The sequence below is a fragment of the Epargyreus clarus genome, unplaced genomic scaffold, assembly GCF_041222505.1.
Source record: "Epargyreus clarus isolate Ecla_fem2 unplaced genomic scaffold, WU_Ecla_fem_2.2 ptg000008l, whole genome shotgun sequence".
Lineage (NCBI taxonomy): Eukaryota > Metazoa > Arthropoda > Insecta > Lepidoptera > Hesperiidae > Epargyreus > Epargyreus clarus.
The window spans coordinates 2,984,138-3,128,316 of NW_027332216.1; the positions used below are offsets into that span (position 1 = coordinate 2,984,138).

General features: G+C 34.9%; 5 protein-coding genes across 6 annotated transcripts in view; 3 read left to right on the forward strand and 2 right to left on the reverse strand.

Annotated features, from left to right (window-relative positions):
* Positions 1-231: 231 nt before the first annotated feature.
* LOC140744142 (uncharacterized) lies at positions 232-83,279 on the reverse strand. Its single transcript, XM_073075620.1, has 2 exons — positions 83,120-83,279; positions 232-2,755 (listed from the first exon to the last, which is right to left on the reverse strand). Exons 1-2 carry the CDS (start codon positions 83,134-83,136, stop codon positions 2,161-2,163), a joined length of 612 nt encoding a protein of 203 aa, XP_072931721.1. The 5' UTR covers positions 83,137-83,279; the 3' UTR covers positions 232-2,160.
* A 16,209-nt stretch (positions 83,280-99,488) lies between these two features.
* On the forward strand, positions 99,489-103,325 carry Sce (E3 ubiquitin-protein ligase Sce). Its single transcript, XM_073075615.1, has 4 exons — positions 99,489-100,350; positions 100,936-101,108; positions 101,665-101,837; positions 102,636-103,325. The coding sequence occupies exons 1-4, from the start codon at positions 99,605-99,607 to the stop codon at positions 102,678-102,680; spliced, it is 1,137 nt and encodes a 378-aa protein (XP_072931716.1). The 5' UTR covers positions 99,489-99,604; the 3' UTR covers positions 102,681-103,325.
* A 3,715-nt stretch (positions 103,326-107,040) lies between these two features.
* On the forward strand, positions 107,041-108,439 carry RpL22 (ribosomal protein L22). 2 transcript variants are annotated; one of them, XM_073075618.1, is made up of 3 exons: positions 107,041-107,155; positions 107,243-107,528; positions 108,244-108,439. In XM_073075618.1, the coding sequence occupies exons 2-3, from the start codon at positions 107,249-107,251 to the stop codon at positions 108,405-108,407; spliced, it is 444 nt and encodes a 147-aa protein (XP_072931719.1). In that variant the 5' UTR covers positions 107,041-107,155; positions 107,243-107,248; the 3' UTR covers positions 108,408-108,439. The 2 variants fall into 2 exon arrangements, with proteins under 2 accessions (XP_072931719.1, XP_072931720.1); XM_073075619.1 differs by having other exon boundaries at positions 107,067-107,159.
* Positions 108,440-109,683: 1,244 nt separating this feature from the next.
* On the reverse strand, positions 109,684-133,357 carry mAcon1 (Mitochondrial aconitase 1). Its single transcript, XM_073075616.1, has 16 exons — positions 133,125-133,357; positions 132,746-132,826; positions 132,464-132,607; positions 129,530-129,721; positions 128,898-129,084; positions 126,541-126,627; positions 117,407-117,585; positions 116,681-116,803; positions 115,871-116,068; positions 114,680-114,799; positions 114,175-114,355; positions 113,322-113,471; positions 112,495-112,696; positions 111,393-111,611; positions 110,693-110,822; positions 109,684-110,330 (listed from the first exon to the last, which is right to left on the reverse strand). The coding sequence occupies exons 1-16, from the start codon at positions 133,155-133,157 to the stop codon at positions 110,190-110,192; spliced, it is 2,367 nt and encodes a 788-aa protein (XP_072931717.1). The 5' UTR covers positions 133,158-133,357; the 3' UTR covers positions 109,684-110,189.
* A 626-nt stretch (positions 133,358-133,983) lies between these two features.
* Positions 133,984-144,179, forward strand: part of Sec15 (exocyst complex component Sec15) — a 14,592-nt gene continuing 4,396 nt past the window's right edge. The window contains exons 1-12 of the mRNA XM_073075622.1: positions 133,984-134,206; positions 134,563-134,712; positions 135,317-135,422; positions 135,944-136,082; positions 136,622-136,802; positions 137,100-137,175; positions 137,254-137,395; positions 137,726-138,019; positions 138,259-138,394; positions 138,811-138,896; positions 139,182-139,392; positions 139,980-140,072. Of these exons, the coding sequence (XP_072931723.1) occupies positions 134,186-134,206; positions 134,563-134,712; positions 135,317-135,422; positions 135,944-136,082; positions 136,622-136,802; positions 137,100-137,175; positions 137,254-137,395; positions 137,726-138,019; positions 138,259-138,394; positions 138,811-138,896; positions 139,182-139,392; positions 139,980-140,072 (1,635 nt within the window). The 5' untranslated portion in view covers positions 133,984-134,185. The remainder of the gene's footprint in view (positions 134,207-134,562; positions 134,713-135,316; positions 135,423-135,943; positions 136,083-136,621; positions 136,803-137,099; positions 137,176-137,253; positions 137,396-137,725; positions 138,020-138,258; positions 138,395-138,810; positions 138,897-139,181; positions 139,393-139,979; positions 140,073-144,179) is intronic.

A 144,179-nucleotide genomic window follows, 5' to 3' on the forward strand; every position in this document is an offset into this window, starting at 1 on the left:
AATGTAATGGTTTTACAAAGGATTTGAGAATGTATTCTGTGTAATTCTTGTCTCAATGAGTGTCTGTTTGTAATATCGGCCTCTAAATGAGTTATTTAAACTTTCTTTGATCAGAAAATTGTGGTTTTATTTTTCGATTATACTAATAATACTATCGAAGGTTATTATATAATTTTTATATGGTATTTTGATGCTTTTAAATTGTTAGCAATAACAAAACAAACAAACATCACAATTTTGATAAATATTTTTTATTCTAATAAATGTTGTACAAAATAACTTAAAACTAAAAGAAACATAACTTACAAGTTAGTTTACTGGGTGACTATTAAACTATGTTATGTAGGTACAAAACTTGTAATATGGCGGTGGATAATAAAGAATTATCTATTTTAAATGGTATTACAAACATACATTTTTATTTAAGCCACAAAAACGTAGATTGTACAAATCTCAAAAATGATAATGTGTAACGAGATACCAGAAGTATGCGTAAACTATATTTGATGATCCCTGAATTTCGAAGATTTCATTTTCAGTATAAGTATTGTAAATTGAATACGAAATGATTTTAAAAACAGCCCAGTATATTATGTAGGTACTAAAAGGGGAAATATTTTCAACAATATTTCTAGAAGAATATGAAATTATATACAAAATACACGTACAGGCAACAAACTGACAACTTTTTACTTAATTTGAATTCATTTTACTATCCACCACTCATCTTGTTACTACTATAAATCTTTAAAAATGCTTACAATTAATCGTTAAAAGTATGTAATACACAAACATAATTTTAACTTCGTATTATTTCTTCACTTCACGTGATTTTCGTAACGCAATACCGTGCAACGCCATCTATCGTGGCGTAGAGGCAAAGCGCCGCCGTGTAATTTATCAAATATCTTCTAAGTACTTTATATGAAGTCTTTTTTTCATCTAATTTGACAGATTTTTTTTGTTATGTCATTAATATAAAATGTATCAGGACTGCCTGATAGAATACTTTTAGCAGTTGTAATAATCAATATTAAGTTTCTTTTGAGATTGCGAATCAATAAAAAATATTTTTACAGATAAATAATTGTATCAAATACAACATACCTACTTGCCTAGGTACTAGTTACGTAGTATAGGTAATATTATGTGAGATGTCGTGAGCTTCCACGATCATACATAGGTACGTAGATACTATTATATAAAAATGAATGAATATGCTTTTGACCAAAATTTGAAAAAAAAAAACTTAATGACGAGAAAAATATTACGCCAATTTAGGGGTAGCCTAAGATTATAGTTAATACGTAGATATTACAGATACAGTCAGCAACGTTACATTTTAACATCGGCTACGTATCTACGAGTATTCGTCGTATAGTATAAAATAATATGAGTACAAATGCAGCATTGTATATCTAAGCCTAAAAATTAATAATTTAAATTCGTGTCGCAGTCTTAGTTAAAAATCTAAGCACCTATGAGTTACTTAAAAATAAATGCAATAAGCGTTTATATACAAATGCGTGAAACTTGTCTATAAAATTTCCAATATAATTAATACTTCTAATTTCTAAAAGTTCGATTTTAATGCAACAATCTTTGACTTCGACAGTAATTTTTACAATAAGGTACTATTTATGTTACATTTTCCTTGACATTAAAACGAAAGTATGATTTGTATTAACATGGATTTAGTTTGGTGTAAAGAATGAAGATAGCATCTTTTAGCTTCTTACGTTGAATAAGATACCTCGTGGAAAAGGAATCAAACAAAACGTATACATTATTCTAATTAATATAGAGAGTAGAAGAGTAGGTACCTATATTTTATATGGAATATATGTTGATACCTATGTAATTAATAATAATAAACCTCGTACATTAAGGAGCGTTCCACTAAAGGATTACAGCGATCGCGGCCACACGGATATCATTCCTTATACGAAAGTGAGAGTCTGTATTTGTGATCATCAAGTGGAACACGGGGATAGTTTAACAGTAAATAAGGTAAGATATATTTTATTACTACGGGATGATACAGGATTATTGATATTTATGGAAGAGAAACTGGACGAAGTAAGGTTGAGTTGATAAATGCGATATCACTACGGCAACAAAGACGCACTAACAATGAGTCAGAATAGACGAGAACTTAAATTACGGGAGTAGCCTGTGGTATTGCGCGGAATTCTTGTTCTTCTCGATCACGTAGAACGACTTCGGCTTGCCGTTTCCAGAGAAGTACTTTCTGAAGGATGGCTTCTTCGCTGGGACGTAGTACGCTAACGCGTCTAAGGAGTTCGGGTGGTTGTTAGCGCCCTTGGGCCATGTTGGCGTACTTTCTACGTCAACGACGTCGTCATCGAAGCGCGCTTGTGGCCTGTTCTTCGCGAGTTTCTGTAGAACGGGCAGGTTCCAGTGGTACACTCGCGCTGGTTTCCCGTTGCTCGTCATCTGTAACGGCAATGTTCTGGCAGCTGCGGGCGCGGGGTCGGAGTGGGTATAGTAGCTGGTGTTGGGCGGTAGCTTGATCACGTACATCCTGGAGTCACCGGTCGCGTGTCGCCTGCCCTGCTCTGCGAGACGCTTTCTGTGGTGCGCTGCGGGTATCCTGAGCTTCTTTAAGCCGAGGGAACTCAGTATTTCGTGAGTTGACGGCTCTTTGCTGTCGTCAGTCAGGTTGTTGGTGGACGCTGAGGAGGAAGGTGCTGCGCATGTCGCCGCTATTGCGATTAGCAGCAAGATCGTTGACCTGAAACAAAAATAAAAAAATATTAAGCTTAAAAGATGGTAGAGCTGGTATTGTTTGATAGCGGAGATACTACCGCCACTGCAAAGAGTGAGGCAGTTTTGCATTTCTGTAGAAGGGTGTGGTTGCCGGTTGAATTACACATTAGGCTCCTTACTACTCAGAAGAAGCAACGCATCTGTGACTAGCTTCAGCCTAAATTTATTCTCAAAGGAATTGGTCTTGTCCATGGGCAGTGATAACTTTACTAAGCTGCACGCTCGTTTGTTCCTCCAATTTAAAAAAAGGAAGAAAGTTATATAAGTAGACTACGGTAGACTTTTTGGGACTATGCCATAAAGGGAAAGCCCATTACAGAAATGAAAAGTGGAATTCGTTGTACGCAAGTAACATAAATTTTCCGGCAATCGCTTAACAACCGTCAACTGCGAGTAGGAATTTTTATTCGAGCACTGAGCAAGTGAGCATACGTGCTTACGATTTTCTTACTGTCGGGGAATCTGCAAAGACTGTAAAAGTGACGCATCGATAGGGTTGCCATCCGTACTATTACATCGTAATCAAAAATATATTTAGTGTCAGAAAAACATAGTATTATTTACATTATATTTCACTAAAATACACTTTTTTTAATATTTTAAAGACTTTTTTGTTCAGAAAACAGGCAACAACCCTAGCATAGATAGACGCTCGTTACATATTTGGATTGCTTTGTTACTTTATAACTTTTTAAGCAAATTGATAAAAAAGTTTGTAAAGTAGGTATAGCATGCACGTAACAGGTTGATAAGGATACTTAATAATCGTCAAAAGCATCCAATTTAAAATGATGAATACGCATCCTTATTTTTACTAAAGTGTTTTTTTTTATTTTAATTTGTTTCGTAAAGTTTCAAGAGCTTGTGGGTGTTCTGTACCTATAGCGTTATTTACCTGCTATTTATCTACATATTGACTTTCTTTCATCGACATAGTATAAGACATACTACAATATAACTGGACTAATTGGTACTTTACTGTAAGAATTTAAAGAAGAATCGAAAATTTTATAATAAGTGTATATAAAATAAGTATTAGAGATTTACAAATTAATTAAATATTTTCCTTTAAGTCTTAGTTCTTCCTTCCAATAGATAACTCATATTGAATTTTCCTTCTTTATTGAATAATAATATTCTTTATTGAATGTTTAAAAAAATTTCAATGAAATGAAAGAAATAATTGACGATGAATTTCCAATAAGATTTGTCGTCACTATTTATGTGTCAAGTTTAAATGAATTATCGTTAAAGATGGCGCGACGGCAAAAAAACAGTCATACAATATTTATGACTTAGATCTTCCTAGTCATTCATCAAAGCTTACACTGTACTTCTTAAGAACAACAACCATTAGCAATCATTAACACAGAGTACTATTATTTGAAGATGCAGGGGGTACGGGGTACATTGACATCGGCCGATGTTTGCTGAGCCCGCTTGGAGCCACTCGAGAAGTTAAATAAAGCTCAACTCTAGTGTCCTCGTTGCAACCCGTTGTCATGTCTCGAAGGCAATTAGCATAGTCTATGAAGTTATGCATTTAAGGTTATGTACACACTGGGAGAATGATACGTTTTGTTTAGATATTTTGCGCGTGGCACCGCGGGGTTTTTAAGGATGACTTTGTTAAGCTTAATTATGGTTTATATAGTTTGAAAGTGACTGTAAATTTTCTAATTATCATTATTTCAATTATCGGCCTCTGAATATCCATAACACACAATGCAACAAGTTTTCAAACGTCCGGAGAATAAAATGGTTATTTTATCGAGACAAATCAATTATGATGTGTTAGAGAGTACTTTATTCTGAAGTGCCTCTATGTGCGTAATGTAGCCAGCAAGAAGGTTTTAGTAAGTGGAAATCGTGGACTCAAGAAGAAAGCGCTACTGGGTTTAAATCTAGTTTTTATTGTCTCTCAGGTATGCAGGTTTCCTCACGATGTTTTCCTTCACCGTTTTAGCAAGTGATAATTAATTTCTAATACGCACATAATTTCGAAAAATCAGAGGTGCGTGCCTGTGATTTGAACCTCGGACCCCTCGATCGAAAGGCCGAGTTTCTTGCCAATGTTTAAATCTGTGCAGTTTTTTCTCTCAGTATGCCACCAGAAACGCCGTCGTCATGCATTCACGACGTTAGCCTGTGTTTGTCATAACATAAACTTCGCATAACTTAAGCGCGCTTCCATTCGCAAAGCGTTTAACCCTTCCTAGAAAATGTACACAGTATGCCAGTGAGGTGGTCGTTCAATATACTTGCTACATCTAAACCCATACCTTGTACTTGTATAATTTATAACTGTAATATTCTAGTGTGATTTCGGATTCTCACGTTCCGGAATTCAAAAATCGGGCAGGTAATGTTTTACATCGTTCTGTTCATACTCTGCTCATTTATCATATAATTTATTATATAGGTGAAAGCAGGAAAGAAGAAACTGGTATACTTCAAAGTATTTAAAAAAACTAATGAGATCTAGCTACATTTGGTCAACGTACTGTAGTTTAAACCCCTTGTAAGAGAAGAATGAAGATCCCTGACCAGTGGTGGGGCAATAATTAATTAACGATGAAACGTCTCCACGAATTTTACCTTTATAACGATAACAAATATTAACTTCATTTTCACTTTAATGGATGTCTTCATTGCATACTTCTTTCTTCTTTTTGGCAATATTTGTGCATGTAGAAGTATCGTTATCTACCCATAAAGAGGTAGTAGTAGTAGAGAGTTAAAAGTAAAAGCTTGTATTACAATATGTTAGCAATATATTCAAATTATTTAATTACTAGTATTATTTTAATTAATTATTTTGTGTTATATTTATTCCTGATTTGTCATTTTTATAATATATTCTGGCTGTATGGGTTATACGATTGTGTGCATTAGCATAAACAAAGAATAAGAACGCGCTTGGCGCGACACTTGTATTTTACGCGGGAATAAAAAAGTTGTAAATTGGACAAAGAAAATAGTTTATGTTATTAAATAGAAACATAGCAATTTTATACACCAAGACGTCGACAAAAAATATTTATACGAACAAGTATATTATTATAAGATAAAAACTATCCTATGTCCTTTCTCGGGTCTTAGACTATCTTTGTACAAAATTTCATTAAAATTGGTTTAGTGGTTTAGGCGTGAAGAAGAGACAACCAGACAGACAGACAGAGTTACTTTCGGATTTATAATATTAGTAAGGATTTTATACTGTAATTTACCGCTAATCTTTATAGTTGTCGTGTCATTAATACAACATAACATTGTATTGAATGTAGGCAATAATACATTAGTGGCTTAGATAACTAAATAGCTTTGATACTGAAATACGACAATAATTTTTACCTATGATTGTTTTATGTTAATATATTAACTTAGAACAATTATAATTTAAATTGTTATCTACTTTTAAAAGAAAAGAATCATAGACAGATCGATAAATATTATATATCGGACTTCAATAGTATCTAGAGCCCGATATGAAATAATAAAATAAAACACCGAATAAAGTAAGGTTACAAATTTTTTAAATAGCAGGATTTCTTACGGGCATCTGTTTTAAATTTATAAATTAGATTTTATGAGATCTTAGATTAGATCCAACAAAAACAAGCGCTTTTAATATTCTAATTCATCAGCGGATCTGAATAAAATAAGTCTTATCATTATTTTCTTCGTTTAAAGTTATTTATAATGTTCACAAATAATTTTAAGTTTCATAACCAAAATTGACAAACGGGGGACTGTCTTTTAACCCTTTAATTCCTTAATACTTGCACCTAGCGGTGGGACAGTTAAATCAGCAAAATCCTCGTACACAACGTAAGAAATAATATCAAGCCTATGGATCACGGTTTATAGTACCTCGTTTTCCTATTATCGATTTTACGGGATACAATTCTACATTAGAATATTGGCTACGATCGTTTCGAGGTTTGTACGTGCTTGGCAGACGCCTTCGGGCCGTCGTAAATTATTGCCGGGCAAGAACGAATCGTCGCGATTCCTGATAATTGGGCTGTTGTATTAAATCCAGTCGTTATTTAACGTCAGAGATTCAACTTGCAGGCCAGTATCTGGGGATGGGCAACTAATTTGTTGTAGTGCTTGTGTTTATGTTTTTGTGACGAAAGTTTTAGGGTAAAAGGAATTTACGTTGCTCCCTATTATTATTTCTTGTACGTATCTATTGTTGAAGCTCTTTTAATTTTTTTTTACTAAACTCGGCTTTACTTTGTATACCTCAATAAGTCAATCATTTGGAAATCCTACAGGTATTTCACTTTTATTATCTATCATTTTTGTAACATGTTCCATGTAATTTATTTTTATCTATTTTTTACAACGCTTCGCAGTTTCTTCATTTCTAGATAAACTACGAGTAGCAACTCGGCGGTTGCAGGTTATCACGAAAAGAAGCTGTAAAGTAGATTTTATTGGCACTTTATTTTTAGACTTTAAATTTTGTTTTATACGACTTATGATTAAAATATGTCGGCGGGTATTAGTTTAAATAACGCTTCCGCAATAACTGATTCTAATAAGAAAACACAATCCGAAAGAATAACTTAGATTATTTTCGACACCAAAATGTTTCACAGATAAAACCTTAACACACTTGTTCCACGTATTAAGTTACGCATAATAAATTACACCAAGACCTAAATATATCTTAAGCGCAACGTTGTACAGATTATCTAGAACTAGGTAAGCATTTCAGGTGCAAGCTAGACAGCTTTTTGCGTGCCGGAATGTGACATGGTGATATTATGTTGTAATTATTTAATGATGTTGTAATTTTATTTGCGAGACGTGGTCGGGATGCGTGAAGACATTACTCGTGGGCTAATGACGGCGGCAGAGACTGATGTTGTATTTTTTAATATAAGTAATTTCAAACGTAAGAACATCTATATTTTTAGAATGATCAAGTGTTCATCTCTCTCCCCCTGATTTTTTGAAGGAAAATATGTATAAAAATAATTATCATAGTGAAAGGAAATGTCGTGAAGAAAACTACACTGAAAGTTCTAAATGCAAATGCACAAAAAGCGTGAGAAGTCTACCAATATGGACCTAACCAGCGTGATGGATTAAAGCCTAACCTACCTACGTACCTATTAAGTACTTATTAATATGAAAATTAATTTATGTACAAGTCCGTTTTTAGATGCCATGGGACAAGTTCTCTAGGTTTAGCGAAAACTATTAACAAGTTGGAAAAGTCTGAAGCACATTCAACTTTCAATCTGGTACCTTGTTTAACTAAGACACGACAGAGAAATCGTAAATCAATTCATTAGTCCAAGACATTATGCAAGTGGGTAAGTAAACGGCTGACCCGGAATTGATGAAGTGCTTTTCTTGCAAATAGGTTAGATTTTGACTTGCAGTGCCGTGCCGTGTCAATAAAACCTAGGTTTATGGCCAGGTTCCAAGGCACGAAGGTTTCAACACGAATACTGTGAATTTTGTAACTGTTTTCTACATTTTCCTAATTCATTAAGTATGTATCTATATATTTATATGTAAGTATATTATACATGTAATTATGAATCAATACGGGTAACGGATTTTGTGCCACCTCATCTATGCTCGTTTTCACTTAGAACCCCTGTCTTTTTAGAGCTCTGTAACAAAATTTCATATGGCAGTGGCCAGTTTTTATCAGGTACTGCAGACTGCATACTCAATACATACTGCGTACAAAAATCTACCCAAAAGTATTTCATCGATTAGATTAGTATTCTATGTACCTTTTTCAAAGACACATAGGGCGCAAACATAAATGTCCAAAAAATTCTCAACTACAAAGCAGTTTTTTTATACTATAGGAGTAGCAGACGAGCATGCAGTCCACCTGATGGTAAGTGGCTACTGCCACCCATGGACATCTGTAATCAACCCCAGATAGGATTAGATATTCCTACCTGAGGTCGGCCACAGATGCGCCGCTTCCCCTGAGGACTAAGCTGCAACACCTCGGAAAAGAATATCTCCCACACCACACCCTTCAAACCACTACTGTAATGAGGTAGAAATCGGTGTGGCGGTGCTGCCGGAGTCAAACCACAAAGGGTTCTACCACCTTTAATTTAAGAAGTTAAGAATTTTTAAACAATATTAAGCACGTGACAATTTGATTGCCATTAATTCGTGTCTGAGAGTCGCTAAGGTGTTGTCACGTACGCTCTGACCGGTTTTTAAGTACTAACCAACCCGCTATTCGTTAAGAATGTTTATTGATATTCGATTAAGAGTGTTAAACACTGTTATCATACAGGGAAAGCTCCATTACGACGATTGCCTGCAATTATCCCGGTATTGGAGTAGAAAATCTTGTTATGACTTTCGCTGGCTCTAATATATGGCATACACCATCTGTGACGAATTGCGCAATCTTGTTGCTAGATTAGCTAGATTTCAGTGATTTTATTCAGTTTGTTTGGCCTACTTTAGTAATATAATTCGGTGTAGATTGTGCGAAAATTTATTATCATAATTAGGTTAGTATTAGAAGTTCTTTATAAATTTGAAAAAGTTATTTTAGTTTTTAGGGTTCCGTACCCGAAGAGTAAGAGAGTAACGGAACCCTGTTACTAAGACTCCGCTGTCTGTCCGTCTGTCACAGGGCTCTGTCTCCTGAACCTTTCTAGATATACACTTGATTTTTTTACAGAGTATGTATAAACTGGCTGCTTTAATATCAAATACTAAAAATAAAAAAAATAGAAAACGTTGGAGCTACGGAACCCTCCATGTGCGAGTTCTACTTGCACTTGGTCAATTATTTTATAATTCTCATATTCAGTGAGTGTCCGTTACGGAATAAGTCTAATTTTACAAAAGCGTAAATTTGGGGAGTTATGTTGGAATGCTTAAGTTTAAGGACATTTCCTTATAGACAGATCTAACGATAAGGCAACGTGATGCTAAGTAGTCACTGTCACTGTCACCTATAGACAATCGCAACACCAGAGGAGTCCCTAATATATTGCCGACTTTGAAGAAATGATCTTTATATACCTATGTTGTCCATGTCGTAGCGCCTCTAAAATTCCAGGAAAACGTTCATTCTCAAACGTATATTACTTCAATCTTCAAGCCAATAAAATGCAACCAAATGCACTAAAGCAGTAGCAGAGGGGCCCTTCGTTTAGCAGTCGGTCAGAAAGTCAAGTAAATGAGTTACTGATCACATGAAAAGTCGTGGACAAGCAAATAAATAAAACATCGATTCCCGATTGCTAACAACTGTCTTCCAACGGATCTTGGCAAGTGTCAAATGAATGAAGCATGCAAATACTGTTAGTGCCTATTCACACGTACCACAATCACACTTCACATCGTGCAGGTGGTAGAACTCTTTGTGGTTCGACTCCGGCGGCACCACCACTATTTTTGCTTCATAACAGCAGTGTTAAGCCCTGCTGTATTCTGGTTTGAAGGGTTTGGTAAGGGAGACATAGATTTCCGAGGCGTTCCAGCTTAGTCCTCAGAGATAGCGGCGCATCTGTGGCCGACTTCAGGTAGGAATAACTAATCGTATCTGGGGTTGATTACAGATGTCCATTTACATTTATATAAAAAAAAATAGGTGGTCGGACGCGAATTTGTATGAATTTGCATAGATTTCATTCAGACCACAAATTTGCTATGCAAATCAATTGTGGTCTGTGGATGATACTGACCACATCGCAGCCACGGCGTAACTACTATCATACTACTAGCAACACTACTTACTGCCTACTTCATCAAAATCGCGTCTTTGTAGTTACTACAACGCTACAAGAAACTGCAGCAATGCTACACATAACAACTGCGCATGTCGGCATTGTTCCGCGTAAATTACTCCATGACAGCCATTAATTGGCTGACAGAATTGTCAGCCATTAAAGCCACTTAATGGCTTCCTCCAATTTTTTATAATATTGGATTAGCAAACGAGCATGCGGTCCACCTGATGGTAAGTGGCTACTTCTGTCCATGGACATTTGTAATCAACCCCAGATAGGATTAGATATTCCTACCTGAGGTCGGCCACAGATGCGCCGCAACCCCTGAGAATTAAGCTGAAACGCCTCGGAAATATCTTTCTATGTTGATAGAAAACGACTATGTAGTCCACCTGACAGTAAGTGGTCATTACCAGGGAAGTCGAATATAATTGTGAAGTCGATCACAATTCACAGATATGTTACTCCTGAGGACTGATATGGTCGGTATATGTGTAAGTGGACGGCATTTATACAATTCACTGCAAATAATAGTGGTGGTACCTCCCCGATCTAACTTCTTTGGTTATACCACCTTTTAAGTATGGCTACATGTGAATGGATTTAGGAGTTGTTTTAACGACAGCGTTTACCGATAAGGTATGAGAGATTTAATGGCGGTAAGGTGATGGGATGCTAGCCAAATGGACTACTAGGTTTGAGGTTAGGGCGTACGGGCCGTTAACAGTTTAAATAGCAGGATCACTGCGTGATTTGTGTGACAGTTTGTCGTTGAGCGTAAACTGAATTTATGTTACGACTAACTTTACTTAGTAACGAATAACGGAATGCACGATAAACATTGTAGGAGTTTTTTTTCTCAAATTCCGGAATGAAATTAATGACGATGATGCCATTCTCTCTCAGACGGAGCAGTGGTAGCCTAGTGGTTAAGAAACTCGGCCTCCCCATCGAGGGGTCCGAGGATCAAATCCCAAGCACGCACCTCTGATTTTTTAAAGTTATGTGCGTATTAGAAATTGATTATCACTTGCTAAACGGTGAAGGAAAACATCGTGAGGAAACCTGCATACCTGCACCTAGTGCAGTGTGCTTAGTGCGGTAAGAGTCCCACATAACCCTGTGTCGCTCCCAAGGCATCGGGTACCTTTTGAAGGTTTCCCCCTCGTCAACAAAAAAAAAAGTACCTGCACCTGATTGTAATTGTGACAAAACAACTTTCGTCTAAAATTGTATTTGAGTTCACTTAATTATAATATTATATATTTATACAAACATACACATATGTAAGATTTAAATATACCTAGTTGTTATCTTATTATTTAACTTAACCACGTCTTTATAATTTATCTTAGACATTTTATAGCGAGTCTAACTGTTTTGGTGCTAATTAATCTCATTCAAAACAATAGCTGGGAAGTAGAACAACGAAACTTTAATGCTGAATGACGATAACTCACACAGATAATAACATGATTTAGTTTATACGTCTAGACTTAATATGTTTTAGTAAACGTATTGCTGCTATGATAAATATGCTGCGAATATTATGTATGCTGTCTTTAAAAAAGCATTGTTCCATTTACTTATTATCCCAATGTCAGACAAAGGTCTTCCCTTAGAAGGTTTTAGGCCGAACTCTATCACGTTGGTCAATGTGGATTGGCAGACTTCACACATGGGAGATCTTTTTTATACAGAATTCTTAGATATGTAGGTTTTTATCATGTTTAAAGCTTATATCTCTCAATGTAGGTAATTAGGTACATAACTTTGAAAATCAAAGGTGTTAGGTTCGATTAGGTTAGTTAATATTTTAGCTCTGGAGGACACCCATGAGAAGGCGAATTAAATCATTACGTCTTAATTGATTTTCATTTCAGTAGTATTTATTAGATAAAGGTATAACAGTAGTAAAGATAATCCGAATTAAAGAGTAGATACACAACTTTACACATAATTCCGCACGTGCACATGCAGGAGGTAGAATCAGCTGATTTTATGCTACACACAGTAGTTTGCGTAACCCGGCTTTAATTCGATGATAACAGGTGTGTTGCGCCTACAATTACAATGTTTGTCTTCCTGTTGCCAACTTGGAATACTTCGAGGAGTTAATTTCTGTTATTTGCCTCACAACCAATACGGTAACGATAAAGAAATTAAAGTTTCCGATCTTCTGATCAAGAAATGTTGTTTGAGTGTAATGGGTAGATGAACGTAGCAACGTTTGTGGTAGCTAAGAATGATTATAAGCGATAAATCTGATGGATGCTGTACGGTAAATATAATTATGATGTATCTTATATGTGGTAATATGAGTAGAAATAACAGACTATGGCTAATTTGTCTTTTTATGCGGCGTTTGAACATTTTGTCATTAATCGATTCGTAAAGGAGGATGGACAAATTAAAGTTACGGTATAGCTGAGCTCTCAGTTGTACCAAGGCAATTACTTGATGTAATAAATAATGAAATCCAATTTTTTTTCTTTATGTTTGCCGCTCAAACATAATAGTACACGAAAATAGAGAGACGATACATAATAGAGACGATAGAGAGGCTAAACAGAAATAGAAATGTCTCAATTTTTAGGATTCCGTACCCAAAGGTTAAAAACGGAACCCTATTACTAAGACTTCGCTGTCTGCCCGTCTGTCACAGGGCTTTATGACTGAAACTGAAAGGTGGCCACTTGCCGCTATAATAACAAATACTAAAAATAAAATAAAGTTGAATATTAAAGGAGGTTTCCATACAGCAAACCGGTATTTTTCGGCAATTTTTCAATACTAAGAAGACAGTTGAAATTTTTACAATCCGTTTACTACTATAACCGCTATTATAGAAAGTATAAAAAGAGCAATAAAACATATTTAATATAGAAAAATAAGTAAAATATAATGAATATCTGGTGGTACGGAATCCTCCATTTGCAAGTTCGACTCGTACTTGGGCAATTTTTTCAATACACACCATACTATGACACAAATACACGCCATAATTTTTCTGCACATCCCTAAGGTTGACTGGGAGAAAATGCTATTTAGCATTATGTCCGCCTTTTGTACTACATTGTTTTTAACATGGTCAATAAAGAGTAAATATACTAATTTATAAATTGACACTTCAGTGCGTTCGACATACTCGTAGAGTCTTAGGTACAGCCATAGTAAAGATACTTCGCCGCCTTGAAATTGAATGAAGCCACAAACCGCTTATTATAGTAAGTTCTTTTTTTTAATTCTTGGCAAATAAAAATATTTTTGGGAAAATTTACGAATAAATAACTAATACTGCGTAATTTACATAATAAATATATAATTTATAATAATAATTTCAAATATTTTAGGGACATTTTAGCACGGAGACGTGGCAAAACTTTTTTACGCAACAATTTCAATTCTCAAAACTGGGTACATTTTCTTGTTAGGAGTGAGTAATCTTTACTAATCTATGGGTACAGCACTCAGAACCGTTTTACATTCCCATCAACATTTGCATCGTGGCACCTGAGGCACTAAATGACTTGATTCATAACCATAATTGGTAAGGTCAATCTTGCACTGTACTAGTTTTAGTGACAATGACTTGAATATTAATATGTGAACTAGAAACATCCAGGTTAATTGTGCAGTTGTTGTTAAGGCGTTTTGTTTGGTACTAGGTTTTTCCTTGACTTTATACGTGTAGCATTTGATGTTATTCTGAAAATCCCGTCTTAAACCTCATCTTATGTATAAAATTCTCGTGTCACGAAATATTGTTATTAGTTACCGTACTCCTCCGAAACGGCTTTACCGATTTTCACCAAATTTTATATGCATATTCAGTAGGTCTGAGAATCGGCTACTATCTATTTTTCATGCCCCTAAATGATAAGGGTTGTTCGCTCTTAACACAAAGTTTGCCAGGTCAGCTAGTTTAAGTAATAAAAACGTTGTAAAGAAAAAAATAAAAACAGCAGCTGGAAATAATAAGGCGGTTCGAACTACGTATATCAAAATTCTGCCATATTCAAATGTAGATTTTGTTAAAAGAAGCATTATGCATATACTTTGCGGATGCTTTGCTTTATGGTTGAGGACGACCGTTTTTTTTATAAAAGAGTACATATTGTACAAAGAAGTAAGAATACATTATTGTACTGTTCAAAGATATTTACAAAAACTTTCGGTAAAAAGTTACAAAGGACCAACAATCATACAAAAGTCATGTCAGCAAAACCAAAAACCATAAGGCATAAGCTTTGCGATTGTCTGCAGTTTCGTCTCAGTAAAAGCTGCACAAACGAGCGTGTTTTAATCAATCACGCATGCATCCGTTGTGTAATGCATGCCTTGCAGTGATAATTAGCATAGAGTGAGTGCAGCAAACACTTTGGTACAATCGTGGGCAGTGCAGCTTAAAACAAGCTCGTAAAATGTAATGCACATGCGAATTTTTTTCACGGTCGATTTCACCAGAGTTATAATATTTACTATTAAAATACAGTGACAGTTTTATTGCCTCTCATTGGATGCGAGGTTCAAATCCGAAGGTCGAAAATTATGCACGTATATCTTATAAGTTAATTAACGGTGAATATACATTGGTGACTTGACATGACTATACATTGGTGTCTAAGAATTATTTAAAAATAAGAAGGTGTGTGGAGGCCACCAATTGTGTGAAGGCCAGCGCAGTGGACTATACCCCTCCCACTCTGAGAGGAGACCCGTGCCCACCATTTTGCTGTGACTGTTCGCTTTACCGTGTACCTATAATGATGATGTTCTGACATATACCTATTGTTTATACCTAACTAGGCTCACTCTATACTTTATAATTACTCTGAGGCCTTAAGACGTCGCAATTACGAGTTTAATTTACTATTTTTAGCATCCGCCCGCCTAATTGATTTTCGCTTTATATTTTTTCTTTTGAACGGCTAAAAATAGTAGAATTAGCTATTATGCAAATCTTTTAAGATCATTATGTAAATTAGTATCGTGTTACAAGTAAGAGAAGTCAAGCTTGTAGTTCTAATTTAATGCGTGTTTAAGACGCAAATTATGCATGATCCCAATACTTTGACGAGGCCTACCTAGTCCGATTTTCTAAAAGAAGAATCGGTTACTTGCGTTGACTATTTTCCTTACCGAAGAGAATGAAATAGAAAATAAGTTTAACAAAAGTAAGCTTACTTTAGTTAGCTTAAAGTTAGTTTGTTAACTATCATGAAAAATGTCTTGTTCTTAGCTTAGCTGCATATTTGCACGGTGCCAAAATTCACCGACTTTCGTGAATTTATTAATTGACTAATTTTGGAAATTGCTTAAGCCCTTTTAGCAGGCATAAAACAGGGAGTTATATAACGTGGACGTTGTATCGATAAAAAATCTATATTAGGTAAACTTACGATGAAATGAAGACAGTATAAATACACGCGGAAACAACTAACAAAGTACTTATAACGAAAAAAGATTATTCAAATTATGTAAGCCAATTCTGCGTACACGTTTCACACGATATTCTAACACACGCATCAATCGTATGTTATAGAATCAATATGCAGTCCCGTTGTCACGTTCCCACAGCCACGCCCACTGCTATCAGCGACGTGGGTAGCCCAGAGGTAGCTGGGATTCCCGTGACTCCTGGCATATACTGTACCAAAGACAGAAATGCTATAGATATAAAACTAATTATAAACAAAAAAATATAATTAGCCAAGAGCAAGTCGAACTCGTCGCACACGGAGAGTTCCGTACCGTATTACATTTTTTTTTTGTATATTTACATATTTTTTTTAGTATTTGTTATTATAGGAGTCATTAACGTAAATGCATTGTGAAGATTAAACAAATATTATTTCCGTTTAATAGATAAACCGAAAAATATAGCGGTTGTTTGTATAGCAACCCCGATTCATTTTTAGTTTTTTCTATTAAGGTTCAGGAGGTAGAGCCCTGTACCAGACGGACGGACGGACAGACAGCGGAGGCTTAGTAATAAGGTTCCGTTCTTACCCTTTGGGTACGGAATCCTAAAAAATCTTTTGACATTCCGAAGTTTGAAGTTGGTAAAACTTGTTCGACTCCGAATCCATCAATGCTACACCTATTTCCCTGCTATCTCCTGGCTTAAAAAGCGTGAAAAAGGACAGTCATATGAGATAGACTAACTGAGTCATCAGGGGTAGCAAAGTTGTGGCCGATCTCAAGTAGGACTCCCCGCTGGGCCCTACAGATATCTACGGGTGGTAGTCACTTATCATCAGGTGCTCATAAGCTATTTCTATTTTATTAAAAAAAGGTAATGAAGCGATAAAAGTACATGTCTTTTATTTTCGCAACGAAGCCACTTTTTATGTGTTTTATAATATTTTAGGGATTATAATTACAATTGTAATATAACGAATCTTAAAACATATTTTGCGACACTTTATCTTAAACCCCATAGCATGACATTTATAAATCATTAATTGTATGAACGTATTTGTCTAACATGGCTCTTGCAATAATTTTCAATATAACACAAGTCCCGTTCATATGTTCCCATGTCAGTTAGGTTACACAGCCCCGGGCTGGAGTTTCCTACTCCTTGTATGTATCATAAAGCAACTCCTGACTAACAACAGACCTAGCGCATCCGTGATTCACGTGTTTGTAAGTTCTTTGGCAACTTTCTTAAATATTTACTAGATTTTATGTTGACGACATCAGAATTAGTACTTTCGTATGTTTAAATAATGTATAACATTACTTCTTTGCTGCAATAGGTAACCTATAATAAGAAAGCCTTTGACACATTCACAAAACTTCCTGTTTTCCTGGAATTTTAGATACAGTGTCATAGTAAGATCGCTGTAAGGTACATTTTACCTTGCAAAATAGGCGGTTATATAAATTCGAACACTTGTTTCAAAAAGTATTTCGAGTGTAAATAACGTACGTAAATAATTAAACATCATAAAAGATGAATACATTGTGGACGTATAGTATCAGTAATCTTGATCCCCTAAATAGTATACGTTATTAAAAAAAAAATAAGCTCTATGGTATATGGCACAGTATTGCATCTGTGACCGCTTGACCCGCGCGACTCCCGGGTCAGCCGCGCGGTCAACGCACCGAGCGTCGCATGTCGTCTGCCCTGTCCTAAACCAAGTAAACTTCCTTTGAAGGCTCTAAACCTGACAAGCATGCGCTATATTGTGCTTGATTTATGAACATAGACAATAAATAATGTTAATACGTATTTATTTTCATACAAATAAATACAAAAACGCATCGCTATTCTATGTAGTTGCATTATGAAACAATAAACTTTTCTTTTTTATTCTTATTCGATTCGAATTTTCTTTGGAATTAGACTTTTGATCTTATTTTAAATGAAATTGTCCGTTTCTGTTATTATTTAAAGTTAGGGTTATTAAAAAAAGCTCAATGATTACCTTGGATCACATATCTCGATAATTGTGAATTGATCAAGCGAAACTTAACGCCTTTTTATACTCAACTATACCATGGAAATATTTATGTTTTTATGAGTAAATCGTACCGCAAAAAATCATTGAGCTTTTTATACTTTTTCCTACCTTCATTAGAATGTAAACCGCAAGTTAGAATCCTTTACCTTACACACTAAGTATAGGCTGGCTATACTTAATTATAAACAGTAGCCATTGAATTATCGATCATCGCTCAACAAGAAAAATCTTAAGGTCTCATACATATATTCCTCAAACCACAGCATATAATTAAATGCTAGTCTAATAATACCCGTGTTGTAATAAGTTGTTTCCCCTCTACAATTATATTAAGTTCCCACAGGTGCATTTACACTTTTACTAAATAAATTAACTCAACTAAATTACACCTTTGAGTGTTATTAACGGTTAATAGACGGCATTTATTTTTAGATTTGTCGATTTTTGTAAGAACAGGCAAGTTTTTTAATTATATTTTATAGGTATATTGGTAAAATAAGTCTTGATCCTATTTAAATATTAGAATCAAAATTCTATTTGAAAAAAATGCCGTAAAATAATTAAATGTAGATGTTCTTTTAGTAATACTTTTAAAACGTAGATATAATTTAATAGTCGGATACAAATGCCAAGACATTTCGTTTTTCGTTTGTGAATATGACAGCTGTCAAGGAAAGCTAAACTTTTAAAAAATCCCCCGTTTCCTGCATAGGAACTTAGGAGAAACTTTTTAAAAATAACAAAGGTATCTTAATGCATTCTATTCATGGGTACACAGACATAACAGTTTGATAAAGCTTCTGTGCAATGTCTAGTTCGTGCATGTGACAGCGCCGCGGGTGGCTAGGATCGCAAATCTGCTAAAATATGCGCTCCTTGCCGTGCTGAGAAACGTCGGCTGCTACATTTAGAATACAGAAGCTCGAGATAAATTTATGAAAGGTAAACTGCATTATATTATAGAACTATCATGTCAGAATATATTCTAAAATGTTCGCAGTCCTATTATTGAGAAAATAAGTATCTATGCTACATTTTTCACATGGTGAAAGTTAATAAAGTTAGCCTGAAGGGTAAGCCGCTAAAGCTGTTTAAAAGGAATATAAAATTAAAAACACGTAAATCTGAAAAGAAAGCTCTTGATTTTGATGTACCGTTAAATTAAAAACGAATAAATGTAACAACATTAAAAGAAAATCATTTTTTATTAAATACGTAACTTAATATACAGGTTGTCCCGTAAGTACAACGACAAACTTGGGGAGAACATAGGTTAGGGTCTGACCTCTTAGAGAAAAACAAAAATTGCCTTAGTAAAAGTGTCACCGTTATTAAAGTGCCGTAGTGCAAAGACTTTTATTAAGGCAATTTTTTTTAGGCTGAAAGGCAAAAAGCCAAAGCCGTAAAACACCATAAAAAAAACATTTCTTTTTTCTCTAAAAGGTCAGACTCTAACCATGTTCTCCCCAAGTTTGTCGTGGTACTTACGGGACACCCTGTATAAATAACTTTTTTTCAGCAGGTAAGATAATTCGTCATCATAATGGAAAAAAAAACAAATTACCACGCGACGTAATTTCTAAGCTAGCCTTACGCTACCACAGCTAACTTATCGCTTATTATTTTGCATCATTATTATAACACCTAACTACAAATATTTTTACATTTTTACAAAACCGCAGCGGTCATTGTTCCTTGCGACCGCAAATTCTTAATTCTCCATCGCTGCGAGTTTATAAATAGTGTAACTATGTGAATTTGTCGTAATTTTCTAGGCGCCATTCTTTTCTTTTATGTGAATCGGTACAAGTGCCGGGATTAAAATGTCCACAGTGGGAACTCGTTTAGCGATGTTTATGTGGTAGCGGACAATAAAATGAATGTTGTGCACTTTTTCTGTTTAATTTTTAATTTCAAGTAAACAAATTGTGTTTTAATTTTTTTTGTCATTTTCAACAACACGTAGTTTGAAAAGCAAAGTTTTTGTAAGTTTAGAAGGTTTAACATATTGTCGCTTTTGCAATGAACTTAATGTTTATACAAAAAATACCAAGATCAAGGTAGGCAAACATTCAAAACCGTGTATGAAACAAGATTCAAAATAGACTTTCATGAAATTATAACGTCATCTTAGTTCTATTAGAAGTTTTGATATTTACTGCATTTAGTTTCACTTTAATTAATATACTTAATCTGATATTCCGTATTAACGTGTTCTTAATAATTATCTTTGGATTAGCTATTGAGATAGCATGTTCGTGCCATAAAGATTTTATTGCAAATGACTTCTAAGCTTTCATTTGGACCATTTCCATATTTCTTTTGCTGTACTTTACTAGCGCATAGTAAAATATCCGCTATGATTTAAACTTTTATTGATTTTAATTTCCTTTCAATATTTTTTTTTCATAATGGTTTAACTATGAAAAAAGTTGAAACGTATAGAAACGAATAAAAGTTTTAATTAAACCATTTATTTTAATCATTTTCTACTAAACACTTAATTTCAAAAATTGTATGATACCTGCCTTAGATCCAATTTTCCGATAAGTCTTTGCAATTCGTAACACAAATTTCAACCGACCGAAATTTTAAAGAATATAAAAGTCTTTGTAAGCTAGGGAAAAATTCAGTCAATACTGAAAGTCGTGACCATTTCTAGGAATAAAAAACGGTTCGTCGTATCGTGTCTTTTTATTACCTACTAAAGCAAAGCAGTCTTCTTGAAATATTTCTAAACCATTTCATCATCATCATCATCATCATCATCATCATCAACCCATTATTGTCCCACTGCTGGGCACGGGTCTCCTCTCAGAATGAGAAGGATTAGGCCATAGTCCACCGCGCTGGCCAAGTGCGTATTGGTAGACTTCACATACCTTTTGAGATTATTTTATTTTATAAATCTCTCAGGTATGCAGGTTTCCTCACGATGTTTTCCTTCACCGTTTTAGGAAGTAATAATTAATTTCTAATACGCACATAATTTTGAAAAATCAGAGGTGCGTGCCTGGGATTTGAACCTCGGACCCCTCGATCGATCGAGTTTCTTAACGACTAGGCTATCACTGCCTAAACCATTTTGTACGTACCTTATCATTTGCCTTTGGAATATTACTTAAGTACCTACTCTTAGGTGCCAATTAAATGGTTTAAATTTTAGATAGAGGCGCGTCACAAAATAAGTCCAAAATATCCATAACTGTGAATATACATGACATAAATTTAATTGTCATAATAAATGTTTCCTTATTTCGAACATCGTGTGGTCAAACTTGTCAGTTAATGAAAACATTACGTTTAACGCAATTATTAAATTACAAGTAATTAATTAAGGTGCTTGTTAACTCGATCTTAACATGAGTGACATGCATGACATTAATTGATTAATCACTGTAAAATTAAATTCTGAATTATGTGCGAATATTGTATCAGTCCGATTAGATCTTTAGTTATCGTCAATTAATTTTATAATACTAACAAAATAAATTGGTTTCAACATTACAATGATTGAACTACAACAATTTATCGCACATGAGATGAACGTCAAATATTTGCTGAAATAGTAATTTTGCATTAAATTACGGCGATTTTCTCTCAACAAAAACATTATGCTCACTGGAACATGATTCGATTTATTATTCGCGGATCGTTTTTAGGTCGGCCTGCGACTACTGAACGCACGACATGCGACAATCTGCACGAAGGATAGTGTTGCCATGTTTAACAGTTTTACGTTTAAATAATCATAATTTATTTTTTTATAACTTGTACCTAAGCACAAAAACTAAAACATTCCATCTTCTAATATTATGTAGAATTTTAGGCGCCACGCAAAGACACATGATATCTTAGGTATAAACATAGATTAGTAAAGATTACTCACTCCTAACTAGAAAATGTACCCAGTTTTGAGAATTGAAATACTTGCGTAAAAAAGTTTTGCCACGTCTCCGTGCTAAAATATCCCTAAAATATTTGAAATATTTATTTATTTATTATGTAAATTCATGTAAATTACGCAGTATTAGTTATATATTCGTAACATTTCTCTAAAAATGTTTTTATTTGTCAAGAATTCAAAAAAAGAACTTACGATAATAAGCCATTTGTGGCTTCATTCAATTTCAAGGCGGCGAAGTATCTTTACTTATCTATGGGTATAAATTGAATTTTCCGACATGTTGGAGCGCATAATTCAGTTTTTTTGGAAGTTAAATAAAACCCTAAAACCTTAAACGTTATCATAAGTTTCTCGACGATCAGTTTCGAAACAAATGAGTAGTTCCGAAAATATTAGTCAGTTAAATATAAGTTAATTCGATTCAATGAATATAGAAAATTGCAATCCATAATACACGAACAATAAGCTGATGATTGGAAAGATTAAGGAGCTGGACATATGGCTACACTACACGCAACTGCATTTACACTGACAATTAAAGAATTAAATGGTTATTTGGAGCACAATAATCAGTGAACGGTCTAGTTGAGGTCGCTGAATATTTGATTAGCTATCGGATTACTGTGACAACGGTAAATTACTTTTTCAATTGTTTGTTGCGCTTTTTATGTACCTATGTAATTAATATTAGCGATAGCTTAGTTGTCTAGTATTTAGAGTGATAGGAGCTTATTTAATTGAATTATATTTTTGTGCTTAGGTGACGTAGAGGTTGGTTGTAAGTAGCGCAGGTTACTAGGAAAGCAGTCTTCAGGGCACATAAATGACACAATATTAAGAAATGTACATAAAAGTTAACCTCGAGTATAATCTCATAAAATCGAGCATAACCTATTATCTCTTAAGTGGCATAGCACCAGAATTCAATTCCTTTAGGCGTTCGTATGTTTACGAATACTACTAGAAAAAATATTAAGTGAGAATTTAACAAATCACTTATTCCATAAAGACTTACGAAAAAAACGTAAACTAAAACAAATTATAAAATATCAAAAAGAAATAAACTGGCAGTGGACAAACAACACAGTTTTGCAGCATAACTAGCATTTACATCGCAAGCAGCTATTTATAATAACGCTGTTCTCTATTTGGGCTTGTCTCGAATGATTTAAATCTTTTATATTGCGGACGATCTTTATAAATGGCGGTTATTAGGCGCAAAAACTGTCTCACGGCGCATGCAGGCATTCCAGAAAAGTAGCGTAAATATGTTAACGAGGTGCGAAGACGTATGAGGTGCTACATTGAAAATGGGAACACTATATTCGTAAGACTTAGACGGCGCCAGTCCCAATTAGCCATATAAATTCAAAGTTTTTCTTTTACCTTCATACAGGGCAAATGGTAATAGGATAGAAATGGCAACATCTATAGAAGCCATCTTGTTTTTTTTTCTAAAATGATGAGATACTAGATATTGATAGGGTATTGTTATTTTCTTATGATGTGATTGTGTGAAAATTAAAACGTATATTTTAATTTGCAGGATAGGTACCAAAGTGTTGTCTACCTATATTTATGGCATAAAGCTTGAAATAACCAACCATTATCCAACTATGAACTGATCATGATATTATAGAATACCTACAACATTTTCGCCAAAAATATTAAGGGCCGTTTTATAGCAATTAACAAACTGGGGGAAGCAGATTTTTGCCAAATTAATTATATTTTTAGATGCATTGGAATGTAACTTGGTTAATCGATAAGCATAGTATCAATAAAAAAGTAAACATAGTTACGGCCTTAAAGCTATAACAATTTTTATAACTCCTTTAGTAGTAACCAACAAATTGCGATTAGAAATTGTTAGAGATACTCGATTAGATTCTAGTCCGAGATGTCAATCCGCGTGAGAATCGCACAACGTGACGCGAAGTAACGACGTGTCGTGTAATGGTGTTGCCAGCGTCACAAATTCCCTTATTTGGTCTGTTTGCACGATGTTTAGATCCTAAACTTGAGATCGACAACAGAAATCAGTGTCAAGTTAATAGGTGTAGATAAATTTATTTTGTTTACACATTGATTGTACATTGATTGTGGAAAGTTAAAATGTAAGTAAAAAAATACTTGTTAGGAAACTTGATGTTCGTTTTTAATTTTTTACATTATGAAACTTGTTTAAACGGCGATAGAAATCATAAGACAAATCTTTGAATACCACAAAAGATAAAAAAATGTATATATAGGTACTTAAGGTTTTCTTTTGTCTGATAGTACGATTTGATTAGTATTTAGATTAATGTAGAGCTATTGCTGTATCGTTTTAATATCCAGTTCAAAAAGCAACCAAAGCTAAAGAAAAAACCAAGTGTGCAATCATACTCATTAGTTTCCGATGCGCGACCGGAAATCGGCCATGTTTTTACAGACTATTAATAGCAGACCAGAAAGGTTGCGGCCAAAGAAAAATATCTATACAATTAAGCAACTAGAGTTGGAAAGTCTTAATTAAAACATCCCTATAACGTATTATAGCTTTTTTAGTTTAGAAGTAGCACACATGAATATAGTCTACGCATCAGTAGCCCATAGACATCGGTAATCAACCTCAGATAGGATAAGATATTCCTACCTGAGGTCGGCCACAGATGCGCCGCTACCCTTGAGGACTAAGCTGGAACGCCTCTGAAAAGTCTGTCTCTCTTACCACACGCTTCAAACCGGAACACAGCAGCGCCTAACACTGCTGTTATTAGGTAGAAATAGGTGTGGCTTATGTAAATAGATATATATAAATAGATAGAATTAGAGGCTTACTTGAGGTCAACTGGAGACGCGTTGGTAACCTTTGAGGACTAAGTTGGAATGCCTTGCATAAATAAGTCCCTTCACCACGCCCACTAATCCGGAACAACTTTTAACATTGTCGTTGTCGCAGAAATAAATATGGTGTTGGTGCATCCGGAGACGAACCATAAAGTATTTATTTACATATGAGATTGAAAGGGATACATTCTTATTACGATTGCCGCCGATCAAGGAGCTGTGCAGCAATTAACACTCTTGCAACCCACTCGGACTGGGTTCTCGAAATAATTCATCCGGTTCAGACTAGTTCCAACTGGTTCATAGACTTGGTATTATATTTTTATCTAGATAATACAAATTGCTTTTTATTTATATAACTGTCATAAATAATTTTCGAAAAATTGCAAGTTCTTTCTCCAGCCATAAAATTTAACGCTAAGACTTTCACGTTCCATATTCAATTTTGCTAAATGTGTTTTGCAAATTGCTTATAATATGATGTTTTATACTCATTTATAAGATTAATCATGGATTAAATGTTTTAGACCAGTTTCTTGGTCGTTATTATATTATAATATTTGATCGTAACACATGTAAACCGTTGCCTAATTAAACAAGTGACTTTGAATTTAATTATTCGTACTTATCAAAGACTATTCGTACAATTTTCAAAAACCCTTTATTTTATAACTGATAGCTATGTCATGATGGTATTGGTGGTGCTTTAAAATAATTACGAGTATAATCGAACCATTCTTTGAGAAATCCGCCGAATTGATGTCATCTAAACCAATCATGTATGCACAATTTTCGTTCGATCGGTTGGCCTTAGCGGAATTAAAATTCAGTTGATTTGGACCTCACTCTCATCTTGTAAGTAGTTATCGATTAAACAAATAATATAATACTTTATATTCTAAAAGTACATGTAATGTCCCTTTTCTACGCATGCTCCAAACTCCCACAGATGATATAATAGGTAATAGAGTAGATAGATCGTATCAACAGTTTTGTCTCACGCTGTAATGGTTGCTTGTCGGTCGATAGCTAATTGACCATCGTTATAATGAGACTGGTTCGCAACAGACAAGTAGGAAAATAAAATATGCAAAAATTTAAATGAATCATCTATCATGTCGTTATCCATTTAAATGATTACTTGCTATGATAAAAAGGAAAAATTAGTGTTGCCATGTTGCGTTTTGCATCGAGTGTGTAAAAATAGACGGATCATTACATTCTTCTTGAATAATAAAGGTGTTATGCGTAATAGCGCAAATGGTCGATAATTGAATTATGGTGCAGTTTTTTTGTGAAAACTTTATTCTGACGGGAGTATACAACATCCCATTATATTTAAAATACAACTGTTTATTTCCTTAATGGAAGTAAAACGTTCTATTTTGAAAAAAAAGTAAGAGCTATAGGTAATTTCTAAAAAATAGTTTAATGTCCAACACAAGTGTAACAAATCGAAATATAAAATACTAAGGTTAGTATAAAAACACTGAGATTTCGTAAACGAAAATGTACTTTTTTTCGGATTCCCAATTGGGACATCATTTTAACAAAAAAAAAAAATACTCTTCTCATGTAAATTCAGTAATTTATAAGTATTTTTAGGATTTGCTACCAAGTAAGAAAAAACTTAAAAACATGCTAGAATAGAACTTATTCAAAGGAAAAATCTAAAAGTAATGTAGTACTTTCCTAGTCTATATAGGGACTACGTAATAGCTACGCGAAGACAATCATTATTCACTCGTTTATGTATTCACTACCGTGGATTTTCGCTGTCGACTTCCTGCGAGAGACAGTAGGTAGTTGGCATGCTTTGAGCATAATAGGTACTTGTCGTTATGACGTAGTTTATCTTATCCTTTGATTCACGCAATTACACTGCACTTTTTGCAAAACATATCAATTTATTTAACAGTTGAATAGTTAGCACGAAGATGGCTTCATATTCGTACCGTATCGTGATATATCGATATAAGGTAGACAGCGCGCATGATTAGCATTCAAATTTATCATGTTCAATTTCGTGTCCTGACAAATACTGCATATTTGGTGAAAGAAACTCTTCTAAAAACGGCTAAGTAAATGCAAATTCGTCCAAACCCAAACATAATTATAATCATTGTTTGATTAAGTAATGAATTATTGCGTAATTTAAATAACTTCGTCACGGCAGCTTTCAAAGTCAACGACTGAGTTAAATGTGGTGACATTAACAATTCTAATATGCTAATTATTGATGCAGGAATGGAACGCCGAAAAATATTTTGCATAACCAGTTGCGAATTCGATAAGAACAGATATGTGGGTCAAAAGCATCGTGACAGGGTAAACACTGGGAGTTCAATAACCTTATGATATAAAAACTTGCAACGGACAAGTTGGCGAATTATTTACGAATTCGTGTTTCCACTAATCTTCGCTGGGGCGACGCTGCATAATATCTTTACAGGAGTTCTTGTGAAGGTACGCCCATAAGAGGAAAATTAATAGGTTTTCCCTTGGCTCAAATTATCAATTGAATAATTCGCTCGAATAAATCTATAAATTATAATCGGTATATACCTTTTTTGTGAAAATATTATCTTTTTAGCATACATTTTTATGATGAGACCAACATTGTCAATATAATAATGAGACCATATAGTTTTGTGTATACCAAACAGAACATGCACCTAAAACTAATCAAAGATAGTCAGACTATCCCTTTCGGTGAAGCCCCACATTATACAAACTGTATTTCCCTTGACAAATCCTTCATATCAGCGACTATGATGTGTAACAATATATTAGTGACAGTGATGCAAACACAGTGGATTGTCAAAGTTTAATAATTTAAAAGTATAATAAAATTTTGAATATTATATTTAATACGCTTATTTTCTAATATTTTTTTCTGTGAAGAAGAACTAAGATTAACAATTGATTGTCAAATACATGGCGTGGTGATGGCCGAGAAAAAGATGGTACGGCCGTGCCGCTTTTTTGCTCGACTTGGCGGAGACACTGCCGTGCCCCCAGATAATACAATCTTCCGGTATATCTTGATCGGCTAACAGACTCATCCCTTAGCAAGATTGATTAGGGCGTGTCCTGGCGAGAGTATCTAATCCTTCACCGCATCGTTTGTCCTACGATAATGAGGTTGTCATATTGACGTTTGTTATTAAACACCATGGCTTATGTTGTAATAGGATGCAGAGGATACAATTTATAAGATGGTGGAAATAGTTCTAACTCAACGCCATTTTCTCATCTTTTTCTGCCTTAAGCTGCTACAAGACTATGAATTAATAATAGATCAGATTTCCACCAATTAGATTTCCATATTTTTGAACTAATTAATAGAATTTAATTTTGTGGTTGAGTACAGAAAGAAAACTGTGACTATTTACCTGCAGGTGGATTGCAAGCTCATTTGTTATTTAAATTTCACAAAACAATAATTGTAGCGTTTCAAACTGGCTTCGGCAATTGTTCTATTATGCACCAAGTGTATAATGGTCTACGTCGACCATTTGAAGCCCCAACAAAGTTGTAAAATTGGTTATTTAGCGGCTCTTACGAGAACATGCCTAATAGGGAGCAGTAATGAGACGGCGGCGTCCTTAAACGTCTTAGCACTTTAAATTGGACCCTAGGAGTGCAATATAATAGTCATTGTTTTAAGTATCCTGTATTTTTTACAGTAAATAGCGCTGATTTTATCATTAGGAAGTAAGTATATATTTATGGCTTACGAGAAGTTGTAACTACAAGCTAGCTTGCAAAGGATGTTCATTAGAAAATGGTTTTTATGTATCTTTAATCACTTCCTTAAATTATTTAGTAATGATAGTTTAATATAATATGTCGGGGAAGGTGCACTGGCTGATTTAAGTCGAGTTTTCCTACTACCCATAATCAATTCCAAATAGAATAAGGATTTTTCTTATGAAGCTGCGACGTTACAATTAAGTTACAACATTAAATTAAAACTTCAAATATCCTTAATCCAATCGCTCTAGATTTTTTTAACATTGAAGTAGGAAACATGAGCATGCAGTCCACCAGATAATAAGTCGTCACTGCCATCGACCTCACACTGCCTGCTAATCGACTCCACACAGACCAAGGGATCTACCTGAAGCCAATCACAGATGTGGTGCCACGTCTAAGTACTTATCGCAATCTAGGACTTTACACAGATTTCTATCACCTGCTGTTTTAGTGCTTAGCTCATAACAATTCCCTTATAAAATCATAAACGCTACATAAGCTATAACGGTACCACATAATAATATTTCATACTAAAATGCATAATTGTTACCTGCCGTTCGTGTCTCCATAAATATATAAACAAGGTTAATAGCGATGTATTGTTGTAGGAATCGTACGTAACGCAGAGCCTCCTAGCATTATGGGTACTTGGGGTCAGAGGCTAACAGTAATATGTATTGTTAGAATACGGCTTCTCAAACTTATAGCTGCATTTACCCCTTTGATTTCAAATCTACGGCAGTCCACTTTAAAGAAACTGACTATAAATAGAAAAAATAAGCCCTCTTTTTTTAAAGAAGTAGACAATATACAGTTATAAATAGCTCTAGATTATTGTGTAATTAAAATAATATGAAGGGTGGACATTTTATTTGTTGCAAATTACGCCGAAAGAGAGGAGGTTATTAAGAGAAAAGTGTTAATATGGTAAGTTAAAAAGCTGCTAGTAACTTAATTAAATCGTTTTTTTCGATTATCTATTTTATAGTTTACTTACATCTACTGACATAGAGCGTATATGTAAATATACATGATGTATTGACGTAGGTAGAGTCCGCGCCAAACTTCTAGTCCGCAACAGCAAATTGTAACTGCCAGCTCTGGCCCACGGGTTCATAGCTGCGTTAGTGTGCTCTTACTGTTACTAGGGAATACTCCCTAGTAACAGTAAGAGCATATACATGCTTGTAGTTGTGTTGGCCACATTGGCTCTCTGACTACACCTGCGCAGAACAACTTCAGAGCAGTCTAGAAGTTTGGCGCGGACTATACCTATTTACATTTACCGAACACAGCCTCGCAAACACGGACTTGTTAAAATATTGTAAAGAAATATGTATATTTTGACTGCCATTTTGCAAATAATGTCAGTAGATATAAGGCAAGAGTATCCCACTTTGAGAAGTCTAGTTGTAGAACAAAGCTTAATGCATCTGGGATGCGCTCACGACATCTGCAACGAAATGCAATATTCATTTTGCGAAGCTCTTCAAAGTTATGAGTTTTGATATCGCGGTATGGGCATAAAACTGATTATAAATGCTAATGTTATTGCATTATTTGATAATGTTTCATATTATAATATTATTTTACGAGCTTCCGTTCTCGGTACTGCATGTGTACGTAGAACATTATCTTTTTTAATATGAAGTTTTAAGTATGATAAGGATAACATTGGTAACTTATGAAGTCATCCCGAACAAATTTTGGAAACACATAACGGGGTTTGAAGGAACTTGCAGGTAAATATTAAGAAGTTTTTTCTCCAAAAAATTCTGGTATTTTTCTTTTAATTCATCATTTAACAATATCTTTGAATATAGTTGGCAATTAGATAAAAAGTCTACTTTACTCCCAATGTATAAAGGTCAAACTCTAAAAAAATAATTTATCTATGACATTTTTAGTTTCATTTCTCTATCAGATTGACTGCACTACTTTCGCTTCACGAAGCGATCAGCAATCAGTTCGACTTCGTACGTTGCAGTTTATCAAAGACTGATTTAAATCGCAACGGAGTCCCGATTCCCGGATTCCCGACACAATTAAAATCCTGCCACTAACAGAGAATGCCTTTTTAATGAATCACCTAATCGTTGGTGCAAATAGCGGGGATCAGGAAAGATGAGTCATTGTTAATTCCTCTTTACCGATTCGCGTGATAAGCACCATACCGGATTCCCCCGGTTCTTTATTCGATCCCGATTCGAGGTAAATGATACTTACCTACCACAATACATAGGCATGTGGTGTGTCCACTTGAAAATTACTTGCTAGATTTTATTGTTAAGTAACTATTCCTAAAATAAAAGATAATATAATTTCTGTAAATTTATTTGTTACTAATTTTATCAATGGTGAATTCAGACAGATTACTTCGAAAAACCTTTGATATGTTCGGCGCATACGTATTTTCACTCTCAAAGATTACTAAAGTATAACAAAAATAGTTATCTCAATCCGTATCTTAGTTACAATACTTTACTAAATGCCAGGAGCGACACCCGGCGAACGAGTTTATGTTTACAGGCCATTGTAAGTGAATTTGATCCGAGTTTCGATAAGCGTAGTTTATGAAGTCTAGGTCTCTTGTTATTGTCCTGTCTAGATGCCTAGATAAGGAGATATTGCTAGGTGTTTTATTGGATACTCGCTTCATGTTGGTCACGGGTGGGTTATGGTATTTTTTTAGCGTGAAACTGACCTCGACGTTTATGATCTTGTGTATACGCACACATTATTGTATAGGTACTAGTTTTAACAGAAATGTTTTTCGATTAAATGTTATTTGTATAAAATTATGAATATTTTTTTCAATAAACAATGCATACGCTGCTTCATTTCTAAAAACAAGACAACTTGCTAAAATGTAAATTATTTAGAATAACATTTCATTTTATATTTTAAGTGATTACCTACATAAAGTAATAAAACTATAAAAATTATAAGTATGCACTGAAGATTGTTTATATTCATATTGAGATTTGCTATTACGATTATGTGTTGTACATTTTTATCTTGGTTATTTCAACGTTTGTTATTTCCAAATGCACTCACCTATACTACTTATAATATAATAACAACGTCATCTATTGCGCATCTGAATACGCAAATAAACAGATGCAATAGTTTTATTTTAAAAAAAAGAACACCTACATCGGGCGGCAGACTGCATTTATTATTTTCCTTTAATATTATTTTTTCAGCGTTCTATTTTTATAAGTGCCAGTACCAATATCATCTGCTGTGCTGCTATACTGCCAGTGCTAAATTAAAAAAATAAAACTTATGACTTATGATTAATTTTAATTAAAAAACGTAAATTGCGTCGCTCGCAACATGTTCATAGGATGCAAGAACGCATCGAAATAAATTTATTTCAAAAAGAAAAAATAGCGTTAGCAGATTATATTACGATATTTCAGTCCGATGCTGACAGAAGGAATGTTGTCTAGTTTTTATAACCCACATTTGTCAAACGAGACATCGCTTGAAGCAGACATGTTGACATGCAAAGCAAATGGAATTAATTCTTATGCGATTCTAATTTGATTTATACGATGCACATATCACCTCGAATCGTAGCTATAAAACATGTAACATCATTGTAAAGTAAACTGGTAATGTGTCTTTAATTACCAATATTTGAAAGCAAATAAAAAATCTTGTGTTAGTCACATGTCGTTATGGTAGCGAGTAAGCGATATTTGACGCTACCATGTTCTATAGAACGGATTTGTAAAAGGACAAATTTTTCAAAGGATTTTAGAAAGCACAAACTTTGTTTCTTCATTTATAATTTTTTGTTGACTCACCATCAAAACGTAAAAAAAAACAAGTAAATGCAAGAAGGATACATGGAGCAACTGGAAAATATTTGAAAAGCATAGAGTATATTATTTTTTTTACAATCTATGGTCAAAAGACACCTATCTTAATTTATACTACCCAACCATAGATTAGTAAAGATACTTCGCCGCCTTGAAATTGAATGAAGCCACAAATGTCTTATTAGTAAGTTCTTTTTTTGAATTCTTGACAAATAAAAACATTTTTAGAGAAAATTTACGAATAAACAACTAATACTGCGTAATTTATATAATAAATAAATAATTATTTCAAATATTTTAGGGATATTTTAGCACGGAGACGTGGCAAAACTTTTTTACGTAACTATTTCAATTCTCACAACTGGGTACATTTTATTGTTAGGAGCATAGATTAGTAAAGTTTACTCACTCCTAACAAGAAAATGTACCCAGTATCCGATCTCTACCAAATATCAACTAGCTAGTAAATACCATATTTAAACTCACACCGTCGGCGGTACGACGCGTACTTAACACTTTTCGTGTGTGGACGCTGCAAAAACGGTTGATTGTTCGACTTCGCATGAGAATGCTCCCTGTTCTGCTTTATACACAGTGAATATTCTCAACTTAATCTCGAATTAAAACGTCTACGCTGAAGTATTGTCGGCTGGGTACCGAGGCGTTAAATGCCAAAAGACAGGTGACATTCCGTTTGAAGCAATGAAGCTCCGTTATTTTTTTCAAAAGTGATCGCTACACCTATTTATAGAGAGTTATGCCACTATTGTAACTTTGTAAAACTAATTTAAGGATCGTTTTATTTGTTGCACTAAAATGCCGATAAAACAGCGCCTACTTTAATAAAAAGGACGTGGTCATCATAAACCTACTATCATCTCTATCTTTGAATAAGAAGCTCTTACCCTAGTCTACCACGCTGGCCAAGTAACACTGGACTTAAAACACGTAATTCGCATGTTAGAAAAGTGATCATTAATTTCTAAAATGCATTTTATTTAGCAGTGATAGCGTAAGTGATTAAAACTCGGCCTGGGTCGTGAGTTCAGAGGATCAAATCCCAGGCACTCACCAATGATATTTGTTTTTTTTGTGCGTATAAATATAATTATCGCTTGTTTTAACGGCAAAGGAAAACATTGTGAGGAAACTTGCACACCTGAATGATTTATTTTTAAGAAAGTTGCGTTAAGCCTACCTTGGCCAGCGCGGTGGACTATGGCCTAATCCTTCTCATTCTGAGAGGAGACCCGTGCCCAGCAGTGGGACAGTAATGGGTTGACGACGACACATTTTAATGCAAAAAGTTAGTTAATTTAAATAAAGTGTCGATAAGTCACCATTGTTGTTGTTGTTGTTGAATTTAAATAAAATGTCGATAAGTCACCATTGTTGTTGTTGTTGAATTTAAATAAAATGTCGATAAGTCACCATTGTTGTTGTTGTTGAATTTAAATAAAATGTCGATAAGTCACCATTGTTGTTGTTGTTGAATTTAAATAAAATGTCGATAAGTCACCATTGTTGTTGTTGTTGTTGAATTCAACAAAATAGCCAACAAGACCACTGAACACGATTATTTTTCGTCTCACCAAGTCCCACGATTAACCGCCACTTAAACTAGTATTTTATCAGAGAACCTACATTTTATCTGGAGTGATTAATTGGTATGGCGTAGTTTTTCATTTTATTATTTCCATTGCAAAAAGTAAGCTTAAAACGACATAGACTTGGTGGCGCGTAGTAAAGTTATTTTTATATGTTGCCTTTTATAATATTGAAGTATTGAACGAGCATGGAGTCCATGATAAGTAAGTGGCTACTGCCACCCATGGACATCTGTTTTAACCCCAAATAAGATAAGATTTCTACTTGAGTTTGGCCACAGAGACCCCTGAAGAGTTGGAACAGCTCGGCTAAGTATGACCTTACCTTTCAAAGCGGAACACAGCAGAGTTTAAAACTGATGTTATTAGGCACATATAGGTGTGACGGTGGCGCCTCCAGAGTCAAACCACAAAGGGTTCTTTTTTTTGTTATCGAGGGGGAAACCTGCAAAAGGTAACCGGTGCAGTGCAGTTTCGATATTGTATAATAATTATCACCTATTCGTATATTGCATTTCTCTGAAAAATGTTTGACGACTTTCCAGATAACATGGCGTTTTTCCTCCAGTACATTAAGGATTCCCGCGTAAAAAGAGAAAAACTGTGCAGGGGGATCCACGCGAACGAAATCACCCATGGCGGCCTGTCTATATAAAAATAAACATAAATATCTGTGTAAAACGTATTTGAAACTTAGATACGTATCTGCACAATTTTTACACTAACATGGAGCGACGAAGAACCATAATAAAACCAGTCAATAAATCGCTGACTCCAGCCTAGCCAGTCAATCTTACTTCATTAAACCTGCTTTAGTGGTTAATTTATATGAGCCTGCATATGCATAGGAATTCAAATAAAGCCGCTGTGAGGTAAGCAATGACCTCATAAAACTGCGCCAGACGCCTATTGTTGCCGACTGCACCTAGTGTGACCATAGCACTCTTGGGAATAAATGGTTTTCTATTCCGCTGTATACATCCCGGAAAGTACAATAAGTTTATTTATAATAATTTAAATGACACACGATTAAATAACGAATGGTCTGTGATTTAAAATATACTTACTTTTAAAAAAACATAACTTAAGTAAGTATTGTTTGTAGATGTACGGTCTTATCACGGAAACAGCAAGTGTCTAATTTTCACCTAATTTTCACTTAAGAAATTTATATAACGATTAGTATGTAGGTAAATACGTTGCAAATATATTAATTGTTACTTATTTCGGGATAAGAATTTTTTTAGAAACCTCAATGTTGAACTACTTTCAAACATCTGAAAGATAATCTAAATACGATTGTAAATATTACTACATATACACCCTATAGGTATCAAGCTCACAAAAAAAATTAAGAGAAAATTCAAACTGATGGTCATATTGGCCACGAACCCTCACAGTTCTTCGATAGATTCCTTGAATATTAAACGTCGACATATTTTGTTTCACCACTTGCCAAATCCGAAAAGCACTATTTACTTAGAACAAAGAAACAAAGAAGAGAGGAAGAAAACAACGTTTATTCCTTTAAAACTACAATATTTATTTTTTTAAACGATCCATGTTTAAAATTACTCTTCTCATTACAATTTACATGATATTTTTAAAATGTTACGCCTGAATGAACCACTGCTCTGTCATTAAAGAAATTAAAAAAGCTTTTAATATGCAGGGAGTCATTTTAACAATTCATCCAGAAAATTTTATACACATCAGATAATATTATGATGATGTGCGTAATGGAGTACTAATAGATGTAGTGCAAAAATATCTACCATCATTATTTAGAGATAAGAGATTGTGATATACTTAAAACTATTTACAATGTTTAAGCAACGTCATTCACACATAATGAAGAAAATTAGTGAAAATTTGTAATTATTACAAGCCAAAAAACCCGCCTTCTTAAAAATAATTAACTGATAATAAAAGTAAAATCTCTTCCACAATGTAGACGAATCCAACGACACCTCATATGTATGTTAAAAGCCATCGAGTCTTTTGGGTATGCTCACATACCTACCTACGCTCGAAAAACATAATCATTCGCGATCCAGTATAAAAACTTTATCCAATCAAATTAAACATAGTAACATACCTAGTGACAATAAACATGAAAATATCCAATTGATCAATTTTGTCTCAATTGAATTGACTGAAAACTGATAGTGATTGAAGGAACAACAGTGAAACAATAATTATTACTTCTCTTTAAAAATGCAGAGCACATCGGAAATTGATAACACGAAAAGATAACATAACATAAAAGATAACAGATTACATAAAAACCTGCGTTCAGTAGCAGCGTGACTAAGCTCATCTGTTGAGGGACATAACTGAGCGAATGTAATGCTTAACGCTTCTCGTGACCCGGCACCGATCGTCTAGAGGAACGCCGCGAAGTTTTAGTCGGTAGGAGTCCGACATACCCCTTCTGCTCCCCCGGCGGAAGAGGATCCATGAGGATTTCTCCGCGAAAAAAAAAAGCAGCGTGACTAAAGTAACCAAACAAAATAAGCATAATCAAGCCTGATTCACGACCACAGCACTTTTTGTAAATAGCTTTTTGTCATCAACATTCTTATTAATTTATCGCTCGTATTAGCGTAACGAAACCTACGTGTCCGTACATCTAACTTGATTAGGCTTTCACCAAGAACGTCAATGAGTCTTCAATTTATGCTTCGTAGAACGACTCGCGATTCGCGTGAGCTCGCAATACAGTCGTCGAAAACCGTTACGTCAATCGCAATATCGTAAAACTATTCTAGGGACGGTGATGCTAGCCAAAAAGATCGATTTTGATTTCGATTCGCAACTCTGGAGAATCGACCATGCAAATCTAGGACAAGGAGACCGTTTTTTTAATAATCGATCTGCTTACTTACTACTGACTTTGTTGCTACTCTGCTCTACTACCCATCCAAAAAAAAAAACGATTGCCAAAGAAATATCAAAAGTTCAAGTGGCAAAATGTAGAAAGTTTTTTGTAAATACAACAAAATATCAAGTGTCAGTTTTGTTCTATCTAAGCCAATTCGCAACATCGATTCGTTGCTAGAATAACGATTTAAAAAAATATAACGACTAAATCTAGGATCGATTATCAGTTTGCCATCCCTAAACAATGGATTGAAATACGATACAACAGAGTAATATTATAAAACAAAATGGCGGAAGCGAAATGCCATAAAGTCCATCGTAATATTTAGGTCCCGTTGTTCGTCGACATTATGAATTTTAATAGTATTGGATTATGACGTCACTAACCTATTAAGACGGACACCGTGATTTGTTCGGTTGTATTTCAAGCATAACTATTAAAATCGGTATAACGCTAACGCTATAACTATGAAACCATAAGGCTTCAGGATTTAATCTACTCGTTGTCGCGATTTCCTATTTTATGATAGTTCCCATACCTTTTGATAGAATGACGCCATAAAGCGAAACAAAGACCTTTACGTCTGCGAAGTTAATTTGAAATGCTGTATCCATGTGGGATATAATATAAAATTTCTTTAAATTATTCTTATACGCTTTTACTTTTCTATGTTATTTGCACATTTATTATATCTGTAAAAAAGTTTATATTAGCAGGTGTGAAATCTAGATAGACTTAACAGATTCCAGCGCAATTATAATAAAAGAGATTGAAGAACCGATCTAAGTAACACTTGAATAACTTAAAGTAACACGATTTTTTCTCAAACATTCTCTAAGTGCTAAAAGCATTTCGAGGTTCAATTAGTTTCATGCAAACATCAAATTAGGTTACTAAAACTCAATTGACAAGCATTTTAGACGCGAAATTTAATCACCAGATCACACTTCACCACGTCCACTTAACTTTTTATGACTATTTGTTTTTCTCGTTTGAATTAAATCAGCCGGTATAGGCAGACTGTGCCATATGCAGACCAATTAGTACAAAGTTGGCTGCCCTACTTACTAGTGTCAGGATCGAAAGAGGAAATACAGGTGAAAATTGTCGACAAAAACATGAAATGAACGACTGTCGGTGTCTCTACAATGAAAGGTTTCAATTTGTCTCCAAGCAAAAAGTGTCAAAGACGTTAGACCGTGAAATCGATCTTTCTTCGAGAAGCGTTAAAGAGCCCATTGTTCGGTGGAGTAACGAGATGATAACCATATTTGCTTAAAAATCAATTAAAAGGTAAACAACTTTAATGCAGTTTGATTTAGAAATCGAATCAATTTCAGCTGTATTTTTTTGCAATTTTTTCGCACGAAAAGGAAGCTAAATAAGTTAAATCGTCCGTGGAAAGTAGTTTATGCCTATTAAGGTTTCGTTAACAAGAATATTAAAAGAAAATGAAAGAGAAAGAGAATAATTAAAAATAGTTTCTTACCGGATCTTCTCAGTAGAGGTCGCGTTCCGATCCGGTAGTAGTTTAAGAAGATATTGTAACTGACAATTTGTAAGTGCCGTCGTTGGCCTATACAAAATAAATATATTTCATTTCATTTCATTTGTTGTTTAAATTAAGTTATATCGAGACTGTAAAAATGGACCAAAATTTCTTTACTACCGTTTTTGTTTACTGTTCTAGTTCATTTTCGAGTTGTGCTTAATTGACCCATAATATACTTTTTATACAAAATTGCAAATGAGTTTGTGGTTTTGCAAAAATTTTGATCTGGTTTTAATCCAATATAAAGTCACGGTAATCATAATCTGTATATACCTACTTGATATTTGTTTACATACAAGAAATTTATGATGTATTGTTCTATATCAAAGCTTATAGGAATAAACAATTTATAATGATTGACGACCTGCGTATCGTATTCGCTACCATGGAGGTCTACGGTGCATGGCGATTAGGATCTGATTTCGGGCAGTTTAAAAGATTTGTTACGACGTTACGGTTTTCAGTATTTTATGTACGTTTTAAAGTCCCGTAGTGGAGAAGTCATCATACCGTAGTGGGCTCCAGGTTAGATCCCCGGCCAGATAGATTTCTATTTTGGGTTTTGTTATTTGGATTTAGTTTGGTTATTTGTGTTTTGTATTCGTCTTTTTGTGCGTCCATGGCACCCACGACATGCAAAAATAAAAGTTTGCTTATGAGTGTACAAAAAGTAAAGCGTTTAATGTAATATGTGTGTGCTATGTGTTCAATACAATTTTTTTCAGCTCTATTGCTTAAACAATTGCAATTTATTTTACAATTAATAAATAAACAATAAATGTAGTGAAAAAGCACGCTCCAAAGATATATGACAATTTTGTAATTTACAAATAAATTTGGTAATCGCTTCTTCATCTTTTATTCGAATCAACGCAACGGTATATCAACTGAATTCTTTGACGAAATGGTAATTGAGGTATTTGTCATCTTTACATCGGGAAGTCGGGAGAAAAAGCTGAAACGTCCCTTTAAGGCCGCCAATCTCGACGCAAACATTAAACATACATATACTTAGATGCAGACTTCGTTCGGTTCTGCAAATAATGGTGCGGAATACAAATATTGGTGTTCAGTGGAGTTTCATTTGAATTCCGCGATTGGTTAGTGCGGTGCTTGCGGTGCAATTTTTCATGAAAATAGTAATCGGAACCATGTTGATTTGTAGCAATTTTCTTTGATTTTTATAATTTTTGGGGGTAAAATATAAAATATGTAGGTTGATATAGGCAAAATGTACTTCCATAGAAAGTCTCGTCCAAATGTGTTTATCGTTTATGCCATAACCCCTTTCATGGCTTCGATATGGGCATTTTCCTACATTTGGAGTAAAGAGAAATATCTGTTATTTTTTCCTAAATAGCCTGTATTATAGATAAAATAATATAAGTGTACAAATCATCCTATAAAAATACATCATTAAATATAGTTTTACTTAATTTTAAACGTTACGGATTTTTCTATTTCATTATCGCGAATATTCGCCGTAATTTTGCACATTGCATGAAATTTCCGCGCCTTTCAAATAGGTTTCGAAAGCCACATCCCTACAACTACGATTAGACATACGAACTGATGGCATAAGTAAAAGTTCAGTACGGAACCCCAAAAAGAGTCAAAAGCATCCATTATAAATTTATCTGTAAGTAGGTGAAGCAAATAAGTAAAATGACATGATGAGCGCGTGCCCACGTACTTGTAAGGGCACATCCTTTTCTCTATAAACGGTGTGTAATTTACGACGCCGACTGTCCCGCTACAATACTATCCCGTATCTAGTTACTGTCTCAAGTGTTGCAATAGAGTTACTCACACTATGCTCAGTTGCAATTGAAATATATTTTACATGCTTAATAACAAAAATACACAGCTTAATAAGCTAGAAAGTTGCATTATAACAGATGGTCGCAGAGAAATTAGAGAAATTGAGATATACCTAAGTAACTTTTTTATATTTTGTTTCTTGTCTCTACTAAAGCAGTATACGAGTTGCTGTGGTCTGGTTTGAAGGATGTGACTTTGCTTCCAAGGTTTCAACATTAAGTATCGAAATTTATTCTAACTTAGTGGATTGGGAGACTGTTAGGGGCAAAATTTTATGCGTGTATCCAGGTGGCAAACAGATTGCAGTCTACATAACAATGCATCTGAATTCTGATCAACCTGAAATAGTTTGAAGATCTATATGATTTCGACTACAGATGTTCATGGGAGGCCTTGACTATTTGTTAACTAAGGGTCCATTTACATACATAGAGCGTATCAGACGCGTGCCGTAGCAGACAAAATAATATTTTTCAATACAAACGAATAAACTGATTTGTCTACCGTAACATATTCGCACAGACAGGGGCCAAAATGACCGTGTCTGACACATTCCATGTAAATAAAGCCTTAAACATGCTCATATGTAACATGAAGGTGGTAGAACCCTTTGTGGATCGACTCCGGCGGCACCACCGCCACACCTATTTCTACCTAATAACAGCAGTGTTAGGCTGCTGTGTTCTGGTTTGAAGGATGTGGTAAGGGAGACATACTTTTCCGAGGCGTTCCAGCTTAGTCCTCAGGGGTAGCGGCGCATCTGTGGCCAACCTAAGGTAGGAATATCTAATCCTATCTGGGGTTGATTACAGATGTCCATGGGCGGCAGTAGCCACTTACCATCGTCTGCCACTCCTATATTATAACAAAAAAACATTCAATGTTAATAAAGCCTTAAACAACGTGCTCATATGTAACATACAAACAAGTTCTTCATAAATATCAAAAAATATACATATATGTGTCGAATAGATAACCTCTGTTCCTTTGGGAAGTCTGTTAAAAACGCCGTCCATCCATAAGTTTAACCGTAAACTATAGTCTGACTGGATCTCTTAACATTCAAATACCTTACAAATTACCAATAAATACATGTTCAATTCCATAAAACCAAATTAAGCTTAATCAACAGAGTAATTTGAAGTAAAGGACCAATTAAACTGGGAATCTTACTGCCAGAATCTAATCGTTAATCTTTGCAAATTTATGAAGCCGCTACCACTTTGAACGGAATATAGCGAATTTTAATTAAAATTCTCACTACATCATCTACTAATCATTCATCTGATGTTTATTGATTTATGGACCGTTTTTATCACCCACTAGCTTTTTGTTTTTAAAGACGTTCCTGTTTCTATAAAATATAGTGAATGATTGAGAAATAAAAATTCATGCTAATTTGAAATACAATTTATAATTTTACTTCAAAGAAAGGTGTTATGTGTGTTAAATGTTAAGCGTGGTAGACTCTATGTTGGACTGCTGCAAAATGGGTTCCCGGTTCAAACCCCGGTCAGTCAATCAAAATTTCACGCGAGTATCCAGATGTCAAACAGATTGCAGTCTACATAACAATTCATCTGAATTCTGATCAACCTTAAATAGTTTGAAGATCTATACGATTTCGACTACAGATGTTCATGGAGGCCTTGACTTGGTCAAGTGATGGCACCCGCTAACGGCATACCTACTCATTTGCTAATTCTATACCAAACATAAAAAAATAATAAAATAAAAAATGGCAATATCCATACTGAAAAGTATGTATAAAAATCGGATCACTGGATTAGCAACCAATCCTTTTTCGCTTGCTGTTCCGACAAAAATAGACAAACAATGTTTCATCAAATTGATGCGGACTTTCAAATAAATTGAGTGGAGCCTGCACGTACGGTGTAGCTAGACATTGTTACTGAAGATTGAAGATGTAACTTTCTTTTTTTTGTGAACTTTTAATAATCTGCAAGTTATATTCGCTGTCATATTTAGGTAAGCAACTCGTAATAACCGTATCATTCTACATTACTAATATAGGTTAGAATGTATTTAAATTAAAAAGCAGATGGATCTAGAATTTATGCAGTCGAATCTAGGTTTAAAGTAGTTAAATTAAAGTTATGTGGGCTGTTAAGAAAGTGAATAACAAAAATATATACGACAGTCACAGTTGATAAATTGTAACCGATAGAAGTAGAAGATACATTTAATATTATCCGCAACTTCATTTGCGTGGATTATTTATATAGAGACTTTCGTATTTCTAACTTCAGAAATAAAGGTCTCATACAAAATCCCTTAACTCCATTTCACCCTTTAGCGGATGACTTTTAGGAATAATCTAGCCTATGTTCTTCTTCAAAGTTAAATATATCTCCATATTTCAATGTCATGAAAATTAATAAATGTAAGATGTCAAAAATTTAATTTTATAGTTTTTACCGTGAAAATAAAACAAACAGACAGTGACTTTCGCATTTATAATATCAGTGTGGATACGCAAGATGAGATAAAGCAAACTTTATAGCGAGTGGCAGGCATAAAGTCGGGTAAGTTCACCCACGCACCACCTTGCGTGTGGTCACTCAACTTTGTTTTTCTACTTACAAAACTCAAACAAAACCACTCCACGCCTCGGTGGTTACTCGAGGGGTTCCTTCAAGTTTTATGAACTTTTCCGACCATAGTTTTGAGTTTTTGACCGCTGCCCAACTATGAGTGGAACTTTGTCGTGGAGTATGAAGTGTAGTTATTTATTCTGAGAACTTTTGCTTCCATTACATTTATTTTTTTCAGATTTTCTTTATTGTTTAGTTTAGTTTACTCTAGGATTAGATTTAATATGATAAAAACAGTAATAATAAATATTTTTAGTTCATATTTGCCATATTTTATCTCTATAGGTATACAGGGCGTCTGATCATTGGCATCGGACGTTTTAATGATGTAAAGTACGGTTAATTTTATCGACAATTTACCAATCCTAATAGTTCAGGTAAAATAACGCATAAATTCTCATTCTTTTTTATATTTATTATAATATCTTTGATTATATTTATTATGTTATCAAAGGATTCATATAAAAGGTTTCTAAACAGTTTTGTTAAGTGTATGCAAAAAATAAATAGTTTTATACCTACTACTAATTTCAAGAACATGAACACGGCAATAATTAACTTTAACAACGTAATCACCGTAATTTGTACCATAAATTATTAACAAGTGTAATCAAAACACAGTTATATTTACCAAAAATATCATCTTTCGCATCCCAAGAACGACACTTGATTTGCAAAACCTGTTACTCGGTAATAGTAGGGGAGCCCACAATGCAAAATTTGTACAAACTCGAGCGTCTATTGGACCTATACGATTGTGTAGATGAGACGTTAGAATTACTCGTAAGAAGAGGTTATATTTTTCGATTCAGCGGCGGATTTCTTATTCTGACGATTTGAAAACAAAAGTATGAGAATGTATGAAGAATAATGTATTTTCCTAAAAAACCTTTTTCTTTAGTTTGTGATACATCATTTCTTCCCAGCGATTCATGCTAATAAATGACACTATCAAATAGCATAATAAATAATACAGGGTGTTTTTTTTCACTACTTTGACGTGTGGTAATCGGCAGATTATGATGTTACCCGTTTTCTAGCATTTTTTTTTATAATTAAAATAAAATTTACCGCGCTTGAGCGTGTGCAGTGATCGATTTTTTTTACTAATCCGACTGGCTCTTCTGTGCAAACCTCCCGACATAGAAAGCTCATTTATGGTTAAGGATACTCTACAGGGTGTAATGACCCTGTAGAGTATCCTAAAACATAGAAACATTTATCTTATAGAAATACATTTATCTCCCATATCTTAGTCTGTTGCGCTCGAGACACTCCCGAAAACCCCTCTTGGGCTCCCCGACTATAAGTCTCAATCTCATTTATAGTTCGGTAGCATAGACAACTGTACAGTTATTGTTTAACAGACCGCATTGCAAATCGGGCGCCATAACGACAGTATACGACATAAGGTTTATTATCTAAACGGTAAAGGTTATAACTGACGTCGGACTTACGTCCGTTATTTATAACCGATCTATCAAATGTTTTGACTAACAAATATCTGTATCTTAGTAAAAATTGTCAAATCGATGTTTGGTAGGCATACTGGATAGATTGTTTATGGATGATGAGCGTATAAGATACAATAGAGTAGCAGACGAGCATACAGTCCACCTGATGGTAAGTGCCTACTGCCGCCCATGGACATCTGTTATCAACCCCTGATAGGATTAGATATTCCTACCTAAGGTCGGCTACAGATGCGCCGCTACCCCTGAGGACTAAGCTGGAACGCCTCGGAAAAGTCTGTCTCCCTTACCACTTCATACCGGAACACAGCAGCGCCTAACACTGCTGTTATTAGGTACAAATAGGTGTGGCGGTGGTGCCGCCGGAGTCGAACCACAAAGGGTTCTACCACCTTCTTACCTACCAAATATTGGTTATTTGACAATTTTGAGTAGGCAGAAATTGTCAAATTCCGATCTTTGGCAAAAATTGGATAGTTTATTTATCAATATCTGGCGTATAATCTAATAATTGATCCATTTAATTTTTGATCTATTTTATTGATGTGAAACATCTATAGCCGCACGTAAAAAAGATTTCTGGCGTGGCGACGATTACCTTTAACTACATAGACAAATGTTCTATAAGGGACAGAGCTATTAGAACAATGTGATAAAAAAAGACAACTAGTGTTTGACCTTGCGTTTCAAGTGTACGCAAACGTAAATATTGACCATGGAATATAGTGACCAATGATTACTTCAGTCAAAACGGGACATCGATTTTTTTTTGTCAAATACTTTTTACTTGAAAAAATATAGTTAGAAATAATAAAAAACACGCTTTTATGATAAAATTAACTAAAAAGTAGAAAATAATTTTCAATCTAGGAATCATTTAAGGAAAAGTAAATAGTATAATTGTGCAAAAAATGTGGGGCGCTTTATGAAAACTGATAAATGGAGCACCCCATGTTTTTTTCACAATTATAATATTTACTGTTACTTAATTGACAATGGCAACGGTTCATTTCGGAGACAACGGCACGAAGCATCGAAAAAAGGGACTGTCCCGTTAAAAACGGGACGTATGGACGTATATTTCTCATTGATACTCATGCTTGTCAAAGACAATGAAATAATGGAACAGAAGGTAAAAAATGTCCAGAACTGTCGATAATAGTTTTAGTACATCGTTTACGTAGAAATGTTATAGTACAGTTTAACTAAATAAATTATTATTATATAAATATATAATTTGATGAAAGAATGTATCTATACAGATGTATCGACTGGTTTAAAATATACGATTTAAAAATTGTTTATATTTATTATCGTATATTAGTAAAGATTACTCACTCCTAACAAGAAAATGTACCCAGTTTTGAGAATTGAAATAGTTGCGTAAAAAAGTTTTGCTACGTCTCCGTGCTAAAATGTCCCTAAAATATTTGAAATAATTATTTATCTATTATGTAAATTACGCAGTATTAGTTATTTATTTGTAAATTTTCTCTAAAAATGTTTTTATTTGTCAAGAATTCAAAAAACACTTACTAATAAGCCGTTTGTGGCTTCATTCAATTTCAAGGCGGCGAAGTATCTTTACTAATTTATGTTTATTATTTTCAGTTTTATTTTACACACGACCATTAATTGCAAAGTTGTGTACATTTTATAAATGTACTAGCTGACCCAGCAAACATTGTTTGCCATATAAATAAAAAAAATGTTAAGGGTGAACAACCCTTATCACTTAAGAGATATGAAAAAATTTTTTAACAAAAAATACAACCGACTTCTATGTCACTACAAAGTAAAAAATAATTCAAATAAATGTTGGTTTAGTACATATTTCTGAAGTCGGCGCTCATATTAGACACGCTGTTTACATCGTTATCCAACTAAATATATTGAGCGCCGACTTAGACACGCACACATATTAGACACGCTGTTTACATCGTTATCCAACGAAATATCTTGAGCGCCGACTTCAGAAATATGTACTAAACCAACATTTATTTGAATTATTTTTTACTTTGTAGTGACATAGAAGTCGGTTGTATTTTTTGTTAAAAATTTTTTTTCACCCTTTTTAGTGATGACATACTAACTTTTACATTAATACAATATAAAATTGTATAAACGTGATCATGAATGAAAGTAAGGTCTGAATTTACATTGATTGGAAACGCCCGCTCGCAGGGCGCTACCGCGCCCTGCTCGCTTAGTTTTATATTGTCTTATATGTTCCAACCTAACCTAACTAAATAGTAAATGATGAACTGGCTTTGCAATTTCATTAGAACCTACACCAAATATCTTCAAACACAACTCAATTATTCCCATCGGTTGAGGAGTTACATATTTTGTCTCCGAGCCAAATTATCAGACCCTTAAATAGTCAATGATGAACTAGCTTTGCAATTTCGCTAGAACCTTCACCAAATATCTTCAAACACAACTCAATTATTCCCATCGGTTGAGCAGTTACATATTTTGTCTCCGAGCCACATTATCAGATCCTCAAATAGTCAATGATAAACTGGCTTCGCAATTTCATTAGAACCTACAGCAACATTCTTCAAACACAACTCAATTATTCCCATCGGTTGAGGAGTTACATATTTTGACTCCGAGCCACATTATCAGACCCTTAAATAGTCAAAGATAAACTGGTTTTTCAATTTCATTAGAACCTACAGCAAATATCTTCAAACACAACTCAATTATTCCCATCGGTTGAGGAGTTACATATTTTGTCTCCGAGCCATATTATCAGATCCTCAAATAGTCAATGATAAACTGGCTTCGCAATTTCATTAGAACCTACAGCAAATATCTTCAAACACAACTCAATTATTCCCATCGGTTGAGGAGTTACATATTTTGACTCCGAGCCACATTAGCAGACCCTTAAATAGTCAATGATGAACTGGCTTTGTAATTTCATTAGAACCTACACCAAATATCTTCAAACACAACTCAATTATTCCCATAGGTTGAGGAGTTACATATTTTGACTCCGAGCCACATTATCAGACCCTTAAATAGTCAATGATGAACTGGCTTTGTAATTTTATTAGAACGTACACCAAATATCTTCAAACACAACTCAATTATTCCCATCGGTTGAGGAGTTACATATTTTGACTCCGAGCCACATTATCAGACCCTTAAATAGTCAAAGATAAACTGGTTTTTCAATTTCATTAGAACCTACACCAAATATCTTCAAACAAAACTCAATTATACCCATCGGTTGAGGAGTTACATATTTTGTCTCCAGAACCCACTCTGATCCTCATCATATTTAAATGGGACCAACTTGTAGCAATTGTCCACACACGAAATGAAAGGCATTAAAATAGGTTCATAAATGGCGAAGTTATGGCTGTTATATTTGGGTGGAGGAGTTCCCCTCTTTTTCTCCAGAACCAATCGATGGATCCTAACCATATTTAAATGGGACCAATTCGCAGCTCGTCTCTACACAATAAAAAAAGAATTATTAAAATCGGTCCACTAACGGCGGAGTAATTGCTGTACATACATAAAAAAAAAAAAAAAAAAAAAAAAAGATACCGGCCGAATTGATAACCTCCTCCTTTTTGAAGTCGGTTAAAAATAGATAGATAGTAGCCAATTCTCAGACTTACTGAATATGCATATAAATTTTGATGAAAATCAGTAAGAGCGTTTCGCAGGAGTACAGTAACTAACATCGTGACATGCGAATTTTATATAATCTTACCGTGGTCTTTTTGAGGATTAATTTCTGGCTATACAAAGATTGTTTATTAAATTATGTTTAGGTTAATTTATTCAATTAAAGAAATTTTAAAATACCGTATACTATCCTATATAAATTTTATGGTAATATTTTTTATTATTTACCACAGATATCGAAGAAAATTTAGAGATTAGGATACAGAATTTCCCATATATCGATTTTATTTTATTAAAATAAACTATAAAAAGTTATATTTTGACTAAAACACACTAATATAAAAATTAAGCAGTGGGATCTTAAACTATAACATACACGTATGAACATCGTGAGCTTCAATAAAATGTCACTTCTGTTCTGTTGATCTATGGTCATAGATCAATGAAAATTTTTTCATTGATCTATGACAGTTCAATTCAATCAATGAAAGTTTTTGTCAATGAAAGTGATAAAGACGCAAAATGCATGGTCATGCATTTTGCGTCTTTATCACTTTCATTGACAAAAACATACTTTGTCTCTTTCTGGTTACTCATGTAATCATGGCGGATCGAACACGAAAAATAAACAAAATTTAATAATTTCTCTTCATTTACGTGTGATAGGTGATTCCATGAATCTTGTTTCTTTTTCGAGCATAATTTTTGCATTTATGCATTGCACAAGAAGGCTTAAAATTCAAAATAATGACGTTTAACGTGTTCAGTGACATTCGTGTGTATTACTACGCCGCGCGAGAGCGACTGGAGTCGTTTTAACTCGTTTTACACCACTTGACGTATTTTGTATGTTTTAAGTATTGCCCGCTTATTTTTCTGATAATAAAATGTCTGACCGTGATAATTTAGAGAGTGAAAGTGATCAGCCTTCTGCAAAGAAAGCAAAATCACACTATGACACACCATCAAGTCATCAGTAAGTTAATTATTTTTTTATAATTAAAGTATGCATTTATCTGTGCATTAAGCACGCGTATATTTGGTGTGTTTTGAGCGCCAGCAAATGTAAAATCTACTATCTTGGTAGATTAAAATTCACATAAAAATCATTGCATACAATGTTTTTAAATTATTAATTAATTTTAATGTCATTCTTCTCAGAGAATAAATTTATTAAGACTGACAGAATTGTATTTCAAAATCAGCTGATGGCGTGCAGCGCACGGAAGTTTTTTCTTATTTGTTATAAATATGAACATTAAAAAATTAATTAATTTTTCTAATCATAGTGGCATTTATTGTGAAACATTCATTATTGATACTTATAATTTACGATTTTAGTAATATATTGAAATAACTAGCTAAGATTCTTGAGTTTACTAATATATTGGAGCCAATTTATTTTTTTCTGTATATTTTAATAACATATTTTTTATAAATATTTCAGAACCCAACAATCATCACAGGGGTCACAAAATATTATTATTGAAACTGGACGTCACCAAGATCAGTTAAACACAAGACATACTATTAATGTTATGTAAGATTTTGTAAATCTAATAGTACCAGAATATATTGAAATAGTCATCGTTATCTGGAAAAAAATCGACATATTTTATTTTATCATTATGACATATTTAGTTCCTATCACAATATGTTCTTTTCTGCATATTACTTTTACAAAATAATGTCGATGTTTCACATCTGCCAGGCGTCCCGTGACGGCTCACATTTTTTTTGATTGAAACTTTAGTTGTCATATTTTATTTACTATGGTTTACTAACAATTTTCATAACAAACCTGCATAATAAATCCTTGCACGAAATTTAAAAAAAAAAAAAACGCTTTCTGCACTCACAGCCCCACACTAGGATTCCCTGTGTCGTGGGTGTCATGGACACACACATAGACAAATATCTACACAAACACTCAGTCCCAGAAACAGAAATCTAAATTCATCATTTAGATATCTGTCTGGCCGGGGATCGCACCAGGGACCCTTTGCGCGTCAGACCGGTATGGTCGCCGCTCCGCCACGCGGGTCGTCGGGTTTATACGAGTATTATAAGTATTTTGTATAAATTATATATGTGTCTATAAATAAATAAATAAAAATAAACCTGTGAAACGAACGTAACAGTTTACCAATTAGCACAGTTCCATCTATTTCTCAAAAAAACCACGACAGCACCACAAAAGCTAACCAACCGTAGCATTCGGTTAGTTAACGTTAAACTAAGGAATATTCAATAAACTTTTATTTGTTACAAACTAAAGTTGGCCAAGTGCAAACCAAACGCACATGGAGGGATCCGTACCACCAAATTCTCATTTATTTTTTTATTTTTAGTTTTTTTTCCATAACAGCCATAGAAGTAAATTCAACGTGATAAGTTGAACTATATAACGGTTAATATAATAACTATATACGGTTCCATAGATAAAGCGAAAATATACGCCGAAAAATAGCGGTTTCTTGTAAGGCGACGCCCATATATTTTCAAGATTTTTTTTTAGTATTTGTTGTCATAACAGCCACCGTTATACATACTCTGTAAAAAAATCAAGCGTTTATCCAATACGGTTCAAATGATAAAAACCTGTGATAGACGGACATATGGACAGACAGCGGAGTCTCAGTAATAGGGTTACATTTTCTCCCTTTGCGTACGGAACCCTAAAAACTACAAGCTGATTGCACCACGGCTTCGGCAGTTGCATTCGCTATCTCGACTGTAAATTCCATACGTAATCGAACGGCGAGTGTTTATGTGCGTCAGTTTATCGTGTACGAGGCTTTCGATTTGCTAACTATCTTGATTTAGACAGCTGGTGCAATTATGAGATGCGAAGCGCTCGCGGCCACTAACGACTTGTAAGCGATCTGCTAAATTAAATACGGAACCCTAAAAACAACTTGCAACTAGAAGAGTTGTGCTATTTAATGAATTAGTAAGGTTTTTTATCCATTTTTTTTTTTTTTTTACTAGGGGGAAACCTTCAAAAGGTACCCGGTGCCGTGGGAGCGACACAGGGGTAATGTGGGATTTTTACCGCACTAAAACCCCCCCGGTGGCCTTCCTCTACGTTGCCAAGAGGACTCCGGGATCTCCTACGGAACGCAACCGCAGTCCTCTGAACGCGTCGCCCCTTCGGGCTCCACCCAGGTAAGCTCCAGGACTCGCTACACCGTCTGGTGTTTACGACGGTATGCGATCACACACACCGCCGTCCTTACCGGAGTTGCTTACCGGACGGCTCGACCTCCCAATCTTGCCGCCCGCAACCCCGGAAGCCCCCTTTTAGTCGCCTCTTACTTACAAAAGTTATTTATCCATAATGTAGAAGTAGCAGACGAGTAAGCAGTCCATCAGATGTTAAGTAGCTACTATTGTCTATTGATATTAGCAATCAAATCCAAACAAGACCAGTATCACACTTGAGGCCGCAGATGCTCTGCTATCCCTAAAGACTAAGTTGGAATGCCCCGAAAAAGGATGTCTCCCTTACACCCTTCAAACCAGAACACAACAACGCTTAACACTCTAGGAATGTCCAATCCTATCTGGAGTTGAAAACTGATATCCACGGGCGGCAGTAGCTACTTCCCATCAGGTGGACTGCATGCTCGTCTGCTACTCCTAAAAAAATGACTTACATTTATTTTTATAAAATATGGCTTTAAGAACTTTAGACTAAAACACGTCATATCTAATACTTTTTACATTATGTTAGTAGGAAGGCAATCTTTAATTAGGTACATTGAAGTATCTAATTAAGACATATAACGCCATTGACAGGACACACAGCACACGCGAGGTGCTAGGTTCCTCGCGTGTGGGTTATGTTACACTAATCCCACGCGATTGTTTCCGGTACCTAATTAAGAAATCTTAATTAACAGATGATTAACAGCGAAATTCTATTTTACTCCATTACTGAATTTAATTGCTTTGGACGTATGACAAAAACGTATAAGTAATAACAGTTATAAGTGTAGGGGAATACTGTTATAATACGGTAATTGATATAAATATGATAATTGTTTATAAAATATTAGAAATAAAACTGTAAAATAAAAGAAAAAATATAAGTATGAATAAAATATTATTACAAAGTAAAAATAAAGAGCAACCAACATTCTGTTTAAATTTTACTTTAAAAGTATGTACTTTGAAAACCCTAATGCATAAAAAAACCCATTCAGAAACACTCGAGTAAAAGGTTATATGAACTCATAAAATAGTAAACAGACAGAAAATTAGTAAAAAAAACCGCTCCAGCCAATTTGAAAACAGATAAAAAAATCTAGCGTACCGTAAACTAGTGTGTACTTAAAAACTTAAAAATGCGTTCACGTAAACGTCGCATTGTTAAATCCTCGAGATTTCCACAGGCCTCGAATTTATTCTGCAAATGTTTAAAGCAAACATTATTTTTTTTTCAGAATCTGTCGTAAGTACACACGCACACAAACTTTGACGTGAGAACCATGTGTTAAAATTCAAACCAACACACAGCGGCGTTCAAAACATACAAATGAACCGACCTGGCAACATTGATTGGCCATTTGACAGTTGATTAACGACTTTATGCCTCGAGAATAGAGGTTTTTAAACGTCAACGGCGAGTCTATTTCTTTGAAAGTTCAGCGGACATTCCTAATTGAAACATGGAAAAATGTGCGCTCTTTTATCTTTTGTCTGAACGTAGACGACAAGAATTTTATTAAGCCGTACTTCGCTACTTTTCAATCACATTCAGAACGTGAAATTAAAATTGAAATTCCATATCCATATTTTAATTAAAAAATTAATTAGTTATAACTGTCACATTGAAATTCCGTTTCCATTTTCATCTTTTAAAAATCCCTCTTTTTATTACCTGGGTGACCTATCTTCACCCTCCAAGTATGTCTGATGAGGTTGATGTCATTTAACAATTATAAACTGTATCTGGCATAATTTTAATTGTGTCATACGATAAAAAAATATTGTAACAATTTGTCAAGAAAAAAGTTTTTGTCAAGTTTACGAAAAAAAATGCCCTTTAGACTTTAAATTTGGGAAGTAAAATATTATCTAAACACGTTACTTCAAAACGATAGAGCCATTTTCATCTTCCATTTTCGTAAGCTATAAGATACTAATCAAACCCATACAAGTCGATCAAAACTGTCTAATTAAATAACACGGCTGTAATCAACGTCTACTCACTGTTACATTAGGTTAGTGATGATTGATTACAGTTTAATGTGGAAGAAAAATTATATGTTTGGTAATATTAGGAGCCGTCGCTTGCGCCGGAACTTGCATTCTTTTGTTTTTGATCATACGGTATTATTTTTGAGATGGCCAGTTACATTGCATCGGTTTCATGTAAGTAGATTTTTTCTTTCTTTTTAACACGCTTTTATTAGCTTGGGTTGTATGTATGTTTGTATGTATGTATGTATGTATGTATGTACGTAACAGAGTAACGGAATTTTTGAACCCGATTTTTATCCACTTAGAACGTTCAGTTTAATTCAAAATTTTGAAGAATTATGATAAACCAATGACAATACACGATTTTAATAATTTTGTACCATTGTCCTTATCAACATTTATATTACAAACGATGCATAATGGTGGTCGCTATAACAACAAATACTAAAAAATAATAAAATAAATATAGTTCAAAAAACTAAAATACTAAAAAACACGCTCCATTTATCAGGTTCGAAAAGCGCCCCACAATTTTTCCACAATTATACTATTTACTGTTCCTTAATTGATTCTTAGATTGAAAATTATTTTCTACTTTTTAGTTGATTTTATCATAAAAGCGTGTTTTTTAGTTTTTTGAACTATATTTATTATACTTAAGTCTAACGATAAGGCAGACGGCAGATGATGGAAAGTGATCACAGTCGCTCATGGACATTTGCAACACCAACCTGCGCCAATGCATCACCGGTTTAAGTTAGTATTTGGATCGGTTTAATGTGATTAGATTATTGCTAGTAGAACCCTTTGTGGTTTGAATTCGGAGGCACTATCGGCACACCTATATTTCTGCCTGATGACAGCAATGTTGAACGCTTTGTTCTGGTTGAAAAGTGTGGAAAATACTTTTTAGTATAGATATACTACTAATAACGTCTTTATTAGTGGCATATCTATGGTAGCAATGCATCTGCGGCCTACTTTATACGAAACATACTCCACGTCGATGTGCGATCTCGTTTTAAATTTTTGATAAAATTCTTTTAAAATGGTATTTTCTCGTAAACGCAGTAACTGTTCGAATAACTGACATTATTCAATTCGCAACTGCATTTACTGTCACGGGTATGTTAATAAGTGATTTGTTTCCAGATTCTCAAGCTTCACTAATATTAACGCACTAAGGCGTTATAATAATAAGACGCTCTTCATTGCTTAAATAAATGTTTTTAGTAAATACTTAAGTAACATTTTTATAATAAAGTCATAGATTAGTAAAGATTACTCACTCCTAACAAGAAAATGTACCCAGTTTTGAGAATTGAAATAGTTGCGTAAAAAAGTTTTGCCACGTCTCCGTGCTAAAATGTCCCTCAAATATTTGAAATAATTATTTATTTATTATGTAAATTACGCGGTATTAGTAATTTATTCGTATTATTTTTCTAAAAAAAGTTTTATTTGTCAAGAATTCAAAAAAAGAACTTACTAATAAGCCGTTTGTGGCTTCATTCAATTTCAAGGCGGCGAAGTATCTTTACTAATCATAATAAAGTAGTAGCGATGTAGTCCACCTGGTGATGGTAAGTGGCTACTTTCGCCCATGGACATCTGTAATCAACCCCAGATAGGATTAGATATTCCTACCTTAGATGGGCCAAAGATGCGCGTTTAATTCTGCTGTTATGAGGCAGCAATAGGCAGGCGTACCACCACAGTCGAATCACAAAAGGTTCTACCACCTTCAAACCTATTAGTATTCTTGATCATTACAATAACTACTGTTTATAAATGTTTATAAAGTAACAACGGTTAATGCGTTATTATTATTCAACCACAGCATAGCTAAACATAGTTCTCTAAGAATGGGAAAGGTTTAAGGCTTAATCCAGCCTTAGACTAATGTAGAGCCGGTATTTAAGCGCGTCGTTTATTGTGAATGTAACGTATTGAATTATGTGCCTAATTATTAAAAAATATGGCTAATTTATTTCTGCATATTAAAACTTGGCCTAATAAATACATAACTGTAAAACTTTAATAGGTAAATAAGAATTAATAGTAAAAAAAAAAAATATTTTTTTAAATCTCATTTTCATCTGAACTTAAGCTAGAATGTGGTCGAAAATTTTATTTATTTATTTATTTTAATTACAATATTGAAGTGTTGACTGCGTAAGTAAGTATTTGACGTTATAAAAAATGGTTTCGAAGTAACTGCCATATTCTTAATTCCGCAGCCCCCCAAGATTGACGTTTTAAAAATATATTCGTATTATTAATAGGTGAATAAAATCCAATTTACCAATGAATAAAGCAATTTACTGCATCGTGAGTTAGAATTCTTTGACTGGTAAAACAAAAACGTCTTAATCTCAACGCCGCAGACTGTGGAATAGCTCCTAAGAGCGGTTAATAAAATTTTACGATCTATAATGGCACTCCCATTCAATATGAATAGTCGCACGCACTTCGGAGGAATGGCTTATATCTTAGAAGATATTATGTTATTCCTTTCAAGCACGCGAGAAATGACAGGAACGCAAATTAATTTTAACCAATATATTTGCATGCTGCATAAGTGAATATACCAATCAAAAATAATTAAAATACATTTAAATATTGAAGTTACAACTTTATATGTGATATGAAAAATGAAGTGCCTTAATAATCTAAATATATATAACTCAAAGGTGACTGACTAACGTAGTGATCTATCAACGCACAGCCCAAATCACTGGACGGATCGGGCTGAAATTTGGCATGCAGGTAGATGTTATGACGTAGGCATCCTCTAAGAAAGGATTTTGATCAATTCCACCCCCAAGGGGATAAAATAGGGGATGAATATATTACTTCGTAACGCGAGCGAAGCCGCGGGCAAAAGCTCGTTTAATGTAAAAAGTCAGAGTCGAATAACTTTGTCAAAGCTTACTTTAGGCAGAAATATAACTTAAACCAAATATTTTACAAAATAAATTTACTATTTAAAATAATTAAGTATATCTACATTTAAGGTAGGTATTTAATATTGCACAATATAATGAACCAGGCATTATTAGAACTACAAAAGATTTTTGACAAATACGCAGCGATTTTAAACGCGGTATGCGCTTGCCTTATAACTCGTCACTCCGAGAACACGATGCAGGCGTAAAATTGGTTCGCACGCAGTCTTTTAGGGCTGTGCACAAGTTATATCTGCAGATGACAGGTTATTTCTCTATTTCTACACTAATATTATAAAGAGGAAAACTTTGTCTGTTTGTTTGGTTGTAATGAATAGGCTCAAAAACTACTGGACCGATTTTAAACATTCTTTCACCATTCGATAGCTACATTATCTACGAGTAACATAGGCTATGTTTTATACGAAATATACTTGATAAATAGGTTTTGAGGTGGTACAAAGTTTGCTGGGTCAGCTAGTTATTTATATGTGGATTTGGTCTTAAAATATTTTAAATCTATGTATAGAATGTATACAGAATAGGTTACAGTTCACACCTACTATTGATTAATCCAATAACCCTCCAATCCGATTTGATGAACTAAGAAGATATGCTCCACTTTGCTTGTTTATTATGGAAATAAATTAAATTTATTAGTAGGTAGTGTTTTTGATAAAACAGCCAACCTGATAATTTTGTTATTAAAAGTTACTGAAAAAAATCAATATTACGTGCACTAAATAGACAGCCCTACACAAGAATAGTATGACATGCATCTCGACGTTCGATTACATAACGTGCAAAGTCATCGGACTTGGCGGTATCCATTGCTCGTCATGACTCTCCATAAATGACAATCCAATTCGGTTTCCCCGCAATGGATACGCACTTGACATTGGGCAACTTCCTCATAGGTAGGTTATCAACGATTATATCTCCTACTCCGAGCTTGCGAAGCTTAGTATTGTGTAATAGAATGATCGAAGTTATTGCTACTTTAAGTGTACTACGTGCAGTATACGTTTCTATTTGATGGTTACACGCCTATCAATATCCGTATTTCTTAACAGTAAGGGTCATGAACTCATGAAACTATATACTAACATTTCATATTTTACTAGGAAGAACTTCTAGATTACTCCTAATTTTAACCCCCGACGGAAAATAAGGGCGAGGAGGAAGTTATAAGTTAGTATATAAAGTACCTAAATATCCGTGGATCTATGTATCTGTCTGTGACATCGTAGGGCTCAAAGGAGTGGATGGATTTGTGCCGGTTTTTTATACGTAAATATAATAACCTATACAAAAAATCCCTACCCGAACGTGACATTAAAATCCTAAATTTTATTATTATGTATCAAAGCTCACAAGAGTATTGGAAAGACATTTCTCTCTCACTACAGCAGACTGACTTGTAGCATCAGCGATTCATATTTTAGTGACTGCATTAACCGCATCGCCCTGTTCGATTGCTGTATGCATCTAATACTAGCTGCGACCGATCAAATGCGATCAGTGCATCTTCAAGAACTTAGCTAATCTTTCAGCAATATCAATATTCGACGCCTAAGTCTTTCCTTCTTATTTATATCTGTGTATATATATTTAGAACCTTACGTCACTTTTCCTCTTCCTTCTCGTATTTCTTCTTTCTCCCACTTCTGTTTCTTATGCTATTATTGTATAACGTATTTTTTTCTTTAATGTTTGTACCGCTTTTATTATTTTCTGCACAGCCTAAAGGTTGGCTGGGAGATAATGCTTTTAGCATTAAGCCCGCCTTTTGTTCCATAATTATGTTTTGATTCAATAAAGTATAAAAAAAAGTAGCATGACTACTGGGTCCCTTAAGAAACTATTAGCTCAGTTTCCTTGGTTCAAAACCAACAATTATTCATACTTTATCATTTCAACGACTCCATTATCCAAAACTTTGTAGAATCCAGGTGCATAATCCATTAGCCTGTCTAGAGTTAGGTTCAGAACGATTAAGTTTGGAACGTAAATCTTTAATAATGCAGACATCTGGATGAAGTCTTGTCACTAGGAAAGTTCCTGTTGGGAGTGAAATATGGTCTTTGTCATCTAAGTTTTGACATTTCATAGAGTTTCTACTTAACTTACGAATTTTGCTCGCGACTTCCTATGGATTTAAAGAGACAGGCATAAGGAAACCTATTTGTGAGAAATAGAGGTACCAACGTAACATTTAAATATTTATATCTTCTTCTTCATACCGAAACACCTTACAAAGTGGCGGTAAATATACTGACGTTCAAAAAGAATTCTGTAATGACTCTACTTTGAATAAAATATTTTTGACTTTGACTTGGACTTTATTCATTGAATATGATATAAGTAGAACAATTGCGATATCCAAAATATTATATTTTTGGTAGTCGCTATAAATACAAACGCTCAATAAACGTTTATATAATAAAAAATGGACAAATAAATTGAACTGATTTTACTGCTTCATTTTTCAAAAATAAATCGATTGAATTGAAGAAAGACATTTCTGTGGAAGAGTAGCGAAATTATTAAAGGTTTATATTACAAATACAGTTAGTATTTTATCATACTAAGATTCTAGTCTTAATGATGAAATACGCTTTTGTGGAAAAAGTAGCGAAATTATTACTAATAAACTAAATACTAAATAAAATTAAAATATTAAAAACTAAATAAAAGCTTGTAAAACACAGTTATAGAATACCACTCTTAAAGTTCTATGTTATGGGTACAATAGACACACACACAGACATATTGTGATTGATGGAACCGCACTGCAATACTGTAATGGTGCGTTATCTTCCAGACATGTGTATTTTACGCCCCATTTTCCGATTCCACGCGCTTCTACATAATAAGCAGACACATTACAATGCAAAATACGAGTACTAGTTCAAAAAGCAACTACAGATAAACAGTTTTCAAAAACTTTTTGAGTATTTTTTTGCTCAATTGAATTAACTTTGTTGCTTTAATCTTAAGTAAATAAACACTTAGAAAAGATTTAGAAAAAAAACGTAATTTAAAATTAATTCATCAGGCTACAATATTTCTTTTTTTAGAATCAAGATTGAAGAAGTCGAGAATTTAAGGATTTTAAACGAAAATCTAGTAGCAACGAGCATTTAATTTATTACGATTGCCCATGGACATCAGCAATCAACCTAATATAAGATAATAGTCCCAGGTAAGATCGGTCAAAGAGGGATTCCTATCCCTAAGGACGAAGTTGAAATACCTCTGTGGCGACTTCCCGCTACTCGACAAGAGATGGCGCCACGAGTATTTTGAATCACGCTATCGAAGTTTTCTAAATATCCTGCATATATACAAGTTCCGAACTGAGACTGTCGGAGCACGGCCGCTCCCCGGGCATGATCACCTAGCCCGACGGGGGATCTCCCTTTTCCAAACCTCAAATAATTGTTTGAAACATAGCCACGCCAGTACTTGACATTAATCTTATGAGACATGAATATCTGGATTTCTGGATTTGATTTTCCTTGTGTCCATAGCTTCCAAAAAAACAGAGAAGTCAAGTGTAAGGTTAAGTTAAACGTGGAGTTGTATTTAAAGGGTATTACCGTTCCACTTATAACTTACATTATTCTCACGCTTTACGGATTAGTGTTCGTTTTAATATAAACAACTTACATGTAGATAAAGCTTACTGCTAAGTGCTTCCTAAGGATAACCGTTAAATGTATATCTTGAAGTTGACCAAAGTCATGTGGCTATCCTTGATAAAGTTAATTAAAGTCATATAAATATGTTCAACTAAATTAAGATAAAGCAGCTGACGAGATTATGGGAAATATGTAACGACATCTACTCGTATATATAGCTGCAATCCTTTTGAATGTCCCACTGATGCTCACGTGTCCTTCACCATGACTGGGAGAGATTTGGAGCATACTTTACCACCTTGCACCAATGTGTAATGAAGGAGGGGGGTAAGTTTTAGTGGCTAAAACATTTCGGAAATTTTCAAACTTCATCGACCAAGAAGATAAGGATAAAGCCTCCAACGAGGTTAAACGATTTCTGTCCGAAATACGGAATCATGCATAAAATCTTGCTACTAGGATTGGTGACTACCCATCCCATTTCCAACGCGTCAAATGTTACTTACCTTTGAGAATCAGCTGAGATCTTTGTATTTATCCATCTATATCAATTATACAATCAAAAATAGAGGCTTTGGTGCCGCTGTATTGAAGCCATATTAAATTTGGTTTGCTTTGATTATATTGGAGCGAATAAAATCTTTTCGTTCCACTGTTAATCATTCCGTTGTTTTCATTTACAGTATACTTCATTCAGTAAATTAAATAACAATACATAAATATTAGCCTTTGCTTTTATATTTGTCACTGTTTTCGTCACAAGTAAATCAATTCGTATCACTTTATTAAAGGTTACTCAGACCAGAATTCTATTAACCTTATTTTACAGCCGTGTAAAATTGTAAATCCATTATGAAATACTGCTTTTATTTTTGGTCACTAATTAGAATTGCGGAAATTTCTACAGGTTTCTGAGAAGTAGCACAATGTAACAACAACGATCCATCACGCTGAAGATTTAATGGAATAATAGCTAATCTAATCTCTCCTGTTAATATCAATTTGAGAGCATAACCAAGATTTTATTTTATAGTAACTTATTTAAACTAAATAACTTTAAAAATCGCCCTATCCGTAGAACGCTGATCGGCCATAACTTAGATACCAAAAGACTTGCAGAAAAGGAACGGATGTCCTGTCCATCACATCCCATTGCTTTTTTCGATCGCAATCAAGGAGAGGTATTTCATAGCGATCGAGATATGAAAAGGAAAGCTTTAACAGATAGGAAACCAATCATAAATCAATGTGACGTGTTTGCGCTTTAAAGGAATTACTAGTTTTTATGGATGTCGTTGAAGCGGTATTCAACCCACCCAACTTTCCCTGTACGAGATCTATTCAGTTACAAGGATTAATGTGGTTCTTGTTATGGTCGTTGGTGATCCATTCATTCATCATCCATCCGTCATCATCCATCAATCCATCCTTCAGCCCTTAGAAGTCCAATGATAGACGACGGACTCCCGTAGGAACTGGGGTTTTCCAAAGTCAGTGCAACCGTATTGGTAATCTACTGCAAATTAACTTGTCAGAAGGATACAGCTGATCATTTTCTGGTTTTATTTCTTTAGTCAGATTTTATAAGGTGAAATATCACAAATCGATAATTGCTAATCTTAATTCTTACATGATTAAATATATTACATGGGTGGTGAATTGAACTAGCACAGCTTAAACAGAAATAGATTTCCAAACCCTGAATCCTTCCTAAAAAGTAAAGCAAGATTGAAATACTTTTTATCTTGATTTTGATTTGACCTGTGGCAGACTAATAAAGCTGCCAATTTTTAAGGGTTCTATACTGTATGTATTTTAAATGTCATTACAAATTTTCTTTCCATTTGTTTATAACGCAACGTAACCATCAAAGTCACCAAGTTATTTAAATCAGTAGGTATTCCTACAAAATCATATTCCGTGACTATGTCGCTCAGTTGGCTGCCGACCGCCTACGCCCTTCATCCGTGTTACTACCGTTACCACTGGATCCCGGATACCCAAGACCGACCACTGGTTGAGTTATGGCGCTTCTAGTTTTTCAAGGTCGTTACGCCGCTTTTCCAGCTTGATCATTGGCATGCGCCCGCACATTCCTAATCAATGTTGCTGTAATTAAACGTTGCTTCGTACTAATTAAAGGAATGAAATAAGTAGGTGAGTAAGTGAAGCGAAAGCTGCTATTCCTAATATACTAAAGAAAAGTTATTTAAAATAGTTCTTTTAAACATGGACAACACGTTTCTGTCACGTTCGTATGTCTTTATGCAGCTAAATTGGTAAAAATAATTAAAGAAAATGGATACTTATCGCGATTAGTAAATGGAAAGACAACTTCAATTACTAAGAGACCTATTTCATGCACTACATAACAATATTTCGCAATTTATCCACCAAACTTTATTGTATCTTTATTCAGTTTAATACGCGCAGATGACCGGATGAAATCGCTCAAGCCATCCAAAATCATAGACAAATTGTTATAAAAAGTTCAGTCATCATTTCCTACATTCACATCCTTTCGTATTAAAAAGATTTATATCGTCAATTTCTAAATGGTTTGAGCTGATTGAAATGCGAATTAGCGCACCTCGAGGCAATCATATTTTTTCCGGTTGTCAGCCACTGAGCTCGGCGCTAGGTTGTTGTATGAATAAAAGATATGCTTCGTAGTAGGGAAACGAAAATCAGTACATATTATGCAGTTCAGCCTGTGGTCTGTGTACCATTAAATGTATACAAATAAAGCCTCTGTCTACAATTTAAGAACCTTCTAATCTTTAACGCGCTGTGACGCGCGTGTGTGATTTAAACCAATAGAAAGAAGATTGTTTGTTTCTTTTAGAAATTGCTGAAAAGATTTCGTTTGAGCTCTCATAAAGCATTTTGCAGTAAATACCTAGACTACACAGAACTAAATAAACAAATCTAGGGCTTTCAATTACAGGCAAATTAAAACCATGCATGAATATAATTCGGGCGGAGCTAAGTAAGAAAGCTTGTGGAGAAAATAGATGATAATAATTCAGTATGTGTGTAAGTATTTCTATTCTTCTCTTTATTTTCTTAACACTCGTAAAACTGGAGAACCTAAGAACTGTAACATATACAACGTTTTACTTAAAACGTGATTCAATCTTTTTTGCATGAAATTCTTTCATTGTATAGTTCTTTATGTCCAGTGAATCGAGCAATACAGATGAGTCAGGCAAGAGGTCGTGGCCCTACGGTAAATAAACAAGTACACTTATTATCCACAGCTATGCGTCAACTGAAGACAAGAACGCGTGAGATTTGACGCGATTGTGATAATTGTGCGTCTACCATATGTACAGGTTGCCAGCTTGCCAGGGCCGGATTTGGAGGTGTGGGGGCCCTGGCAACGAACGAGCGGATGCCCTAATTCTTTTCCGAATAAATTAAAAAATATATTTCTGGAGACCCCCGAGCAGCGAAGGAGCGGTGGCTCCTAATAATTTTGCGATAAGGAACAATTATTTATCGTCAAGTCTTCGAAAAATATTTTTCAACAACTAAAATTATTTAAACATTGAATGTAGTAATTGTTAGTTCAGTGCAAGTATTGTGGATAAAACTGGGACAAAGACAGTTTGGAAAAAACATAAAGATAACTGACCCGTCGAAATTTGGATATTTTTTTAATATTTCTAGTGGGGCCCCTTTTTTGTGGAAGCCCTGAGGCTGTAGCCCCGCCTGTCCTCTACTAAGTCCGGCCCTGCGTGTTTTTCAGTTTACTAAAGATTAAAAATGAAATCTACCAGCGCAGTATTATTTACTCTTTTAATTGAAGTGATAAAATACTCAAAAAATTGCGATATTATTAAGTAATAACCATATCAAAAGACAATATAAGTATATTGGCACGCTATTCTTACAACCCTGCGGTCAATAAAATAATTGCTCTATGGAGGTTTCGCGTGAGAATTGATAAGAGTGCTTTAATAAAAGATTCTCTTAGATAGATAGCTTCTGGGATCTAGGCCTTAAGTTCGCTAGATTTAGATTATTATTGTACGTCATTACCATAGTCTTATCATCTACCAATTACTTTCTCACTTCTGGCTATGTGTTTCCCCTCGCAATATCTTAGGCCATAGTCCAAAAAACCAAAACATTGAGTATTAGTGCAGTTGATAAATTTTAGAAAAAAATAAAAAAAGTCTAATAGACAGATTTCCTCACGGTATTTTCTTCACCGTTAATAGTTAATACAAACATGAATTTAATGGGTTAGCTACTGTACAACTGTAGTCAATTAAAAGCTTATAAAACATTTAACTACAAAGCTTTCCTAATGAAAAGCCTAATTACCTTAGCTATTAGCCACAAACCACTTTTCCCCGCCTTTCGGATAATTTAACTGTCTTACATTCAAATGACGGTACGTTTAGTTCAGAGGTGCTCAAACTTATTACGTACTCCTATTTAAAATAATTTCTATCGCCTCCTATTATCGCCACAAATTATTCCTAGTATATATTATAAAGCATAATTGCAGTAATTTATTATGATTGCAGTGCCTCTTGAATATAAATATTATAATACAAGCACATTAACAAAATTACAATAACAGTCTATACATTTTTTATTATACTTCATCAAATAGAACAATGAGAAGAACAAAATAATGAATATATTATAGTAGTTTGGGTCTAATTTTAATTTAAAATTTAAGAAACCAGCTATCGCCACCTAAACAGCCTTAACAACCCCTCATTTTTTTAACCCTTTAATTTAAGTCTTTAGCGCCAAAGAAAAGACATAGCTCACTTTGAGATACACTGGTGTAATGTAAACACATTTACCAGTTGGAATTAATACAGACAACAGTTCTTCAAGCGATTAACTGTTATTTTACAGCAGATATCACACATGCCTCTCATTAATTCATCGATTAGCAGTAAAGTGGTACATCAAATGGTTGTAGTAGCGTTTAGAATCCTATTTGCGCTAATTAGGTATACCATAAACACGAAATATGGGAGCACGCTCGCACGCTTTCTACACTCACAGCCCCACACTAGGATTCCCTGTATAAAGGATGCTATGGACACACACAGAGACAAATACACAAACACCCAGACCCAGAAAGAGAACTCTAGATCTAATCTAGACATCATTTAGAAATCTGTCTGGCCGGGATCGAACCCGGGACCCTTTGTGCGTCAGACCAGCATGGTGACCGCTCCGCCACGCGGGTCGTCTTTGCACATAAAAGTGTCAAAGTGCCTTTTCCTTCATTCATAACCTACTTTCCAGTTTTGTTTTCCATTCCATGAGTAATTCTATGGGTTATTTGCACTTCCTACGATGGAATGGAGATGATTCATTCCCACAGATCCCCGTTAGGCTGTCACTGTTTGCTCTAGCTAGGCAATGTGGGTCGTGTCGTGATGCCCAGATGTGACCGATCTCATTGACATTGATTCTGCGAAGTTTTGATGGACTTAATATTACCGGTCTGCTCATCTATTTCTCTATTTGATTATTTCGTTCTTACCTTTACAAGACTGCAAAAGGTAATGTTCGAACGTGTTTTGTTTAGCGCGCTTTATAACCGAAACGGCTTCACTGATTTTAGCATACGCGGTGTCGTTGGATTAATCTAAATTGCTTGTCTATTTTTTTTAACTCTCTTGTTTTTACAGTAAATGTTACGTAATTTAGTTCGTTTTACATTACACATTTAAAGCATAGACAACACTGCTGTTATTACGCTGTAATAGGCGTGACGATGTTACCTCGAAGCATGAAAGGTTCAACCACCATCACCACGGTATATGATTAAAGGCATAAATTACATTAGATGTATCGTGTCATATTTTTATAAAGAAAAACGCATAGGTGCATGATAACACCACTTTACTAGCCACATGAAAAAAAAACCAACACATTTCTATGAAATATAATTACATTCTGTCTCGTATTACGTCTTACTCATGGAAACTTATAAATATTGAAGAAATTATAAAGTAGACTTATAGGAAAACCGCAACGAAAAAAATGTTAATTTATTGATGCGTTTCTAATAAGAAATCGCGCTAGAATGTCATTGTCATTGCGGTTTTTTTAATCTGTTCCCAGAAGGAATATTTTAAAAGTGCGAAGAAAAAATGTATCTATGCCATGTGCCACTTTTAAAAACAATGTTTAGTATCTATAGCGTCAATGATACAGATATTTATTTTCTTTTAGTTTCTCTTTAATGAAACTTCTTTGATTGCTAGTTTAATGGTGCATTTGTGGCGCTAAAATATGTTTGCGATTACTTTCCATTCTACATTACGAGTAGTTTAATAATGCAAATAAATTATTTGTATCATGTTCTGTGTAGTCAAATTGTCTATGATCAATAATTTTATTAAATTCCATAATTGTATTTTTTACTTTTGATAAGTTTAATTAGATTTTTTACGAATAAATAAATCCCATACATAACATAGCGAATTGAGTAATAATAATGGCGGCAAACCAGATCTCACCCCGGCTATTACAACCGTGACCGTTAAAGCTCGTCAGTCGCCTCGTTTCCCGGGAATGCGTAATAACCACTCTATATAAATCCTACGCGCTGATCTATACACTTGATTTTTTGTCTATGGCGTAATGTCTAATTAAGGCAATTATTATTTTATACTACTCGTATTATAAATTATAAAAATATACAAATTAAGATATTGATGTTTACACAGTGCTTCTTAACAGTTTCTCTTTTTTGTGCACCGTTAAAATATGAACAAGAATATTTTAATTATTTAGTAGATTATATTTATTATTGTTTCTGTCGTATATAAAGAAAAAAATAATTATATGCACCGCATGTGCACCGCTAATATGATGAGATCTTCGAACTTTTTAAACTTCCGTCTTATTAACCTTTGCCATAATAATAATAATGTTTGTATATGTTAATTTAATCATAATCAATAGTGATTAGATTTGAATCACAAATAATATCCGGACGGGTGTAGATAATGTGCGGATGCGATCTTTTACATAATCAATTAATAATGCAACATGGTAGATATATCAGGCTTTTGTAAATTATGAGTATTATTTCAAGCGTGTTTAAATATTCATTCAAACGTATACAAACGACTTGGGTCCTGCCTTCAGCTTCTCCAGGTGCTTTCTGCCAACTATAATAAAAAACTCCCTATAAAGAACATAAGAGATAATTATTTTCTAATATGCACTGCTTCGATTAGTACACGTCGTCTTCAACTCATTATTGACCTTTGGCTGGGCACTGGGCACGGGTCTCCTCCCAGAGTGGAGAGCGGTAAGGCCATAGTATTTTTCTAAAGAGCTCTTAGACGTGTTGGTTTCCTCATGATGTTTTTCATCACCGTTTAGCAATATGCACATACTCGTAACTTAGAAAAAATGTAAGTTGCCTGGGATTCAACCACGAGGCTATTATTTCCTCCGATTAGTATAATATCGTCTATAACAATGAAAAAGTTGCACAAATAAAAGTCCTAAGTGTCTCGTAGCTATTTCTATACAGCTGTGTATGTAACAAATGACAAATGTGACAAACTTAATAATAGCTCCCGGAGCCACAAACGCATAAATTAATTGGTTAGTTCGAATTTAAATGACAATGCAATTAACCTCTGGAGAGCGGTAAACTTCACGCGCTGTATAATTAAAGGAATTAGTCGCAATTTATGACAAAACCTTTTAACTTTACGTATAAATATGTATACATTGACACAGAATTAAATTATACGTTATTCTCTTTGATCTTGATTATTCTAAACTCTTAATAATGTCTTTTTTATATAGGACCCCTCTTTGCACTTTAAGGATGCCAGTAGCGCCAAATCTGCTGGGCAAGTGGAATAAAGTCGAATACAGCTGTGCAAAGGCTGTTTGGAAGACGTTAGAACCCTTTGTGGTTCGACTCCGGCGGCACCTTCGCCACACCTATTTCTACCTAATAACAGCAGTGTTCGGCGCTGCTATGTTCCGGTTTGAAGGGTGTGGTAAGGGAGACAGACTTTTCCGAGGCGTTCCAACTTAGTCCTCAGGGGTAGCGGCGCATCTGTAGCCGACCTCAGGTAGGAATATCTAATCCTATCAGGGGTTGATTACAGATGTCCATGGGCGGTAGTAGCCACTTAGGTGGAGTGCATGTTCGTCTGCTACTCCTATATTATAAAAAAAAAACAAAGCTTCTATCAGAGGATATCAAGATTGCACTTTCCCGCGGTTAATGTAAGTCTTAGCAGATACAGTTAGGACAGACAGACATAGATACAGACAAAGTTAAGTAATGTCGTCACTAATGGTTAAACATACTCGCCTTCGGTATTTTTAGTCGGTATTGGTTGTTATCAATGCGAAACCTTTTGCAACTGGGAGTTTTGCTGACATCCGAATCGGATCGTCCGCCAGCCGAACCTTGATTTCCAAACTATCATAGCAAGGTGGATCGTAAGCCACATGGGACTCTTTAAAAAAGGTGCAAAAAGAACTCTCCTTGAAAGCCAGTGATGAATTGGCAGCTTCTCTAGTGTTGCAAATGTCCCTAGGCGACGTTGACTAATTTCCATTAGGTAGCACGTCTTCTTATTGTTAATCTCAAATATAGAAAAAACTCTTTAAGTTATAATAAGAGCTCAGCAATTCGACATGAAATATATTGCAACCAAATAAGGAGATTTCTTTACAATGATGGCAAATTATCGTAATTCTTCAGGTGTCCGCTCGCTATCTATGAATGGGATCGGATTACGCGCTATAACTCAGATCGCTCCCAGTATGCGCATAATTGCTATCGATAAGTGCTCTATGAATCCAACGAGTTGCTCGCGTCAATGTCTATTAACATTTTACACACGTCCAGCAGAGTACTTCGCTGTGATATTAGCTACATTATAATGCACTTTGTACTTGTGATATGTTGTATAATCCCGTCCATGAATATTAACTGTAATACCCATAAAAACAAAAAAGCCCGACTACTTAAATAGAGGTTGGTACTTAAATACACTCACAATTTAGACGAATTCAGCGACACCTCATAATTGAATTAAAATTCGTATAAAGCGCAGGGCGTGCCAAAGAATAAGACATACATATAAACATACGTACATGCATACGCCCGATAATAATTAGCCGCCTCAATCAGGTCATCATCAACCCATTACTGTCCCACTGCGGGGCACGGGTCTCCTCTCAGGATGAGAAGGATTAGGTCATAGTCCACCGCGCTGGCTAAGTGCGTATTGGAAGACTTCACATACCTTTAAGTTTTTTTTTTTATAAATCATCTCTCAGGTATGCAGGTTTCCTCACGATGTTTTCCTTCACCGTTTAAGCAAGCAGCAAGCAAGCAGTTTAAGCAACTTGAAAATCAGAGGTGCGTGCCCCTCAATCGGGTAAAAAACACTTAATTTTATTGAAGTTAATGGACGCATGGGCAGATGGGCAACTTATGAAGACGACGACGTTACCTATCTTCTTGATTCAACCCTTTTGTCCGTATAAAAAAAACGTAATTTCCTTTATTTACAGTTATAAACTAAACTTAATGATTGATTAGTAACTTATCTCGGATGTTCGTAACAACCTAAACATAAGTGCTTATAATAAGCTAACTGTAAAACCCTGTACTTGAATAGACCAATTTATAAGTCGAAAAAGTAATTTAACATAATTTGAATTTCGTATAATGTAAAAAATCTACGAATACCTCTGGAAATCTACGAATCATTCTTGTAGTTTATAAAAAATACGATAAATGTTAGCTTAAATTAAATTGGTTCTAACAGTTCAGTTATTACTCTTTCTCTACTTGACCTGCTTACTAGAGTGCACCTAGATAGAACACTCCAAAACTACTTAGAAGTAATTTAATACTCTCTAATGCGTACTCAAATGATTGCACTTTGCCGTATTAATTTCCTTTAACTATAGAGACTTCCTCTATCTGCGCTAAGAACGCTATCAGTATCCAATTAGCGATCTAGACGGAACCGCCAACAAAATAAACAATAAATAATACAGCTAAAGTTAGCAACACAAGCCCGTAGGAGGCGAGTGGGCTTCCGATTGCCAGTCGGCACTTTATCTCCGAGTTGCAGACAGTTTGAGAAACCCGACACTCCGTTTAGTGCCTGTCGGGCTTAAAATAAACGTTTGCTTAATGTTTGAGTGCGCTTTTCTTGTTGATTAGTTAAGTTAAGGTATCGTTGTTTTAACGATAAGAATAAAATTGAAATCACAAATGAATATGGCATCTCTCTGATAGGATTATATCTGACGCCGATCACTCAAAAATTATCGGTTCACACATAACTCGACTTATATAAGTCGACTGGCAACAATACCCTTCTACTCAAATGCACACTGCTTCACAGTAGAAATAGGGGTAGCCGTGGTACCTCCTCGGTCGAACTAAGTTGGACATGTTTATGTTTCTAAAACACTTCTTGGTTCAACGACGACGGCACTACCACCACAACTATTTCCATCTATTTTTAGCACCAGTTTTTATTAGTCAAGCGCTATTGAGTTCTGTTTTAAAGGGTTACGTAGGCCTATTTTTCCCAACATAGTTATCAGGGGTAGCATTCTAAGATCGACTGTTAAAACCTAAATCCTATTTGGGTTCGACTTCAGTTTACACACAGTAGACTGCTTGACTCCCCACTTCAAGATACATTGTTCTAGATAAAGCATAAAGCAACAAATTATATACATTTAAACCTAATTTAGATTCAATACAAGTGGAACAATTTATTTCATGCCGGAGCCTGCATATGCATCATGTGCATACTGATACACTTCTTAATCACTGCAGTTGTAATTAAGATAATGAATATTAATACGCATAATGTAGCATGGCAATGTATTATTTCGTGTTCTTAAGTAGAATTTGTGTCGACAGCACTTAATAATATTTGCATTTTAAAATCGGATCACTTATATTTGTAGTGGATATATTTCTTTGTTGCTAAAAAAAGTTTCATGTATGTACATATATAACACAAAATACACAAACGTTCTATGTTGTGGTCCTGTGTCCTAAGTATTAGGGCCGAATCAATCAAACTAAGGGCAGAATTAAAATTCATAATTAAGAAGCTGGTCGAGAATTAAACCTGGAACCCTTTGCGTTCCAGACTGTTGAATTGACAACTGCATTACGCGGGTCATGAATTTTTGCATATATTTATGCACTTATGATGTTCTGGTAAAAGTGCATAGTTCACTCAATTAGATATGCGTATATCGGCATTTCATTTTGTTCCCTGTAAACATGTTCAATTCCAACTAGAGTAACCCTGATAATACTCCGTTTTGGAGCAAACGATTATTTTTAGTTTTTGTACGAGCAAATATTATCTGTAAGAGGGAAGCTGTGCATACTTCGTTGTTTAAAATATATGCCAACATACATGTTGATAGCGGATTGCTTCTAGCAGATTTAGACTAACTTTATTAAATTTATTTGTTACCTCACACACACACACAATCAGAAATAAACCAATTTATTTTCTTCACCAAAAACACGATAACATACCAACAAAAACTTTCCTCAGCCTTCGAGCAAGCGGAGCGGAATCTTTGATATTCCAGATACAGTAAGATCACTACTACCAGTTACGGCATAATTGGACAGTAATGCGACAGCGGATCCCACATGTATTGTTACGCTGTAATTAATAGGCTCTAATTGACTATTCGAAGCCAATTTAGATCGAGGTTCAATGTGTGCAGATAGGTAGATCATATCGGTACGGGAGCGGCGGATGATAACTGAAAAACGCTTTGAAGTTACCGTACACTTTTTAAGGATTACCGTAAAGTGTAGGGGTAATAGTAGTAGTGAGTGCTTTAATGAAATGTAAAAAAAATCAAACAGGCATTCATATCGTCAATAACTGCATTAGCATTGGAAAGGAGTATGACCCACACCTCCGAAGGAATAGGTCGTTGAAAAAAAACTCGCCCTAAAAGAAGAAAAGTCGTGCAGTCTCCGAAAAAAAGGGAGAAATTAAAATGCTTCTCCGTCCCCCATACATCACAGATATGGACTTAAATTTATGATTTTGGATTTTGAAGGAGGCATAAACTACTTACGAGTTACCTTCGGCAGTGAGGATCCGCAAGTAATAAAGCTTGTAAAAAGTAAAAGTGCATTCATCCATCAATTTGCTGCAGACATAATGTTTTTTACTTAGAATTTCTAATACATAATAATTATAAAGTAATCGTGAATATGCACGTACTGCAAATTTCTAGTTCATAAAAAATTTAAAACAATCATAAATATGCACCTTACTTGTTTTTTGTCGACTGAAAACGAAAGTATAAGTAATGCCATAATACCATTGAATTGAATTAAACAAAACTATGTTAAATATGCACATTTTTCCTTGTATCCATAAAGGGAACTACTATCGATCCTTGAATAAATTATATGGTAAGTAAGCGAGTTCATGAATAATAACTATTAATATCATTTGCAAATGCAAATGAAAATGAACTTTGAATCTAAAAAGGGGAAACTTATATTTTAGTAGTTTAAAAAAGAAAAATTATTTTCAGCTTAATAGTAATTGGTACTTATAGTTGATATTTAATACTTAATAGTAATAATAATTAATCAAACGCACCGATGACAATGATACAAATGATCACTATCCGATGTTATTATTCAATCTATCCACATTTGCCTACCAAAATTTCATACTCAAAATTCGATAATTTCTAAAACAGGTACAGATTATATTAAATGTCGATTTTTAGTAGGCAAGACACTGGATAGATTGCCTATCAATAACGACCGTGAACGATTGGTGTAATGATAATAAGTGAATGAAAGTACGAATCTCTTTGCTTTACGTCGCTTTCACGGTAATGCTATTGTAATCAAATAATCAGTGGGATTCATAGACTTTTCATCAATACTGCAACATTGTACGTGTAAAAGTGGGTACTGACTAAGTATAAGTAATGTAAGCTTTTATATGGAACTTTAGTACGGAACCTGGGCATATGAGGCTTACATGAATGGTTCCAATTTCGGAAAATACAGAGAATGTTGGCCTAAGAGACTAGTGATTGGCAGTAAAAGCCTATTCATTGATGAAAAATATTTAAAAAATGTAGTTTTTATATCATTTACGAATGAAACGATATTTCTCCGCACTTTTTCTTCGATTTCGTATCTTAACTGCGCATGTCGGCATTGTTCCGCGTAAATTACACCATGACAGCCATTAAATGGCTGACAGAATTTTCGGCTGTTTAAGTCATTTAATGGCTTCCTACAATTACAAGGCGGTGAGATATCTATACTTATCTATGCCAACTACACATACAAAAATCTCCGGTCGGTCCCGGTCACCGGGTACCTTTTGAAGGTTTCCCCCTCGTTAACAAAAAAAAAGTTTCTCTAAATTAAAATTATTACGTATGGACATCTGTAATCAACTCCACATAACATTAGATTCCTACCTGAGGTTGACCACAGATGCGCTGCTACCCCTGAGGTCTAAGCTGGAACGCCTCTGATAAGAATCCTTACCACCCTCCAAACCAGAGCACAGCAGCGCTTAACACTGCTGTTATTAGGCAGAAATAGGTGTGGCAGTGAGTCTTTGTGAGTGACCTCAAAAACCTTTCATTCCAAACTATTTGCCATATTGTCACTTCCTTGCCAACATGGCACCAAAGCGCGGCCATAAAATAAGCAAACTTATTTCGCTAAAAGCTTTCAAACAACCGTTAGGAGATTCACGCCTAGCAAGCAAGCTAGGTACATTTGTCGTTTACAAATAAAACACGTATTGTGCTAGAACCCGGTTCTGCTGTTTTATGGCTACAGACAATAAATTGACCACTTCACGCAATATTGACGTAACTTAAGTGCAACAATAACTTCGTGGGACTGGCAATCTGACAAGCAAGCAAGTAAAGTACGTTACTACTTGATTTTTTTAATATAGGTAAGCCGCTACCGGTGCATGGACATCTGTAATCAACCCCAGATAATATTAGAGTCCTACCTAAGATCGGAAACATAACATAAAGCTTAACACTGCTGTTATTAGGCAAAAGTAGTTGTGACGGTGGTGCCACCAGAGTCAATCTGTTTAGCAGCTTCAAAAACACGGTTCTGCTTGGAACATGTGACACCATTGGAAATGTTCATGAACTATTTTATTTCGTTCATGTAAAACTTTAAGGGACATAAGTATTTCGAAAGTAAACGAAAGGTGATCAAACTTGTTTTGGTTAGACGCCGATGGCACCAGCGTCACACTAAAAATATAATAATCCACATTAAGCTAATCCATACTGGAAAATCGCGATAGAATATTCCTCCATCTCCGGAGAGCTTATTATTATTAAAATATGGTTAAGACCATTATAATTATGAGCCATTATATTTGTAATTATTCATTTACGAATTTTATGAGTTGGTACCGTTGTGCAATTAAGAATTCATCGTTCATTTTACTGCTTTGTAATTCTCCATTTCATACTGCTTCCATGAATATAATTGTCGGCAGTTTACCTATGTCATGCAAAATCATTTTCGTTTTTAGAGTTCCGTTCCCAGGGTAAAAATGGAACCCTATTACTAAGCTTCCACTGTCTTGCTGTCTGTCCGTCTGTCACAGGGCTCTATTAAAAACTTCCTGAGGGCGCCATTAGTGCAAGAACGGAGCCGCCCATCAGATTCATATGCAAACCCAGTCAAGCATACCTTAATTTATTATCAAGCGAGGTCAATACCCCATTAAGAAAACAGAAAACATATGTACGTCACAAAAAGTCGATCCAAACGAATGTGTCGGAAGCGTCGCGTGCGATTAATGATGTGTGTCTGTTGACATGTCTCTCACGCATCCCGGCTTCGAGGAACGGGAATTCAAGGAATGGGCACATGCAAGGCGCTCAATAATATAATTATACGCCTAAAACTGAGCTTGATAGCTGAAAGATGCCGATAGCGTGACGCGGGAGATGATTGCCATTTGTGTTAGTAGATCACATGTTTAAGTAATATTTTGCAATTATTTGGTAAAAGGAGTCGCTTCAAGGTATTACTAAATGTGTTACTAAAATAGATTAGGAAAAAGAGATCTCCCAGGCTATGTGACCGTGCCCGGGGAGCGGCTGTGCTTCGACAGTCGTACTCGAAGGTTAAGTATGTGCAAGTTGTTGAAAAACGTTACGCTAGCCGCATTCGGAAATACTAATAGCACCATCTGTTGACATGTTAGAAACAATAGTAACAAACATTTATTTTTTTCCATGCAATGTATACGATGAAATATGTTTGACAGAGACCTTGCGTTCTTGAGCGCTGGATCAAATAAAAATGCAGACCATACTCTAATTCGATTACGTTAAGCTATGAATTCAAAAAATTTAAAAAAGTAAAATTCATGTAAAATTGGAATTTCACTATGAGAATGCTTACAGAAGCGTTACTTCTGAGAACTAAATTGTAACGCTCCCTCTTTGCATTTTAATAGTTAACAACACTTTAATACTTAAATCTGTTAGTTTAAGTAGGTATACGTGTGCCTTATGACCAAATCCGTGACGCATTGTACTGGAAAAGGGCAAAACGATTTATCCGCTCGCCCTGTCCGAGCTGAGCCTATAAATACACACAATTAACGTGACACCCATATTGCCTATTATCCACAGTATTCCATAGTTCTTCCGGATAATTATAAAGCTATGGGTGGTATTCGATTGTGGCACAGCGGCACACTAAGAAATTTCTATCTAGCAGTGTTTGCGCTGCTAAATAGAAATTGTCACCATCGTAAACCTATTACTAGCCCTCTAGTTAGAAGGGACAACCGTCGTCCTTTTTACTGTTGAAATATATAAATATCGGAATATATAAACCTTTTCTAATATAACAAATATTTTCTTCCGAAAAAACGATTGTGTATATAACCCATAACAGTTTCAACGCGGTATTATTTATAAACTAACTTTATATTTTACCGTTATTATATAATAGACTTTGAAAGGCAAGTCATATAATGTAAAATAAGAAAGATAAATAAAAATAAAAGATATTTTTCATGCGCTTATTTGAGTTTTTTTTTAACACCAATACGCCAAATTTTAAATACGCCAAAAAAGTATGACTTCTTTCGTGCCTATATAAACACACACGCTTTTTCAACTGAAACTTAACAGGCGGCTGAACAAACCCGCTCGTTATAAATGAAAGGCGTCTCCATAGTGACAATTATTAGTGCTAGTTGGAGCAAATGGTCCCGCGAGCCTTCACGGTAGCGGCACGACACTAATAGTGGCTCTAACGATGGTTTTCTTCAACGCACCTATATTGTTTATTAATGTGTAGGACATCTAAAATAGACAGAATAGTGTGGTAAGGGAGACAGACTTTTCCAAGGCGTTCCAGCTTAGTCCTCAGGGGTAGCGGCGCATCTGTGGCCGACCTCAAGTAGGAATATCTAATCCTATCTGGATTTGATTACAGATGTCCATGGGCGGCAGTAGCCACTTACCATCAGGTGGACTGCATCCTCGTCTGCTACTCTTATATTATAAAAAAACGACTATATAGTTAGCTCGTTAATTCGCAAGATTTAGAAAAAATGCTACAAACTTCGTAATTATAAATATTTTTTTTTACTTATGGTATAACAATACGATAGGCATTGCTACACGCATTCTTTATGAAATATTCGAAAGAAGTATATCTTTTGTACACACAAGTTTTTTGCAACTGCGCTCGTTATAAATAAAATGTGTCTCCATAGTGACAATTATCTGTGCTAGTTGGACCAAATGGTCCCGCGAGCCTTCACGGTAGCGGCACGACACTAATAGTAGCTCTAACGATGGTTTTCTTCGACGCACCTATATTTTTTATTAATTTATATATATTAGGAACAGTAAAGGATGTATTCCGCTTTATAAGTATTGCACTTGTAGTATCGAATATTTGAACCATTTACGCCACAACACTTTTACGTCATAAGGACTCATGTTTTTAATTATATGGAGTAGCAAATAAACATACATCCAATCTGATGTTTTATAAGCATTTTTAACTTTCCTTCTTAGTTCATATTACAAATAGTTGCAAGACTTAACCCAAATTTTACAACTGAATTTAAACTAATTATTCCTAACCGTTTGAGCTGATATTTAACTGATATATTGAATACACTTTTGAATTCAATAACAGTGTGTTATTATCAATTTAGAGGTAGTTGACAGTTTCACATACTTGGGATCAACCATCAGCAACAATGGATCCTGCGAAACAGAAGTGCGAAGACGCATAGGCATGTCCAAAAATGCCATGACACAATTGAAGCGAATCTGGAAGGACAGAAGCGTCTCACTTAAAACGAAACAAAGGCTGGTTCGCACTTTAGTGTTCTCCATATTTCTGTATGGCGCAGAATCTTGGACTCTCAGGACAGCAGACAGACGTCGCATTGATGCGTTCGAAATGTGGTGCTGGAGAAGAATGCTACGCATCCCTTGGACAGCCTACAGAACAAACGCATCCATACTGAAACAACTCGAAATAAAGACCAGGCTGTCCACTACGTGTCTTCAGAGGATCCTACAATATTTCGGTCACATCTCAAGGAAGCAAGGAGATAATCTCGAAAAGCTGATTGTGACCGGAAAAGTAGAAGGAAAAAGACCTCGTGGTCGCAGCCCTATGCGATGGTCAGACCAGATTCGCGCTGCCCTTGAGTCAAAGAAGCTGTACGATGCTCTGCACACTGCTGAGGACAGAGCCCAGTGGCGCAATATTGTGCACTCAAGTGCAATTCATGGAGGAGGTCACGACCCTCAGTAATGAGGAATACGAAGCAAGGAGGAGGAGGATTATCTGTGGATCATTCGAAATCAAAAATGGCGGACACCCAATACGGCGCCCCAATTTTTAGCACCCCAATCAAATATTTCCCAATTTGATTTGAAGTATGAAAGTCCCTGGAAAGACCCGATGTCCATGCGTCACGGATGGATAAGAGGACTAAGGGCTCGAACACAAAACTGCGATGCGACGCGATGCGAATTCGCAACGCAGAAAATTGCGATGCGAATTGCTGCGATGCGATATCGTGCGGCGTAGCGTCTCTCAGGGTGACCAACAACAACAACCACTGTGCGATGCGAATCAATTCGCAAGTTCTTGCGATGCGTCGAGGGAGCTCGCAGATTTTTGCGATGCGACGTCGCATCGCAGTTTTGTGTACGAACCCTTAAACCAGCAAGTAGGACTTATACGCAGTATTATTATGACTAATATGTTGGAATCGACGTAAATCAGCTCTCTAAATGTATTTGTAACTGTACATTTTGAGAAATCAACCCGTGGCCACCACGGCCGTTGACACTTTCGGACATTTATGATTCATACAATATAACATAATTATGATAATGAAAGCTAGTCGTGAGCTTTTATGACTAATCGAACTATGACTTGCCTTAATTTCACTAATTAGTAGAGGAGAGGTGCTAATGCATTTGCCGCACATCGCTACGAATTAATATAGCTAAGATAGTTGGTAACTCAATTAGCATAATGCTAGATTTTGATATGATATAGGTGTCCGAGCTGGATTTTAGATTTTTTTTTTATTAAAAAATCTTATGTGCACACATAAAAATGTATACTTATTTGGACCACGGAACAATAAAAAGACTATTTCCTTAGAACATTCGTAATCAATAAAATATTTTTTGCATTCAATTTGCAAACAAATTTGAACTTAGCAAACATCAGATGAAAGTGCAAACTACAAATAAATTACTACGGCGCTACGCAAAAAATGTAAACCCAAAAACAGGTTGAAGCTAAGTGCTACACTATTTTATAAAATGATCTACATTTACCTTGCCAACTTATATTTAGCTGACAGTTATTAAAATGTATTATTTTCTCTAAAACGAAAAATAAAATGTTGTTATATTAAAAATTCAAAACTCCAGTTTGAGTTACCCAACACCCCAATACCCTTCAGTTTTTATACGAGAACAGCTAAACTAAACACTTATGAATCAAGCGCGTTATACCATCATGAATGAACAAAGCTTATCGCGCCCCGTAATCGAATCCCGGACCTCTGCGCAAATTGCGTTGCCGAGGTCAATGAAAAAGCTTATACAGACCCATTACAATATTATTTTCTAATTTTATAACACTTTGAAGCACAAAGCTGACACAGGACACAGATAAGAAATAAATGAAAATGAAATGTTAATGCAACACTATCTATGATTAGTGCATTTAACAGATGTGGAGCTTTGTAAAGCTCCGAGGTGTGGTCTAGTACTGAGGTACTCAATTTAATGAAAATTGAAAGAAAAGTTAAAGAAAATTAACTGAAATAAAAATGAAGAAATAATAATTATATTTCAATTTACGTTGATTAGCAATGCAGCCATTGTTGAGATAAATAAGGGAAACATAGGTCGAAATTCTAGCACACTCCATTTTTTAATATTTTTAATTTAGACGTTTTAAAGTAAACCCAATGGCCAATATGTCTATCGAGAGCAATGTACCTAATATTTAACAGCATAACAGCAGCAGGGATTCGCTGGCGGTTGCCTCGATACTGTATCATACTTTGGTGAATCGACCGCGTTATCGCAAACACATGTTGTAACGTCTACATACATCGCATTTTTGCAATTAACATTTTTGCGTCCAATCGCTTCCGGAGAAGTGATAGTCTGATCGCCGATCTACGCGATTAACATTTAGCTACGTCTGTGATGTGTAACGTTTGATCGCTGCATTTAGCAGCTAAGTTGTCGATCGCCGCTGCTAAAAGTGGCTAGACTGTAGGAACCCTAATAAGACTTAAGATACATAGATCTTAAATAATACGTACGTGTGCAGTGTGCACATGTGTTTCGACCTATGATTTTAACATTACAACAAATCATAGTAAACATGACAAATTAGTTTTTGGCGTGTCATATATTTGATGAAACGGAAGTTGCAAATGAGCATGCAAACCATCGCCCATACCATCTTTAAGCGAGCCCAAATGGACTAGCCACTTATAGATTTATCACAGGTACTGCCCCTGAGGGCTAAGTTACAACACGTTATCTCACGTTATCACTAATATCTTACCACACCCTTTAAAATAGTAGACAGCAGATTTATAAAGCAGAAGTAGGCGTGACCGACATACAAATGACTCAGGAAACATTTTTCAAAATGAAATTAAGAAAAATAGGGTTCACGCCTTTCGAAGTTAAATTTTTCTATTAATTTCAAAGAACCATTATTTTTAATAGTAAGCAATGTTCGTAATCATTATTGATGTGAAACATCTATAGCCGCACGTAAAACCGATTTCTGGCGTGGCGACGCATGCCGCCACGCTATACGATGGTATATATATACAGTCTATATGCAGTAGTGTGTACGGTGTGGCGACGCGTCGCCATGTGCAATAACTATTACCGAAGTCACTGATTAAACGAATTAAGTAGTCACGATTTGAAATAAATTCGTAATTTTTTGTATTTAATGAAAATAAATGTTTATTCAATAAATAGTCATCGTTATCTGGAAAAAAATCGTAATATTTTATTTTATCATTATGACATATTTAGTTCCTATCACAATATGTTCTTTTCTGCATATTACTTTTACAAAATAATATCGATGTTTCACATCTGCCAGGCGTCCCGTGACGGCTCACATTTTTTATTAATAGTTCGTATATCTCAAAATATTTTCATAGTTTAAACGGAAATATTTTGAACAATTTTTTCTTTTGTGGAATGACTTCTCGGTCTTATAACTAATTTGCCAAAACACCTACCTATTTGATGTTTTGCTTACTTTAAAGATTAAAGGTTCTAAAACAATATGTTTCTAGAAGCTATAATATAATTAACTAATAGTTATTATGGTTTGTAATGAAGCATCTAACCATCTCATCGCATACTTTTGTCTACGGTTTGTCTACGAGACAGTACGTTTCGATCACAACACTATTAAATTGCGTTATCGTGCAACATAATACGCTGAAAGGGTTCAGCAAAGATAACGATCTCATTCAGCCGACATTAGGGGGCGACGGTAATGAAAGTGAGCGAGCTATTACAAAAATTACGTTCTAAAACATAATTGTTGTTTTCTGCTGAATTTTTAAATTGTATCGCTTATCGGAAATCTGTATTTACTAAAATGTGAATAATTTGAATTTCGAACTCATGTGACAGTCTGACAACGTGACACGTGTTTTTATGTTTAAATATTGTTAATTGGACAAAGCCGGGACAAGACAATATATGGATGACAAGAAATGTACAAAGTATCGAATCATTTTGTAATGTATTTTAAATTAAAACATTGAATAATATTGAAACAAAAAAATGCACGTAGTAGGAAAAAGTAACATTTTTTCGAGCAGAAAGAGAGGTAGGAAGATTAACTCTAACCATACAAACTTATAGAAAATTATTAAGAGTTTAAATTAAAAATTATTTTACAATTTTCTCCCAGCTTTGATCACGACATAAAAATTAAAGAAAATTCTGGAACTAGTTTTTAGGTGTTTATATATAATCTTTGTGATAAAAAAATGCTTCAGAATTATTTATTGAAATTGAGAATGCATGAATGCAATGAATGTGAATTTTAGTGAAACTTTAGTCTGTTTTTGTTTACTTTTTAATTACGGTCGAATTTTGACACCGCGACAGACGACTACTTTACAATATATTTTTTTAATAATATTTTTTTTGATAATACATAAAAATAATGCACTGCCAATATTATACTGCCCTTGTACGCTTTTCATAACTGTAATATAGAACATATTGCCATTTCGATTTCGAATGGCTTTCATAACTTTGTGTAATATTTAATAGACATAGTTTAATAAATAAATTCACCATAAAAAGTGTCTAAAAACGTGTTTGTATATTCAGCATGTTGCGAGCAACTTAGCTAGCATGCTAATGAATAATTGCATAGAGACGGTTTAAGTTGTAATGCACACTAGTTAATAAATCTGCCTGACGTGTAATTATAACTCTACTCCATTTTACTTAGCTCTATGTTACGAGTATGTTGGTAGAATAATAATTACTTTTACGACCAATCATATATTTACATATTTTAATTGCGAGCTTAATACTTCCTGTTTTAAAAAATGATTATTAACTCTACCATGACTCTACCCGCTGACATTTGAACTGTATAAGAGCAATTTGTAGAGCTAGTATGAAGGAACAGTGTAAAGCGCTACTGTATTTTAGTTCGGTGTGTTAACAGAGAGACACTTATGAGGCGTTCCAACTTAGTCTTCTATCTCTTAGGGGTAGCGACGCATCTGTGGCCGACCTCCGCAAAGCTCCTATCCTAGGTTGAATTCCAGATTGTCGAATCACAGATGTTTTTAGGTAGCAATGGTCAGTTACCATCTGATGGACCGAATGTTTTTTTGCTATGCTCCTTAATATAAAACAAAATTGCTCTACGATGACTCTACCCGACTCCGCTACAACTCTACCGGAGTCATGGCACCCACTTCTTATAGCAGCAGTGTTTGAACTACTAGTATAAAGAGTATGCAAAGCAGAATGTCTACTTCTAGTATCCAGCGTTTAAATGTTCTGTGACCATTACAACAAGCATTCTACGCTATGTTGATCATATGTCCGAGGGATGCAGTGGCTAATTAACACCGCGTGAACATGCATTCAGTGTGAAGTATGTTGGCTTTAATTACTAAAATAATGATTGAAGGTATGTCTTTAAGTAACGTAATTGGCAGTCGGTATTTTAATTAAGTTCATAATGTGATAATTGAACTGGACTGCGGGTAGTCCGTTAATTCTTTAACTCAATAAATAATCATGATATGAAATAATTGTTTAAACGAGTAATTAGAACACAACTTTTAAATTATTTTATCCCGAAATCTTAAAAGTATCGTAAGTACAATAAATTATGTTTTGACGAAATGTTTACAATTTAATCATGAAGTCTTCAAAAGAAGCTCATGAAATTTTATTAAAATAACTAACTATTATTGCAATAACTTAAATTGTAAAAAGCGATGCATTTGTACGTTGTAATAAAATAATAAATCACAAAGGTTTTTGCACTGTTTCGCATATTCGTTATCGCGGAACTTCTTACCCATCAAAGTGTAAAAAATCGTATTGTTTTGACGCGGCGACGGGTGACCATATAATAAAACAAGCGCACATAACGAGTGTGTTAACCTATGTTAAACTTGTCTCGAGAAAATCACGTACATTTTCATTCATTTATCTAAAAATAACTTAATAACTTCTCACGGGTGTTAGTCACTTTTACTTATAAAAACTCACCGTATGAGGTTCTGCATCGCTGGCTGTTTGTTGCGGGCGGCAAAAAAATAAAAATCGAAGTTCACTTTTTAAATTGAATTTCGAATACGAGTACTCGCGTTTCGCGGGCGCGTGCGGTGTGCGCGAAGGTTGCGTGGTTTCTGGCCGGTCGGGCGCCGGCCGCCTGCTCTTGAACTTGCTTGCGACTAGACAGCAGGTTGCAATGCACACTACTGCATTTTTTGAACTATTGATGCCTCCATCGCCTCCAATTATCAATTATGAACGTGGATACATGTACCGGAGTCAATCGGGAAAACTAGAATCGATGCTTTGCCAAGATTCGTTCACCTATGAAATCGTTGAATTGAATTCATAGATTAGTAAAGATTACTCACTCCTAACAAGAAAATGTACCCAGTTTAGAGAATTGAAATAGTTGCGTAATAAAGTTTTGCCACGATCCGTGCTAAAATGTCCCTAAAATATTTGAAATAATAATTTATTTATTATGTAAATTACACAGTATTAATTATCATTATATTTTAGTTATCATTATATTCGTAAATTTTCTCTAAAAATGTTTTTATTTGTCAAGAATTCAAAAAAATAACTTACTAATAAGCCGTTTGTGGCTTCATTCAATTTTAAGGCGGCGAAGTATCTTTACTAATCTATGATTGAATTGCCTAGTAATTCGATTAACTGAGATAGTTTCTTACCTATGCTGTTATATAAAAAAAAGCGTTACTTAATTCTTATTGATAATTTTATAAAAACAAAACCTACACTTTATTTTAAATTTTGCAGCAAAGAACTCTATATTGATACGTAGAAATAAATTTCAATTCATCATTTTGAATGGGAAAGCGTTTACAGGAATTTGGAACAATAAGTAGGTTCTGTATCCAGAGTAAATTAATCACTGCTCATTCATTTTCGTTCGTTTCATTTTGTAAATTAATTATTTTGGCCAAAAACTAATTTACGAGAGTAATTATAGTACATTAAAAATGTACAACAGTCACGTATGTTCTTCGGAGTTCAGTAGCGCTATTTATTGTCCATGACTTTGGCTTTCAGACCAATTAGCTGAAAAGTGCTAATTAGTAATTACTGGATTAGACGAAAGTAGACACGGATCGAAGTCTTATCTATTTTATTTTTTCCTTGGTAGTGACTGCATAAGGAGGGTTGGAAAATATATTTATAAGTAGAGATTGTATTAGTTGCACTGTTAGTTTCACTAATAGAAAAGACGATGTAAAGCAGTATTCACACTGCCTTCAGGTTTCGGGGCATGTTGCGATCCGGTAGTAGTATATGAAAATAATTGTAACTGACAATTTGTTAACATCTCCGTAGACTTATACTAAAATAAAGACTATTAAAATAAGAAAAATAAAGACGTCTTTATTTATAATATAGGAGTAGCAGACGAGCATACAGTCCACCTGATGGTAAGGTAGCCGCCCATGGACATCCGTAATCAACCCCAGATAGGATTCGATATGCCTACCTGAGGTCGGCCACAGATGCGCCGCTACCCCTGAGGACTAAGCTGGAACGCCTCGGAAAAGTATGTCTCCCTTACCACACCCTTCAAACCGGAACGCAGCAGCGCCTTACACTGCTGTTATTAGGTAGAAATAGGTGTGGCGGTGGTGCCGCCGGAGTCGAACCACAAAGGGTTCTACCACCTTCAAGTCTTTTCAGGGGAGTGGCAATATGAACGTAAACGTATGACTTGTAAGTAGTCAGATCGTATGTATGTCTTCTTGCAACTTTTTTATTGATAATATTTAATTTTAAGTCATTAAATAGATGTAACCTTTTTATGCTTGACTAATTATTACCCATTCTACCTACTCTTCAGAGCATAATTGTAATTAAAATAATTGTGCAATAAATTCATGTATTAATCCTTTCATATTTAAAATCAAACTTTTAATAATAATAATAAAGTATAGAGAACTTTTATAACAGAGCCTTATGTGCGCCAATGCGCCACTGCAGTGCTATTCAATCAATTAAAACTGCTAATTAATTGATCCTGCAAACTACAGCGTCGCGTACCGTATTTATTTAACTTTTATTTTTACGTCTATATAAATAAATAACTTTATCCGATATCCATCGTTTCTATGAACGTTGGTCACATATGCATTGCTTCTTCCGAAGATGAGTTGGCACCCACTTCAGTGTCTTTTCCTTACCACGCACTTCAAATTATTATTATTTTTTATGTAATATATGCGCCGCTACCAGATGGACCAAGCTGGAACGCCTCGGAAAACTATGTCTCCTTACTTACCACACCCTTCAAACCAGAACACAACAATACTGAACACAACAACACTGGGGTTATAATACATAAATATGTAGGTGTGGCGGTAATGCTTTCTGAGCCGAATCACATAGGATTCTACCACCTTCAATATAATATTGCATTTCTCTTTATAATATTACCTATTCGTTGTTTTATTACTAACTTAAGAAAGGATGTAACGACCAGTAATAGTAAAATTATATTTATAAAGTATATTTTTGTTCTTAACATTTCTTAATCGTTAATTTCACTTTCTAGATGTCTAGATTGCTGCGGAATGCAAATAATTGTTGCATAAATCTGTAAGAAAACTAAATAAAACTAAGGAGATAAAAATCGTGAACCCAAGCGTGTTACTCCGGTGTTTAAATCTTACGTAGAGAGCTTTAAATAAAACGAGATTCACCATGATTGGCGAAGCCTGAAACTTCACTAAGATACCTCAATGCTGCTCGTTATTATTATGGTCTACACAGGGTCGCCATGGCTTGTAGAGATCATAATCAATAAATTTCACCACGTTAGAACTACTCGTATATTCAAATTATTTCATTATAGTATTGTGTTAAATAATTATTTTATTTTATTTTAATGATTTGTTATTTTTATAACAATAAGTGCCCATTTATATAGTCATTGGCTGTATCCGTTACAGGATGTATGCATTAGCATAAAAAAAGAAAAAGAACGCTCTTGACGTTAGAGTTGTATTTTGCGCGGGAATAATTAAAACTTGTAATTTGGTTATAGAAATCGTTTTATTTTAATACTGACAAACAACAGATAGAACTTCTGTTTTATAATCAGTATAACTAAATGCACGGTTGTAGTGACGACCATTTACATCATTTACAAATGTTTAACCCATTTACGGCATAAACAAAAATAGAACGGTTTAAAAACCATAATTACCGACTTTTAAGATTCGAACGTATAAATTGCCCACTAACTACACGAGAATAGATGTGGACCATCTTTAAGTAAAAAGAGTCTAAAATTATTAAGAACCAGCTAAGCCGGCGCAAATTAAGCCGGCTCATGAATAACCATTGATAAGTGAATAGAAAGATACTTCATCATCTTGAAATTGAGTGAAGCCACAAAAGGATGATTTATCTTTTTTTTATTCTTGACAAACAGAAACATACTTAGAGAAAATTTACGTATAAAAAAGTAATACTATACAATTTACGTAATAAATAAATATTATTTCAGACACTTCAGGGACGTTTTAGAGCGGAGACGTGGCAAAACTTTACGCAACAATTCAACAATTCTCAAATCTGGTGACACTTTGTTGTTAAGATTGATCAATCTGTGTTTTACTCATCTAAGTGAATAACCATTACAATTTAGCCGAACGTTTTTATTATACTATTATTATTTGTGCATTAACACAGTTTTACAACACCTCCACTTTTTAACAGCGAAAGTGCATGTCTGGACTCGTACTTTTATTTTCACATAATTCGTTAATGTCTCTCTTTGCAACACTGAGTTTGAACAATAACAGTATTTGTTAAAGTTAAACGACGTTTCTGTCGTTTTAAATATATAATTTTTAATCTAAGTATAAGTCAGACTATTAACTAACTAAGCTCTTATGGATAAGATGGATATTATGGACGAGCTTTTGCTCGCGGCTTCGCTCGCGTTACGAAGTAATATTTCATCCTATTTTATCCCTTTGCGGGTAGAATTGATCAAAATCCTTTCTTAGCGCATGCCTACGTCATATCATCTACCTGCATGCCAAATTTCAGCCAGATCCGTCCAGTGGTTTGGGCTGTGCGTTGATAGATCACTATGTCAGTCAGTCACCTTTGAATTATATAAATTTAAATTCGAAAATAACGAGTCTAATAAGAACCTAAGTATATACCTAAGTACATATACCTATATAGTAATAACAGCGATTTGATACAAAAGTAAAACAGTACGTAAAAAAACTATTATCCTAGCAAAGAATCGAACAAGTTTCGTTCAGAAAAACACACTTGGTATTTTAGTGAAAATAAAATGAAAATTCCAATTTCTACTAAAAGAAACGAAACGAAACAAAAACTTCCATTAAAACTGTTTTTATTTAGGATATTTCATTGATATAAATGCGGCAAATACTTAAGTATTTTAATTTAATCAAAACACAATTACACAAATTAAAATTTACCAATCAATTTGAGCTAAACACCGTACCTAATATCTTTATGGGTTAATAGGTTCTTCATTTCCTATCCAATTCACATCTTCAAAGATGAAATACAAAGTGTTTAAATACAATAACATGTAACTACATTTATCGGCTAATAGCTTCCGGCATTTTGATGTAAATTATTTGGTAACGGTCACCTCCCACACACGACAGTGTAAATTATATCAAGACTTACATTTAAAAGATAAGTTATGGGATTTTGTTTTCTTTTAATTTATCGGGTTTTAGCATTAAATTTGTTGTTACTGAGCAACATAGATTAGTAAAGATTACTCACTCCTAACAAGAAAATGTACCCAGTTTTGAGAATTTAAATAATTGCGTAAAAAAGTTTTGCCACGTCTCTGCGCTAAAATGTCCCTAAAATATTTGAAATAATTATTTATTTATTATGTAAATTACGCAGTATTAGTTATTTATTCGTAAATTTTCTCTAAAAATGTTTTTATTTGTCAAGAATTCAAAAAAATAACTTACTAATAAGCCGTTTGTGGCTTCATTCAATTTCAAGGCGGCGAAGTATCTTTACTAATCTATGCTGAGCAATAAGAATGTCAAATTGAAGTTATAAATACACTTTAAAAATGACGCTAATAATTATTAAACTTCTGTGTAAGTAAGATGTTATTATAAGATTTCAAGTGGATAGGTTATTCTATGTAGTTAATAAAGTATGAAATTAGTTGTCAATTTCTAAAAATCTTACTTCTTAGTTTTGTTTTAATTATGCTCATAAGTATAATTATATTATGCTTGTTAGTGAATTTCTTGTGATTACTTTGACCACCATCTATCCAACCATCAGCCTTTGGTAGTCTAGTACTGGTCATATATCCTAATCTGCGCCCCTATGGTCCTGAGCCTTTGTATCCAATGGTTTCCTATCGTCCTTTCCAGGTCATCAGTCCACCTGGTCAGGATGCGTCCTTTACTCTGTAATATAAATAAGTATCAAACACAGCTGTTTAAATAAACAAAATATTACCTAACCATATAATATGATTCATAATTATAATCACGATTACTGATTAGTAGCACGTCATATATATGTAATTAAAGCAATTAAGAGGGCAGAGTACAGGGTCATGGCTACAATTTTTAAACTAAGATTTTAAAGCAAGAGAGCAGATGCTGGTTTCAGGCAGATAAACCTTAATGAAGTGGGAGATAAATAAGCTACGGCCCTTGTAAAAGATATGCAAATGATCATAACATAACTAGCTTTGCATTTCTTGCCGTATCTTTTATGTTTTTATCGTCCTTTGCTTCGAGAAAGTGATTTTTTTATCTGTAAGTACCTACCTATGTTGTGTGGTGTCACTTAATTACGTTAGTATTAACTACGAAAATTTTGCTTGTGGTACTCTCTACTTACTTTCCATGTTGAAAGAGTAAACGAGCTTGCAATATCCCTGATGCGGCAACGGCAGCGGAAACTAGTGCCCAGAAATTTACAATCGCCCTTAGAATTTATCGGAGGTCCTATCCGTAAAGAATGTAATGTAAAAATATAAGAATGAAATGTAAAGAAAACCGTACCACTAATATTACGATCACTGATCTTAGATTTAAAATGCATATATTAATATTTAAGGGTGAGAGGTGTGAGTGAGGGTGAGGAAGGGTGAGGAATTTGAGAGGTGATATTTCTACAGTCAGGTCAGAAACAGAGAGAAGAAGCTTGCAATTACATAACATAAACATCGCGTATAAAATTGAGACAGAAATTAAGCATTATTTTACTTTATAGATATTAAACGTAAACTGTATCTGTAAATGTGTGGGTTTCCAAAACACATATTATCGACAGCGTATTTTAATAGAACTTCGATGTAGGTTGTAAGGGCTTAAACGGACATTTTACTAATAGGTCTCCACCGCCTAAGTAATGACAATTCATTACTATCGAGGAATATTCACACGTAAGGGCCATCCTTGTGTATTATCGTGAAAATTTATTATTCAGTGAAGATAAATGCAATTGCAAATGGCTGTGTTGGTTGGAGATACCAATAGATTTAAACTAGGAAAATTGATAGCTAACATTCTTTTCAATAAATTTCTGTTTGTGTCCGTCATAGATTAGTAAAGATACTTCGCCGCCTTGAAATTGAATGAAGCCACAAATGGCTTATTACTAAGTTCTTTTTTTGAATTCTTGACAGATAAAAACATTTTTAGAGAAAATTTACGAATAAATAACTAATATTTCGTAATTTAATAATAAATAAATAATTATTTCAAATATTTTAGGGACATTTTAGCACGGAGACGTGACAAAACTTTTGTACGCAACTATTTCAATTCTCAAAACTGGGTACATTTTCTTGTTAGGAGTGAGTAATCTTTACTAATCTATGGTGTCCGTACTGATGTTTGTTGTACCCATCTATGAGGTCTTAGGAGTAAATTATTGGTCGTATAACTTTATTAAATATTGCCATATTCTCCACACTTGGCTGTAGGTACGTGATGACATGACATTCACAGGAATAGGAATTTTGTGCTAAAAATAATTTGTGGTTTATATGTTATTCGTAAATGTGTAATATTTCGACTATACCTAGTACGTAAATATAACGAATACTTACCTCTATTAATAACGGTTAGCACGAAACATAATTAAGACTTAAAACTACGAAGATATTGTGTATTGCGTTCATTTAATTTGAAATATAAGTTTTCATAAGTACCTACATTACGATATTTACGATTATGTTCATGTCATGGTTGAAACATAGCTTAAAATAAAACAATATGAGCGTAATAAAAATAATAAAAGAAAGGCATTTACTGTTATAGTCCCAGATACACGATAATAAATGGCGGGATCTTAAATCAATAAAAATATTCGCACATCCAAAGATGGCGCACAATCAATTGTCAACAGTTATTGCTTGCTCTGTTGTGAATGTTTTTATTGAATCTTATGTTCATTTCTCATTTATTTAAGATACTCATTAAGTATTATGTGAAATCATAGATATATTATACTAATCAGTAGGATAATATATCTATGTGTGAAATCCATTTTAACGTTAGATACATGTAAATAGTAGATACATGTAGGTCACACTGCGTTTTTTTAAATAACGAATTGTATTATGATATTACTTTTTATAGCGTATTCCGTTATTATAACGTTATTTTTAAATTTTAAAATTAGATTATATATAAATATTATTGTTTGATTATTATAAAAGTATGTATGTACCTATATTTAATTTGGCTCATGTAATTGTTTCATGTTTTTAATTATATTTGTATTTAAAAAAATATATATATTTTATAAAAACGAAACTAAAAATAAATCCGTCTGTTTACAATTACAACTTTATCAATTACAATAATAACATTACTGTTAACGGTAAAGCGAGGTAATACGTCTAAAATAATACAAGTGTGTAAAAAATGAACAACCGTTGACACGTCCAAAAATTAATTACGATTGTACAGTGTCAAGTTATTATTCTGACGCCATCGGATTTAATCTCTCCTATCCTGGTCATGTGTGGCCGAGTGATCAGTCATTGCATGTATAGTTGTTAAAAAAAGTTCATGAAACAGATTATTAATATTATTCTTTTTTTTTAAATTGCAAAATGACTGCCAATGCAGATAATCGTGGTATACACAAAATGTTCAGTAATGTTTACATGATAACTAAATTCTAAATAGAAAGAATATAAGTGTAACTTCAGATATATACTCGTATCTCAGAGCTTGAATTGCATAATGTCTTTAGATGTAAGTGGAAGTAATCCATGTTTTGAGAAGCATTTAAGAATTTTATTTCATCAGAATTTATTTGATAGACCGTCAAAATTAAAATAAAATTTACCTCTAAATGCGTTACTGTTTTCGGAGGCGCAAATAATTGTTGCCTTCAACATTCTTTTGGCGCCTTATTTTTTTTTTAATGGTGGTTTACGGCCTTGGCTTTTTGCCTTTCAGCCTAATTTTGGCGCCTTAGATATGAACACAGATATTAAATGACAATCACCGTTACTTTTTAAGTCGCATTTATCCGCTTCAGATGTCAATGTCATACCGATACCGTTGTTAATAAGCTTGTTGATTACTTTGAATAAAAGCGTAGGATTAGCGTACTGATGTCAATTTTTTATCAGACCTTAGCAATTATTTTTCGTCGCTAATAGATTTCGTATCTACTCTCAACCGTCCAAAGTAAAGGTGTTACAAAATGCAAATGTACTACATTATCTATGAAGTTGTCATTTAGCGTAGCAACAAAAAGAATACAACCACTACGTTTACGTAGCAACTAGCAACGGATTACATCAATGTGATGTCATTTCATATAAAAAAAATATGAAACAACTAAACAATAAAAATAAAAAAGACAATAAAAATATGAAACCGTATTTATTAGTAGTATATCGATGTATGAGACATAAACATATTATATTACATTGCTTCAAAACTTATTTTATATTAATAAATAATTATACTTTAATTTACTAGCGTAGCGGATAACATCTAGATCTGTGCTTGTGCTTTCAATATTTAACGTAATTTAGACACATTCGCTTCTTCGTTAGATTAAGCATCGTCAACTCATTACTGTCCCTTGTGCTGTGCATTGTGGTCCTGCTGCGACTCACGGGGCTTCCTCTCAGAGTGAGACGGGTTTTAGGCCATCATCCACCGAGCTGGCCATTATGTTAAAAATTAATGTATTCCGCAATTCCGCAGACGATTTTTTTCATATTATAGAAGTAGCAGACGAGCATGTAGTCTACCTGATGGTAAGTGGCTACTGCCGCCCATGGACATCTGTAATCAACCCCAGATAGGATTAGATATTCCTACCTGAGATCGGCCACAGATGCACCGCTTCCTCTGAGGACTAAGCTGGAACGCCTCGGAAAAGTCTGTCTCACATCCTTTAAAACGGAACACAGCAGCGCCTAACAATGCTGTTATTAGGTAGAAATAGGTGTGGCAGTGGTGCCGCCGGAGTCGAACCACAAAGGGTTCTACCTTCAAATTAACACTATTAATTAACACTAAGCTGACTTATATTGCCTTAGAAAATGCAATATAAGTCAGCTTACGATTCCTTTATAAAACCTTGTTTTCGCATTTCTCTTACGAGTGTACCGCATTAGTTGAATTTAATGATAGCAGCTCAGCATTGAGTGCGGCAATCGAACCGTGAGAGATAATGAGTGGAGGGTTCGTGTCATGGGCCCTTAACGAGTGTTGTATATTGACGTACGCTGGGAATTTTTACAGCTATACACATGTCAAGTCTATGAGAGATGCTTTTTATTTTATACTGTGGGGCTGGTGGAGCTTAGAGTATTTTTTGTGCATAAGAATAGCATACAAACCAGTCTGAAATGTACAAAATGATATAATACAAAAGCTTGGAGCGTAAATCGGATCATGATACAAAATACACATATTAGGTATGCTGTAAATGAGCTTAGATAATTCTCTAAAACAAACCATACTATTGATCCACTACTAATATATGGAAAAAAGAGTGGAGATTATGCCGCTACCAGACCATGAAGAGTTTTGCCACTGTTAGAAAGCCTCGCCCTTTTCAAAACCTTGGCAAGACTTCGAACCTCTAGATTATTCATTTAGTTGATACCTAAAACTCATATTATATATTTAGATCTGCTTTTCGAATTGAGTGTATATAGACAACACAAGTACAAAGTCGTTATGTGTGTAAATAGCACCTATTTACTACAGGTCTATATTGACCTGCTATAAATACACAGGTGATTTTGTGCGTGATAAAACAGTATCTTGTAAAAGTCCTGAACCTCCTTCCAGTAAAAGCTTGTATTGTGTCTGTTCATTACAAGATCTCGGACGTGACACGTACAGTCATGTGCTGTGTTAGTTTACCGGCAACTATACTTCTTACATTTACAGGAATTGGCGCGTAAACATTTATTTATTTATGTTTAATTTATGTGTAATAGTTTTGAACTTTTATGAAAGATTTAAGACTTAAGAAAATTTATGAAACTGTCCTATTGCTCCCTTAGAATTAAAATTAGTTCGAGTTAGCCGATTGAACCTAATTTTGGAAATAGACAATTCTAAGGTTATATTTTGATTTCTATCTGAAGAAAACCCATTTGACACGTAAATTTTATCTAAAATATATAAATTGTGTTCGCGTTGTAGTCGACATTCGAACAAATTATATAAATTTACAGATACTTAGGTATTTTTAACGATACGATACTAAGCACAAAATAAAATAAAAACAGTTGACAAAAGAAAGATAAAAAGTTACTGAACAATTTTTTCTTTGCCTAATTATATAATACAAAGATACTATAAAGATACTCATTAATAAGAATATACATACCAATACATTTTCCTTGTTAAAATATAGAGAGTTTCTGTAGCACCGATTCCGGTGCTTACAAACAGATGTTCCGTTAGACAAGTACTAAGTTTACCCTGAAAACACACAAACGGGCGATTTTAGTGCTTTTCAGCGCGTAAAATAAGTCTGATGTCACTCACGACGATATCAAGAAGACGCGAATACTTTATTAGAGCGTCAAATGTTTCTTTAATTATAAAAAAAAAAACAAAAAAAGTTTAATGAATTACTAAAAAAAGTGTAATGAATTACTTTTTTAATAGTCTTTGTTCAAAATGATTTTAATGAGTAGTTATGTCGAATGAAATAACTAGAATTATAGATTAAGATAGAGGCGGCACAGGAGTTGCTTATTAAGAGAATATTAAGTACACACATGAAGTTTTAGTAGTACATACATGTTAAGTGCACACATGAAGCGAATTAATTCTTTACGTGAAATCTTGCATGTTTTGCTACGTTCGAAGTAGATAAATCCTATCATCTGCAGGGAATGCCCAATTACCAAACAATATAGTTTTGTACACATATCATCCCCTTCTACACACGTGCAATTTGAAAAAACGGTTACACTAACCATACTGTCATTGCAAATAAGAATAACGTTTCAGGCGTAGAACATTCCAATTTCCTTCATATCTCCAGCCGCTTTATCTTTTTTTTCCTCAACGAGGGGAAAACCTTGAAAAGGTACCCGACGACGATAGACATACCTTTGAGATTTTTTTTATAAATTTTTTAGATATGTAGGTTGAGCAAGTGATAATTAATTTCTAATACGCACATAACTTTGAAAAATCAGAGGTGCCTGCCTGGGATTTGAACCTCGGACCCCTCGATCGGGAGGCCGAGTTTCGTAACCACTAGGCTATCACTGCCTTTATATAATAAATCCTATCATCTGCAAGGAAATACCCAATTACGGTAAAATACAGTCTTGTACACATATCCTTTCTACAAAAGTGCACTTTAAAAACTCAATATGTCATCCATCTACAAAAGTGTATCCTTTTTTTTTTGTTTGCGAGGGGGAAACCTTTAAAAGGTACCCGGTGTCGTGGGAGCGACGTAGGGTTATGTGGGATTCTTACCGCACTAAAACCCCCCCGGTGGCCGTCCTCGGCGCTGCGTAGAGGGCTCCGGGATCTCCAAAGGAACGCAACCGGAGCCCTCTTAGCGCGTTGCCCCGTCGGGCTCCGCCTAGGTGAGCTTGGCGCTCGCCACACCGTCTGGTGCGTACGACGGTATGCGACCACACATACCGCCGTCCTTCCCGGGGCCACTGGCTGGGCGGTTTGAGCTCCCACTCTTGCCACCCACAACCCCGGAAGCCCCCTTTTAGTCGCCTCTTACGACAGGCAGGGGATACCGTAGCCCTATTCTGGTCCCGAAATATATGCATTAACCATACTGTCACTGTAAATAAGAATAACTTTTCAGGCGTAGTACATTCCAATTTCCTTCATATCTCCAGCCGCTTAATCTACCGCACGTTGGAACAATAAATACTATTTACACTTGGTTGGCAATCGTATTCTTCATTTGCATACAGCTTATGCCAAGATGCTTCCACTACCGAATCTACATTGGCAGAATGCCAGAACCACAGACGAAATAAAAAACAGACTCCTAATGCGAGGTACACGTGTGGTCAATTAGGCCTCCGGCCAAAAGGTCTCTGTATTTAATGATTCCTTTCATCATCCTTTACTTTGTAAAATAGTCCAATTCGAATTCTATATAAAAACCTATTCGGGTAATTAATTCATACTACTAAAAGTTAATTGACACAACATACAATAAATAAATTTGATTTGAGATTTTAAAATAAAAATGTTTAAGACTTATGTAATTAGATGAGGCCTTCTACCTTTATTAGTGGCTTAGGAGTCTATCGGTATTCTTTGTCCATAACCAGACCACTGCTTTTTAGCTGTCCTAGCTGTTATTATGGTGTTATTAGAGGCAAATAATAGCTATCATTTTGTACGCTCTGTTGGCTCAGTGCTCTACGGTCGTGCAATTATCAAAAAATTAAGCAATTTTGTGGCATTTTCCGTTTTTACGCGCTTTTGGTAAAGTTCGCTTAAAGTGATGACTTTGGTGGTACTGGGAAGAGTTTTGGTTTCCATCCCTTGGTAGAAAAACAGATGATTTTCTACTAATAAACAATAAGATTATTGTTTAAACGGGTAAAAATTCCACATACCATGACCGCAATAAGGCAAATATCTACCCAAAAGTTCTACCTGAAGACTAAGTTAGAATACCTCGTATGTCTCTCCTTTATATCTAAAGACAGCAGCTTAACACTTCTATTATAACGATAACATTACAACCACGGATGCGCACCATATTGCAGTGTTATCACCGTCAAATGACAGCAATTACACAAAATGTCATCCTACGATGGAGCTTACAGCATATACAGTATGACTACATCAATCTAAATCGAGATGAAAGATCACGAGGTTGATCAAGGCCAGCTTATGAACTTACCTTTTACAGAACTTTAATGAGCACCGTTTTACCGTCACATCATGTAGGCCTTGGGAAATGAAAATATGTAGAAAGGGCAAATTCGTGTGCAATCGCCCTAAAATCTAAGTAATCACTGAGCAGATTGATCTATTAACAGTTTGTGAAAATTTATAAGTATAATTTTTATTAAACTATAATGTTATTAAAGTATAATGTTATTAAAATATAATATTACTTCAAAATATTTTGCGAAAATTAAAAAAAAAACATTTGTAAGCTCACACTAAACGTCTCGTGAAAATCTCGTAATTATTGATTAAATAACTTCAGTATACCAAGCAGTTATTACCTATATATTCTTGTGGTTTTGTTTTTTTATATAATTTTTAAGTACCAAACGAACATTCAATCCATCTGCTGATCTCTACTGCAATCGTTTTACCGCAGTATCTCCTGATAATAAATTAAACGCAGTACAGGGCATACAGAAATTAGAAGATATTGATAATAAGTATGACGACGCGCGTGGTGGACCATACCGGTCTGATGCGCAAAGGATTCCGGGGTTCGATCCCCGGCCAGACAGATATCTAACTGATGAATTAGATTTCTGTTTCTGGGTTTGAGTGTTTGTGTATTTGTCTATGAGTGTTCTATTACCCACGACACAGGGAATCCTAGTGGGGGCTGTGAGTTTAGAAACCGTTTATATGCAAAATTTTCCAGGTATTAAATCTTTAAAAGAGAGCGTATCCCTATGAAGCGGATTCTATATATTCCTTACATTCTAAAACCTACACCCAACTTATCATGCTGACTGAGATTACACGTTGATTGGCTACTAATTGGCCGCCCGTACTTACTATGTTTGATTGCTTGTAGCAATCTCGTGCCCATTTTAATAACGGGAGGAAATGAGGAATCTATGACCCACTGCTCCTCCATTTCACTTAATGAGCGAAGGTAATGTATGCGACTCGGAGATATGTGCGTAGCAACGCCATAAACTGTGAACAGCTAGTGTTAATTGATTTTTTAATTGTTTCTATTTTTATGTAGCTACTGCAATGTTGGATGGTAAGTAAATGGTTATTGCCTCTAATAAACATTTGAACAACCCCAAATAGAGTAAGACTATTAAATGAGATTGATCCAGGGGTTACGCGTGAGTAAAAGAATGAGTAATTTGTCTATTCCTTATCCAAGAGGGAACGAAACTAGTGTCATCTCTCTCGTACCACGGTCTTAAAGTTAAATTTCCTGAAAAAAATAATGAATAATTTCGAACGACATAATATAAAACTGCTTACTGTAATATTATAAAAAAATCGCATTTTAACGACGTCGAGGTATGTAATTTCAATGTGTGATTAAAATAATATTGTTTTAAGTGATGGTAGTAACCCCCCTGATCGACTTCATTAATTCCGTTTGTTAAATAATATCAACTGCAAGTATGCAGTCCGAATGAAGTCAGTACTTGCCTAGAAGTCTTCTATTAAGTTATTAAGGTATGTTTGTAATCCAAATATTTTTATTTTCTCATTTGGCATTCACCATTAGTCACATTCTAATTTTGTATTTATTCAAGATTAAGTGAGAATATACCTGAAAACTATCTATCGATGTAGTGAACACTTATAAGCACAAAAATAAGAAATGTATATTAAATAGTGGGATTCCCTACATCAGCTATATATTACTACCAGTATAAATTAACTTATTTGACGGACCGTTGAAAATAAATTTTCACCAAAAAACAAAGCGCGATTATTTTATGATAAACCTACATAATTTACAAGATTTATTTCATAAATTTGACACGCCAAATTTTCACAACGCACGCTCGTGCTTGAATGATATCATTTCTCTCCGCGAGCGCCGAATTGGGAATTTCACCCAAACAAATGAAAGTGCTCTCGGATATTTCGCTCAACTTGCGTGACGCGTGCGCAAAATACGTTTTAATATGCACAAGTGATTTACTTTGTTTAAATTGCTTTAAAATTTTGGGACGTTCTAAAAAATATCGTAATACCTAATTATAGTTCACGCAAACCTGCTAGTCCGCTCTGAAGTTGTTGCGAGCAGGTGTAATCATACAATTTGCTATGGCGACGCGATTCATTACCTACTATTCATTACGTCCGCGTAAAACTGCTAGTCGTATTCATTACATTACGACTAGCAGTTTTACGCGGACATTACCTAGTATTTTTTTCATATTGTGTAGCTAAAAAAATATATAAATTGAATGTTTTTTTTTATTACCATGCACTGGCTAAGAAAGCATATAATACACAGTTGTTATACCAGATATGTCTTAGGATATTATCATAAAATATTACGTAATTGAGCGTAGAGAAGCATATTGAAAATTAAGAAAATTGGCTTGATTAAATTAAGCTTACTAAGTTCCTATCAACGATATTCAAGCAATCAAGCCAAATCGTAATTTATTTGTAATTTGAAAGGTGAACCCTTGTTCTACATAGAGCTGGTTATAAATGTGCTTGGACGTAAGTGGCCACTAACATTTATATGGACCATACTCAGCTACTATATCGATCTTATTCTTTTAACAAATAGTTCTACTTTTTGCGATTACTAGTGCGAATGTAGCCTTCTTCTGGCGTGAGTTTATAGCATGACATTACAATTACAAGGAACAGTTCAGAATACACCTACATAGATGACCTGTCTTTGTAAAAGCAGCATTAATAATTAAATGAATGAGCACAACATGAAAATAATATGACATGACAACTCAATAGTTAACACGATATAAAATTTGAAACAGATGACCAACTTTTCATTTTGTGCCAACACCTACTGTTTTAATTATTAGTTAGTTTTTACACATTTAAATGAATAAACTCAATAATTAATAGGTATAAGAGATTCTATATGTATATTATGCTACAGTAAAAAAATAATTTCAGAATTGTAGGCAGTTTGAATCATGTTAACCGAGACCCAATAAAATAACCAAAAACAGAAAAACAAAATGGTGGAAGCGGTGCGAGTTGTCAATATCGTCAAATACAAATATCAATAAGTTTAAAATGTTTGTGTTGTAGAATCCTTATTAGTTGTGTAAAAATGTCGTCAACGGAGCCATCTCAGAACAAAACATGGGAGCTGTCCCTTTACGAGCTGCACCGGACCCCCCAGGAGGTGATAACGGACGCCACGGAGATCGCGGTCTCCCCGCGAAGCTTGCACAGTGAACTTATGTGTCCAATTTGTTTGGACATGCTGAAAAAGACGATGACGACTAAAGAATGCCTTCACAGGTTCTGTTCGGATTGTATTATAACCGCTCTACGTTCTGGCAACAAAGAGTGTCCCACTTGTCGTAAGAAACTGGTCTCCAAGCGATCTCTACGGCCAGATCCGAATTTCGATTTACTGATATCCAAGATATATCCGAGCAGAGATGAGTACGAAGCGCACCAAGAGCGCGTGTTGGCTAAACTTAACATGTCGCATTCCCAAGCCTCGTTAGTGAACTCCATTACAGAAGGTATTAAGCTTCAATCGCAGAACAGGCCACAAAGATCTAGAAAAAACATGGAAGATAACACGAACCCTTCCAATTCTAATGGTAACCCGGAGCCAGCACAGCAGAATGGCGGCAGTACGTCTGCTCCCAAAGATGGTGCTCCTCCACCAGGAAACCCCACTCCGCCTGGCCAGTCCACTTCCAACCCAGCATCAGTCCGGAGCACTCCCTCACCAGTGCCGTCGAACATAAGCTCTGTGTCAAAAAACACAAGCACCACTAAGAGAGCAAAGTCAATTCTAACATCAGAACGCAGTGAGGAGAGTGAATCTAGTGACGGCAGGTTTGTTTTAAGGGCTCTTTATATTACTCTATATATTGTATTCTAAATAGCATATTATGATTAAAGTGACTTAATGATAGTAGCGATATGTTGGTACTTTTTAAGTTACTGTTGTGAAAGTCAGTTCGAAAAGGAATTGAGTCATGTCCTTATAAATATTGATTTACTGACAATATTTGAATTTAAGCTATAATGACAACAGTGAATGTATTGTTGTTTTTACTTTTAAAGTTATTTAGTATGCTGTAAAAGCAATAAAAGCTGTAAAATTTGTAAATGTAAATACACAATTGAGGTCACATATTTGACTCATTAAAAGTAATTTGTATTAATACAGTGTTAGCACTTTTCGTATACCTATTTATAATGTACTGAACTTTTAACATAACCCATAACAATACTATAAATTTGACTGTAATAATTATAGAATATCCTAATAATAAGGTTCTGATTAGTAAATGGATATACATAGTCATCTTTTAACAATGATCCATCATTCATAAAACTTGTGTTGTCTAAACATTATTTAAAATGATATAAGTTTCTCAATTATGTCATAATTTTATTTAATTTGTCATATTCTAGAACAGAAGGTGAAAATTCAATGGATACAGAGGGTGAAGGGGAGCCTCTGAACCCAAACGAAATTGAGCTGGTGTTCAAGCCACATCCAACTGAAATGACGGGAGATAACCAGCTTATGAGAGCCCTTAGAGACAGCTCCGTTAGATACCTGAAAACCACTGCTAATGCTTCAGGTAATATTTCAAAATAACCTATTTTAGGTTCAACGTCTTTGCAGCATATGGTTTTGGGTTGAAAATTGCGTTTTTCACTTTAAAATGTGCGTGTTATGAAGATATTGTGTAGATAGTGTTGTGTTATAGCTAAATAAATGGTCTAAAATGCTTAAAAAGAAAATGAAAGTTTACCACAGTATAGAAAGTAACCAAGTATAACCAAGTATACAGACTTACTTAATGTTCAGTACAAATATCGAAAGACAAAAATGCAACATAGCTGAACTAGCCGATTTTTCTGACATCTCTGAATTCCATAGAATCCTTTTTGGTTAAATTACGGTGATACCATCACTACTCCCTATATTTACTTGATAACAACAATGTTAAGCACATTCTGATTTGAAGTGTGATAATTATGAAAAATAGTTTCCACTTCTACTATGAACCCCACTTCAATATAAGAGATTTGTTTGTTTCACTATTATACATGGCCAATGGTAATCTAATTATTGTTCAAGTATAATCCAAGTACTTAGACATTATTAAGTAATTATTTATTCATGACTTTCAGTGGATCACTTGAGCAAGTACCTAGCGATGCGGTTGACATTAGACCTGGATGCGGAGTTGCCAGAAGCCTACAGACTGCTGAACTTCTGTATCTATGTAGCACCAACACCTGGCCAGTTTGTTCCGCTGGCTGGCTCACAAACTCTGAGACAGATAAATGATAAATTTTGGAAGGTAATGTAAGACTTATGATTTTGGGCTTATATTAAACTATAGAATTGAATCATTTTATTATCTAATTGTCAGTTTTTAACTCTATTGCATGGATCAAAATTACAGCAAAGTTTTGCCAGTAGTTTTGGCAGTTTGGCGAGTTGGCCATAAAATGATATTCTTTTCTTTCTTTTATTTTTTTAATTTAAGCATATGAATTAATAATATCCTTATTTCTCACCAGACTTTGCAGAAATATTGTTTGCATATTTGTATGATATGAAACTTTTATAACAAAAAGCAATTTTGTTCGCCTGTTAAGTGGATAGGTCAATTCTACAATTGGCCTGACACTAAAGAAGAGGTGTATTGCGCCCTTTAGAATTTTTACAAACTTAAACCTACCAGTGTAACATTTTGGTACATTTGATGACTATTAAAGATTGGTGACTATGGCCATTTGCCTAAAAAGAGTCACCATAGTACAAAAATATATAATGTAAATATTTTTGCTATTGACATCACTACATTGCCACAATGTATAGGTATTTATTATAAATAGGCAAAGATCTTCACTTCTATTTAGAGTTCTGCATCCAAAAGGTAAAAAAGAACCCCATTACTAAGTTTGTCACAGGGCTCTATCTCTTGGACTCTAATAAATAGACACTTGAATTTTTTACAGACTGTATTAGTATTTGGCCACTTTTTTGTTTAGTAGATGATTAACTTTGTCATTGATAAAGCTAATTATGAATTTTAAAAATGTTAATATAGTGTGTGTAATCCTTATAGTAAGCCTTCTGTTATTTGTTTCAGGTTAACAAGCCCTTAGAAATGTACTATTCGTGGAAGAAAACTTAGAACATACATGTAGTAATTGTTGTTTTGTAAACCATGTAAAGTTGGTGGTAGTGATAAGAGAATAGATTATAAATGAATTATCTGTATATCTATACATTTTATTATCTAGAGACATGGACTCTGTTAAGTGATATGATATAAATTTTAATATAGGATGCAAGGAGCTGAATATGAATAAAATTGGAATATGTGATTACAATGTTTTTTCAATGATGAATTTTGGATCACTGGAATACAATTAACAATAAATTTTAAAGGTATCTGGTTTCAGAGATTTGGATCTATTATAGTTTGTACTCGAATGTAATCAGTGCCCATTTATCAATATACATAGCTGCATTTTAAAATATACCTACTGAACAGTAGGTGGATATTGTTTTAACATTTTGTATTTTAATGTATGACATATTTTTGTATAAAAGATTTATACCATTACATACAGTGCTTACCATGTATATTTTATAATTTGTAGCATTTTTAGCTTGTGTAAATTCATAAGATGATGAAAATATTTGAAATATGGTCAGACAACATGTGTTTATTAATACACATACAATTGTTATAAATGTAAGTCGCCATTTTTAAATTATTACGAACATGTACATTAATAATAACATGCAATTTTAAATAAAATATTCATATTAATTACATTGTTTTTATTGTGTAAAATGCTTTATATAGATATACAGGACAGGAGATTAGAAATAAAAATACTTATAAGGCATTATTAAAAAATAATTTAATTCGTGGAAAAACACTGGAAAAATAGTATTTGTACTCATTGAAATCTTAAGTAGGCACTAGGTAAGTACCTATGACAAAAGAATTGGTTAAATGACTACAGTTAATTACCTACCACATATTACGTACATAAAACATACATATATTTTTACTCAAAATTGGTACGGATGAAGAATTGTAAAACAATACAAATAAATAATGAAACGTAATACATAACTACAGTGTAGAATAAATAGGTACTGCAAAAATTCCTTTTAGGGCGTGTTGTGGCGCGAAAATTCAAAACGCTTGGCGTAATACAAAAGCAAGGCACTGAAATTCCGGGCTTTCACTTCACATTATTATTTAGAGGGAGTATAGTGCCTTCTAAATGCACTATATTCTGTTCTTAACGTTTTTATAGTTTCCGTTTTTAATAATTTCAAAGCTTCGATCATGTCTTCCTTGTTTTCGGAACTGCGGGCAGTGAATAATCTTTCCATTAATGCAAAATCAAGCTCTTCAATCAGTTGTGCCTCGTCTAATAAGCATTCTAAAGCAAAATCTTCGTTCTCGACCCTTTTGTTGATTATTTTATCAATATTTTCCAACAAATCCAATTTCCTGCGACCATCCCTCATTTTGCAGGTCCTCATAAAATTCCTGAAGAGCCGCCTTCCTTTGTCATCGTTCAAAACATTATCTACTTTATCCGTAAAACGATCCAAATCAGATTTATTGATTCCTTCGCGGTCGTCACATCCGCACGGGAAACAATTATCCATTTTTGTGTCATTTGCGTGACATCGCAGCCCTTTCCATATTTCTTATCGATTGATTATAAACACACACATTAACAGTCGCAGTGTCTTACATTTTGTGTAGATAATATGACACACGTGACATTTCATTAAAGTATACACACAATATAAAACGGTAAGACACGGTGATTCACCTTTAACTTAATGAAAAGAGTGAGGTTAACTTCAAAAATAGTCCATAAACATCACTGAGACAAGACTCAACTCAACTCACGACCGAATCGATTTCGTGCGTAAATAAACTGCGCTTGTATGCTCGCCGCACAGCTATTGAGGCGAAGCTCGAAGACGTGAAGCGATGCGACCATACGATACGATTTTCCTCTTGGGAAAACTTGAAAGTATTGTTTATAATTACTCTCATTTGAATCTCCCGCTAAATATTTTAATTTTTCACAAAAAATACGTTCACTTGTTGGTGACTTCTTACTTGAACCATACGTGATTTTAGTATGAAATTAAAAGGTATTACGTCACACCAGGTGAAAAAACATCTTGACCTCGCCGCTAGCGAGCTACTCATTCATGGGAAATAATTTTTATGAAGGCAGCGCGAAAACAATGGATCCAGTCCTATTACGGAGCAGTGCCCCTTTGGCCATTTCTGGTTTCTGTATACTCATTTCATTTCATACAATAGGAGAGGAGTAATATAATACTTGTATATTAGACGCTGTTTAACAAGTTTTCGCATGACGTGTTAAACCCGTTCCCAATTTAAACTGCGCCTTTACGTGGCGTTGGTGGCTCTCATTATTCTAATCCTATCCTAAATAATATTTATGATATTTTGTTGATAACAATGGAATTGGAATTGTTGATAGCAATTATAGCAAATTTTAATAGCAATGGAATTGGAACTAGTGAAGTAGTGATATGCCGAATCGTTAAAAATGTATATAGTTACAGTCAAAGTGATCAAATAGCTTTTATACAAAATGACTGATTATTATGTATAACAACTAATTTGTCCAGACAATGTGATAAATTTATCCGGCTGGTATATATAATAGCATGTTAAAGTTAGTCAAAGTAATAAATATGTTATTGTAAAATCCCGAAACACGGTAAATCTTAAGATTAACTGAAATTGTTAACTATGTTGTATCAACGTCATCTTGGTTGTTGTATTACAGTAATTACGAATCATATAGTTTAGGTCCGAATTATCGTGAATCGAACTTACCCTCTCGCAGCGCGCTCCCGCGCCCTGTTCGCTTAGTTTTCTATTTTCTTTTAAGTTCCAACCTAACCTAACCAATAACAAACATGTATAAAATTATTTAGGATTGGTTAGGTTAGGTTGGAACATAAAAGAAAACAGAAAATTAAGCGAGCAGGGCGCGGCAGCGCCTTACGTATGTTTCATATGTATTTTATTACTCCACCACCCCATGGCTGACTTACGTACATAGTGTACAGATACTGGGCATAAAACATCGCAACATGTCTACTATTCGATATGTGGAACATTATAAAATACAAAAAATATAATTTATGCTTAAGGAAAGTTGAAATAGAAACTTCTAATATTTATCTATACTTGTTTTATTACTTTATCCAAGTCTTTGAAAATATTGAAAATATTATATATATATTGGCTGGTTAATGTGATTAATTCCGTGTTATTTATTACTTTGACTGAATAGATATTATACATAATAGCTAGATATTATGTATAATATCAGAATTTATCAATTTATCATAAATGGAGATATTATTATGTAATTAATAATATCACTTTGGCTGTAACATATATATGTTACAGTTACAAAGTGATGAATGGAGATATTATACATAATATCAAGTAAAATATATACAGGGTAATTACTACGTCGCGCGCGAGCGACTGGACTAACTAACATGTATATAATAATACTCTATGGACTGGATTGACTGAAGTCGACATACACCAATCGGTAAATATTGTATGTTGCAAGTTTTGCCATAAAAATAATTAATAATAATTTAATTAAAAATAATTTGGGGCCATACAGATTAGTTACGCTAGTAACTAATCTTTATGGCCCCAAATTATTTTCCGAATAAAATGAACAATTTTTTCAGTTGAGTTTTTCAATAAATATTTTATTGTGAAATGCAGGTAGATTCTTCTAGTATTCATGTTTGTACAAAGTACTGTAGATAAAGGTAAAACAGTGAAAAAAAAATATCAAAGGAAAAGATATTTTTTTGCTAGTGTTTACTAGTCGGAATTTAAAAAAAAATATGACGTCTCTATTCATCTATTGTGGGGGCCCCTCTTTTGTAGAGGCACCGGGGCTGCCGCCCCGGTTGCCCTCCCTTAAATCCGGCCCTGCATAAAGTTAGAGAAAGATTATTGAAATTCACTTTGATTTTTGTTTATTATTAGCATATTCCATATTTTGACCATATTATCATTATTTTGACCATTAGTCCTACACAAAATAATAAAGTGGAAGACGCTTTTAGCTTTTTGTTGAGTAATAATAATTTTGGGGGAAGAACTAGCTTACAATCTTTAATAATTAAAATCTATAATAAGTAAAATCTAAAGCTTATATTATTATCATTGGCTTACAAATAAAAAGTAGCAAAAAGGAAAATTAAAAGTGATTTTTTACAACCTCTACATATTTAGCAGGCAGAGCATTAAAAAATAAACATTGTATATTGTTTTTAGTAATATTAGTTAAGTTGCCCAATAAATAATAATAATAATGGAATTTAAAGAGAATCGTTCTTTTATTAATTGATTTAATCCAGAATCTATTCTTATATTAATAATATAACTCAAATCTTGATGTTTTCGCTCTATGGCGTAGGTTTTGAACGGTGCTAGGTTAGCCAACATTCCCCTTCATTCATTGATGCTGTCATCACTACCAACTGTCGTACACTCTAAAAAGTCGGCCATTTTGCAGGTTTCTCGGTGACTGTAACACGTGTTCCGTAGGTTATTTGAAATAATCCGAGTATTAACAAGTTTTATCCGTATATTGTAGCGAATTTACGTTAAACCTTTCCTGTGCATTCTAGGTTACCATGGCAGTAACAAAAAAGCCAGCGCCTAAAAAGGGCCAATTGCACCAGAAGACTGGTAAGAAAGGTGTCAAAGGCGGCAAAATCCGTGGCAAAGGGCAAAGAAGAAAGATTAATCTGAAGTTCACGATCGACTGCACACATCCCGCTGAAGACAGCATTCTCGACGTTGGCAGCTTCGAGAAATACTTGAAGGAACGTGTTAAGGTGGAGGGCAAAACCAATAACCTGGGAAATCACGTTGTCATCGCCCGGGATAAGACGAAAGTTGCTATCAGCGCAGGTGTGTATGAAAAATTGTTCTAGAACTAGTTTGCGTGCAAATTTGTTGCTTTTTGTGCAGTGCAGTGTTTATTACACTTAAATCAAAAGTGAGGTTAGGTTAGGCGTACGGAATGTTGACTAAGTATTTGTATCCTATCGCAATTTGGTTCCTATAGTCTCTTTGTAATAAATGTGTGGTTATCCCGATACAACCGTGCTAGTATAAAAAAAAATATTTTAAATTTTCAATCGCCATAACCTATAACCGCAGTATGTGGCCAGTTACGCCGGTTATTACAAATCAAGCTATCCATGTATTGATTACTAAAGATCGAATATTCCTATAAATTAGTTAAAACTAAATTTATTTTCAGCAGTTGGTATTCAGAGAATTATATAGTTACTTCTAACTTTATAGAGCTCAAAGCTTTCGACCAGTGTGTATAAATATCCAGATATATATCTGATTATTCAAAATTGAATCATATGGAAATCTTTTTGAATGTTAACAAACTACCACTGCTTCGGAAGGTGATTTGTATATAATAGTTCAATTTTATTACAATTGAGCAGACCCTTTGGTCATTATTACATATTTATACAAATCCAAAATCTTGTAAATGTCTTCTAAATTTTTTTCATCATGTAAGAAGAAATATATGATAGGTATATCAGGAATTAAATTAAGTATAGCAAATTATGGCCAGATGTACATGTAAACTTTATTTTTACAGATATTCCTTTCTCTAAGAGGTACCTGAAGTACTTGACGAAGCGTTACCTCAAGAAGAACAATCTTCGTGACTGGCTGCGAGTTGTTGCATCCGCACACGATTCCTACGAGCTGCGCTACTTCAACATCAATGCTGACAGCGACAACGAGGACAATGAAGATTAAACTGTTGTTTTAATAAAAATAGTTTTATACTAGGATTTTTTTTATTTGGACAAATTCTTCACAGAAATTAGTAGTTAGAGTAGAAAGATTAGGTTATCGTTTATGTTTTTCTGGACTAGATATTTGCAAATCAAACTCATTCATGACAACAATAATATTATTACTTCGTTACATTTTGCAGGATCGTTCAACATAACAAATGTGAGTGCATAGACTACATAATGTCACTCATGGACCAAATACCATCTTGACAAATGCCTTTGGTTACCGACCATTAGCCCGGCTCAAGGATCCTTAGAGACACCTCCTCTATGGATCACTTGAGTAAGTCCTGTCCGGCGCGTCCAAGTCGCGGGGGTGGGCACCGATCACTCCAGTAGGCCGGAGTGTGATGGTGGCTGAGTCCGGCAGGGACCCTCTTGAGGGGTATAATAACTAATAAGGTTGCTTACAATATTTGATGGAGGAAGTAAGGTAATCTTGTTGCAGGAAAAATTTAAAAGTAGTAGTTGAAGTTAGAATTTTGTATGTTGAACATTACGAATTAGGCGATTAGTTGTAATTTTTAAGTTTTCATTGCTTTTGAGCAGTTATTGATTTGAAATCTATATAGGTCTTCTAAAATTGGAAAGGGATGAAGCCATACAATGTTCTTTAGTATGGATTTGTAGATCTTTGTATCATTTATAGTTTTTTCGTAAGACAAGTAGGAAACAATTATGTGTAAGTAGTCACTGCTGGTCTGTAACCAAGTCTACATAAAACTAGGGTTTTATCTGGTTATAGATATGTCGCTATTACGAACACTGTCGCGCGTGTTTATGCCCGCACGCGCGTCCTATATACATGAATTGAAATGCAGTGTATTTACGGCTCATATGCATAAAAACAATAGTTCGTTCGGGTGAGATGCACATGAGGGCTTATCGCGCGGAAGGAAAAGCGCCCTAATTGCTTGTTCACATACTACTTGAGAATGCGATAGACCGCGATTGCGGTTCACATATGTGAGCCCTCTGGGTCAATTTACCCCTTCGTTTCACAGAATTATTCTGATGTTGATATACTATGTTGAGCCATAACATAGGTACTTTCGTATAATACAGGCTGTTGTATTCAGAAATAAAGACCATTATTTATAATTTCGGCAGTCGACCACTTTCGTAGTTCTATGAAATTAATCATCAAATGCCAATCTGTATGCTTACATAAAATTTTCAGTCATAATAGCAATATGAGATGACAAGGAAAAGGTATAATAAAATAATGTCCCAAGAATACGTACGTAACATTTTATTTCGTCGATAAATATTATTTACATAAATAATAAAATAAAACAAGTTGACTTAAGTATTGATTTACAATAATCATCGAAAAAAAAAGGTATTTTAACTTATTCGCTAAGTTCATCTAAGTAATTTTGTACTAGGCTAACTATAAGATTCTTCAACCGCCTCGACTAAGTATTGTCCGAATATTGAGAAAGGAACGAAATGCTCTATAAATGATAACTTTGAACTAAAAAATGGTAACTACTTGCACTGGTTCGAGTTCATTTGCATATTTTTCTAACTGTATTAAAACCTAGAGCTACACGAGTGTAAAAATATGCTGCCATCATTAACATTAAACGTCCTACGCATTTAATATCGTACAGTTCGAGATTCGAAATTCAAATCTGAATTCTGTTCGATTTGTGGCTTTGCTAGTGTTGCTATCTTCGTAACATTTCCCTGTAATGGGGCAGTGTCCAGTGCAAGTTTAATCTAAGGGCTTGGGTGTTCACTTGCCAGCGGCAATTTCCTTCATCCTGTTGAGGGCGGAGCCAGCCTTGAACCACGAGATCTGTTGGTCGTTCAACGAGTGGTTGAGGTTGATGCGCTCTGTCTTGCCGTCTTTGTGCTTGATTTCGCATACGACGGGCTGTAAAAATTAACATTATTATTAATGTCAACTTCGGAGCTATTATTAGATTAAGTATGATTCCTCAATGGGATTGCTTGTATAATTACAACGCACAGACAATACTATAAATAGGCCCCGTAAGTAAATGTTGTAAGGGAGACATACTTTTCCGAGGTGTTCCAGTTCAATCCTCAGGGGTAGCGGCGTATCTGTGGCCGACCTCAGGTAAGAATATTTAATTATATCGGGGGTTGATTACAGATGACCATGGGCGGCAGTAGCCACTTACCATCAGGTGGACTGCAAGCTTGTCTGCCACTCCTATATTATAAAAAAGTAACTATAAAGAAATAAATACTGTTGGTATACTATATACATACTTTTCCAGGCGCGAGGTCCTTGAGGCCGAGCAGCGAGATCTTGTCATCAGGTTTGATTTTGTCGTAGTCGGATGCGTTTGCGAAAGTCAGCGGCAGCAGACCTTGCTTCTTCAAGTTGGTCTCGTGGATTCTATAATGAAACCACAAATATTTGTAACAAAAGTAACGAATGACTTGAGTACTACGATTTGTTAAATCTAAAAAAATACCAAGTTTGGTATAAATTTATACTAAATGTTACGAGTCCCAATATTCGACGAATTGTACAATTGTGCGCCTGACATGCATACTTCCTAACGAAACTGTAATACTTTCGAGCGGTATGTATGCAGCTATGTATCCTCGCTGTCTCCGTCCCGCTGACATCAACAATTTGCTATTGCCACGATATTCTATATTCAGAGCGGACTAGCAATTTGGCGCAGACTCTGCCACCTAGTCAATACACACCTCCGCTCGGTAACGACGCGACACGTACCGAACCACCCATTAAACAGTGGGGTTGGTTTATTTTTGATACTTGTTCATTATAATATATTGTTTTAAATAACATTATATTATTATAAATAAACATTATAAATCCAGGGGGCATTCGACCACCTGAGAGATCCGAATTTCCTGCCCACCGCCCTTATATTGACAATGCCGCAATATATGTGCGTCCGGGCGAGAAGGCGTCCCATCTTAGCTAAATACGCACCTGGCGAAGCTCTTAACGATGATAGCGCGACCGCCCAGATGCCGGGGCTCGAGCGCGGCGTGCTCGCGCGAGGAGCCCTCGCCGTAGTTCTCGTCGCCGACGACGCACCAGCGCGCGCCGGCCGCCTTGTACGCGCGCGCGGTGGCCGGCACGGGGCCCCACTCGCCCGTCAGCTGGTTGCGCACCTTGTTCAGCTCGCCGTTCTCGGCGTTTGTTGCGCTGGAATAAACAAACAATTATGTATATTATATAAAACGCTTTCTGCACTCACAGCCCTACAATTATATGTAAGACATTTCTACATTCATCTCAGATCCAAAACAGAAACCTAAATTCAACATTCAGATATTTCTCTGGCTGGGAATTGAAACCAGCGCCCTCTGCGCCTCAGACCGGTATGGTGACCGGTCAGCCACGCGGGTCGTCAAATATAAAACTGGATTTGAGGACCCGCGACTCTGTGCAAGCATGCATTCTCACACGATAAATATTTATAAATTTATCAATACAACAACACATTGTTCTATTTAACATAACAACGACTCGTTTACTCCAATAATACCCCGAATTAAATTTAATACAATATTACAAATTAAGACATTGAGTTTTGTCTGGCCTCAAGTGGCTCAGATTTTTCATAAATATAAATAAGTTATACGCTCTGAAATATATAGACGGCTTATTGAATGACACAGCACTTAGATTTACCTAAACAACCACTTGAGAAAATGAGATAAAATTCGTAAGCGTGGATTCGTCTTTAATCAATTACACTGATATTTTTTTAAACTAGATTTCTTACATTACACTACAAAATTCAGACCTTTTTCATAACATTATTAAAATCGTCCTAGGATCTTAAAGTTTCAAATTACTTGACTAATATACCACAACTTGCATATTTTCAGTTTTGTTATCATGAAAGCATTGGAAGCAAACTCACGTGATAAACATGTTATATGAGTAAGTTAGTTACAATTATATTCGCGTCTATTCGTTTCTATTCGGCGACTGTCTTAATATTGCATTCAGTTTGAAGACATTTGGCAGACTATACTTACTATTATTTTCGAAGTCTTACAAATATTAAAATCAAACTCACGTGATGAACATGTTATTGGAGATGTTGTCGAGATGTCCACGGTACTTGAGCCAGGGCCCGGCGGCGGAGATGTGGTCGGTAGTGCACTTGCCCTTCACCTTGATGAGGATGGTCATCTCCGTGAGGTCCTTGCCGTCCCACTTGTCGAACGGGTCTAGCAGTTGCAGGCGGTCGGAGGTTGGGGACACGTCAACTTGTACTTCTGTTTTACATAAATATAAGAGGTGTTAATAACCAATTTGAAATACATTCTTAATTGACACCAGTTACAACACTTCGATATTTTCTAGTCATATACCATTTAACAAATAGTATCTATTCATACATCGTAATCGTAATGCGATCTTAAGCAATCTTTCCAGATAAACTTTGATAATTATTCCTTAGAAAACATTACAATTTTATTATTACTCATCACAAAACATTAACTTATCACAATAAAAAATTGATCATGAAAAAAATTCATAAAATCGAAAAGACCATGCTACCTTTTACTGTTCAGTTATGCTGTTAATCCGTAGTTAGATAATTGATTAATTCTATAAGAACTAATCATCGGTATATCCTTAATACTTTACCGATTCGTACACGAAAAAATCATAATAGGACTCGCAAAAAGTATAATAGGACTGAAGCAACTTCCTACAAATGAATAGTAAAATATTACTATTGATGTACTAAGGTAATTACCCACCTTAGTTGACACACATAAGAACAAGACTGAAGCAACTTCTTACAAATGAATAGTAAAATATTACCATTGATGTACTGATCCGTTGGGTAGTTAGTTAATTACTTAGTTATCTAGTTAGTTAACATATACTCACTGCTGCCATCAGCGGGTGGGTGTTCGTACGTGTCCTGGCCGGGGTCGAAGCCCTTAGCGGGCAGCTCGTCTGCGAAGGGATCCGACAGCTTGAACTTCTTGCCGTCCTTGCCAGTAAGCTGGTCTGTTAAAGGGTTGAAGTCGAGACGACCTGTGGGACGGAACATGTAAAAAATAATTAATTTTCTTTGTTACAATGTCATGAAATTTGTTGGTCCGGGCGGTTGTGGATTCTATATAAGAAAATAATAAATAATGTGGAATACAAATATGTAACTAAGCTGAGTATTTTTTTATTCAAAGTATTAATTTGAATAGAACTTAAAGAATTTGAAAATAAATACAAAAGTCACCATTGGACCGATTTTAGCGATTACAAAAATAGGTGTAAGAAACTTCATAAAACAAATCTTTTTTATAGGTTGGCTCGAATGGTGGTAGAACCAGTGTAGTTATACCAGGGTAATACCACTACCATGCCGATTTCTAGCGTGAAACAGTTTTTGTGTTTCGGTGGAAGGGTCTACTACAAATAAGTGTCACATAAGACTATCTTAGTCCTCAGGAGGCAATGCATTAGTTATAGATCGGGCAGCAGCAACTGTTTACCATCAGATGGACAGCATACCCATTTGCTTCTTCAGCCTTATAAGAAAAAGTGGTCAATATAGAAATATAGTGGTAACCGACCAGCGAGCAATAGAGCGGTGACGACGCACGATCGTGGAGCTAATAAAAACGTGGCAAAAAGAGAGATATAGTGGCAACCGACCAGCGAGCAATAGAGCGGTGACGACGCACGATCGTGAAGCTAATAAAAACGTAGCAAAAAGAGAGATATAGTGGCATCCGACCAGCGAGCGACAGAGCGGTGACGAGCTCCGGGCTCGTGACGAAGCAGTGCGTGGCGGGGTTCGCGTCGTTGCGGCCGGTGAAGTTCCTGTTGTATGACGTCACGATCGTGTTCTTCTCGCCCTTCTTCACGTCCTTGCGGTCCCATTGACCGATGCAGGGGCCGCACGCGTTCGCGAGCACCTGGGGACGAACACACCTTTGTTATGCTGTTTAGATAGTCGCCGAGGACTGACGAATAGAGGCGAGTACGAGTATGCAAACAACTCGGATGTACCTATTTGACTGGATGTCGGTTATTCAGAGTACAACCACACATAAAATTTTTATTCGCATGAAGTGTCACGTTGGTCATACTGTTTGAAAGCACTTTTATTCTTGTAGTTATAGTTAAGTTTATTTGAAAAATAGTATCTACACAGTTCAGGAGCAGCATGCATTGTCTTGCTTGGCTCATATTCTTGGCGATATTGTTATTGATAATGATGATGATGACGGTATACTCACGGTGCCACCAAAGTCCCTGAGGGTCTGCGCGATGCCGTCCCTCTCGATGGTGGCTCGCACTTGTTCAGAGCCGGGGGTCACGTTGAAGGGGATCTTCGACTTTACACCGTGGCTCAGCGCCTGGATAACGTAAGTATTGTGTTATAACATGTACGCTTAGTGGTTACTTAAACGGTAAAGAAACATCTTTATCGTGTTCCCTCTTATGAGTAAGTGCATGATTCTAATAAGAGAATAAATCCCACAGCTTTATACAAAAAACATTAAAAGAATTTGAAATAGTTAAATAAAGTCATCTTATTCTTGTAGTCCCGTGACCTGAATAGAGCTGGGGTTACCTGTTTGCCGTAATAAAGAGATCGTATGGGGTTGCGGGTGTCAAGATTTGCATCTACGGACCGACCAATCAAGGATTCGAGAATAACGACGGTGTGTGTGGTTGCATACCGTCATAAATACCTGAAGGAGCGGGATGAGCGCAAGATCTCCCGTTCCACAGGGACAGAGCCCCCGGCCTTCCATTGGAAATCTCAAACAACACGGTGTCGTTCATACGGTACCGAGTAAACTTTTGACCATACGGTACCGAGTAACTTTTGATCATACGGTACCGAGTAACTTTTGGCCATACGGTACCGAGTAACTTTTGATCATACGGTACCGAGTAACTTTTGGCCATACGCTACCGAGTAACTTTTGACCATACGGTACCGAGTAACTTTTGATCATACGGTACCGAGTAACTTTTGATCATACGGTACCGAGTAACTTTTGACCATACGGTACCGAGTAACTTTTGACCATACGGTACCGAGTAACTTTTGACCATACGGTACCGAGTAACTTTTGACCATACGGTACCGAGTAACTTTTGACCATACGGTACCGAGTAACTTTTGACCATACGGTACCGAGTAACTTTTGATCATACGGTACCGAGTAACTTTTGACCATACGGTACCGAGTAACTTTTGACCATACGGTACCGAGTAACTTTTGACCATACGGTACCGAGTAACTTTTGACCATACGGTACCGAGTAACTTTTGACCATACGGTACCAAGTATATTTGACCATACGGTACCAAGTAACTATGGTCATACGGTACCGAGTAACTCTCCCGTCCCAAAAAAAAGAAGATATCTGTGATCATGTTACCATAGTTTAATCTGTAAAGCTTATTCACCTACCTCTTTCACAATACTGGCGCAGCGGCCCATATCCTCATACGAGGAGTTGGTGCAAGACCCAATGAGGCCGACACGGATGTCGACGGGCCAGCCGTTCTTCTTGGCGGCCTCGCCCAGCTTCGAGATGGGGTTGGCTAGATCGGGGGTGAAGGGGCCGTTCACGTGTGGCTCCAGGGTTGAGAGGTCGATTTCCACCAGCTGTAGATTGGAAATTTGATAAGATTAGAATTAAAATTAAATATCTTTTTATATAAATAATGCAATGATAGTCTAGTGGTAGGTATAATACAGGGTCTCTCACAATGGAGGTTTCAAGTTAGAGTCTCGGGCTGATTTTTTCAAAGACTCCTAGATGACTGTTTGTAGATTAGTGAGAGACAAGAAATAACAATTTATACAAGACTGATATTTATATTTTATGAATATTGGGCTCTTAAACTCATTCAATCCAGATGTTTTTCGAAGTTAAATGCATATTATTAAGTTTTGTCGATGCAGAACTAGATAATGATTATAAAATCAAAACGCCCGACATTCATACATTTTAGGCGATCCCATTTATACCTCATGTGTAATCAAATGTATAAAATCTGTTTGTACTGCACGGCGTCTCAAATAAACATACATAAACGCTCAAAAAACATTACCTTCAGCAGTTGGGTAAAAGCATTTTTAACATAGTAATTATTTCACATTGTATGACCTACCTTATTATTACCTACCTTATTACCTTGTATGTACATTGTACCTTCGATCGTATACTTAAAACAACATTGCCTAAATGGTGGTTATCTCGTTGGAGAGGTATACCTGGTCATAGGGCGCCTTGGGGTCGGGTGTGAGCAGGTTCTTGTAGCTGTTGGCCGCCGCGGCGATGTCGTTGCGGCCGGTCGACTTCAGGTACGCCTCCATCCGCGCGTTGTATGGGAACACCTGATGGAACACACTTATTTATATCTTTGCTTAAACTCTGATTATTTGGGAATACTATTCTGATCATATGTAAATATAATTATATTTCTTATAATATAACACCAAGTCAGAACATCAGTCTAACATTAGTCTAACATGTCTAACATGTAACAATACATCAAAGTAGACCTCGTAGTTTATATGTTGTTCTTAAATACCTTTGACGTACATCTGTCTAAGAATCCAATATCGTGATAATTTGAAATCTACAAAATTGTCAGTTAGTGTGTTTTAAATATTACATATATTTTAAATCATATATTCGTAGCGAACCTAAATTATAGTATTATTTCAATTACCATTTATAATGTGGTGTCAAACAAATTCCAAAATTAACCACCACAGGCCGATGGTATGTGGTTGTTGGTTAATTACTTCAACGGATTAAGATGGGTTATTAACAATCATAAGCTCCCAAAAAACTAATATTACATTTTTGTTAATTTTACTGTATAACTTGTTTTAATAAATATTTTCAATCATACATAAACGAGATAAACAAACACCGATATTTTGGATATCATATTGAAGCAAGTTATATAATAATATATCATATCTTCTTACACTGGTAGTGGCTCCGATCTCAGCGCCCATGTTGCAGATGGTGGCCATGCCGGTGCAGGAGATGGAGTCGACGCCGGGCCCGTGGTACTCCACGATGGCGCCAGTACCGCCCTTGACAGTCAGGATGCCGGCAACCTTCAGGATAACGTCCTTGGGGCTCGTCCAGCCCTTCAGCTTTCCTGAGAGGATAAATAAGAAATGGTGATTATGTATATTTTCTGTGCCATTTTAAAATAAGAAATTGTCATTATGTGCTATGTAGAGGGTTTAGGGTTTGATTCCTGGGGAGAATTTGAAATTTTCTTTTGGTAGAATCAGTGTGTTTCACGTTGGTACAACCTCATCGTCAGTGTGTAGTGTGAAGTAGCAATTGCACTTTGGTGGAAGGGTGTGGATGCTTTCTACCACATGAGACGAATATGTTAATCCTCAGGAGTGGCAATGAAACTGTGATTGGCTTTAGGAACCCTTGTTCTAAATGGAATTGGTTAAAGATTTCAATAAGCGACAGAGACTTCTTCCCGTCAGGTGGACTGCATGCTCATTAATTTACTCCTTCAATTTTAAAACAAATAAAAAATATGATGAACTCAGATTGTCTCTTATGAGCTAGTTATGGGAGCTGGGCGTCGAGGAAAGAATCGAAAAGTCTATTTACGCGAACGTATAACTAATTTTATTTAAATTTTGCACGATGCAGCGTAAGTACCGTGCAGGGCTTGCGCGATGCAGCCTTAACGTTTAGGGCTGTCCTTTACACGTAACTAGCTCATGTCTACTAATGAATCACCAAAATAAACAAAGATGATAATAATATTTCAAAATCTGTGTAAAAAGTATTTATTATTTGTGTATTTTATTTTTAAAAAGTAGTAGTGAAGCACTTAAACTCATTGACGCAAAACTGAGACAAATAAAACTTGTACCTGTTATCTTTTGTCAATTTATCTAGATTTATCATTGTAAAAAGTGTTCGCTTTTAAACACATTTTAGTGTACACGAATCTTGTAATGTTAAAGTTAAAGACATTGTTAAGGATAAACACCGAACTGGCAATCGGGCTTGAGTTTGATTATATATTTCAAGAGATAATTGAAAATTTTTGAACAATTATCAAGAACCAATTACAATACACGATTTTAATAATTTTATCCCATTCTCTTCATCAGGATCGTCAGGAATCAGGATTAACGATTTTCCTTAAGCTATTGTAGCATGGTTTTTAGTTTTTAAAGTATAATTATTAATTGGCAAAAAACATTTACAAGCTTCTCATAGTTATATCTAGAACACGCTTGACGTCTAGTACAATAAGTGCACACCAATTGTTCTCATTACGGTCATTTGATAGCGGGGTTATACAACTTGTCCTACACACTGCGTTATCAAAGAATATAATTGTCTCTTCTTATCCGAAGTCATAACAAATGGGTCAATTTAATAAGTGTTTATTTTTGGCTCACATAAAACGCTTTCTACACTCACAGCTCCACACTAGATTCCCTGTCGTGTATGACATGGACACACATATAGTCAAATACACAAACACCCATACCCAGAAACAGAAATCTAAATTTATCATTCACAAATCTGACTGACCGGGGATCGAACCCGGGACCCTTTGCGCGTCAGACGGGTATGGTGACCGCTCCGCCACGCCTTAATATATTTAAATAAAAAAATGTGTCTGTTTGTAATGACAAAATAACAGGTTTTTACTAAATGCATAGGAAAATATATACCATACTTATAAAAACATTTTTTTTTTCCTGTTTGTTTGTTCCGGCTAATCTCAGAAACTCCTTGATCGATTTTCACGAAACTTTCACTGGAAGATCGTTAATGTTATAAGGAGAAATTCGGTTATATTTTTAAACGCCGGTGACACCGCGGGGCAAAAGTAGCACAAGTAATTCTAATATAAATATTTAGTTTTTCTTACAATAAATCCTATCACAAGGTCGTGTACATTCACACAAATATTTATCTTAATTAGCACTTCAAGATAATTATATCATTATAATTATCGCGTAATTTAATAGTGTCTGAGTATCAATCTATCTATTTATCAATCATGATTTACCTTAAAAAATTCAATCTTCATTTACTTTATTATCGCCAGAATATATTAAAGTAAGAATCGTTCTTTAATTAGTTTTTTTTTGTTGTTGGAATGGACGAGGAAAATATATACTAATCGACCTCAAATTTAAAGCAGGAAAATACAATAAACATTTGAGATAAAAATATCGATTATAAGGAAAAGGTAAAATAATTCAAATATACGGAGATATTACTAGTGTAACATGTTAACCTTAATAAAACAGTAATATTGCAAAATAATGAAATTTCTGTTATGTAAGTGAAAATGTTAAAAAAAAAATGTGAGTACGATTTTTGCGCATGGCGACGCGTCGCCACACCGTACACACTACTGCATATAGACTGTATATACATATATACCATCGTATAGCGTGGCGACACGTCAGCGTCGCCACGGCATGCGTCGCCACGCTAGAAATCGGTTTTACGTGCGGCTATAGATGTTTCACATCAAAAATTACCGGAGAATAAAAAATTTGACTGTTTCAATATATTTCTTATGTACCTCCCAAAATTAAGACTAATCCAACGACACCTCAATATGTTAAAAAGTCGTTGAAGCAGCAGGGCGTATCAAAGAATACGACATACATACATACATTCGAAAAATATTTCCCTCCTCAGTCGTGTACTTTGACCTGAGAGGTCAGAAATCCACTTGTTTCATGTAATGTGTGAGCGAGATACACATGATAATCCACCATTTTTATTGCATTATTTATAAAGAAAGGATATATATATTTACTCTTATTGCATAGCATCACAAGTTACGTCAAACCACGATATAAACTCCTTTGCAAAAAAAACGGGCACCTTACACACACACTTTACCTTAGCTTTTCTATGGGTAAATATTATTATATTTTTAGTATGTCATTAGCTTGGATGACTAGAAATTTCTTATTATCAATGAGAATCTAGTTTTTTAACACTTTTATCCTGGTATCGGTGTTTTAGTCAATGTAAACAGAGAGCCGTGTTAAAATGGACATTTTTATGGGTATAATGAAATTAAGACTACGAGTATTTTTATGGTATTTTAATAAAAGAGACATTAAAAAATAAAAATTAATAACGAGTATGACCTCCTCTTGCAGCGATTACGGCATGTAATCGTCTTGGCATGCTTCCCACCAGGCTTTTGATGGTGTCCTGTGGAATGTGTTCCCACTCAGTCGAGATTACACGTTTAAGCTCTCTGATGTTTTGTGGAGGTGGTTGGACAGATCGTACTCGCCTTTTTAGGAGGTCCCAAACATGCTCAATGGGGTTAAGGTCGGGGCTCCGCGCTGGCCAATCCAAACGACGAATACCGACCTCTTGCATATAAGCATCTACGTCGCCAGAACGGTGGGCCCGAGCATTATCGTCCATGTAAATGGCATCTTCACCAATTACAGTCAGTGCGGGTTGTGCATTTTGAGAAAGGATTTCTGTTATGTACCTATGCGCATTTAGTGAGCCATTTTCTATGAATACTATCTCGGTACGATAGTTGGAAGTTACGCCCGCCCAAAACATAACGGACCCTCCACCATAAGGGGTGATTTCTTCAAAACACACATCGGCATAGCGTTCCCCTGGTCTTCGTAACACTCGCCGACGTCGGTCCTCACCATGCAGACAAATTCGAGCCTCATCGGAGAAGAGTACGCTACTCCAGTTACCTGGTGTCCAAGATAGGCAATTTCTAGCGAACCTCAACCGCGCAATCCGGTGCTCACGGAGTAACTTGGGGGCCCGCGCTGGTCGTCGACTACGTATATCAGCAGCTAAAAGTCTTCTCCTCACAGTCCATAGGCTAACTTGTGCTCCTCGTACCTCTTCAAGGTTTCTTTTGAGGTCTATGTAACTGCATTTGCGGTTCCTCAGCGCCTGAGTCACTAAAAAGCGATCGTCTCGCGGCTGTGTGCAACGTTTTCTCCCAGAACCTTGCCTTCTCTGAACGGAACCTGTCTCTTGGTATCGAGTCCAGGTTCTTTGTACGGTTGAACGACTCACGTTTAACCGCTGTGAGACGTAACATTGGCTACACCCCTCTTCCAGCAGCGCTATAATTTTACTAGCTCTCATTGCTTTTTCTGCCATTACGATAGACACAAAGATATCTGTTTTAAGTCACAATAAGGCAGAATTATGCGATAAACATAAATTGTTGTACTAAAAATAACGAAAAGTTACTTTTAGTTGCTTGATAACCTTTTAACCGCAAACCCGCGAAAAGTGTCACAAAATGAAAAAGGGATTAATAATTTAAAAAACAAAAGTTTTGAATTTGGAATGAACTTTTTTTCATACCCAGACTCTTTATTAAGTGCCAGTAACATAGTTTGGCTATTAAAACCTCTGAAGAACTAAATTATTACCAATAATGTTAAAAAATCAAACCCGCCCGTTTTTTTTGCAAAGGAGTGTATATATTTTTGTTTAAACAACTGTGCTTTATTGTATCTGCTCTTACAAATATTATGTAAGCGTACCTATATTGTATTCAAGAACGGTAAAACAAAACGAAAACAATTATAGGCTTGATTTACGTTTCACTAAACAAAAATGGTTTTTGAAGAAAGAATTTTATATATTTGAATTAAATGGAATTTATGACTAATACTGATGATAATAATGAACTAATACACTTTTACCATTTGGGTATTTAATATTTATGCTATGGTATGGTCTATCCGTCATCACCATCATCATCATCATCAACCCATTACTGTCCCACTGCTGGGCACGGGTCTCCTCTCATAATGAGAAGGATTAGGCCATAGTCCACCGCGCTGGCCAAGTGCGTACTGGTAGACTTAACATACTTTCGAGATTTTTTTTTGTTATTAATCTCTCGGGTATGCAGGTTTCCTCACGATGTTTTCCTTCACCGTTTAGCAAGTGATAATTAATTTCTAATACGCACATAACTTTGAAAAATCAGAGGTGCGTGCCTGGGGTTTGAACCTCGGACCCCTCGATTGAGGGGCCGAGTTTCTTAACCACTAGACTATCACTTGCTATTCTATCTGTATAAAATGGCAAAAGCAAACTTACATTAATTCCCCATGATGCAGCTTATAGTAAACCATAACCCGTAACAATAAGTTTTTCGAAGTTGATAATGTTACAACGCTTGAAGGTGATGGAACCCTTTATGGTTCGACTCCGGCGGCACCACTGCCACACCTATTTCTACCTAATAACAGCAGTGTTAGGCGCTGCTGTGTTCCGGTTTGAAGGGTGTGGTAAGGGAGACAAACTTTTCCGAGGCGTTCCAGCTTAGTCCTCAGGGGTAGCGGGGCATCTGTGGCCGACCTCAGGTAGGAATATCTAATCCTATCTGGGGTTGATCACAGATGTCCATGGGCGGCAGTAGCCACTTACCATCAGGTGGACTGCATGCTCGTCTGCTATTCTTATATTATAAAAAAAAACGCTATGGAAAACTAGCATTAAGCTTATGAACAGTGGTAATAAATTTAAAATATTTTAAATCATCGATAAATCTAAACTTCCAAATTAAAAAATAACGAAATGATTTCCAATTCCTAATACAAAATGTTCTTGACCGAAAGAGTACAAAAAATATAACATACAAGTTCAATGGACTCGTACAATAAACTTGATTTGCATTTAACAAACCAGTCGTTATTTTTTATTTGATTTTCAAACGATATGTCAGCTAACCAGTCATAACGGGCTATTTGAATGTAATAGACCCCCCCCCCCCCCTTCTATGTACTGAGCATATGTAAAGGGGCATGTGGTGTTTAGGGGGTCAAATAGATTTTTTTAAAACATGTTTTTACAATAGAAACAAACCTATGTTTTTCTGAAACAATTTTAATTGACATGAAATTCACCGTTTTTTTTTAACAGATATTATCTTATAGATGCCACCCAAATACCAAATGTTCCTTCGAATGAGATGCAGTAATAATTACTGCATAGCATATGAATCCTTCGTAAGCCTAGCATAAGAATTCCTTCTTTCTCGCCCATACAAATGCACGAATCCGTATCTCCTAAAAGACGATATAACCAATTTTTAAGCGTAGTATTAAATATACGTGGTATAAATTACCTAATATTATTATGAAATACGCTCCATGCCTTAACAGCTTTCAGTATCGAATATTCTGTAAAATCTAATGACCAAGATCTAACAGCGAACCAAGTCTCGCATTATTCACTCAACATACACACATATATTACTATCACAGTCGTGTCTGGCCGCGTGATAAGAATTCATATCCCAATCGAGAATACAACTTGATACGCAATTTACATCTCGTGTACGTACCGTACTTTGATAAGTAAAATAGAAAGATACTTCACCGCCTTAAAATTGTATGAAGCCACAAAAGGATGATTTTTTTTATCTTTTATCTTTTGAATTATCGACAAATTAAGAAAATTAACGTATAAATACTAATACTACGTAATTTACGTAATAAATAAATATTTCAAACATTTAAGGGACATTTTAGAAACGAGACGTGGCAAAACTTTATTTACGCAACAATTTCAATTCTCAAAACTGGTAACGATTTCTTGTTAGGAGTGATCAATCTATGTATTTTACTCATCTAAGGTAACGTATAACTATAACATATATCTTACGTGTGAACGTTTAAACGACATAATAAGCGCCAAGGCCGAAACGCCATTGATAAATCACTTTGGAAATTCAATGTGTATTTTGTACATTTTCAGGTAAATGGTTACCAATTATTATGGAACGTTAGTTTAGTGTAGGTAAAGATGTTTTCGTCAAGTTTACCACCAAGAGCGGATTAAGAAATAAAAAAAAAGATTTTTAAAAAGATGGAAATCATTTATTTGTAGCCTAAACAAATGTAAAGTGTTTAATGTGCCTGGGGTAAATTAACGAAGTATAATTATTATAAGTCCAGCATTAAGCATAGCATAATAGCATTAAAGGAAAAAGACGTAATTTTATATTCCAATTTATAACAATCATCAGTGTCAAGTTGTAAAGGATATACATATCAGAACATATTAAATCAAAGGATTTGTTGAACAAGAAAATTAATACGTGATTATTAACATCATGGACGGTAATTAAAGCTATTATTATTCTTCATTTCATGTATCAAAGGGACAGAAGCCACTTTGCAATTAATTTCGTATGAAAATTATTCATGTTCTTTTTGTGTATAAGTAAATATTGTATACTGCAAACACGGAATAATTAACTAAATAGACATCGAATAGGTATTATTTTCAAATTCACAAGTCAGTCAACTCGTCACAATTTGCAGGCACAGAGGACTGCATACGATTGTTTTAAACTGCATGCTAATTTGCTTGAACAAAATGTACAAGTGCGCCATAATAATGAGACTTATCTCTCTCTAATAACTCTTTCTACGTATCACATAAGATATATTTAAGTAACATATCAGCAGACTATGAATCATTAGGAGTTTATTTTGTTGGTTTATCTATGGACTTATCAAATGTAATAAACCCAATCAAAACACCCAGACTATTCTGATACGGTATTAACAAAATCGTGAGTGAGAAACCACGGAGAGATTTTCCGCCATTACCGCGTGTGGATGCGAAATAGCTGTTTTAATTCAAAACTCAGGAAAACGCAGGGTTTTGAGGTACGTTGACGAAATATTATGATGGCGCCCGCAAATTCGACGGAACAAGATCGTAAGTCGGGCGGAAAAAGGTCTACCTATGCTTTCTTATTAGTTGCAGCGGAAACAGCAGATAACTGCATATTACCGCACCAACAAACTGCGCCATAAAGAGGCCAGTTTTCCTACAATCTACATGTACGTATTTTTGGCGTGTTGCGATTCCGCGACTGTCCGCGGCAGCGTCTAAAAAACGCTCCGTGCGCTCAAGCCTAAATGTTAGAAAATTCAGGAGTAAAAAATCCGAGCACATGACATTGGCTCCTTGGCATTCGGCCATGCAATATATCATTCTATTTTTAACTCTAATACGACTTATCTATCTATGCAAGCGCAGACGCACATTATTGTATCAAATATAAACCCAAATATAAGCGCCTTAAAGACTATTTTAGTCCGAATGAGTGAATGAAAAATTTCGTGTAGGAGTTCAAAACTATATGCACTACGTTTGTTTAGTGCGCCGTTTAAAATAGTTCGATTTGAGTAGTCGAAAAAACGGTTTGGAATAGTTTCTTTGTACTACTAAACTTCCTACGTATTATAAATTCATTAATTATTTGAATATGCATCCTTGAAAATCTACTGTTTCTATTTTTGTACTATTGGTATCTGTTAAAGATACTAAAAATTAATGCTAAATTTTAATATTTTGAGGCAAAATAATTAAGAAAAAAAGAGATCTAATAATTAACCAAGTTCCACAAACTTGGGATCAACCAAAAGTTATTTAAGAAAAATGTATCAAATGTGAAAACATAAAACAAATATTATTCTAAGACATACACGTTTCATTTCGTTTATTCGCACGTAAATTGAACATGTATCAACGACGCAGTTCAAACGCCCCAAGTTGACTATTGACCCTTCAATAGCTAGTAACTACGTCGCTCGAATCAATTGATTAGTGTCCAAGATTAGACCACGACAGAGCATTTTGCAGTTTATTTCAATGATATTGTTATATTTTTTAAAAGAAGACGTTAAACGTACAATAAATAAAATAAAAAACGGCACAAAAACAGCTGAAAATATACGAGAGTACGGCCCGCACTTGGTCGCTTCATTCAAAAAAATGTCGTGAGAAGTAAAGTATTATAAATCATCAGAACTATTTTATTTCTGAATAAGAGTCGTTCCTTTTTTCTTTTATGGCCTTGCTTATAAAAAAAATATAATGACAAATTTTCTTTTTCACAGCTTTTGTTGCAACGACTCTCTATCACAGATCGCAATGAGATTTGCTTAAAAAAAACCTTTTTGTATCACGAAAAACGTTCCATCACTTGCGTCAACTTTCATTTTCAATACTTTCACGTAGAAAGTGCTAGTGTCGTCTCTATGGTAGTGTTGTGCCAACTTACCGGTGAGTTTCACACCGATGACCTTCGGGCACTTGAGTTCCCATGGAATGTCTGCCATCACGTCCACGGCATCCGCGCCACCGACACCTGTACGAATAATATTATTAGTATTTATAAATTATGCTGTTTAAACTTAAGTGCTATGGATAGTGCTAAAACTCCAAATAATTTTGTAAGTCTTTTTTATAAAAAAAGAAGTAGGAAACGATCATGCAGTAGGCATTTATCATGAGGTACATGGTAGGTAAATTCCTACTGCCTTCCATGGATATCCCACAAGTTGGAAGGGCTCGGATAAGTCTCCTTTACCACACCCGTCAAAACAGACCACAGCAGCGGTTAACACTGCTGTTAATAGGCAGACATAGGTGTGGTAGTGGTGCCACCGGAATGGAACCACAAAATATTCTACTACCTTTAAATAATCAATTTTTTTAATGTTATGGTTTCCAGATATATGTGAAGTCTCCTAATCCGTAGTTTAATAGACTACGGCTTAAGTTTTGAGGTGAGACCTGAACCTAATAGTTAGACAGTAAAAGGTTGATGATTGATAACTAGGAGCGTAGTTAATTATATACCTAGATTAATGGTTATCTGTTACGTTTTTTCATAAAGACGTTTAAAATAGAACATATTGTTTATCAGTGTTTATATTATACGTTTATGTATCAGACGGATTTAAATGTGGTTAAAGTCAAATACAACGTAAACAATTTAAGATAATAATTTACGTCAGTTACAAAAAATAATATAGTATCACTAGCTTTTGTCCGCGACTTTTTAGGTATGCTTGAATTATAATATAAAATAAAACTTTTATCCCTTGTTTACCCGCTTAGGGGTTGATTGTCTAAGATTGATAAAATAAGTCTTTCATTATTTCTAAACAGTAAATCAAATACTACGTACGCACACACACGCACAAACACACACACACGCACTCACCCACGCACACACACACATACACATACAACGCATGTAGGCATACCGGACACATATAATAATTATAATTATTTTTAAGTTTCTCATTCTAAGTGATGTAAAGTTCTTATGAGAAATAAAGATTCTTAAACCTAAATCTAAGTTTTATTGATTGAGAGGCCCAGTTTGTAGCAGAGTTCTTAGTTTATTTCTGCCTAATAACAGCATTGTCAAGCGCTGCTGTGTTCTGGTTTGAAGGGGGGTGGTAAAGAAGACATACTTTTCTGAGGCATTCCAGCTTAGTCCTCAGGGGTAGCGGCGCATCTGTGGCCGACCACAGGTAGGAATGTAATCTTATCTGGAATTGATTACAGATGTCCATGGGCGTTAGTAGCCACATACCATCAGGTGGAATGCATGCTCGTCTGCTACTCCTATATTATAAGAGCCCTATTATAGGCATTTCTTTGGCGTAGGCTTGCAAAAGAAAACATTTCGCAGATAGCGCATGTGATGTTTCTGACGCATTCATTTGATACGTAATGCAGTAAAGTTCATCAGTTAATTACAATTTTGATAACAATTGCGCATTTTTATAAAACAAAGATAAAGAGTAAGTTATCGAGATAAACTTTATTACTTTGTGCACTGATTGTTGACATAAGAAATGTACCAGTCATTATAATATTTAAAACATACTGATAAATGAGAATTAAACAACCATTTTAAAGTAATAATAATTAATGACAATTTTGCATACGTTTGCTTGTGTTAAAATTGAAATGTGTACATCTCTGATGTCAAGTTTTCCTCTTAGCTTGCTAACTGTTAGTAGACTTAGTATGGTTAGTTAAAATCTTGCAACGAATATTATGTACTTTCATTTAACGGATTAAGCTGAAGTCTCGAAATATACGAATGATACTAATATCTGATGTTGAAATCAGATGCTGGATCCGTGTATCAACCAAACATTGAAGTGAATGTAAATGAATTATATTTATTTTGTATATATAATTGTGAGTTACAATATATATTTTTTTACAATATTGCTACGTTGTCATTGGGTAAAGCTTATTGGACTTATCTAGATGCAACTATTATTTAAATTATTTTATAAATTTAATTTATGTATTAAGTCAAATGTTAAGTCGGCGTTTATCCATGGACTGTGCATGGGATCCCACCAAAAAGTAGCCATTGTTCATAGTGTACCGCACTGTCCAAATGCGGATTCATATTTTTAAAAGAACTCCCAGCCGTGCGATTTTGCTCACCTCCAAATCGAAATAACGAACACGATTGAGTTTCTAACCACTAAACTATTCATGTTCATGTCCAGTCTAATGTTATTATTATTTCATACATGAGCTGTGTTTAATTAAGAGTAAGCAAGAGTAAGAGTGAAATGATTTTTATGAAAAACTACTTACCAATGCAAAGTCCACCAAGACCGCCACCGTTGGGAGTGTGGGAGTCCGTGCCGATCATGAGCAGGCCGGGGAAGGCGTAGTTCTCCAGGATGATCTGGTGGATGATACCGGAGCCGGGCTTCCAGAAACCCACGCCATACTTCGCTCCGGCCGTTTCCAGGAATTTGTACACCTCCTTGTTGATGTCCTGTGGGATAAACCATATTATTACTCAGTGAACTATTTTATTAAATATTTTGCTTTTACACCTTTTACTATGTGAAAAGTCTATAAAACAACGAAATACAATTCCACATAAAAATATAGGTCTTTGGTTAGAATAACATTGATTAAACTTTGTTGGTCTTATGTTTCTCTCAGGTAACTTTGGGTAAATAACGATAAGTATTTTTGAATTACCAATAATTTGGAAGTGTATTTCAGTCAAATTAGTTAAATCTTATCAAAGGGAATAGTCCTCTGTGGGTAACTTTAATAACAATTTGGGAAACTTGTAATTCTCAGTTTAATAGGAACAAAAGTTAACTCTTATATTTATAACACAATCAGAAATTAAACTTTACACATCTTGCAGAAGTAACCTTTATAAAGACGCTATTTTAATATAAAAAAAAGCCCGGTATGATACAAACCTTAGCTCTAGCCAAATCCTTGTCACCACCGATCTGCGCTTCGATCAAGTGGTCGCAATGGATGGTGGAAGGCACAGCGACCTTCGGCAGGCCGGAGGAGATGAACTGCAGCATCGCCATCTGGGCGGTCGCGTCTTGCATGGCCACGCGGTCCGGCCGCAGGCGGAGATAGCTGGTGCCACGTTCGATTTCCTGTTAAATACGAGGCATCATGAACACACATTGGGTTGGTCTTTAGTACTGAACACCTGTTTTCTAAGAGTGCATTGAAAGATGAAAAAACCTTCTGTGACATGAAGATTAATGACATCAAGTGTTTTAAGATTTACTTTGTGTAGGCATATACATATTGCCAGTCATAATATTTCTTCTTATAGTACTACCGAAGCAGAAAATGGCTGCAACTAAGAAGATCCAATAGAAAACTTAGCGGAATTTTCTTTTTTTACATAGTTATTTATGTTACTTTTATGCTTTAATTCTGTATACATTATCACCATACATATTTTAGTCTAATAACATCAGAGTTAAGTGCATGTTCTCATTTGAAAGGAGATTCAAGGTATTCAGTCATCAGTGTATCCCCAATTACAGGTAAGACTAATCCTACATAGGGTTTATTACACATGTGATGTGGAATATAGGTTTGTTTGCTATTCTTTTCAAAAAAATTCTATTTATTTATATTTAAAAAGTTCTCTTCTCCCTTACAACATATTAAATATTTTTGAAATGAGTTTCTGCCTAAAGGTGTGTTAACAATACAAGTAACACTCAATAGTGAATCTACTTTAATTAATTTGACCATGACATAATAGTTGGAATATCTTTGCACATCGGTAATTTAATGTGCAGCATAACACTAATAGTAGAATATTAATGTCTTTAAGCAACAAGTGTATATACAATATCTCTATATTTGGATACAGAATGATCCGAATGATATGATGAAAATTACTAATTAAATTTAATATGCAAAAAGGCCACATTAAATGACCAAAATTTTCATATTATGATAGTTTCCATGCTTTAGTTTTATATGGCTTACTATTTTTATAACAGCTATCATCATCAACCCATTGTCCCACTGCTGAGCAGGGGTCTCCTCTCAAAATGAGAAGGAATAGGCTATAGTCCACCGCACTGGCCAAGTGCGTATTGGTAGAATTCAAATACATCTGAACATCTTTTTTTTTTAAGATTTTTCAGGTACACTGGTTTCCTCAAGATGTTTTCCTTCTCCGTTTAAGCAAGTGGTAATTAATTTCTAATACAAACATAACTTTGAAAAATCAGAGGTGCATGCCTGGGATTTGAACCTCGGACTCCTCGACCAAGAAGCCGAGATTCTTATTCACTAGGTTATTTATCACTGCTTTTTTTAGCATACATAGCAGTTATAGTTATTGTTAAATTTCATTAATAGATAGATATCTACTAACCTATACTTATCTCTATCTTTTATGAGATAGTAATAGTGAAACGTGACCTAGGTCATCACATTTGCTGAAAAGACCCTTATTTAATAGTGGGAAATTAATGAATTGTAGTCACAGAAGGTTGATTTACTCATGAATAACTTACTCTCTACAATCCCTAAGTCTAATAAGATTACTATCTTTAGTTCAGTTTCTTTACTTTGCAAATAAATGGTATATGACAATATTTTATGCATGTACATTTAATAGAAATCTCTCATTATGTATGCACTCGACTGAGAATGTACTTTTAAACTATCAGAGTGAAATGGAAATAAAATATTTGCCAGATTATTTTCCAAAAGTTCATTAACTTTAAATTTTTGGTACAGCTTTCCCCTTAGTGATCAATTATACCAAAAAATGTTTGTACATGAAGGGGAGATATTGCGGTGTAAGAGTCAGATGAATCTATGTACAAAAAATAAAAAATTGGTTTCTTCTTCACAAAACGGTCCACAATGTAGTCTTTTATGAAATGGCAAAACGACGTAACGCTATATTCAATAGTTTTATTTCAACTAGTGTATATTATCTCTATTAATGATCTGGTAAAGTTTGAAGTGGCGAATTTTCACACTATTTTTGCTCTCCTGTAAAATTGACAAAATGTAGATGCGTTCATCTGACTCTTACACCGCGATATATGTTCTGGCCTCATTATATTATCAAGTTATTAATTCCATATGATTATAATTAGATCTGTTATCAGCATTTAACAGTCTATTAACCCTACAATATTAACCTCTCACACGTGTCAAGAATTACAGTATGTGAGCACTGAGCAATTGCTCTACAAATATTTTTAATGAGAAATGATGAGTCTCTAATAATTTTAGCCTTAATGATACAAAATTTTGCACATTTATACATAGTAAAGTTCAACCAGTAGATGAAATTCAACAATAAATACAAATTTACCTAATATTTCTATTGATAATACAAAAATCTAAATAAATAGCCAATATCTACAACATAGAGAAAAACAAAAAGAAAATCTTTTGATTTTCAAATGGAAGAGTAAATGATATCAAATTGTTTTATCTTTAAAATAAGTTTTTAGATGCATTTTTGTTTGACCATTGTCACTGTATCCTAATTTGTTGAGTATTTTCATAAAATATTGTAGATTAATAAATTCAGTTTCAATTTATCCCTAATTACGTCACTTTTGGAAATGTAAACAATGGAAAATGTTATAACCTTGAGGCAAAAATAAATATTTCAGTTGTTTACTTATTCTCTTAGCGCACTTTATATAAGTACTAGATAATATAATATTTTACTAATATAACAGACACTTTTACTATTTTTCTTAATGTAGAACTGCATTTATTTTAAGCGGCACTTCTAAATGTATTGTGTTAAGTAATGGCTATATTATATAAAGGCTTTTGAATGAAAATGCGTATATTTTTTGCATATGTAAATAATATGTCGGATAATTATCACTGACCTGTCCTTTGGGGTCATCCAGATGGGAGTAGAGCACCTTCTCAGACAAGGTCATGTCACGACCCAACCTTTTCTTAACCACCTCCAAAGTCTTTGTCAACTTGTCGTAGGGCAACGGAACCTTGTCGAACTTCGACATGGCGACCTAAAACACGCCATGGCACCATAAAACACAACATAAAGGCCACCGAACAACATTTTCAACTTTGTACCGATTACATAACAACGTACTATGATCACTGAAAACACTTTTTATAGCACTTTTTAAGGTGTTCGCAAGTACCTGGGCCGCCGCCGCGCTGAGGGGGGACACGCTGAAGCATCTTTGCTGGATCTCCAAGAGTACAGCCCTCGTCCTACCACCCTGAAACAAACGACTCCCTCTCAGTGACACCATCGGATATACTCAGATGACAACCGGATTTAAGCGGTACACGCGTAGTAAATAAGATCCTGCTGATAGCACGGATGACCTGAGCCGACCTTTCGAGTTAATTTTACGTGATATGACCCGATTCATTCACATAATCACTATCGTAATTTCGCAGGCTGATAACGCCGTAAACAAAAACATTGAATATAAATCACATTCGCAGTAACTAGCGCTTCGCTAATTATTTAATAACACGTGGATTTAGTATAATATAAATTATTAAACTTACCTGGCCATGCAAAACTCTCATACAGTGTGCCATGGTGCGGACTGACGTATATCAATTAAAATTTGTTAAAGTTTACTGATAATTAATCAAATTTAGGCAACATGGATTACTCGAAATTTCGACCCCTATTTGCGAAGCAGTAATTTCTTTAAATAAAAATTCCTATTACACACCACACACCGCCTCAGCGGAATAATTTTGGCAGATTGATTTGGCAGATTTGGCACTTCGGTCGGTGCCTTGGCTTTTTGGCACTTGTCTCGCCGTTTATTGCCAGATTGCATATATGTACCAAACTAAGTTGGAAATTTATGTTACTTAAAATAAATAATATTTGTAATAGGAATGTGATATATTATAGGTAAGTACACCAGCTTGACATTCCGCATAAATAGCAGATAAATTAATATTTTCTTAAATCTAAATGAATAAGTTAGTAAATGATATACTGTAAAAATAATAACATATATATGGCATTATGACATAAATGTTTCTTAGAGAATTTTACAAGAAATTTGGTTAAATTAAATCTATCATTAGTTAATTTTATATAGAATATTTCATTATTGGGAAAGCAAATTTTATATAGATAAACATTAAAATTCCGTCCAATAACCTAACTTTGAAATTCTGATGATATTTTTTTTAATTGAAATTTTGTGATCATTGAAATACATTGCAGACAATTTTTTAACTTTTATTAAGTGCATAAAATAAATTAATATTAATAGATTTAAGCATATATCATTTAAGCATATTTAAGCACATATATCAAACGTGATGTATGGAACATCACGTTTGATATATTTTTTAAGGTAATCTATATTATGTTGTTACTGTCAATTGTCATTATGTCATTGTCAATGTCATTATGCGAAGTAAAATTAATTTGTATTGAAACTATTAAAATGAATTTTTAATTTACAAAACATTTGTCTTGTGTGTTTGGTTTCTATGATAATTGTTCCCAAATTACAAATTATATAAACTGCAACATTATAAGGATCTTGTAGCATCTATAAAATTAGTGTCAATTTCGTATTGGCGAAAGAAAAATCAAAATGACCAATGCTACTATACAGGTACGCCCATTAATTTCTAAATAAAACTTAGTATAAATGCCAACATTCGCTTACTGTGATATTGAAGTATTTTTTGACAAAAACATTTGTCTTTTTATATTTTGCTGGTGCCTCAGTAATAAATTTTGACACATAGACTACAAACACAGCACTTTGCTTATAAGAACACTGCTGTAAAGCGCTGGAATGTGAAATGAGCATGAAGTGGACATCATTAGACCGACATGGCTAGTATTGGAGCTTTATGACACTGCTTCCATGTGATACCTGTTTTGTCGACAGACCTGCTATCAACAGAGGGATATATGTGTTTGTTGTTGTGTTGTAGTATTTATAATCTACATTATTAATTTCAGGAGATAGAAGGCATAGATGACTACTGGGGGCCAGCTTTCCGCTCTGTGTATGAGGGAGAGGGAGGTCATGAGGCCTTCGTGCAGCAACTCGATGAGAGAATCAAGCAGCATGACAAGGAGATTGAGAAGCTGTGTAATTTTTATTATCAGGTAATAAACAAATATATTTTACATAATGTAGGTAAATGTAATAAATGATCTTGCTGTCTACCAGATGGTAAGTTATACACATTTGTAACCAACTTCAGATAAAGGGTCCTACCTGAGGTCGGCCATGGATGCATTGCTACCACTAAAGACTAAGTTGGAAGGACTTTGGTAAATATATTTCCTATATCACACTCTTCAAAGTTAAACACAGCACAACTCAACAGGTGACACTGCTGTTAAGTGCTGCTGGATGTGTTTGTTGTTAGGCAGAAATTGGTGTGGCGATGGTGCCTCCGGAGTCGAACCATAAAGGGTTTTACCTTCATAGATAAATATGCTTCAAATATTCAAATTCAAATTCAAATCTCATTTATTCAAAATTGATTCATATAGAATACTTTTTGAAAGTCAACAAACTACCACTGCTTCGGAAGGTATTTCGCTATGGAGAAGAAGCGGCGCAAGAAACTCCACTCCCAAGAACTCCATCATTATTTGACCCAAATTTTTTTACTATTTGGTCATATACAATTTTAGAAATAATACTTGTAAAAGTGTATTTGTAATAACATAATACTATTTTTTTTTTTTATAATTCTTGCAGGGTTTCATAGATTCGATCAGAGAGTTGTTACAAGTACGTTCTCATGCAGAGGAGCTGCATGCAGAGATATCAAATGTTGATGCTAATGTCAAAGAAACCACTGAAGGTAAGTGAAAGAATCAATTTTACGTTCATTTGTTATTCATAAATCATTAAGGGTAGTGATAGCCTAGCGGTTAGAAACTGGACCTTTAATTCTGGCAATCTGAGGTTCCAATCTCAGGCATGCATCTTTCATCTGTCAAAATTATGTGCATACTCGAAATTAATGATCACTTGCTTAAACAGTGAAGTAAAACATGAAGGCAACATAAATGCCGGAGGCTTCTAAAAAAATTCTCACTTTGAGAGGAGATCTGTGCTCAGTGCAATGGAATAAAGATATCAATTTCTAATTTTTCATTTTCTACAGTTTTGAACTCTAATATCTCAGAAAGTATTACTTACAATATTTACACACATACAATTGTTTGATTGTAATCACTATGGGAATCAATTGGCTGAATTTTTTATCAATGGCCACAGAAATTATATAGTTCAAAATGGTTGACGTGTATACCACGTCAGATATAAAAATGTTATATACCCTTTAGTTTTATTAATGTTTTTATGATGTATATAATTTAGGACTATGCACCAGAGCTGAGGAGCTGATTAGGGCGCGTCGTGCGGAGCTGAACATTGCTGCGACTATTGAGAAGATGGAGTTGTGTTTGCCGTTACTGACCACATACTCCAAGTTGAAAACTCAAGTAGAAGCCAAAAGGTATGTCTAGTTGTTCAATATTGAAACTTAACTGAAATAAAAGTTCTGAAGGGTGTATGAAGTCTGCCAACCGGTATTTGGCCTTTACAGGCTTAAACCCTTGCTGGAGGGAGATAAGGGCCCAGCAATGGGGTAGTAATAGACAATAGGATTTATATGAAAATGTATGAAATGTAACAGTCCAGTAAATTTCCACATTCAATCCCTGTTCAGGCAATTATCCAAATGGTAATTTAATTTGTGTATATCATGACAAAATAGGACTATGGAAATGAAATGAAATGAAATATATTTATTTTGTATAGGCCAATGACGCCACTTACAAATTGTCAGGTATAATATTTTTCTGAAACTACTACCGAAATGGTTTTATTTTAATGAATTAATTATTTTTTTATACATACTTTGTTTTTGGTCATCTGTTAAATTATTGAAGGTTTGCGAAAGTCAATCATTTTTTTATACACAATGTATGCATAATTCATATGTACATTTGGTACATTAATAAGATAAGAACCTATCCATTTTTAAATATCCAGGTACTACCCTGCTCTAAAGACATTGGAGCAGCTAGAACACGTGTTGCTTCCTCGTGTGGGCCCCTACAAGTGGTGCGCGCAAATATCCGCCGACATCCCCCGCCTTCGCCAGTCCATACAGGACGCCTCTATGGCAGATCTAAGGGACTTTCTGGAGAATATCCGGAAGCTTAGTCCTCAAGTATGTAGTTGTGATAAGCGCTTTACTTTTATACTGTAAATTTTACAGTGTACAATATCGGGGACCGAATTTTTATGGTATTGAAATTCAATGCTTAACAGCAGCGTGGCCAATAGCAGAAAAACGCCTATAATTTGATAAATACTTAAAAATATTTAAGACATACATTTGTTTAGAAAAGATTATTTATAGTTTTCTTCCTTCGCTACTGCTTAACAAAGTAATTTTCACATACAAGTTTGATAAGAAATATATCGAGGTATTTTATGAGACATCTAATCTTTTTTCTCTTTATAGGTTGGTGCTATGGCTTTGAAGCAAACACAAGAGATGCTCGGACGAAGTTTGGCAAACATTGTCAAGAGTAAGAAAGGTACATTTTAAAAATCTTTCAGTTTTAAATTATCTGGTATATTAATGTGTGGCGTTAACAATGTTTTATTTGTTTTAGATATGGCAGTGCTCGGTATTTCGAATAAGGAGAGTGTAGGTCCCCAGTGTCCTCATGAGTTGGTGGACTTCAGCCCACTTCATCGGTGTCTACACATTCACAGTGTGTTGGGTGCTAAAAATGAGTTTATACAGTATTACAGGTAAAATTCCGTTTTTCTATTCAAATAATAAGTCTATGGAGCACTTACAAATTGTCAGCAAAAATATTTTTTCTTATACAAACGAAGAGAAATACTTCCAATACAATTAATATTTTTTATAAATTAGAAATTTGTAACCTATTATTATTAATAAACTATATTGTTTTCGTAGAGTTAACATGCTTGACAGTTCTTTATAGCTTTTACTACAAGTTTGGTCAACTTGGCTAGTATAGTAAATGAAAATAATACCAGATTTTGTGCATAATCCAAAAATATTTCATGTCTTCAAAATTTAAGCAAAATACTTTATTAAAAGAATTGTTTCAGAGCCCAACGCAAGCAACAAGCGCGTCTTGTTCTGATTCCATCATCAGGCAATCTCCATGACTCCATTCAGAGTATGAAGAGCTACCTGAACGCCGTCCTGGGCTTCTTTATCCTCGAGGAGCACCTCCTGACTACCGGAGCTGGTCTGGTGTCGAAGGACTGGCTGCTGGACACCTGGAGCATGTCGGTCACGAAGGTGGCTTCCACGCTCAGAACGAATACATCGCTCATCACCGATCCTACCCTGATGTTGAGCATCAAGCATCAGATTATGCTGTTCATCAATGCTTTGAAGTAAGTAAAAGTAACTTGATTTCTTTTTCAAATAATTGTGTAAGTAAATAAGTTCCCAATAATGATAACAAATGTTAATTCCTCTAAGGTTTAGGTGAAAAGTCTCAAAAAATACTAGCTTATTAATTATTTATTTATTTATTTATTTATATTTATTGATTTATTCATACATTCACTCTTTTAATCATTCATTCTTTAAAATTACTACATATAACTAATAAAGGATATTATTTCTTTAGATGCTATGGACTTCCAACGGACCCACTGCCTCTGTTGTTGCAAGAGATGGCTGAACACTACACCGAGGTACTGATGCAGAGATGGGTGGTCGTGTTCCGTGATATACTTGACAACGCTTCATTCTTGCCTATTGAGGTAATTATCATCTTACGTTCATGTATAGTCCGCGTAAAACTGCTAGTCCGCTCTGAATATAGAAATAAGACGCGTCGCCATAGCAAATTGTATGACTACACCTGCTCGCAACAACTTCTGAGCGGACTAGCAGTTTGGAGCGTATTATAACATATGACCTCTAATTTATAGTCTATGATTGGTAGACTATGCTCATTGATCTATTGTTTCTAGTCTATGACTTTAATTGTTGTATGCTAGTGTTGTGGTCCGTACCTTTTCCCATGAATTTATGATCTGTGGTTAAAAATGAAATTGGATGTAGCAAATAGTAATAGTGAAAATAAGATTGAATGAGTAACTTTTCTTCGTTTCTATTAACATAAGTGTTTTAAGATGTGTTGTAAATGAATTCGGTTTTTGTAATTGTTTTACAGGTAGAAAACCAAGAGCAATATGATGGTGTTATGGACACCTTTCCTTACGAGGGTGAAGAATTGGAAAGTCAACCGTTTCCGAGAAAGTACGTATTTTATCGTTTTTAGACATATTGTCTGATTGCTCAAGTTTCGCTAGTATAACAGAAGGTGATAGTATCCTCTGAGGTTCGACTCCGACGGCACCACCTCCACACCTATTTCTGCCTCATAACAGCAGTGTTAAGCGCTGCTGTGTTCTGGTTTGAAGGCGTTCCAGCTTAGTCCTCAAGAGTACCGGCTCAACTGTGGCCGACCTTAGGTGGATTGCATGCTCGTCTGCTACTCCTATAATATAAAAAAAATCTATATTGGGTTTGTATCTTCCCCAGGTTCCCGTTCTCGTCAATAGTCCCAGCGGTATACGTACAAGTGAAGGAGTTTATCTACGCGTGGCTGAAGTACTCCGCGGGGCTGGGGCTGGGCGGCGGCAGCCGGGCGGCGGCGGCGCGGCACTCCGCCTCGCTGCTGCTGAGCCGCTCCTTCACCGGCTGCCTGTCCGCGCTGTTCCGCCGCCCGCTGCCGCTCATGCAGCTGGTGCAGGTGGGTGCTCCCGGGGCGGCGCTCCGCCTCGCTGCTGCTGAGCCGCTCCTTCACCGGCTGCCTGTCCGCGCTGTTCCGCCGCCCGCTGCCGCTCATGCAGCTGGTGCAGGTGGGTGCTCCCGGGGCGGCGCTCCGCCTCGCTGCTGCTGAGCCGCTCCTTCACCGGCTGCCTGTCCGCGCTGTTCCGCCGCCCGCTGCCGCTCATGCAGCTGGTGCAGGTGGGTGCTCCCGGGGCGGCGCTCCGTTGGGCTGGGGCTGGGCGGAGTCAAGTCTGTGGCAGAACTAGTGTGGGTCAACCTTGCGGGTGCCACCGCAACACCGATGTCTAGCGGAAAACGATATTGCGTGTTAGTGGAACGGTGTGCAGGCTGACATACACGTGCGTGCATATGCGACCATGCTACAAGTGCAAATGTGTAACCTGTACGTGCACACGCGTACGCTTGCGAGCGTGTCCGTCCACAGTGGTAATACCTTTTTGTGTTTTAATAATATTATAACTTATCCAATTTATACATTGTGAGAGTTAAGAAATAGAAAGTAAAATTAATAGTTATTAAAGTACTAAACTTAAGTTAAAATTTCAGATCATCGTCGACACGAAGTACTTGGAAGATGCGACATCATATCTGTACGAATTCATAAGCAACATCACCGGATCGGAAGTGGTAACTACGCAGGTAACGAAAATTAATTGTCCTAACATCCCTGCCACTACTATTACAGCTTTACACATTGTTCATAATTTTTTGCCATTTTACCAGCCTTTTACTTAGAGTATGAAACTTGATTCGAAATGGTTTTTCGATTTTACGAAATGTAGATAGCGTTACACAGGGTGAATTTTTCAAATAGGCCTTCAGGGTTAAATCCGAAATTATAAGGATTAACGAGAATTCTGAAAGGAGTTATGAGGCGAACTTTGATAAAAACCAAAACTGCACCTTCACAAAAAGCACACCTTGTATTATTCCATTATTTATTTATTTTAAGGTTCACCAACACAGGATACACCATCGGTCCTTAATTTCTAACACATAATATATTAATCAATCGTGTTTTTGCAATTACAAGTGAACACAGTTTACATATTTATTTTCACAAAAAAACAAAAACGGATTATCGTATTATAAGGTGGGATGTAGGTGACAATTGAAACTTAGGAATGCTCGAATGATACTACTCTTTATTTCATATAAACACTGGTTATATAGGTTGCATGATTACACAGATCAAACAATTATTAGACTAAACAGATACATTTAATACATACCTCACATCACCCTACTAATTGAAAAAAAAAAAAATAGTAATGCATTTTTTTTTTACATAATAATATAATCAAGATACATACGGTTTTGTGCGGTTTTTATGAATAATATCGGTTTTTCCATATTTATTAATTATTTCTACATTTGGTGGTATATCTTTTACAACTTTATAAGGACCTGAATAAATGTTATTAAACTTACTACATGGTGCATCATTTTTTACTAAAATTAAGTCATTTTCCTTATAGCTAATAGGATTAACATGTTTGTCATACACTACTTTTCTATTTAACTTACTTCTCAATAAATTTTTTCTAGCCTCTTTCTGCGAAAGTTGCAAGCGATATTTTAATTCACGTGGGTAACTCTCAAAGTTATAAAGTGGTTCTAATTCTGATGTCAGATTGCTAGGAAGAGAACATTTCTTACCGAATACTAACTCATATGGTGTAAAACCTGTCTCTGCATGCACTCCTGTGTTATAAGCAAAACACCAAAAAGGAATCCACTTACTCCAGAACTCGGGATGGTTTTCTGTTTGAATACGTAAAAATGCATTCAAATGTTTATGAGTAACTTCTAGAGCTCCTATCGACTGGTGATGGTATGCTGCTGAATTTAATTGCTTAATATTTAACAACTTACATACCTCTTGAAATACTTCTGAAAGAAACTCCTTTCCTCTGTCTGTTGCTATTTCCTTAGGAACGCCATATCTGAGAATAAAATTATTAACAAATGCTCTCGCGACTTCTTCTGATTTTTTAGAAATTAAGGGATAACCTTCTACATACTTTGTAAGTTCGCATTGTAACGTCAACACATAAGAAAAATTGTCATTATCAGTCTCTAAGGGACCTACGAGATCTAAAAATATTTTTTCAAATGCACTATCTGCTGTGCTAGTTATAACCATTGGTTCTTTTTTAGGTATTGAATATTTTTGGCGCTGGCATCTATCACACCGTTTTACAAATTCTCTAACATCTTTTTCAATACCAGGCCAATAATAATATTTCTTTATATTATTTGACATCCGCCTCATACCAGCATGGCCACTGCTAGGTAAGAGATGAAAGTCATTCAAAATAACTTTTCTATCATCCTTATTTTCAATCCTTTTTACATCACTTAAAATACATATACGCGGTCCGGACCTAACCTTATTATTCTTTATCTCTGCTAATAGTTTTTTAATAAAGATATCATTATCTTTGCTTTTTAATATGTATATTTCTTCTATCTTTAATAAATTACAAAAATTATCTAACTCTCTCACAAATTCGTCTCGCGCCATTTGCGATTGAGAATTTAGAAATTTTACATAAATAGTTCTTTTACTTTCAACATAACATAATATTTTATTTTCTTTACTTATAATTCCCTTTTTTCTCAAGTTTTTTAACTTCTCGCCATCAATAAATCTTAATTCGACTGATTCCTTTGGTTTGATATAGGTATTTACCACTTGTGGTTGATCAGACCTCAAATTTGTGGGTACCATATCATCTACACTATCAGGTTTATTTAATTTTCGAGCTTGTGCTCTCGTCATAACATTTATTACATTTTCATGCATTTCTCTTAAATCTTGTATAGTGATTCTAGACAGTGCGTCTGCAGCTGCATTGTCAGAACCTTTTATATATTGTATTTCAAAATTATACTCTTCTAACGCCATTCTGAATTTGATAAGTCTACTAGAAGGATCTTTCATATTAAATAAATATATTAACGGTTTATGGTCTGTAAGTATTTTAAAATGTTGGCCATATAAATATGGACGAAAATACTTTACAGCCCAGACTATTGCAAGCAATTCTTTCTCTATCACAGGATAATTCTTTTCCCCTTTGTTCAAACTTCTACTAGCATACGCTATTGGTTTACCGTTTCCATTTGATAAAATAGCTCCTATAGCATTGTTCGACGCATCGGTCTGAACAATAAAACAATTTTGTTTGGAAAAATCTGGATATTGTAATAAAGGCGGGTTTATTAAACGTTGTTTTAAAGTTTCAAATGACTGCTGACATTCACTATTCCATTCGAATTGTACACCTTTTCTTGTCAATTTATTTAATGGATGTGCAATTTTTGCAAAATTTGGGATGAATTTTCTATAGTAATTAGTAAAAGCAACGTATCTCTTAACTTCATCTGTGGTCATAGGAACAGGATAGTTTTTAACTGTAGCTATTTTAGCAGGATCTGGCATAATACCATTACCTGATATTACATGTCCTAAATAAAGAATTTCTTTCTTAAGAAAATCACATTTTGCTGGGTTCAATTTTAGGTTAACAGTACGTAGTCTATTAAATACATCTTGTAAATTCTTATTGTGAACCATTAAATTTCTGCCAAAAACAATCAAATCGTCTAAATAAATTAAGCACTTTTCATAATTTAAACCTGTCATAGCCATTGTTATCATTCTAGAAAAAGAACTTGGGCTAGTTTTCAGTCCCATCGGCATACGCGTCATCTGGTACTGACCCGAATGAAATGCTGTGAATTTCCTACTATTTTCATCTAACTTTACGTTGTAATAGCCTTGGTGTAAATCTAAATGTGTAAAATAAATACTACCTGCCAATGATTCTAAAATTTCTGTAATATCTGGCAACGGAAATTTGTCATCCTCTATACAATTGTTAAGTTTTCTATAATCTACTACTAATCTCCATTTTTTAGCTTCCGTTGAGTTTGATTTCTTAGGTACTAATAATATTGGGCTAGACCAGTCGCTTTTGCTAGATTCTATTATACCTTCCTCTAACATCTTCTTAATCTGATTTTTAACTTCATCTTTTTGAGAATATGGTAATCTGTATTGTTTTGAAAAAATAGGACTAGTATTAGGTTTTATAGAAATAGTATGAGTGTATACATCAGTAGTACTTAATTTATCTCCAGGGAGGTAAAATATATCTGCATATTTCGCGCAAACATTTTCAATAGTTCTTTGTTCTTCATCATTTAAATGTTGCAACTTCATTAAAGAAAACAATTGTTTTACCCTATCTGAATTATTTTTTGATTTTTCAAACACACAAATGTCATATTCACAAAGTTTTTCAATTTTAGGTTGTATTTCCGTTAATGCTATATCCTTATCAGTAGCGTTTAATATTCGAATAGGTATTAAACCATTTTTAGGAGTAGCTATAGAACTTGCTAGAAAAACACCATCTTTTATTTCTTGCGATGATACTACACAATCTTCATTAATGTTTGTATAAATAAAATGTATTGACTCACTTCGAGCCGGAATGTTAAATGTAACTTTACATGCATTTAACAATGCCAAAGACGTAGCTTTTGTATCAGTAAATAAAGTTAAAACATTTTTATTAAAATCTAATTGAGCTTTGTATTTATTTAAGAAATCACGACCTAAAATTCCATTAGCTTTTATCGGTAGGTTATTAAAAACATAAAATTTCTGACTAATCGTTTCGTCTCCTAAAGTCAGAGGTAAATGCACGTATCCTATTGCTTGGACTTTGCCAC

Coding starts and splice junctions, on each gene's coding strand:
- Sce (XM_073075615.1), top strand. CDS start 99,605: ATGTCGTCAACGGAGCCATCTCAGAACAAAACATGGGAGCTGTCCCTT. Junction 100,351..100,935: donor AGTGAATCTAGTGACGGCAG/GTTTGTTTTAAG, acceptor GTCATATTCTAG/AACAGAAGGTGAAAATTCAA. Junction 101,109..101,664: donor AACCACTGCTAATGCTTCAG/GTAATATTTCAA, acceptor CATGACTTTCAG/TGGATCACTTGAGCAAGTAC.
- RpL22 (XM_073075618.1), top strand. CDS start 107,249: ATGGCAGTAACAAAAAAGCCAGCGCCTAAAAAGGGCCAATTGCACCAG. Junction 107,529..108,243: donor GAAAGTTGCTATCAGCGCAG/GTGTGTATGAAA, acceptor TTATTTTTACAG/ATATTCCTTTCTCTAAGAGG.
- mAcon1 (XM_073075616.1), bottom strand. CDS start 133,157: ATGGCACACTGTATGAGAGTTTTGCATGGCCAG. Junction 132,608..132,745: donor TCAGCGCGGCGGCGGCCCAG/GTACTTGCGAAC, acceptor GGCGTGTTTTAG/GTCGCCATGTCGAAGTTCGA. Junction 129,722..132,463: donor TGGATGACCCCAAAGGACAG/GTCAGTGATAAT, acceptor CGTATTTAACAG/GAAATCGAACGTGGCACCAG.